Consider the following 144,179-nt stretch of genomic DNA (forward strand, 5'->3'; position numbering starts at 1 on the left):
GATATGGGAAGAATGCAAAATATTCCATTAAAGAAAGAGAAAGCAAAACATGTGTTAGCTTTTTTGTTGTTGTTAAATCTGGGATAGAATGTTACAATTATGGATCTATAATTTCAAATTTAAAAATCATTGAACCATGTTCCTTCCATCTACTCATAACCCCCACCCATATGCATATATAGATACCATCAATAAAAATGCAAACTTGAAGCATGAAAAGCGAATAGTGCCTTCCTCACCTGCTGGGACTTCTTTTGTAATATGTTAGACTAGATAGCAGTTAGAGGATATTTCGGCCAACCATGGTGACATTCACTTGTAATCCACACATGCTGGAGGCTGAGGCTGAAGAATGTGAGTGCAAGGGCACGTACGTGGTACGTAGCAAGACTCACATCAAAAACAGGAGAGAGGGTATTCTGTTGTTCATAATATAATCATGCCCTGAGAAATGTGAAGACTCCAAGCTCTGGTGGCTAATTCTTATAATACTAGGTCCTTGGAAAGCTGAGATGTGAGGATCTTGGTTCAAAGCCAGCTGACGTAGAAAAGTTCATGAGACTCTTAACTTCATTTAACTATCAAAAATTCAGAGATGGACATTTGGCTCAAGTATTAGAGATCCAGTCTTGAGTAAGAAAGCTAAGGGACAGCATCCACACACACACACACACACACACACACACACACACACACACACACACACACACACACACTCACCACACAAATGCAAAGAGATCAGAAAAATCCAAGAAGGAAAAGTAATTCAACACACCATCGCTGAATTTGAGGACTGAGGAGCAGTGAGACAAAAAATATGGGTGACATTTGTAACAATAATAGCAGGCCAACAGCCAAAAACAGATGAAGCCAGTGTTCAGTTATATACTTGTGTGAAATGCTTCCTGAATAATCATTCAATTCCTTTTCCCTTCAAAGCTTACAGGTAAGGACCTGAGATAATATAAATCAAAATTTGTACCTTGTGAGATCCTAACAGAGAATCTAAGTGAGCTACATCTTGCTTGGACTTCAAACTCAGGAGAGATGGTGTTATAAATGTTTGTTGTGTTTGGTCCCTAAATTTGTGGCAATTTGTTAGGAAGCAATAGAAAATGAGTTCAGGGAGCAAGTGGCTATCTAATAAATAGAAAAACATCTTGTTCTGAAAATGAAACTAAAAAATATTACCCTTGGGGGGCCTTAAAATGAGCAGTAGCTTCCTACTATCCAAAGCTGAATTAGAAGTTTTTTTAAATAAAACAAATATATTAATTCTATTTTTTCCATATTTACCTCATTCTTCTAGAAAGTATGAGAGAGATAAAGTACTGCAGGATTAAATGCGGTACTAAGGAAAATATAGGAAATTATATGATTTATAAAGAGGCCTTTTGTACACTTCTTCCCAAAGGATAAAACCATGGAAATGAAGGTCATTAGTGGTTTCCAGGAAACAGATTGTGAATGTGTTAGAATAGGAAGGTGCAGATCTAGAAGGCCACATGAAAACCTTCCCTTCTGGTGAGGGACTGTTACTTAGTCTTAATTTTAATGAGGATACTTGAAATTCTACTTTGGAATAAATGCGTGCAACTATAAAACCTCACATGCATGAACACATACACTTGAGCTGATGTAAAGTTGATAAAAATAAATAAGGTTTATTCTAGTTCACAAGTTGTACTCAAGTCAATTTTCTGCTTTGATAATAGCAATGTTGTCATATAAAGACACAAGGGCAGAAAGCTGCGTAAAGGACAATCTAGAATTTTGCATCACTCTAATAAGTATGTAGCAATTTCAAAAATAAGTTAAAAGCAATTCATTGTAATGCAGATGTGTAGAAATGCTGAATTTTAAGTAAATCTTTTCATTGAAATCAATTCAAAAGTTTCTCCATGTCTGAGTTGAGAAGTACAAATAGATTGGGTCCTATCTTGGACAGTATCACTTAACCAAATGCTTTATGAGATGCTTGAATTATGTTACTTAGTTTAATCTATCCACCAAGAATCAGAAGTAGTTTGCAATATTTTCAGATTAGGGAGAAGCAGACACTAAACTAAGCAGATGAGGGTAGAATTGCATCATATTCAGTGTTAATTTTCCAGGGCTGTGGTACTGACAGACATTATTTTGTATCTCTCTCCCTAAAGCATAGATGCAGAAAATCCAGGTATTTGGGAGATGTTCATTTGTCTGCTTCATAAAGTTCTTATGCAGTTGAGTTTATCTGAAAATAATTTGACCTGATAATAAAATATTATGTTTATTCATAAAAATGTCCAGCAAGCTAGAACTAATCTCTGTATTTATTGCTTATTGACCAAAATTTAAAGGTTCTCTTAGGATTCCTGAAGACTTATTGGAGCTATCTGAAATTTTTATTAGAAATTCTTCACTCTTCAAACTCCTGGATGGAAGCAACATTCAAGCGCCCTCTCCCAAGACCTCAATATGCTTTCACATTTTGCCCACAGTGATTCTGTAGGGGTAATCAGATCTCCCTGGGGATGTCAACAAGTGGTAGAGGCCTGCCTCTAGAGATGCTCAGCCAACAATGCAAAATTAAAATGTTGAGTACATTCCCCACTGTAAATACAAAAGCATTAACATTAGCATTGCTTAGCTAGTCAAAAACCTCTGTAAGAACTAGACTTACAATCTATGAAATAATTTGGAAAATTTTATAGTCATAGCACAAGAATTGGGTACTCACAAAATACATTAATCACCTCTCTGTAAGTTGCAAAAGAAAGGCATTTCAAAAGGTAACTTATCTAAATCCATGAATCAAAATAATTTTCTTTGCATCCTGTAGATAGCAACAAGGTTTATCTGTCAAAACTTCCCTCATGAATAATCCACAAATGATGAAATATGGTACAATCTAACTTTTTCTCCGGAGATCAGCTCACCATTGACTGTTCTCATTAAAATCCTTTTCCTCACGATTCCCATTCAAATTTCCTTCCATTAATTTCTTCTATTATGGGCAGTCATGCCCAATTTTATGTGAATATATGTGCTCTACTCTTTAAAATGTCTTCAGTAGATTATTCTAGGAGAACACTTGATTATACCACTTGAGAAAGCACAAGTTTTGTACCCATATCCAAGCGACAGAATCATATTAATGTCTCATGCCTATTCATCATTAAAACCCTGTTATTTTAATAGGCAAAAATTTGTTAAAATTTCAGTAGCATGTATCTTAGGAAGCTTAGATTCAAGAGGCCTGATGAAACTAATGATTTGGTGTACATGCTAACAGAATTCAGGGCCAGATATAATTTGTCACTGCCACAACTAATCATGGGAATGGTTAAACAGGTAACAAATAAATCAACAACATTTTATGTACATGTATTAAAATCATAGCAATGTTTATAAGCATGAGAAAATGTTTTTATTGTTCCTATTTGTTTTTGTGAGGGAATTGGGGCTTGAACTCCTCGGTACCTGGGTGTTGTCCCTGAGCTTTTTGGTCAAGGCTAGTGCTCTAGCACTTTGAGCCTCAGCTCTACTTCTACCTTTCCTGGCAATTAATTGGAGGTATGATTCCCAAGGTCTTTCCTTGCCTAGGCTGACTTTCAAATCCAATTCTCAGATTTCATCTTCCTGAGCAGCTTGGATTACAGGCTTGGTTATTCCTATTTTTTAAATAATTCTGTCTTAACTCATGCCAGTGACGAATGGCTGTAATCCTAGGTATGCAGGAATCTGAGATCTGAAGATGGCACTTGAAATTCAACCAAAGCAGAAAAGTCTGTGAGTCTCTTATGGCCAACTAACCACCAAAAATTAGAAGTGGAACTGAGGCTCACGTGGTACAATGCCAGCCTTAAGTCCTAGCACTAATATAAAATAAATAATCTTTTCAACTACCCCATCTCTTTCCTTCCTTTTAAGAACAGTTTTTAACTAAAATACGTCCATAAGTATTTCTTCTACTTCTGCCTCTTCCATGAACTTATTCTAGCCAAGATTTATCCTATAATTTCATCAATGTGACCATGGCTCCATATTGCTTAACGTAGCACAGATTTCTTCCATCAGCTTTATTGAACAATACCCATCATTCTCTGCACCTTTCAAACACTTACTTCTTCTTAAGATTTCTATGATGTCATGATAAGCTGTCAGTTACCACAAAGCATTGCTAAGATTTTGAATTTAATTTCCAAGATACCACAATGTACCAATTCTGCGGCCTCATTCCCTATAATGTACTACATGTCTACAATGTCTTCATCATATTTCATTATTAATTCAATATTCATTCTTATGTCTTCTCTCATCCATTCATGCATATTTCTTGGTAATAGTATGACTGTGCTTATGTGTGTAAAGTTATTATCTCCATCTCAGAATTCTCCCTAATTTCTATCCTGAATATCCCAATGTTTGCTAACATATATATTTAATCTAAAATAGAAGTTCTGCAATACTTACCTCCAAGTCTGCTCTTCCTGCAGTATTTTGCAACACAAGCATGCCAACTAAACCTGTCTTGATTTTCTTTTCTCTCACACTCCACCTCCAGCCTTTCAACAAATAGTATCCATCTATCTCTAAAACATCACTGTTTTGTAATGACTACTCATCCTTTCCACTGCTATCTATGTCACCTAAATTTCTGTGACCTGTTTTAGTAAACACGTCCTTCCTGGTGTCTACTCTTCCACTTATACCTCTCACCCGTTCACCTCCAATAAATATGCTATCTAGATCAAAACACAAAGTATATTAAAGTATATTAAAACACAAAGTATTCATTTTGCTTTTTCTCTGCTGTAAACTAAGTTCTTTTTTTCCTACCTCTTGTAATCTAAGCCCGCATCCTAGTAAGGACAAGTCTGCATTTGGTAAGTGTTCTGTCTCAGTCCATTGCTTCACTTAATCACTGTCTTCTCTTTGCTCACTCCATGTATGCTCACGTCCCCATTCTTTATCCAGATCACTTGAATTTCTACCTCATGAGAAATATATCTAGCTGTATCCTTTGCTTAAAATGCACACTTTTGTCAAGTACAGTTTTGTTTTGTTTTTTTGGTTGGTCATGGGACCTGAACTCTGGGCCTGGGGGCTGTCCCTCACCGCTTCAGCTCAAGTCTAGTGCTCTACCACTTGAGCTGCAGCACCACTTCCAGCTTTTTTTGCATATGTGGTGCTGAGGAATCGAACCCAGGGCCTCATGCATGCAAGGCAAGCACTCTACCACTGAGCCACCTTCCTAGCCCCCCAAGTACAGTTTTGAAACACTTCCCTATACTACAAGGAACATTCCTGATCATTCTCTATCTCTGCGTTTCAGTTATGTTTTTTATTGCTTTCATTCTTTTACTCATTAATACATGTCACTACTGCTTTTTCGTTTAATTAATTAATTAATCACTTCCAGCTTTTTCTGCTTATGTGGTGCTGAGGAATAGAATCCAGGGGGTCATGCATGCAAGGCAAGCATACTACCATTGAGCCACCTTCCCAGCCCCCCAAGTACAGTTTTGAAAAACTTCCCTATACTACAAGGAACATTCTTGATCACTCTCCATCTCTGCGTTTCAGTTATGTTTTTTTATTACTTTCTTTCCTTTACTTTTGCTTTTCATTCTGTCACTACTGCTTTTTCATTTAATTAATTATATTAATTATGTTTTGGTGCTAGCCCTAGGACTTGAAATCAAGGCTGGGTACTATTCTTTAGCCTCTTTGCTGAAGGAAGTCTAGCACTCTATCACTTGAGGCACAGCTCCTCTTCAAATTTTCAGTGTTTGGTTGGAGATCAGAGTCTTATATACTTCTAACAACAATTCTTAGATTTCAGCCTTTGAGTATCTAGACTTACAGGACTAAGCCATCAGTGCCTGTCAATCTTTAATTTTCATTTTCAAGCAAAAAACTGTTACCCAAGTCTGAAGCTTACTTGGGAGAATTTAACCATAAATAAATGAGAGATCATTAATTTTTGTGTGTGTGTGAGAGAGAGAGAGACTGAGAGAGTGAGAGAGAGACTGAGAGCGTGAGAGAGACTGAGAGAGAATGAGAGAGGGGGAGAGAGAGGGAGACAGAGAGGGAGGGAAAGAGAGAGAGAGAGAGAGAGAGAGAGCGTGACAGAGAGTATGTTCTGGAGCTTGAATTCAAGGCCTGGGTACTCTCCCTGAGCGTTTTTGCTGAAGGCTAGCTTTCTACTTGTTGAGCCAGAGTCTTGTGGGTCTGATTTTGTTTTTGTTTTTCTTTTGTAGTTAATTGGAGAGAAGAGTCTCATGGACTTTCCTGCCTGGACTAGCTTCAAATCATAATCCTCAGATTTCAGCCTATAGACTAGATAACATTACAGATCGGAGCCACCAAAACCAAGAATTAATTATATTGTATATTTTAAATATAAACTAATTTGATGCTCATAAAAGATAGACTGCTGACTGCTATGTTTGTGTAGCTAGAACTTGATAATTTCAGACCATATAATCTGGATGTATGTAGTATCTAACAATTTTAATGTTAAATATCTTAAGATAGTCCTTCTCTTTAATCACTTAACAAACATTACTGTAATTTTGTGAAACTATATACAACATATTTTATTTTATTTTATTTTAATTTTTTATTGTAAAGATACTATACAGAGGGTTACAGTTACATGAGTGAGGTAATGAGTACACTTCCTCTTGAACATTGTTACCCCCTCCATTGTTTCCCCCTACCATCCCCTCCCTCCCTCCCTTCCCCGAGGTTCTTTTTTTTTTTTTTTTGATTGTGATTAAGGGATTACATAATTTCAGGAAATTCACAGTATTGTGGAATAATGATGCTCATTTAAAGTCACAAGTTCATTCTAACTTTCCTGGAGCAAATTGTCTATCACAGTCTGCAATATATAACGGTGCTAACATGTTATATACCATATATGTGATCAGCAGCATGGGGATATTTAGTAGTGGTTCAACCAGATGAGTGGGAGTTCTTTGCTTCTTAAGTCCTGTTAGTTTTGTCATATCACCTAACATTTTGGATTAGCATCCACTTATCAGGGAGACCATGTACCTTTTGTCTCTTCGTTCTTGGCTTACCTCGCTCAACATGATTCCTTCTAGCTCCATCCATTTCCCTGCAAATGCCATTATTTTGTCATTTCTAATGGTTGCATAATATTCCATTGTGTATAGATACCACAATTTTTGGATCCATTCATCTGTGGTGGGGCATCTGGGTTGTTTCCATATCCTAGCTATTGTGAACAGTACTGCAATAAACATGGAGGTGCACGTGTCCTTGTATATTGGTTCCTGTTGTTCAGGGTAGCTGCCTAGAAGTGGTATGACTGGGTCATAAGGGAGGTCAATCTTTAGCTTTCTAAGGACCCTCCAGACTGCTGTCCAAAGTGGTTGTATAAGTATACATTCCCACCAGCAGTGTAATAGGGTTCCTCGTTCTCCACATCCCCTCCAGCATTTGTCGTTGGCTGATTTGTGGATGTGGGACATTGTGACTGGGGTAAGGTGGTATCTCAGGGTTGTCTTTATTTGCATTTCCTTCACCACCAGGGATGATGAACATTTCCTCATGTGTTTCTTTGCCATTTTTATTTCTTCATTTGAGAAGTCCCTCTTTAGTTCCCTTGCCCATTTAGTAATTGGTTTGTTAGGTTTGGGAGGGATTAGTTTCTTGAGTTCCCTGTATATACAGGATGTACAACATATTTTAAAGTTTCCATTAAAAATAAATATGAAATAAGAAGCTTAGACAGATAGATGGATAGATAGATAGATAGATAGATAGATAGATAGATAGATAGATAGATAGATAGATAGATAGATAGAAAACAGATAGCTACGTAGATTGACAGATTGAAAGATACTGATAAAATCAAAGTGCATTAAGATTCCTTTCTTAGCTACTTTGTTCATTTAAGGCTCCAAAATTTGCCTTCAGATATTGAGATCAGCCAATTCTGATTCCTCTATGAATATTAAGACTTGAGAATAATTTGTTAATGTGCTTCCTTTAGAAATTATTAATATATGCATAGACAACACGAATAAAACTAATGTAATTTTAAATTTATATTACACAAAATCAATAGCTTAAATAAAATCAGAAGATTAATTCTCACTCATCCTATCTTTCTAAAGTATTGATTCATTTTTTCCCACATACTGGAAGACATTTGGAAATATACAATAAAGATCAGGTTGAATTAACTCATGTTGGGAAATCCATTTTGTTGCAAGATGACTGACACTGAGACATGATTGTGTATTAAACAAAGTGAACTTGCATCTTCAGACACCTTGGGCAGAAAGAATAGGACTGATTTTCTTTTGATGCCCAAATTTAGAAAATCCATGGTGAGTGGTAATAACAGCCATTTATTTTGGAATTCAGTGTTTTTATTATTGGCTAACTACATTTATCAGTAATGAGAGCAATGAAGATGATTTGCAAGTATTGAGATCCACCTATTATCTATTTTTTCTAGTATATTTACTTAGTTATCTTCAAAATGTATGCTTATATTTGTAATCTAAGGTGTATTATTCTTTGGTAAGCCCATCTCTGAATGTATTTTGATTATGCCACATTACAGATAAGATGTGTGTGTGTGTGTGTGTGTGTGTAAACTTAACTACCAGTATCTTGAACAAAGTGGAAGTTATGATTCCTATGTTGACATTTTGGAAATTTTCATTTCCTTTTTTTTTTTTTGAAATACAGAGTTTTATTTAGAAACTGTTTAAAGTAGGAAAAAAAAAAACCCTCTCAGGAAAGATTGTAAGGATCATTTTCATCCTCTCACTCTAGCTCTCATATCCATTTCTTTGAGATTGAGATCTAACATTGAATTTCAACTGTCATTTATTTTGTTTGATTGTTTGCTTGCTTATTGGGTTTGGAGAAACCCCTTTGAGGATTCAACGATATAACCACAATTAAAAAATACTATGTCCGGAGCTGGGAAGATGGCTTTATGGTAGATAGAGTGCTTGTCTTGCATACATGAGGCCCTGGGTTCGAGTCCTTAACACCACATAAGCAGAAAAAAAGCTGGAAATGGCGTTGTGGCTCAAGTGGTGGAGTGCTAGAGTTGAGATGAAGAGCTGAGGGACAGCGCCCAGGCCCAGAGTTCAGGCCCCACAACTAACCAAAGAAAAAAAAAATGTGATGTCTCTCAGAAAGATCAGGGTCTTGATAGTACTTCACAATAGTACTAAACATTTGTGCTGTCTACTCTTGAATTTACTTCATAAATTCTTTCATGATTCATTGCTTTTAGATCTGGTCTGGTACCTGTCAAAAAAATTAGAATCAGGCTGAGAAGGTGGCTCAGTGGTAGAGAGCTTGCCTTGCATGCATGAGGCTCTGGGTTCGATTCCTCAGTACCACATAAGCAAAAAGAAAAAAGCCAGAAGTGGCACTGTGGCTCAAGTGGTAGAGCGCTAGCCTTGAGCTGAAGAGCTGAGGGACAGCGCCCAGGCCCAGAGTTCATCACCCACAACTGGACCCCCCCCTCCAAAAAAGATTAGAATCATATTTTCTACCTGAGAATTTGCTTTGAATAACCATGTTTAAGAAAAATATTACATTTATAAAATTCAAAGAAAAATTAAGTACTTAAATAGCTAATTATTATGATTGTGTTTGAAGTACCCCAGAAGGATAATAACCTATTATTATTCTCTAAGTTTTTGTTCTTTCATATGAAAAGCACATGAATTATTTAGCCAGTGCTCACTGAACAAGCTAAAGCCATTGCAAGACTTTGATTAACACAGAGTAACATAGTTTTGGGGAAAAAAAAAAAAAAAACAATTCTAGGTTTATTGACTACAGCTAGTTTCCCAAATGTTCTTCTGTGAATGAGCCAATTTCTGTTTAAATGGATATTGTTTTCCCCCATCCAGCAAGAGAATTCATTTGGCCATGACAGAAACAAGATGAGTAAAGATGTGTTGGCTCTACTGCCTCAGGACACTTGCATTGGGAGGAGATAGTAAGAAGAAATACACACAGTACTCTTGGTTTTCCTCCATGGGCTATAATCAATATCCTTACTGAGTAACAGGATTTACATCTGAATGAGCTAGTCTCTTTTAAGCTCTAAACTAAGCCCCAGGACAGCATCAGCTGCTCATCTGTGGGTGTAGAATCTCAGGGCTGACATTTGGGGTTTTCATCAACAATTTTGGCATTAAATATGAAAACACAACAGACCTTTTGTAAGCTTTGCAAATTAATGTTCTCCAACAGTGTCTTTTCATAGGGTACTGATTAGGAGTTTGAATTTTTTCCACTTAAACTTCTAATTGGTAGTGTTATGTTATATTGCCTGACTTCAAGTTTTCCTTAATTGTGTCTTGGGTGTAGTGGCAGAATGAATCTTGATATTTTTGTTTCTGTAAGTATCTTCTTTCTCCATTAATTTAACTTCACCCTAGGCCCACAAGGAAGCAATTTCTCATCTTTTAATGTTCAGCAATATTTGAAGATGAGCAAATTTTAAATGCTTTCAAATATTTAATGATATGTAATTTTACTTTTATTGCCTAAAAAAGGAAGATCATGATAGTATAAATAAAATTTAAAACATCCTCCTGGGTTACTTGAGCCATGTAAATTACAAGCCATAATGATTGTAAATATAATAAATATGAAGTCCCCCAGGATTGGCACAGTCATTGTTTTAAACTGATAATAATGGAGATATTTATGAGGTATAATGTTGTATTTCAATTTGTGTGTACACCATTCAGTTTTCTAATTAAGGTAATGGGCATAATCATCACTTGAAACTTTTTTTTATTACTTTGTGGTGAGAGTATCTGAAATCCTCTCTTCCCCAAGTTTTGAAATACGTTATGCATTGTTAATTATTGATAACTATTACCTTCATTTTATGCCATGGACTATCAGGACCTCTAGGTCCTTTCTAGATACTTCATTGTGTTATCTTTTGACATTTTTTCCCTCCTTTTTTCAGGCTCATTTTCCTCAGCCTCCTGCTACCACCCTTCTTCTGTAAACATCAGTGATCTCAGCTTTTCCAGGCTCTACATATATGAGTGAGATAATATGGGACTTATTTTTCTTTGCTTGGTTTCTTTCACTTAGCATAGTGATCTCCAGATCCATCTATGCTCCTTCAAATGATAAGATATCATCCTCTCCCCCCCCCCTTTTTTTTTTGTCAGTCATGGAGCTTGAACTCTGGGCTTGGGCGCTGTCCCTCAGCTCTTCAGCTTAAGATGGACGAGCTCTCTACCCCTTGAGCCACAGCGCCACTTTCGTTTTTCTAATGGTTTATTGGAGAAAAGAGTCTCACGTGGACTTACCTGCCCAGGCTGGCTTTGTAGCTAAGATGACAAGCATGAGCCACCAATGCCCGACTATCATCCCTTTTTATGGATGTTCATCCCTTAACCGAGAAAGAGGCAATTCCTCAATTGTTTTTTAAGATTCTGCAAAATAATACTTAAAGATGCACCACATTTTATATATATTTAGATACATAAGGAAATACAATTTCACTTTCTTAACCTAAAAATTAGGCCAGATGGGGCTGGGAAGGTGGTTCAGTGATAAGAGTGCTTGCCCTGTATGCATGAGGCCCTGGGTTTGATTTCTCAATAACACATAAGCAGAAAAAGACCAGAAGTGGTACCATGGCTCAAGTGGTAGAGTGCTAGCCTTGAGCTGAAGAGCTCAGGGACAGAGCCCAAGGACAGAATCCAGGCCCAGAGTTCAGGCCCCACAACTGTTAAAAAAAAAAAGTAGGCCATAAGACTAAGACATAAGAGCATAAATAAAATTAAAAATGCATTTCTGGACTATTGAGATCACTAAATTAAAAGCCAAGATAATTATAAGTATAATAAAACAGTTGTTTGTAATTATATAAAATATTTACAGTAGCCAAGATATAGAATCAATGCAAATGTCAATTAACAGATTAATTGGTTAAAGAAATCTGACAATTTTTTCAGCCACGTATTTCTAGATCACTTTCATAAACATTGTGATTTGGTTCTAGTTATCATGCAATATATTTTAATATTTGTTTTTCTTTTATATTCCTCAATGCTCAGACATCATTACTTTAAGTGATTTTCTTTGTGGAGGGTAAGGGGAAGCACAGAAATAATGGGATGAAGGGTGAACTAAGTCAGTAGTGGTACTCACTAGACACTGTGCTGAAAATGAATTATACAATTTGTGGGAGAGGGGAGTCAGGAGGAAAAAACTAGGAGAAAACAAAGGAAGATGTTACCCTGTTCAAAAAGAAATCTCTCATTAGCTGACCTAAGTAACTGTAATCTCTCTGTACACCACCTTTAAATAAAAATAAATTTTATAAATTTACCTGTCAATCTACCTTTGATAAATTTTTATATCCCTGTGTCAAGATACAATGCTGTTTTGTAAATTTGTTTCTTTCATCTGCTTACCTTAACCCCTTAAGTAAACAACTACATAGGTTCAGGTCTCAGGTTTTTTTTGCTTTTTCTTCGTTATTCATACTTGTTCATCTCATCCTAATGGCTTTTCATATTGTAGTAGCCATTTATTTCCTTGTATAATCCACCAAGGTTTAAATAATTTAGTTAATAAGACAAAGTCGTTTATGTTTAATGGGCTAAAACCAAATGTGTATTCCCCCATACATCTGAATTTTTTTTAAATTTTAATCCAAAAGAAATGATTTAGAACGATGACAAAATGATAGTAATCCTTACTCCAGGTGAGCTGTAATCACTATAGGTCAACAGGGAAAGATGATGCTTACTACTGATCTAATAAAGTTGTCTGTCATCAGTTTCCTGCCAAAGGATATTTAATAAAAAGCAAGTAGTCAATTTAGAATATTGATCTGTTACTAGGGTCGCCTGTATTCTCCCAGATATCAAGCTTCTCAACAAAATGGGCAAATATTTCTCTATTCTTCCACACAGTATAGACTACAGCTGCAGGGTCTAGAATTACTTTAGACATTTCATTGTCCTGAAGGGAAATTAGTTGTTCCAGGAGGAACACATGATCACATTTCATGCATACAGTAGACAGCCACAGCACCACTGAAGCTCTCTTTATTCCTTCTAACCTCTTTTAAAACATTTTCAAAAGATGTCATTGTTGTGTTTCATACATGGCTTTTAAAAAACTTTGACTATATTGACTCTCATTCACTCTTTTTATTGGCTCTCTCATTGATACTTTGTCACTAATAAAACTTCTTCAACTTTACTGTCATCTGTTTTTTCCATATTGTTAGTGTCTATTAATGACACAAAGGTATTTCACTTTGGTATTTTACAACTGCGCAAATGCACATACCTTTATTTATCTCTGAGAAGCCATTTCCTACTTAGAAGTGTGTTTACCAACCAGTGTTAATCCCTCCTGATGACATATTTGGCATCTCTAAATGTTGTGATTTATAGTCCTCAGTTATTATTACTTCTAGATGATTGCATTTGTTTTGGGCTGTCACTGATAACACACGTTCCAATATTCCTAATTTTAATTTGGAATGATTTGGATATTGCTGTATCATGAAACACAGAGTCAAGTAGAAATGAATGTGGTATGATTCTATTCCTTATTCTTGTAGGGCCGCATCATTAGACCTCTCACTCAGTTATTGAGAAGAAAAACTGATAAACTTTCAGATTTCTAGCTTTCTGAGAAAATATTACACAGCATTAGAAACCAAATTGTATTAAGTTTATCTACAAAACTAAGAAAACTTTAAAAAGACGTTCTAATGCATTTTATGGGAAGAAGCTAAAATACCCATCTATATCTTAAAGCAGTTCATTAATTGGTACTCTGCAATGTAAAATAATTGTACCTCTGTACATCACCTTTATAACAATAAAAATAAAGAATTGGGGCTGGGAAGGTGACTCAGTGGTAGAGTGCTTGCCTTGCATGCATAAGGCCCTAGGTTCGATTCCTCAGCACCACATAAGTGAAAAGAAAAAAGCCGGAAATGGCGCTGTGGCTCAAGTGGTAGAGTGCTAGCCTTGAGCTGAAGAGCTGAGGGACAGTGCCCAGGCCCAGAGTTCAGGCCCCACAACCGGACCCCCCCCCCCAAAAAAAAAGAATTGTAGAGATTTTATCCCAGTTTAAAATGTCATTAATAGCTAGTAATTAATTACATTGCAGATTATTAACCCATATCTCATATGGCAAAAGTTTTTATTTTTTAATGTTATTTTCAAGGTGATGTACAGAAAGGTTACAGTTACATATGTAAGGTAGTGAGTACATTTCTCCCATTTTCCCTCTCATCCAATGTTCCCCTCCCCAAGTTGTAAAATTCGTTTCCAACCTACTGTCTTGTGAGTATCACTGTTACATTGGTTCACCTTTGTCTTTGTCTCACAATTTTATTGTTCCCCTGCCCTTCCCTAATTCAGGTAAATGTATATACAATACATGGGGTATCAAAATACAGTGATAAAATATTTGGTCAAGTTTGTGATTTGCAAATCTAATGTTATCATATATACCTCCTTCAATTCCCACACAAAGGAGGCTGAGGTAGAATGAAATGAGTTTAAGGCTAGCCTAAATTACTTAAGGACTTACTCTCTCAAAAAAAAAAAACAACAACCAAGGCTGGGTATCGTTATATACATTTACAATGTTAGCTACTTGGAGTTGAGGATTTTCAGGGAAGCTCTAAGGCAAAAACTTAGATACTATCTGAAAAATAACTAAGGGAAGCAGGGCTGTTGTACTAGATAAACTGGAAGAGTGCCTGTCTATTAAGCAGAATGACTTGATTACAAGTCTCAGTACTAGCAAATAATACTGTCATTGCTGCAAATTTTACCCATCTTTAATGCAAGACTCACCCTGATAAAGGTGTGGAAACTTTCTGCAGTTTATCCAAAGAGCCATACATGATATTTAGATAATCACAAAACCAGACCTTAATTTCCATAATAACTGGTGGAAATGCACATTTACTAATGCTCTAATGTGAATAATGTATATTCCAGTAAAACTTATTAAATGAATATAAAAATAAGATACACATAAGCACATCCTATTTGTTGCAAATATATGCATAGCTCACTGAAAACTTAAAAATATTTAATATACTTTTCACCCTCAAACTGGAACACAAAGGTTCCTTTTACAATGTCTGATAAAATCATATAATTGATCATGATAAGAAAAAATTGATTTCAATATGTATATATATATGAATGACATATTTTTGATTCTTCACATTTATTTGCCTTAAAAATCCTTACAAGGGGCTGGGAAGGTGGCTCAGTGGTAGAGCGCTTGCCTTGCATGCATGAGGCCCTGGGTTCGATTCCTCAGCACCACATAAGCAGAAAAAAAAAGCCGGAAGTGGCACTGTGGCTCAAGTGGTAGAGCGCTAGCCTTGAGCTGAATAGCTGAGGGACAGCGCCCAGGCCCAGAGCTCAGGCCCCACGACCGGACCCAAAAAAAAAAAATCATTACAAAATGTATTGAAGTTCAGAGAGTTTCAGTATTTCAGAGAAATTATCACAATTACCATCCACTTGTCTAATTTATTACTCTAGTTTACTAAATCTAATCGCCTTATATGGTTGCATGCTATTCCATTGACATGTGATTAGGAAGGAGACTGGATCCCTGGGGGCATCCCATGTCTTATTATCTCTGCTTTCCTTCTATACTACAAATGTGAATCATTCACATTGAGGGCATTCAGAGTGTGTGGACCAAATGAATACATAGGAAATTGTAATTTCTGACTCTTCGCAAGCTGACCGAGGAAATGATGGAGAACAAGTGCTTTCAAATCCCTTCAGTTTATGGAAATTTCTATAGTTCTCAAAATTGCTGAAGAAACCCCACAAAGCTTTCATTCACAGGGCTTGTGTGTCATGATTTCTGGATTATTACTATGAGTAAAATTAAAACTAAGAAATTCTGAACATTTGTTTGTTATTAGATCATTGAAAAATCATCTCATTACCCAGTTATGAAATTTGTTTATTAAAAAAGCTTCATTTAAAAAAAAAGAAAAAATTGATTTCAGTTCAATTCCAATTTCCAAAAGACAAAAAGGAGTAAGCAAACCACAACAGAAAAATATATTATGAGAATACAATAAATGTCAAAACAACAAAAAGTACATATGAATAAAGTGCCCCAAATCACAATCTTGCAAGAAATATCAAGATGCAGTTTTTAAAAATTATTTATTCTCATTTATTTTTAAAAACACAAATTTTAAAATATTGTGATAGTATAGAAATTCTCCAAATCTTCAATAGACACAAACATAAGTAGATATAGAAATCAATATTTAGTGGATCAAGGAAAAAAAAGAAAATGTGGTATATATACACAATGGAATTCTATGCCTCCATCAGAAAGAATGACATTGCCCCATTTATTAGGAAATGGAAAGACTTGGAAAAATCATATTAAGTGAAGTAAGCCAGGCCCAAAGAAATATAGGTCCCATGGTTTCCCTTATTTGCAATAACTAGTATATGTCTGAGACAAGCAGAAACGGTCAGATTAGTTAATGTTAGGCAAAATGAGCCCCAAGATAAGGACTCAAATGGTTTTTCTTTCTTGCTATTGTTTCTAACATATTTAAAATGTGATTTTTTGTTACTTTGTATGTCCCTCCCCCATGGTATAACCCCTGTTTTCACTATATTTGATGTTGGTATAATATGTGGAGGGGAAGGGAAAGAAATTGTTTAAATAGGGATACAGGTGGACCCATTGCAACAATGAGATGTACAGGATGCTATTTCGAAAAACGAGCGGTGTGGAAAAACAAAGCAGGCAACAATGCTTGATAAGAAATGTACTCATTAGTTTGCTCATGTAATTGTAACCTCTCTGTACTGTATTTTCACAATAAAAACTTATTAAAAATAGATTTAAGAAATCAATATTCACGAAAAGCTAGGCAAAATGATACTCACAACCAGACACACAGAGACACACACACACACACACAAAAACCCTGCACACATACACATTCACACTCACACAAGATAATCAAGTGATAAGATACTACTAATTGCTACAATATCTGGTTACTAAAATTATGTTCCATTGTGCACTCAGAATCAGTGGGAGTATTGGGGCATCTGGTAAACCTTGTAACAGGAAAGTACAAATGGACTCAATAGGTTTTCCTCAGAAAGCTGGTCAGCAAATCCAGAGGTATCACCTGAAGCAACAAAGTTGGGCCTGCTTCCTGTGAGTGTGGTCAAAGACTCTGGCTGTCTCTGTGACAGCAGAGGGCTACAGGCTAGTTCTTATACTAATCCTTAGTTGCCAATCAATAGCTCTCTGATGCTCATGAGGCTAATGAACTGCCATATGAGCCACACCTCCATTTCTAGCTTTTTACTGGTGAATTGGAGGTTAGACAGACATTTCTGCCCCCACTGGCTTGGAACCAGGATCATCAGATTTAAGCTCTTGAGATACTAGGACTACACCCATAAACCACCAGTACCTGGCTTAATTTTGAAATTTCTTTTTTTTTTGTATTGTTTTATTTTTTGGGTCCGGTCATGGGGCCTGAACTCTGGGCCTGGATGCTGTCCCTCAGCTCTTCAGCTCAAGGCTAGCGCTTTACCACTTAAGCCACAGCGCCACTGCCGGCTTTTTTCTTTTCTCTGCTTATGTGGTGCTGAGGAATCGAACCCAGGGCCTCATGCATGCAAGGCAAGCGGTCTACCATTGAGCCACCAACCCAGCCCCTTAATTTTGAAATTTCTAGCCATAACAAAATGATAAATTATTGAGAAGATAGATATTTAAACTGGATTTAATTTTTTTCTTGTGTGTGTTTCTGTGTGTGTGTGTGTGTGTGTGTGTGTCTGTGTCTGTGTGTGTGTCTGTGTGTCTGTGTATGTGTGTGTAGGGGGAATCCTGGGGCTCAGAAGTAAGTGACATTGTCCCTGATCTTCTTTTGTTCAATGCTAATGTTCTAACACTTGAGCTACCATGCTACATTTTTAATAATGAGACTTCATTCAGGTTGCTTTTCAAACTGCACAAAGCTTCTTCAGTTTGTTTTATGTAGTGTTGAACAGTATGGTGTTTTGTCTTCTGATATTTCCTAGATTTTTCTGAGGAATTTATTGAAAATAAGAATATCACAGGCTTTCCTGCCAAGGCTGGTTTTGAACTGTAATCCTCAGATCCCAGTCTCGGTAGTAGTTAACAGGCATCAGCCACCTGTACCCGACTACAGATTTAAATATTGTACAATTTATACCCATATTGAATGGTACTCCATTTTTTACATTTCAGCTAAAATTAAATCTAATTACCAAAAATCCCTTGGAATCTACAAAAATTATAAACTATATAAAAACTTTTAACATATGGAGTGTATTAAAACAAGAGGCATATCAGGTTTGGATTGCAGACCAAATATTTTATCTTCTTCTACTGTAGAAAATTTAAAATAATTCAAATAAAAATTTAAAAAGTTCTGTCCCAAAGAATTAAAAATGGGTTTGAAGGCCTGGTTCTGTGAGCAGAGCCCTATCTAATGAGTGAAAGCAGTAGGTACTGCATCTGAATTCTAGTCTGAGACCTAAAAAAACAAAGAAACATATTTAAAAATGTATTAATAGCAGTGTCTTAAGAGCATTGGTTTATAAAAAAAAGTAAAATGGAATTATATACCTAATTAGCATAAAATATGAGTAAATAAGTAAAATGTTAGCCAAAATAGCCAATAGTTGTCAACAAAAACACAGAGAAGAGGCTGGGAAGGTGGCTCAGTGGAAGAGCGCTTGCCTTGCATGCATGAGGCCCTGAGTTCGATTCCTCAACATCACATTAGCAAAAAAAATAGAAAAAAGCTGGAAGTGGTGCTGTTGCTCAAGTGGTAGAGCGTTAGCCTTGAGCTGAAGAGTTGAGGGACAGCACCCAGACCCAGAGTTCGGGCCCCACCAGACCCCACCCCCCCAAAAAAAAACACAGAGAAATGCTTGTGAAATCCTTTCTAAGAAATTTAGATAATGAGCTACGTGTAACTTCAAACAATTAGAAAAATATTAACATGTACACTGTTAACATTAGTTTTATAATTATCTCCAGAACTTATAAGAGTATACATATAAAATTCAATACTTCTACAGATCAGATAAAGGAGATACAGTGTACACATATAAAATCAGAATGAGAAGTAGAGAAATCATATGATAAGTACCGAAATCCATTACTTGTATACTAAGGTACTAGTAACAGTTTTGTTTTTCTCAAAGTTTGTTGTGTTTGAATTTTTGGATAATGTAAATCAAGAAAAAAAAGAGTAATTGGCCTATGATACTCTCTATTTTTGGTGGAAAACCAAGAGAATTCTGATATGCAAATTTTACTAGTTTATACCTATTAAAAATGGAAAAACCGAGTTTCAAATAATGTAATATTTTCTATGAGTTGAAACTTTTAAATTATGTTTAAATCCATGAAAACAAAAAATATTTTTGCCATTTTTTAACATTTTATTTTATTGTAAAGGTGCTGTACAGAGGGGTTACAGTTACATGAGTAAGGCAATGAGTACATTGCTTGTTGATCATTGTTATCCCTTCCCTTGTTGTTGGCCCACTATCCCTTCCCTCCCTCACTCCCCAACACTTACCCACCTCGAAGTTGCAAAGTTCATTTCCAATATACTGTCCTTTTGGTATCACAGTTGCAATGGGTCATCCTGTGTCCTTGGTTTCACTGTTTTGTTATTCCCCTTCCCTTCCCCAGATTAGACAAATGTATATATAAGAGGCAGGGTACCAAAATCAAGTACAGTGACAATATACCACAGTGGGAAGAACATACAAAGGGGAAAAAAAATCACATAGTACATTTAAAAGAACAACAAGAAAGACAGACCTCTTGTATCCATACCTTGGGGTTCATTTCACTTAGCATCATTTTATATGGTCATATGTACATAGCTTTTGAGCTTTTCAGCTCATCTGATAAGATTATCCTATACTTAAACCAAATATTGAAAATAAGGGAAACTATGGGACCTCAACTTCTTTGGGACTGGCTTACTTTACTTAATAGGAATTTTTCCAAGTCTTTCCGTTTCCTAACAAATGGGACAGTGTCATTCTTTCTGATGGAAGCATAGAATTCATATACATATATATATTCCATATTTTCTTGATCCATTCATCTACTGAGGGGAATCTGGATTGGTTCAATATCTTAGCTATGGTAAACAATGCTGTGATAAACACAGTTGTGCTAGTAGCTTTAGTGTGTCCTTGTTTGTTTTCATTTGAGTAAATGCCCAAAAGTGAGATTCCTGGGTGATAGGGGAGCTCTATGAGTAGTCTTTTGAGGAATCTCCATCCTGTTCTCCAGAGTGGCTGAACAAATTTACACTCCTACCAACAATGCAGTAGGGTTCCCTTGTGGCCACATCCTTTCCAGCATCTGTTGTTATTATATTTCTTGATTATAGCCATTCTAACTGGGGTAAGGTGGAATCACAATGTTGTTTTGATTTGCATTTCTTGTATGGTCAGAGAAGTTGAACATCTCTTCATGTGTCTATTGGCCATTCCCAGAAATGAACCTATAGCCACCTAATCTTCCATAAGGTAGCCAAACAATAGAATGGAAGGAAGACAGCCTTTTGAGTAAATGGTGCTGGCAAAATTGGTTAAACACATGTAGAAAACTAAAATTAGACCCTTATGTATCACACTGCACAAGAATCTACTCCAAATGGATCAAAGACCTCAAAGTAAAAGTAGAAACCCTGAAATATTACAGAAAGGAATAGGAGAAACACTAGGGCTCCTTGGCACAAACCGAAATTTTCTTAATAAAGACCCAGAAACACAACAAATCAAAGAAAGGTTGGGCAAATGGGATTGCATGAAACTGCAGAACTTCTGCATGGCAAAGGATATAGCTAGTGAGATAAATAGAAAGCCCACGGACTGGGAGAAAATCTTCACTAGTCGTACAACAGACAAGGGCCTTATATCTGAAATATACTTAGAACTCAAAAAATTAAGTCACCTGAAAACAAATCCCCAAAGAAACAACTTACCCCATCAACAAATGGGCTAAAGATTTGAAGAGATATTTCTCTAAGAGCAAAAAATATTTTAATAGAATTGTTTCATAGGTTGAAATTAAACATTAAAACTAGTCAAGTTTATGGTTCTCATTTTCTTTAAAATGGACTGTGCCACAGGGTAACCAAACAGCATTTAATAAAATTCTATACAAATATTTCTGTTAAATGATGGAAAACAATGGCAGTGTAAGCATATACCCACTTCTTTATCTTTGATGAATAATGCATCTAGTCACAGAGAATCACCAGCTGTAACAACATCACAGAAAGGGAAACAATCAGGCATTGTTTATGTCCTGGTAAGGAGACTTACATCCCATATTCATGCCAATAAAATTAAACCTAAAAGAGCTAAAGCCTCTGAATCTAAGAGTAGCTAAACCACACTAGCATTGTGCAATCAATCACCAAAGCATAGACTATATAGAAAAACTACAAATCAAATGACCTGGGTTTAATAGATGAAACATAAGGTATGCAAGAAAAGAATTATGCAAGAAAAGAAAAACCATTGCATAATACACATAAAATAAAATATATATGTAGGCAAGACTAAATTACTATCTAAATTACTATACTAGCACTGGAATTAAAACTGCAATAAAAGGTTAACTCTAGAAATTATATATGTTTGTCTTGTGGGATGTATTGGCTGATCTGTATGGAGACCTTGGAAGAATTTTCAAGTTATCTGTTGGTTTTGTGTCTAAATTTGGGCACAGAGTGGGAAGCATTACAAGGTCATTTGCTTTGTATTTGTTCATTAAAATACACAATTTTGTGTACATTTCATTATTTCACATTTATTTTATAGTAAAATTAAAATATTAAACCAATGCTTATGGGTATTAATTATTTCACTACATGAATCCAAAACATCATGTAACATATATCTATGATAAGAATTTTAGTTATGAGATATTTTTCACAAACTTCTATGCCTAAAACTGATGAAGTGCAGCAATTGCTAAGGTTCTTATCCTTGCTATTATCATATTTACAAGAAATTGAGGATAACTATTAAATTACTTGTGTAACACCTTTCATGTTCTCCATGTTCCAGTACAGTGCCAACTGGTGGATGGATAAATATCAAAACGGTATACATTTGCTCCAAAGGTGCTCATTATTTGAGGAAGTTCAATAATAATGATGAATCTGCATGGAAATGTATGCCAAAAATTAACTACCTGCTTATCAAACAAATTTGCTCATATAAGCCTGCCAATATGAAGGAGTTCTATGAAATTCAATATAAGATAAACAGATTGTTCTATTTTCCAGTTCCAATTCCGCATCTAGACCAAAGGAAGTTCCTCATGCACTCTTTAAGGCCTTTTCATTTTCTCTTCTGAATATGAAATGTTAAAGAGAGCAGAGTCACAAGTTAGCAAGAGGGCAATTCCCTTATATAATAATGGGGACAGAAATACCTGCTTATGGGAAACATTCATTTTGAACTGTATTTTAGTGAGAAATAGTCAATAATATAATAGTCAGCAATATAATAAACCTTAGCTAGGATGTGTATCTTCTAACAACAATACACACACTATATAATTCATAGATAAATAATATAATATGTACCTAATATATAATATGTGTATATATATTATCTAGTATATTATCTAATATAACATGTATATATATATATATATATATATATATTATCTAGCAGTGGTAAGTTATTTTAATTATTATAGTTATCACCCTAAAAAAGCCCAGGCACATAACTTAGTAGTTGCATATCAACAGAGAGGAAAGAAATTTTAAATGTGAAGGTTCATTTATAGAACAGACAATATAGTTTCAGCAGTAGCTGAGAAAGCAAATATTGAAAAGTTTAGAAAACAGACATCTACTTAAGCATTTGATTTTACTGGCTACATTTAGAGAAACATTAGAAACAAAAACTAAGCTGAAAAGAATAATCTCTTTCTAAAGTAAAAGTGGAAAATAATAGAGGAAGTTGACCAATAAGGAAACACAGCTGTTTGGAAAATTCAACTGTTTCTAGATAGGAAACAAAACACTTCACAAAATGAGCAAAAATAATAAAAAGCTTTCAGGAACAAAGTTTATTATTTAAAAATCTCAGGCATATGACAAAAAAATGATTCTCTTACATTTTTGTCCAAACCAATGCACTCCAAACAGTCTTTGTTCAATACAGGGGCCTGGAAAAATGAGAAAGCTGTTCATGTAGACAGAGATTTCAGGATGTATGCCAGGGAAATAATTTTGGATATATTTGTTGACACAGAATCCGACTGAACAAAAGAAAATCACATTAATAATAAAATAAACTGGTCTAACAAAAGTAACAATAACAATAAATTATACAGTCAAGAATACAATGTATACCTTACAAAATTAAGAAAAGTGAATGGGTAGAGAGGGAAGAATGTTGAAAGGGGTGATATTGATCAAGATGTGTTGTATTCATGAACTTCTTTGTTAAATGACAACTCCTTATCGGTAATTACAATGAAAAAAGAAAAGAAGAAAGGAAACTATACAGACTTCTCTGAGGTTTTATAGCTCTATCTTCCTCGCAAAAGTATGGGCTCATCAGCATCTATTTCTGCTATAGTTATGTGTGTCAATGTGCAGCCAAGGGCCAATGGAAATATCTGTAGAAAAGCGTACAAGAGAACAGATCACACTTTAACCAAAGACCTTCTATACTGTCACATTAGAAAGATTTTTCAGCTGCCTGGGATTCATTAATTCTATGGTCCAATGAAAACATATACATCTCTTTGCTTTAATGTGAGTTTTGATTGGGGTAACTATGCCCAGTTTCATCATTATATTCTCAAAAGGGAGCAAGGAGTTGTCTTGTGCTCTTTATAACTAAACCATGACAATATCCTTCACATTAGCTTTGCTTGATTTTACATTTTGCTTTTTATTTTCAATTTTTCAAATTTATTTATTTATGAATTAATTTGCTTATTTATTTCGGGAGTATGGTTAGAACTCAGAATCTTGTATTTGCTCAGAACCAAGTGCTCTGCCATTTGAGCCAATTCCTAGAACTTGTTTTTTCAAACCTATTTTAATAAGATTTATTAATCTCATTTTGTATGACTGCAGTTTATCCATTTTCATCTTCATAACTTTTTGTGTGAATATACCATAGAAATATTTTTCTGTTTTCCTAACTGTAGGCATTCATGTTATATCTTGTGTTGATTTTCCTGAGCATTCTCACGCATATTCCCTGGTGAGGGAACACATTTTAAGTTTACATCCAGGAATAATACCACCAAATCCTAGCAGATTCAGGAGCACATACTCAGTTTCACAAGATAATTTTAAATAATTCAACACAATTATTACTCATGTATATTAGTAATAGCCATAGACTGGATAATAGCAAATAGATTTAGTATTATTTACATCTTTTCCAACATTTGAGAGTTCAAGATTTCTTATATTTGGCTAATTGGATGGTTAATAAAATAAGAAATATCTCTTTCCAGGCACTTAATTTTTATTTTTGCTGGGGGTGGGGGGCGGTCAGTCGTGAAGACTGAACTCTGGGCCTGGGCACTGTCCCACACAGCTCTTCAGCTCAAGGCTTTACTACTTGAGCCACAATACCATTTCTGGTTTTCTGGTGGTTTATTGGAGATAAGAGTCTCACAGACTTTCCTAACCTAGCTGGCTTTGAACCACGATCCTCAGATCTTAGCCTCCTGAATAGCTAGGATTACAGGCATGAGCCACTGGTGCCCAGGCATGGACTTAAATTTTATCTCTAAAATTACTATCATAAATTTACATTCAATTGTATTTCTATATTCTGTAGTATTTTCCTTTTGTGGAAGCTTGTTTGCTTTATGTAGTTATTTTTGTAGTTGCATTATTTGATCTCATAGGCAATTATTTCCTGGTTATTATTTCCTGGTTATCTAGATTATAATTTCTTCTGAAGCTGACAAGACAAGAAAGAGTAGGTTTTATATTAATAAAGAGATACATTTGTTTATTTCATTTCTTATCTCCTCTTCATGAGACATAGATGTTTTAATAACATTTAGTTAATTTTACAATGTATTAAACTACAAGATAGCAGGAGAAGTTGTGTACATATGTAGTTTTTAATGTACTATGTGATTTTTTTTGTTTCCTTTGTATGACCTTCCCCCTATAGTATACCCCTGTTGTCAGTGTATTGCTTTTAGTACTCTGAATTATGTATGTATGTATATATATATATATATATATGTATGTATATATATATATATATATATATATATTGGGAGGGGAAGGGGAAAGGGAATAACAAAAAGCTGAAACAAAGACACAGGATGACCCACTGCAACAATGATAACCACAAGATACTATATTGGAAATTAACTTTACAACTTCATGGGGGGAAGGAATGAGAAAAGTCAGGGAGGAAGGGGATAGTGGGAGAACAACAAAGGAGAAGATAACAATGCTTGGCAAGAAATGTACTCTTTACCTTACTCATGTAACTGTAACCCTCTGTACAGCATATTTACAATAAAATAAAATAAGAAAAGATTAACTATCAAAGTTCAACCCTTATCAATATTATACTCAAACACATCAAGGTCATACAACAAGGTTTTAATGCTACTTAACATAAAACACCTGTATACAACCAATCTCTTCCTCATAAGAAAGAGTAGTTTTAAATAGTTAAATTAAGCAACAATTTAGTGGTTTGAATTTTGGATACTTTGCTTAAGAAATAGTATTCAAGTAAAGAGATAGAAAGCCATTTATTTCTTTTGTTGTTGTGGGTCCTGGGGCTTGAATTCTGGGCTTGGGCGCTGTCCCTCAACTCTTCAGCTCAAGGCGTGAGCTCTACTGCTTGAGCCACCCAATACACTTCCTACTTTCTAGTGGTTTATTGGAGATAAGAGTCTCATAGACTTTCCTGCCCAGGCTGGCTTTGAACTGTGATCCTCAGATCTCAGCCTCCTGAGTAGCTAGGATTACAGGTATGAGCCACCGGTATCTGCCCATTTACTTTTTTTTTTTTTAATTGTGAAAATACTGTACAGAGGAGTTACATGGACAATTACATGGACAAGATAATGAGTACATTTCTTTTCAAGCGTTGTTGCATCCTCCTTTGTTTACTTATTTTTTACTTCAACTTTTTTACTCCACTAGGCTTTGTGATTTGTGTATGTGTCCTCATTAGTAGTAACATTTAGTACATAATGTCACATTTATTAAAAGTTCCTTAATAATATACTTTTTGGTAATTCACAGACAAGTCTATATGGAAAGTAACCTCATTATGGGCAATTGGAATACAGAATAAAAGAAGTCTACCAAAGTCTAATTCATTCTGGTTATCGCTGACCATGGACAGCAGGAAAACCAATGCTGAACAGAAACTTCAAGGAAACAGATGTGGGAAGTGGGATGAAGCTCTAGCAAACTATTTGCATCTGGAACAGTGCTTATAAGCACAATTAATCCAATTCTCTGTTGGATTTTACCTTAGTTTTTCATTGAACTACAATGGCCCTCAGATTTGGCTTTCTTTTCTTGTACCTTTAGAATTAAGCTCGATTCCCCCAGAAGAGATGAGTTGATAATGAATGTTTCATGAAATCATTAAATTATGGAATCAGAAGGATCTTTAATTCTTATTCATACATATGTGGGTGATTGTCAGAATCACACAGGGACAATTTAATTTAAGAGTACATCCCTTAGAATTTCTGATTAATCAGGTTTGCCACTGGGCCTAAAATATTGTACAGACAATTTTAATAATTTAACAATTTGGGCAACTATCAATCAAATAAAACCTTTATTTTACAAATAAGAACAGTGAAGACCAGAGCTTTCACAAGACTTCCCTACATTTTGCAGATAGAATGTAAAAATTTAAGACCACAGGTAAGACTGTATAGTAGAAATGAGACTCCATCACATATTGAGACAACATAGCTATGCATATTCATTGAAGCATTAGGCATGTATGCTTTCTGCCTTCGAATCTACTGAAAAATAGAATTGATAGAGGCACAGGGAAAAAATCACTTCAAAAAGAATGATGTTACAGTGAAGTGAAAGCAAACAATTATAACTCTAACCAGACCTTGCCACTTGGACTTTTCCTGTTTTTGTTGATATTGCAATCCCAGAATCTCCAACAACTAGGTTACTGGATTTATTTATCCTTAGCACCTAGAATAGGCTTGGCCTTTTATGTCAGATATTAATAAATGTTTTTAATGAATGAATAACAGTGAATGATTAATGAATAAATCATCTAGTTTTTTTTTTTACCTGAGGAACTTAGGGAGATACATTCCTTCCTGTGTCAAATGCGTATGACTACAGAAAGCTCATCTTGCTGGATTTAATGGTTTACTTTATTCATGATTGCATTGGGTTAAGGAATACATAAACATACATCTGGGAGGCTTAACCATTCATCTTTAACATGACACTTCCCCATTCTCAATACAAATAATTTTGTTTGCCACCTTATAGATCAAGTTTCATAAGTTCTGTGGAGAAATGTACATTTCAGTTAAGGGGAATGAAAGGAACTGAGAAAGAAAAGCATCATTATCACTTTTCTTGGGGTCATTCTGCATCATTATTCCTCTTTTACTAGAATGTGGACAGGAGTGAGAAGCAGAGGTATTATAAAAACATAATAAGAAGGACATGGGCAGCAACAACGTAATCAAGGACTTGATTGTGGTGATGGCTATAAGAACCCATACCTGTGACACAATTATAAGCAATTAAATACACAAGCACAAATGAGTACATGGTTATAAGTAAAAAGGAATGTTATTTCACTAACATTTGATAAATTATAACAATGGTAATCATGAGACTGAGATTTCACAACAGTTGTAAAATGTTACTGTTAATGGAAAGATTACAACTTTATTTATACAAGTAACTCAATACACATTTAAACTAAAACTATGCAGTCATATTAGCAAATTTCTTGTCTCTCAGTAGCACTCCTAACACCTACAGAATTAGCTCCACCCAGAAATAAGTACACATTTTTTTTTATTTAAGCAGAACAGTGGAGAATCATTTTTATTGTTACTGTTTTTTATTCTCCCCCTCACTGGTGAAAACTGGCCTAACATTGGTGGTGATGGGAATATTTTGAAGGGAATATTTTATGAAGTTGATTTTTTTACTGGGCCTGGGATTTGAACTCAGGCTCTGGGTGCTCTACCTTAGCTTCTTTTATCAAAGCTAGTGCTCTACCACTTGAGCCACAACTCCTCTTCTGGCCTTTATTCATTATTGTTGAGGTTATTGAACATAAGAGTCACATAGACTTTCCTGGTTCAGCTGGCTTCCAACTGATATCCTTAGATCTCAGCCTTCTGAGTAGGTAGGATTACAAATGTGAGCCACCTGCAGCTACTAAAATTGAATAATAGAATTTTCACAGGTCTATGTCTATGCTATGGCTTCCAGTTTGCATCAGCCTTCCATGCACATTTTTACAAGTGCTATGAGGCCCAAGTTTCAACCAGCGTATCTTTTTCCTTGAAGTAATAAGTATCTGATTTTCTCTCCTATCTTAATGTAAGTACCTTCAATACAAATATTACAAACATTCTATAGAGTATCAACTACATCTCCTCTTTCAAATGAGATTTAACCCAACCTCATAGATGATATCACTTTCCTTCTCCCTTATGAAACTCCCTCAATGGAGTCCCTTTAGATTTATGCAAATAAAACTGTCTTTCAATGTGCTTTCTTTTGTATATTATATGTACAATTATATAGGGACAGTTGTTTACTTGGTGATGTTCTTTTTATTTTCCATTTTCATTCATTAACTTCAAGTTTTAACTCAATTATTTCCCATTGCATGTGAGCTCTGGTGAAAAATATGTTTTCATTGTAAGTCTTCCAGTAAAAGTTGTCTGTCACAAAGTAGAAGAATTCTCTTCATAACTGATTGAAACAATTTGATTATTTGGTTTCTGGAACTAGTTTTCCTTATTTATCTTGTACTTTAATTTAAGTGAATTTCTTATTATAGTTTATCATTGTCCTATTTTCTTTTCTGTGTGTGTGTGTGTGTGTGTGTGTGTGTGTGTGTGTGTGTGTGTATGTGTGTGTGTGTGTGTGTGTGTGTGTGTGTGCGCTTGCCCCAGTCCTGGGGCATGAATTCAGGAGCTGGGTCCTCTTCCTCCATTTCTCCCTCTTCCTGCACTTCTTTTTTTCAAGACTGGCACTCTACCACTTGAGCAACCACTCTATTTATGGATTTTGGGCAGTTTATTGGAGATAAGTCACACAGATTTTCCTTCCTAGGCTGGTTTTGAACCACAACCCTCAAATCTCAGCCAACTGAGTAACTAGGATTGCAGTTGTGAGCCACTGGGACCCAGCCATGCATACATGCAAATACTTAAGCTATATTCTCAGTTCTTCACCATCTCTACTAACCTCTCCATACTCACTGCTACCCACCCTCACCTGAAACTGCTTTAATTTCTTGTCATTTATTTTTGTTCTCATATATTACTTGTATCACTAACATTTGAAAATATTTGGCATCATGACTGTCTTTGACTTTAGCATGTAATGTATGGTCTAGGCTCTGTGTGTATTTTTGTATGCCAATTCCCTGTTTTCATCACCAAGTGCAATGCTTGGCACACATCTGACAAAGTTGCTTGTATAGAAATGAATTGACTGCTTGAGACCTCTCAAAGCAAGCCTATCATAGTAATGCCCTTCAGGAATGCACAGTAGATAAAATTTACAAGTAAAATCACAATGTGTATTCCAAAGTTAAAGAGTATCCAGTTAATTATGTGTTAGTTTTCTGACTCTCTAATTAGTTGAGACAATTAAGAGGTGTAAATTAAACAGATTAGATTGTTAAATTGAAGGGGATAGGATCTCAGGGAACCTGTCTTGAACAGTTGGAAGATAAACTAAACTACAATGGTCTGGCTAGCTCTATGTGACAGCAAATAACCAATTGCACTGAAAAAAAACATATGAGGATCTATCAGCAGGACCCATGATGACATACACGTTTTCAAACATGTTTTCAAAGGCATAGGACACAACATTATGCACTCTTCAGGTTGAACTGAAGTGTATGATCTCAGGTTTAATGCTTCCCTTTACACTAAAGATGAATAAATTTGGGCAGGTTACTTGATCTCCTGAAGTTCCTTTCATTTGAAATGTAAATATATGATAGTATTAGCACATAGAATTGTAGACAGATTAAATGAGAGTAGTTGGAGAAGTAGAACTGACAGTATAAACCAGGCTTATGTCTCCTGTCCAGCATAGAATTGAAGCTGGGAAACAGCTTTTTAATAAACTACTAAATACAAGCCTCTAATATGCAGGTGATCAAACAGAGCAAGGTCTTAGCAATATAATGCAGATGGGAATAATAGAGCAGTGTATAAGGTCAGGTTCAGAAGTTTTCATTTCTTTTTCTAATTTTCATGGAAAAGAACATCTCTTTCAGAATTTGTCCGAGGGACATTTTGAGTATTGAATCTTTGTGTCTGGGAGAATATATTAAGGTCAACAATTATGCTCATCTGAAAAATGAGAAGACATTTCTAATATAGAACATATCATCTAGCTCAATACATGATAGGTATTACTACTGGCTCAGAGATGTGATAATTAAGCGGTAACTATGTAATGTGTTGTAGCTTTGTACAAGATAATTTACTGCTATGTGTATAATCTCCATCACTCCAAAAGTGATGAATAAGAGAACTCTAAAGTCTTTTTCAGTCTCACATTATATTTTGTTTTCATCTAAGATTTTTCATTTATTGTGACTTATGATTGACAGTGACTGCAGAGTATAAAACATGGTGCATCCTTTCCTGATATAAACACAGAAAAAGTAGGTATATAAGGACATTAAATATTATCAAAAATGACAATTTGCCACAGATTACATTAAGTGTGCTAAGAGAACAAAATAAAACAAAATGTAGAAAGATTGCTGGGAAATGTTGCCTGTCTTCTTGTGCTAATCTTGAGGCGATGAATGATTTCAACGTTTACAAGAAAGATTCCAGGTATCGATAACAGAACCATAGCAGTGATGGTTTTATAACTGACTAGGGTTCATATATTTGAAGACAAGTGATAAGAGTCTAAGACTGAAAACTTTCTTCAAGTTCTACTCAGAAAGTGGGTAAGATATTGGATCGATCATAGGGCAGAGGCTGGTTTTCAAAGGAAGTGTTTATAGAATGATTACACTGGAATATAATTGAAATTCCACAACGTCAAAAATTCTATGAAACATGAGTTGCTACTGAGTACTTACAACTCCTCAGGCGCTACAGTTTGGGAACGTGATGAGCCCCACATTCTGGCCTTTGGCTCAAGGAAAGGATAGTAGAGAGATGAAGGTCAGGAAGGCATTGATATAGCTTGCATTGACCACAAAACTAGTGGCACACCTATTATTTTTAATGGTTAGAAAAGATTTATTGCCAAGATACTGGTATAGAAAGGATAAATGTGGAAGAAACTCATTGAACAGATTTGCATGTCTCTCTATGAATGCACTGAAAAGATTCTTTGAAAGATAACTTCTTTAAATTCCTAGGAAAGAAAACGTATTTTAAGACAAAGTGGTGCTACTATTTGTTTGCTTTTATCCCCAGTTGCCTGCTACTTTGCTAGCTCTTGCATTTCTTTTTCTTTTCCTTTTTTAATTTTAAAGATGTTGTACAGAGAGGTTACAGTTACATGAGTAAAGCAAGAAGTACATTATTGTCGATCATTGTTACCCCTTCCCTTCCTTGTTGTTGCCCACAATCCCTTCCCTCCCCCAGCTCCCACACTCCTATCCCCCCTCACCTCCCCCCTTGCCACCTGAAGCTGTAAAGTTCGTTTCCAATATACTGTCTTGTGGGTATCTTTGTTGCAATGGGTCATCCTGTGTCCTTGTTTCAGCATTTTGTTATTCCCCTTCCCCTCCCCAGATTAGACATATGTATATACAAGATGAAGATTATCAAAATCCAGTACAGTGACAACAGAGGATATGCCATAGGGGAAAGAACATACTAAGGAAACAACAACAACAACAAAAGATAAAATCACATGATACATTTAAAACAAGAACAATAAAGACAGATTTCTTGTATCCATATCTTGGGGTTCATTTCTCTTAGCATCATTTTATATGGTTATTTATACATGGTTTATGAGATTTTTCAACTCCTCAGATAAGATTATCCCATATGTATAATAATTATTGAAAATTAGGGAAACCATGACCGAAATTTCTTTGGGAATTGGTAACTTCACTTGATAAGATTTTTTCCAAGTCTTTCCATTTCCTAACAAATGAGGTGGTGTCGTTCTTTCTGATGGAAGCATAGAATCCCCTTGTGTGGTGTTTGTGTGTGTGTATGTGTGTGTGTGTGTGTGTGTGTGTGTGTGTGTGTGTGTGTATCACATTTTGTTGATCCACTCATGTACTGAGGGGCATCTGGGTTGGTTCCATATCTTAGCTATGGTGAATAATGCTGTGATAAACATCGTTGTGCTGGTAGTTTTACTATGATCTTGTTTGTGATCATTTCGGTAAATGCCCAGAAGTGGGATTGCTGGGTCATAGACGAGCTCTATGAATAGTCTTTTGAGGAATGTCCATAGTGCTTTCCAGAGTGGCTGAACAAGTTTACACTCCACCAACAATGCAGTAGGCTTCCCTTTAGGCCACATCCCCTCCAGCAACTGTCATTATTAGATTTTTTGATTATGGCAATTCTAACTGGGGTGAGGTGGAATCTCAATGTTGTTTTGATTTACATTTCTTTTATGGCCAGAGAACTTGAGCATTTCTTCATGTGTTTACTGGTCATTCTTATTTCCTCTTCAGAGAAGTCTCTCTTTAAGACTTTAGCCCACTTAGTAATAGAACGGTTGTTTCTTTGAGGCTTTGTATTGGATGACTTAATTTTTTGAATTATAAATATATTTTAGATATGAAGCTCTTGTCTGATGTATGGCTAGTGAAGATCTTCTCTCAGTCTGTGGGATTTCTATTGATCTTGCTTGCTATATCCTTTGCCATACAGAAGCTCTGCATTTTCATGCAAACACATTTGTCCAACTTTTGTTTGATTTGTTGGGTTTCTGGGTCTCTATTAAGAAAATTTTGGCCTGTGCCAAGGAGCCCTAGAGTTTCTCTTATTCTTTCTTTTAATATTTTCAGGATGTTTGCTTTTACCTCTAGGTCTTTGATCCATTTGGAGTTGATTCTGATGCAGGGTGTTATATAAAAATCTAATTTTAGTTTTCTACAGATGTTTAACCAGTTTTTCCAGCACCATTACTGAAGAGACTATCTTTCTTCCATTCTATTTTTTGGCCCCCTTATCAAAGTTTAGGTGGCTATAGGTCTTTAGGTTCATTTCTGGGTCTTTGGTTCTATTCCAATGGTCTTCAGGTCAGTGCCAATCTGTTTTGATTACTATGGCTTTGCAGTAGAGTTTGAAGTATGGCATTGTTATTCCTCCAGGACTGTTATTTCTGCTAAGGATTATTTTTGTTATTAAGGATCTTTTATTGTTCCATATGAATTTTTGGAGTGCTCCTTCTATTTCATTGAAGAATGAGGTTGGAATATTAATGGGGTTTGCATTGAATTTGTAGATAGCCTTTGGCAGAATTGACATTTTCACAATGTTAATCCTCCCAATCCAGGACCATGGGAAGTTTTTCCACTTCCTTAGTTCTTTAATTTCCTTTTTTAGGTTTTTAAAGCTTTCATCATAGAGGTCCTTCACTTCTTTAGTTAAGTTTGTTCCTAGGTATTTTATTTTTTGTGAGCTATTACAAGAGGAGTTGCTTTCCTGATTTCAGCTGTGCTCTTCTCATTATTGGCATACAGGAAAGCCATTGATTTTTGAGGGTTAATTTTATACTCTGCTACTTTGCCAAAGTTTCAAATGAGCTGAGTAGATTGGGAGTGGAGTCCATGGGGTTCTTTAAATACAAGATCATTTCAGCTACAAAAAGGGCGAGTTTTACTTAATCTTTCCCTGTTTGGATCCCCTTTATGTTTGCATCATGTCTAATTGCTTTCGCTAGGTATTCTAATACTAAGTTGAGGAGGAGTGGAGAGAGTGGACATTCTTGTCTTATTCCTGAGTTTAGAGGAAATGGCTATAGCTTTCCACCATTAAGTATAATGCTGGATGTAGGTTTGTCATAAACGGCCAGGGAACATTGAGAAATGCCTAGCTTCTCCAAAGCTTTCATTATAAAGGGGTGTCGGATCTTGTCAAATGCTTTTTTTGGCATCTAATGAGAAAATCACGTAGTTCTTATCCTTGCTCTTGTTGATGTGATGAATTATATTAATTGATTTGTGTATATTGAACCAGCTTTGCATCCCTGAAATGAATCCTGCTTGATTGTGGTGTATGATTTTTTGGATGAATTATTGAAGTCGATTGGCCAAAATTTTGTTGAGAAGTTTGCATTGATGTTCATCAAAGAAATGGGTATATAGTTCTCTTCCTTTGATGAGTCCCTGCCTGGTTTTGGGATGAGGGCTATGATGGTTTCATAGGAGTTTGGTAGTGAATTGTCATTTCGATTTCATTGAACAATTGGAGGAGTATTGTGTGAGTTTGGACATGTCAATATTTGCTAGAAATTCTTCCTTTTCATCCCTATTTTCAAACTTACAAGCATAAAGTTTTGAGAATATTCCTTTCTAATATTCTGTATCTTGGTTGTTCCTGTGGTGATGTTCCCATCCTCATCACTGGGATTGTTTATTTGGGTGTGTTCTTTGCTTTGTCTGGTAAGGTTTGCTAAGGGTCTGTCAATTTTGATAAATTTTTTGAAGATCCAACTCTTGGTTTTGTTGATTCTTTCTATGGCTTTTGGGGTTCTAATTCATTGAATTCTGATTTAATTTTAATTGGTTGTTCCCATTTACTGGATTGGGGTTTGGCTTGTTCTTTTTCAAGGAGCTTCAGGTGCATCATTAAATTGTCAATTTGAGATCTCTTCAATTTGTTGATGTAAGAACTCAGCATTGAATTTTCCTCTGAGTACTGCCTTTCCTGTGTCCCAGAGAAGCTGGTAATTTGTATGTTCATCTTTGTTAAGTGTCATGAACATTTGAATTTCCTTTCTAATTTCTCCCATGACCCAATTGTGGTTCAACAGTGTGTTGATCAGTCTCCGTGTGTTGTAGGATTTTCTTTTGTGGCTTTGGTGTTGAATTCTAATTTTATTCCCTTGTTGTCTGAGAGAATGCAGGGCATGATTTCAATGTTTCAGAATTTGGACAGTTTTGCTTTGTGACCTAAAATGTGTTCTATTTTGGAGAATGTTCAATGGATAGCTGACAAAAACGTGTAATCTTTTGTTGATTGGTGAAATATTATACAGCGGACTGTAAAGTCTAGTTTGTATATGCAGTTGTTTAGACCTCCTGTTTCTCTGTTGAGTTTTTGCTGAGTTGATCTATACAGCAGGGAAAGTGGTGTGTTAAAGTCACCAACAATCAATGTCAGTAGTGTTTTTTGGATAAATTTGGGTGCTCCAGTATTTGATGAATAGATATTTAGAATTGTTATATCCTCCTGTAAAAGAGATCCATTCATTAGTATGTAATATCTGTCTTTATGTCTTCTTACTAATTTTAATTTCGAAGACTATTTTATCTGAAATTAGGATTGCTAGTCCAGTTTGTTTTTGGGGGCCATTTGCTTGGTAGATTTTATTCCAGACTCTCACTTTCAGAGTATGTTTGCTTTTGTGGGGAAGGTGTGTCTCTTGAAGACAGTACATAGATGGATCCTGTTTTTTGATCCAACTAGAGATTCTATGACATTTAATTGGAGAGTTAAGGCCACTGATATTGAGAGTTAGGATTGAGAGGTGTTTGGAAGTTCCTGTCATGTTATCTTCCTTCTTAGGGTCTGTGTCACCTAGGTTCTGCTTATGTTTATCTGATTCTTTGCTTGGGGGCTGTTTCTCTGCCTTCATCATGTTCTAGTTGGTTCTCTATATGTAGGACATTTTTAAATATCTTTTGTAGTGATGGTTTTGTGGAGACATATTGTTTCAGTTTTTGTGTTTTTTTTGTTTTTGTTTTTGCTGTGGAAGGTTTTTATTTTTCCCTCAGTTATGAAGGAGACTTTAGGGTATATTATTCTAGGTTGATAGCTGCTTGTCTTTATGGCATGGCATACTTCATTCCAGGATCTTCTTACTTTCATGGTTTCTGCAAAGAAATCTGTAGTTATCCTGAGTGCTTTTCCTTTATAGGTGATTGATCATTTCTCCTTGACAGCTTTAAGGGTTCTTTCCTTGGATTCTACTGATCCTGCGTGGATGATAATGTGGAGGTGGGATGTCCTGTTCTGGTCTGGTGTATTTGGGGTTCTAAAGTCTTCTTGTATCTGAATGGGCCTATCTTTTTGAATGTTTGGGAAGTTCTCTGCTAGGATTCTGTTAAATAAGTTTCGTAGACCTTTGGCTTCTGTTTCTAGGCCCTCTTCTACACCCATTAGCTCTAAATTAGGTTTAAATGGTGTCATTTATATGGTAAATAGATCTATCATATTTTTTACATTTGTTTTGAATACTTATTTGTTCTTCCTCTATAATGTCTAGGCTGTATTCTATCCTAGAGGTACAGTCTTCTGCATGTTCTAGCCTACTGTCCAGACTTTCTACTTTGTTGTTATTGTTATTGTTTTCCCTTCCTTTAAATTGCTCTGTTCTGATGGCTTCAACTTCTTTGTTGAAGCTTTGTTTTTGATCTTGTATGGATTTCTTTGCCTCCTTGATTTGGTTTTCCATGATCACTCTTAGATCCTGTAGATCTCACTGGGCTTTCCTTTTGTTGGAGTTCATTTAGCTTTCTGGTTGTTCATTCTGTGAATTCATCTATTAATCTTTTGTTTGCCTCATCTCACTTACCCATAGCTTTATGTAGGCTTTCTATTTTTTTCATTCAGCATGTTTACCAGTATTGTTTGTAAGGTATTTTGAGAGGTACCCTCTGGATTTATTAATTGCTCCATTGCCTCTTTATCTTGCGTGGGCTTTGACATTCCTTGACTTATCAATCTTCTTGTATTTCTGTGGCTTGTTCTGCTCATTTGGGAGTGAAAGCAAATCCAATTCCTTATTAGAACACAAGTTCCAACCCAGAGCCCTGTAGTTGCACAGATTTTGGAGGTTTAGAATTAACGATGGGTATTTTCCCTCTATTTCACTTTTTTTTTTTTTTTTTGGATGTTAGTGTATGTCCAATTACACGCCAGAGCAAAATTTTAAGGCAAGCACTTACCCAGAACCCTGCAGTTGCGCAGACTTTTGGAGTTTACCATCAATGATGGTTTTTTTCACTCTATCTCACCTTTTTGGGAGTGTGATTATATCCTATCACACACAAGAACACACATCTAAGAGCCCAGTAGTAGCACAGACTTTGGGGGATTAGAATCAACAATTACAATGGGAGATTTCACAGTATCTCACCTTTTGGGAGAGTGAAATTATTTCAATCACACTAAATCACAATTCTAAGACAAGCCTCCACCCAGAGTCCTGTAGTTACACAGGAATTGGAGGTTCACACTGAAAATGGGTATTTTCATTCTCTTTCTCCTTTTTGGAATTGAAAGTATGTCCACTTCACCACCAAAACACAATTATGGCAAGTCTGATCCAAAGCCCTTCAGTTGCACAGACTTTGGAGGTTCTCACTCAAAGACAAATATTTTCCCTATATCTCATCTTTTTTGGAGATAAAAATATATCTAGTCACTTGCCAGCACACAATTTTAAGGTAAACAACAACTCAGATCCCTGAGGCTATGAAGACTTTGGAGGTACACAATCCAAATAGATATTTCACTCTATCTTTTCTCTAATGGATATGTAACTAGGTCTAGTACCACCACTGAGAACAGTTTTAAAACAAAATCTACACCTGGGCAGTGTCTTTGCACTGATTTTAGAGGTTCTCAATCATAGATGGGCAATCTCTTATTTACCTCTGCTTATCTTTGTTAGGTGAGGGGTATTGTGCTTCAGAAATGGGGATTGTAAACAGTTGTAATCAGTGAGTAGCTTTGTTTTGAGTTTAAGGGTGGTTTGGGCTGGAGGGATAGCACCCTGAGCCACTTTGGCACAGTCTCACTGACCACAGATATTGTCTAGCTCAATGTTCACACTTGGGGATCAGTAGAGTAAAGAAAGCAAAGAGGCAATGAAGGAGTAATAATAATTGTAAATGGGTGAGGTGTAGTTAGGGGAAAAATTTAGATATACATGAAATATAGGAGGGGAAAAATCAGATTAGAGAGATATAACAAAGGAAAGGAACAGAAAGAGGAAAGTTATGACATAACTTCTAAGTAATAAAGAGAAGAAAAATTAAAACAAAACAAAACCAGAGGAAAAAAGAAAAGACAAAAAAAACCAAAAAGAAACATAAAAACCAAAACCAAAATAAAAAAGAAAGCAGAAAAAAGTATACATAAAAAAGAACAATTATGTGCATATGAAATAGTAATGTTAAGATTAAGAACAATAATATTGTGTAATAGGCAATTGGGTGATCAATTTATACTCAATTGAGTCTATACACAATTGTGAAGGAAGTCTAGCGGTCACTGTAGGCTTTGTAACCAGTTGTGAAGGAAACATCAATGAAGAAGGAAAGACAAAACAAAAAACTAACAAAAAAAAAACAGGATTGTTACAAAAAGAAAAAAAAAACAAGAAAACAGAACTAAAAACAAACAAAAATCTGACAGAGAAAAAAAAAGATAGCAGAAAGCTAAACTACTTGCTAAAAATAAAAGAGGAGAAAATAAAATTTAAAGAAGTTAAAAAATAAAAATGAAAAATGAATAAAATAAAAAGTAAAAAAAGTATAATTGGGGAAAAGGAAAAAGAGAAAAAAAAGTATCTTCTATGTATTTGGGGGCTCTTACGACTTCCCTAAGTCCGCCATCCAGTCCCTGGATTGTAATGGTCGGTTTTCCCGGTTGCTTGGTTGGTTTCTAAAATCAGCTTATTTAGGTGTACAGAAAAACATTCTGCTTACAGTGTTGGGGACTTTGAGATTTTCTTCCCAAACTAAACTACTAATCTGCACAATCTGCTTTTGTTTTTGTTTTTTCCTTTCTGCTGGCCGTAGGAGGAGGCTGGAGATTTTTTTGTTGTTTGTTGTTGCTGTAAATGGGCTTGGGCATGGTTGAGGTTTTAGCCTGTCTGGAGTCGGTGGCTATTAACTGAATTGGGGAGACCCCTTTGGGCAGTTCACCTTTATCCTCTCTCAGCCTTTGTAGCCTGTCCAGATGTTGTTTATTATTTTTAAGGAATTGTAGTGAGATTCATGCTTTTGGCAGAGCTGCCAGTTCGCCTGAGGTATGGGTGGAATTTCTTTGCTGTTTGCAGGAGGCCATGGCTGCCTCTCTGTGCTCACCAGGTAGTGAAGGTTGATACACCCTTCTGGGCAGGACAACCTTCACATGAGCAGAGCGGATTCTCCCAGGACTAATTCCTTGCCCTGAGTAAAGATGGTCCTGCCTGCTGCTTTTGTGTCCCGAGTTATCTGCTAGCTGTTATGGTAGAGTCTATGCCAGTATCCAACATAGGCCCCGGTTTCCCTTGGCTTTTTGGCCCATCCCAATCTGCGTCGGTGATCAGCAGAATGTGGGGTTCCGCTCCTGATCGTTCAGTCCTAGCTGGAGGTAGGTAAAGAGATGCGGCCCTCCATTTCTGGCTGTTTGATTGAGATTTGTCTCACTGGTCCCACAGCAGCTGCCGTTAGCCAAAGCCATGGCTTGTACTGTTTGTTTTCTGGTGCAAACTGCCTGATTTTTTTCTCACTAGGCAGAATCTCTGTTCCATTAAAGCTTACTTGTTGTGATTTTCCTGTAGTGAATTATTCCCTGAACTGCAAAAGCTGGTTTCTTAGAGAGAGCTCACAAACAGCCCAGCTACATTTCCACTATCTTCCTCCAGTCTCCCCTGGGATACTTATTGACAGGTATTATAGTGGAGAATAAATAAGTGCGATTCTCCAGATCTCCTTGAAAAAGAAAGTAAAATCATAAATTAGATGTAGGTAAATGACAAGAGGAGAATTGGAGAACTGTAGAATCTTGTGGTTTCTACTTCAAAGCAAGAAAATAAAGATTAAAACTGAAATGGGGTTATTGTGGAAACGGAGTGCCCAAGTCCTACTCTATGTCATGCATGTGTGTCAACAGGGAGAGCAATCCAGTAGAGGTGAAGCATAGAAGAGAGTCTTTTAGACAAATAAGGGGAGTGGGGTTTTCCTTTTGTAATTACCTGTTGCTACAAATGTCCATCACTGGACCTCACTTCTCTCCTTATGTAGATAAATGAGTTTAGATTTAATAGGTACCAGGTATTTTCTTAGCTCTCTTCATTTTTCCTTTTTGATTATCAAAGATAAACTGGTAAGATTTTTTTTTTAATAGACGGATGTAAGGTTCAAACTTTCAAAGTGATACTTGAATACTCATGAACTGCCAATTATTTTGGTGATGATTTATCAGGAAAAAAAGGTCACAAATGAAGTACTTAACAGATGGAAAACTACAAAAATACAATCTGCTCTGTCAATAAAGTAGATTATGGATGTGTAAGCGAGTTCTTAAGGTTAAATGCAAAATATTCTGTTCCCCCAGGAATTCCTTACTCATGTAATCTGATCATTTGATGATTTTCATTACTTGTGATTGTATTGCTCAATACATTTTCTTGTTGTGATGAATTCTTAGGAACATGAGCTCTCAGTAAAGCCATTTTATATTAAATCTTTGATGAGCGCAAGACAGAAACTTCTGAGATTTCTATAGGTGGCTTGGAAGGTGGGGTACAAGATAAACTAGTTCATGAGACTGAGAAATCATCAGAAATGAAACCTCAAATGTAATAAAATATCAAATGTGTCCTTGACCCAAAGTGTCAATCAAATCAAATTTGGTGAGCACTGACTAGAGCTCTGTTAGCTAAGGACTGTGCTCCAAGTTTAGAATCTCATTGTAGAAGGAATTACTATGTAAGTCGGTGTGAAGAAACATTCACACATTAGAATAACATTAGAACAAACATTTCAGAATAACACTGGGAGGCAGCTCCGCATTTATGTCATTGCTAATTTAGGATAAGTAATCCATGGGTATATTTTATTTGGAAATAATTAAAATTTCCTACTAATGCATGGAAAAAGATGGATTTAAAACACAAAGTGCTGTTAGACTTTTTTTTTTTTTTTTTTGGTCGGTCGTGGGGCTTGAACTCTGGGCCTGGGCGCTGTCCCTCAGCTCTTCAGCTCAAGGCAAGCATTCTACCACTTGAGCTACAGCGCCACTTCCTGTTAGACTTTTTTTTATTTTTCTTTTGTTGTTGTTTGGTTGGTTGGTTTTGGTTTGGTTTGTTTTTTTGCTTTTTGGTCGGTGGTGGGGCTTGAACTCTGGGCTTGGGCGCTGTCCCTGCCCTATTCAGCTCAAGGCCAGCACTCTACGGCTTGAGCCACAGTGCCACTTCCGGTTTTCTAGTGGTTTATTGGAGATAAGAGTCTCACGTACTTTCCTGCCCAGGCTGACTTTGAACTGTGATCCTCAGATCTCAGCCTCCTAAGTAGCTAGAGTTACAGGCGTGAGCCACCGGTGCCTGGCTTGTTTGGTTGTTTTTTTTTTTCCTAGAAAGATGTATGCCAAACTAATCACACACCTGTAAAGAAGACAACCAGGAAGCCAGAGTGGGTTTATTTTGAAAGCTTTGTTTTTTACATTTCCTATTAGTGTACTTTTATATAATAATACATTATTATATGTTAAAATAAGACTTCAGTATACTTGTTTGTATAAGTATGTATTGATTCAAATAAAATTACAAAGAACAAAATATAGTATTACATGTTATTTTCCTGGTGTGTGTAAACATAGGTGTGTACATGTGTGTAAGACTGGTTCACAATGTTCTTGGATGAAAGTTTCATCAAGACCATTACATTTAGGTTTTATATTTTTTTGATAAATTATCCCATTTCTAGGTAAATGAAGTGAAAACTACAGCGAAGACAGTCCAATGCACAATTCTTAGAATTCTTTCCTTGTACATGTGTACAAACCTTATGACATCACACATATCATCGCAACTCCTTGGCCATTATTCCAGGTTGGGTATACCAAGGGAAGAAAAAAACAATAAGGGATGGTTTATTTTCCTTGAACCTTTAGCTTAGTAACCCAGTTTCATTCTCTTTGGACTTTGGAAACATTCCCCCACGCTCATCAGGAAAATGTCTGCAGCTGGCCATATATGCTTCTACCTTGGTACTTATGAATCACCCACTGCTTGTGTTCTATTTCTTCCTTCCTAACACTCCTTAAAATGTAGCTCTTTTCTGCTTCCCTTCCTCTGCTCTTCTAGGTAGCTGTATTTGCCAAGGCTGAGGAAAATTTCACACTATTTTCCTATGATTCTGTTTTGTGTCTTTCTTTTATTATGGCTCTGTGCCTTTTGAAAAACTTCCATATATTCAGCCTAATGGTAATTCTTGGAATACAAGAAGATATAATTCTGGAGATCTCTCCCAGCTCCTTTACTAGTAATGAAGACAGATTTTCTAATCTCTAGGTTTCTCTGGAAAAGAGTTAAAATCAGGCTTTAGTGTCACAAACAGCAGACAAGCATGACAATCTCTATGAGGGGCCATTTTGACTCTGACATCTATAGGTCTAGGTTTGTAAGGTAGATTCACACCAATCTCCTCATCGGAGAGCAAAACCATATTTTTCCTTAAAGAAATCTCACCACAAGTCCGGCCTTCTCCCTGGACTGTTTTCAAGTTTATTAACTGAAGCGTGGTGTGGGCTGTGGTGGACTCTAGTGGTATAACTCCTTTCAGTAACTGACTAAATGAAAACAAGGAAGATGGAACCTGAGTAGTTAGTGGAGAAGATGGAGTAAAGGAGACATTAAACAAACGGAAAATGTAATCATAATATCCCATGTATATATGTGAAAATGGAACCAGATATTTGATGAGATGGATAGACCTAAGGAAGGAGGGGTAAAATGGTGAAAAGGGTGAAGTTAATCAAGGTGAATTACAATCACAAACTAACATATGGAATGAAAACTGTTTTGTACAAGTACTCAACGATAATAAAAATGCTCATCTGGATACCTGCTTCAAGGCATTCCACATTTAAAAATTATATTGTGTTAATTACTTTTAATGAAAAAAATTAATTTTACATTTTTCTCAGCCTTTCTCTATTGCATCCAAATTTTAATACTTTTCTCTAGGCATTTGCAAAAACTTTTTCTCAGGAATTGTCAATTCCTCTCTCCAAGGGTACTTTTAAATATCCCCTCTGAGGGGATTGCCATATAATTTCTTTTTTTTTTTTTGTGAAAATACTTTTTCAGTGTTAAAATACTTTTCTTCTACACATGTTATTTCTTGCTTTCAAGGAAAGCCATAACCAAAACATAAAGGAATCATTTTAAATAATGACTGGGCATGGTTGAGCATGCTTGTTATCCTAGATATTCAGGAAACATAAATAGGAGGATCACAAACCAGGCCAGATCAGATAAAAATATTAGGCCCTATCCTAAAATAACTAAAGAAAAATAAGACCTGGAGTATACTCCAAGAGCAGACTGCCATACATAGGAAAGTGAGGCCCTGAATTCAACTTCTACTACCACTAAAATAGCAATAATAACATTATAATAAATAAGTAAATGGAAAGGAAAGAAAAAAATTAAAGAGGAGGAAGGACTCTCTTGCTGAGATATGAATAGTTTTGGTACCCAGATCTCCAGGCACTATATAGTAGTTCACAGCAGGGATTCATCTAGTTATATAAACACTTATATTACTTATTTCCCATTACTAATGCAACATAAGTGTTCTTAAGTTATATTTATGTTGCCTATTTGTCAAAAGAACTGGATTTCTTCACTCTAGTAGTAAAATACACTAACATACAAGATCACACACATTAGTGAGTATTCAAACTCAGGCTTTCATTCATGTGGTAAGAATATACTGTGTTACTTTAGTTTGTCTCCAAATGTCCTTATTCTAGCCAAATTTGCTAATACCTTAACATAAGTATATTTTTGTCTTGCAATTAATAAAGAAGAAGAATGTGTCATGAATGAGATAAGAATGATGGGGAACATTTTCATGTAATTGTACGTTTTTTGAACAGCAACTGTCATTTGTTATCCTCACAAATTTGAAATTTGTACAGGACTTACTAGCGTGGCTTTTTTTCTGTGTGGCACCAGCTGAGAATAACCTGGGAATGAGGGGCTCCATCTGTAAAATGGCTTAGGTATGAGGAAGTCAGTGCCAGCTACAGATCAAGGCTGCTGGTCTGGCTTTTTAATGTTGTCTTCTCATGCCCTGTCTGGATTTCCTTACTGCAAGTTTATTGGCTTTAGAGCAAACAGGTTTTCCTTTCATTCCTGCTTTTCTTCCTTCCTTCCTTTTTCTTTTCTTTCCTTCATTTTTTTTCCTTTTCCCATTTTTTGAGTATCATTTCAACAGGAAAATTTCTGCATACGTTGCTTCGGGTTTGTGCTATTATTTTAAATAAAATAAAACTGGAAATAGCAAACAGCATTTTAGATTCCTTGTATGAATAGAAAAGGTACTGTGATCAGAAGAACATTTATTTTATTTATTTATTTATTGCCTATCATGGGGTCTGAACTCTGGGCCTGGTCGCTGTCCCTCAGCTCTTCAGCTCAAGGCTAGTGCTCTACCACTTGAACCACAGTGCCACTTCTGCCTTTTTCTGCTTCTGTGGTACTAAGGAATCGAACCCAGGGCCTCATACATGCAAGGTAAGCACTCTACCACTGAGCCACCTTCCCATATATTAAATAAAAAAGTGTTGCTGTTATGAAAGTTTATTTATTATCATTTATTATCATCTTTAAGATATTGGTGAAAATACATTATGGAATGAGTACGTTTCCAATGACGTTTTAACCACTTATCCTTCCTGTGCTATGAATTTTTTTGCTTATTTAGTATTGCTTACAGATTTGCAGGCAAAACCTAGCAAGGAACTCTACAAGATTTTCGTTTTCCTTTGATGTTTTTAAAATATGCTGTGTGGTTCTCTAAACCTCTTCCATTGCTGGTGAACTCTTCTACCTCTTCTATTTATAAGTTTATAAATGAATATTCTCTGTCTGCTACTGTTTTTTTCTTTCTGTTTTTTTTGTCAGTCATGGGGCTTGAACTCGGGGCCTGAGTACTGTCCCTCAGCTCCTCAGCTCAAGGCGAGAGAGAGCTCTACCACTTGAGTCACATTGCCACTTCTAGTTTCTAGTGATTTATTGGAGATAAGAGTTTCATGGCTTTTCCTGCCGGGCTGGCTTTGAACTATGATCATCAGATCTCAGCCTCCTGAGTAGCTAGGATTACAGGTGTGAGCTACCAGCACCTGGCTCTGGTACTGTGATTTTTAAAAGAATAAAAGAATCAAGTCTTTCTTGCAGTTTAAGTTGAAAAACTGCTTACCGTTTGAGCCCAATGTGGTTAACCTGACTTTCTGAGAATCTACATCAGAATGGCTAGACCATTCTGTTTTATTTCTTCAGATTCAACACCATGCTACAAAGCTAATGAGCCTGTAACTAGGCAGGCAGTAAACTTCTCACAATTACTAACTTGTAGAAAGAATGAGTTTGCTGGCTTGTATTACAACTACAGTACTCTGTTTATACCAGCTTCTTCTGTATAACGTTGAAAAGCTGGACCCTTATTCATTTTCTTAAATTTGCCTTCATTTTCTAACTTTACATAAAGAAAACTTAATTTCACTTTATAATAGTTTCACTAGTATTACTATTATCATGACTTTCTGTGTGTGTTTCTAGTAGGTATATCATAACATGGATTAGGTTCATGTATATAAAATCTGACCAGCAAACTTGAGAAAAATTTAAAGTCAGTCTAAAAGTTAAGTCAAAATGCTTTGTTCACATAAATGGACATGTTAAATTTACTTCCTCTGTACTATTTAAGATATTAATAATTCAATAATAACAATAATGTAATAAAGAAAGTGTATAAACCAGCCCAAGATGGGAATCATCCCAAATCTTAGCAGATCTATAGGTGTTGAATATGACTTCACATTTTGGGAGGAAAAAAATGGTTGATATTGGTTCATTGTGTTTAATATGCAGAGTGAATAATCTATTTTAATCCTTGTGACTGGGGCATCTCTGTACCTGTGAAGCACCAGGAAATGACCCAGGGGTTTGCTGATTTTGCTTTTTGTTCTGTAAAATGTAATGTCTTACTTAATGCTACATTTGTGACATATTATCATTTAAATATGTAACCATTGTAAATAAGCAAAAATGGTGAATAGTATAGTTCATTTTCTTAGTGTCCATATTTCAATAATCTAGGGTCACATATAAAAAGTAGCTGTAGTATTGGACAGTTGATAGTATAACAGGTGATGGAGGAGATGGTATATTAGGACAAAATTACCCTAGAATATGTATTCTTATATAAAACATGTATAAATGCATTTGCCTGCTTCATGGGCTAAAGTGCTTTATATGCTAATAAAGAGGCACTACTGTCTCAGAATGAAATGTGGTTATTGAACTAGTTCACTCTGGTGCTATGCACTCGGACTGAAGGTGAAAACAGAACTGCATACTACAAGGAAACTTTTATTCCATTAAGAAAGTGTGAGTAGTAATGCAGCTCTCTGAAATGTACTACAGAAAGAAAAGTATTTTACTTCAATTGAAGCATTTGTCATAAGTCTGAGAAGAGAAAAAAACCTACTCTGTCACTGTAATTTACACAGATACAGTGATACACAATGATGAATGAGATTTCTCTGTCTTACTGCCTACTTCACTTTCAGTTCACATTCCCAATGCCTTCCTTATATGCAGAATACAAATATTTCCTGCACATGTTATTTCCTCCTAAAGAATATGAGCACTCTCTGTATCTCTTTCCTCTTTCATGCACACTCACACAAATATATTTTATTTTCAATTAAGTTTAGAGCCTCAGTAATTTTAACACACAAATCTGCAACAAATCTGGTCTTGACATTTTTTGTTTTCATATTGTATGATTTTTTTTAATATTGGTGTGTTGTCTTCTCTATGTAGTACTAAATAAATTTTATTTTAAAATGTATGTTGGTATGAGTTTTGCACTGTCAGGTGACATGAAATCAGAAATACTACAATGTTCGAAATTTGAAAAAAATCAAATGTGTATGTGTATAATGCCAATGTTCAAAAATTTTCATGAACATTTACACATCCATCAGGGCACATATGTGATACACCGATGTCTCTTTAAGTAAGATGACCCAGATGGAGAAACAGAGATTCAATATTTCTGGTCCTTCTTAATTTTTGGACACAACCTCACAAATGTAAGCTTTCTTTCTTTTTTTTTGTCAGTCGTGGGGCTTGAACTCTGGGCCTGGGTGCTGTCCCTCAGCTTTTCAACTCAAGACTAGCACTCTACCACTTGAGCTACAGCACCACTTCCACAAATGTAAGCTTTCAAGACCTGAAACTCTCAACATTCTAGTTCCTTTTTTTCCATCACTGCATGTTTAGAGCTATTCTCTCTTGTTGGGTCTCTCGTCCTGTGACTCTCTAGTTGACTTCCATTTACTTCTTGTTCTTGCCATCTGGTTTGGAGCATGCTCCTTTTTCAGTGTCCCCAGTACTATCTGAGATCACAACATAAACTGAGAACCTCTATTTTATTTTATGGTAAAGATGCTGTAAAGAGGGGTTACAGTTACATGAGTAATGTAATGAATACATTTCTTGCACATTGCTACACACTCCTTTGTTTTACTCACACTATTCCTTCCCTCCCCCTCTCTACTACCCCCCCCCAAGTTGTAAAGTTCACTTCTGACTTATGAGTATCGTTGTTGCAATGGGTCATCCTTTGTCCTTGTTTCAGCATTTTGTTATTCCCCTTCCCTTCCCCAAATCAGATAAATGTATATACAAGACTCAGGGTACCAGAGTCAAAGACAGCAATTGTCATGGATAAACCAATGGAAAAAAAATATGAAATAAAATTAAAAGAAAGAACTAGATACAGTACATTGATGACAACAAGGTGAACAACCCAAAAAAAGACCTCTTGTTTCCATGTCTTGGAGTTCCTTTCAATTAGCATAATTTTATATGGTCATATGTACACAGCTATTGAGCTATTATGAGTCTCTGCAGGACTGTCTTAGACATATACTAATTATTACAAATGAGGGAAACCATGAAACCTATGTTTCTCTGAGTCTGGCTTACTTTACTTGTTATGATTTTTCCAAGTCTTTCCATTTCCTTATGAAATAAATGGGTAATGCTATTCTTTCTGATGGATCAAGAAAATGTGGTATATATACACAATGGAATTTTATGCTTCAGAACATCTTAATCTAGATTTCAAAGTTTTATTTTTATCATTTCCTCTTTCTAGGTTTCAAGTACACCAGCATACTCCATTCAAGTAAAATTGGTACAGCTTCCTGTATATAAACTACATGAATTAAATGTTCATGTCTAAGACATTTGTGATTCAGCATGGAGATGAATTTAGTAATTTTAGGAAAAATATGGTATAAATATATATGTATAGATATATATATATGAGTGATTTCAGAAGGAAGGAATATGGATTCAACAGTAGAATATACTCAAGTATATAATGAGGTCACTTACTTTAAGTAAGTGAAAATATACAGAAGAGGAAAAGGGGGGTCACTGAGTCCCAAGAGGTAAAATTTTGAAGTTCAACAAAAGCATACATTCTGTTGAAGTGGCCAGAATAACTAAAGGGAAATAATATGAAAATATATATTAAATAAATATTACAAGAATGTGTGTCACAATAGGCTTAACGTTTTATGTTATAAAACATGTAAATGAGCTTCATGCCAGTGGTTCACTCCTATCATGCTAGCTACTCACATAGCTGATATCTGAAGATCAAAGTTTGAAGCCTCCCCAGGGAAGACAAATTCAGGAAATCCCTTATTCCAACTAGCCAAGAAAAAGCTGGAGGTAGAGGTGTGGTTTAAGTGGCAGACTGCCAGCTTTGAATCAGCAAGCATTTTTGCTCCAGGCAAAAAGAGCATGAAGCCCTTAGTTCAAACCTCAGTACAAGCACATGCATGTGCACGTGTACGTGCACGCACACAAACACACACAATCCAAAAGATTAAATTTAAAAAAAAAACTAGATCTAATTAAAATATATGAAAATGGCTGAACTTATGGCTCAAATACTAAAATACCAGACTTGAAAGTGATGCCAGCAAAAAGACCTGAAGGACAAAGACAAATATGGAAAAAAATCATAAACACATAAAAGATAGCATATAAATATATATGCTAGGAATTATAAGCAAGAAATTATAAGTGAGCAATATGCCAATATACCAATTTAAAGCACTGATTGGTCAACAATGATAAATATAAGTGCACTGTGATGAAGAAGCTGTTTGCAAAGTTAATTTAAATCCATACTCTATGAGACATTAATAAATTAGGGAATTGTACAGGTGGAAACACAGCAGGAAGGCAACATAGGCAGAAGGAGCTATAAAAATTGTGGAATATTTACATTCTTTCACTTTCAGGAATGAGAAAATCCACCTTAAAGAATCATCTCACTGGAATAAATTTCATATTTAAATTAAAGCTAACTTATACAGCATATTTCTCTGCTTCAAATAAATGTCTAGTTCATTTTTGGCTTATTTTCTTATCATAAAGTTACTATAGTAAGGTGAAAATTCTGTCCCTGCTGCATTGAGTAATAAAATGTAATTGAATATTGAAGAGAAATTCAAAAGGACAGTTTGAGGAAGATATGAGACACTTGAAAAGTCAGATCCTGAAGGAGAGAAGTAGAATGTTGCACAAAGATTGGTCATGGAATATGTATAAAATATTCTTATTCTTTAACCAACAGTTTATTTGCAATAAATAAAACAAACATAGTTCTAGATTCATACCATCATAGCTGGTCAAACAATTTGCATTGTTGCTTGAGGACATTTTTGTCAGAAAAAAAAAATTGCAAGATGCCTTACCTGTGCACAATTTTCAGCTTTGGTGAAATCTGTGTTTATTGAGAGTTATTTGGTACAAGTTACCAGAATTGAAACTGACAAAGGAAGATGAAAATCTAGTTCTGACAGTTGTAAAAAGTTTATCAAAAAATTTAAGATAATATGTATTTCATCTAGCTATAAAAATCAATTACAATATTCTTCTGACATGAAAAAAGAACACTCAAAATTATGGCAGAAAAATCCATGCTCAATTAAATTCAACATAAAATTTTGAGGAGTTTAAGCAAAATTAATTAGTCTTAGCTAGAAAGACTCAATCACACATGCTTGAAATAGAAGAAAAATTACAGGGTAAATCAATTTTTCTAATAGTATTGTTAATGCTCAACTTCAAACTCTATTCTTACAACAAAGAATTAATTATTTGAAATTTTCCAGGTAATTATAATGGCATTAAATTTTTAATTGAATTTTATATGAAAATTAATTAGAGCAGAGACTTTCTAACACAATCTAGTAAGGAAAGTAAAATATTTGACTATGTAAAAATATATGAATTTGAAAAAAGTTACACATTAAAGTTGAAAAACAAATTATGAACTAATGGGAATGTGTAATAGATGTGATAATAAACTACTAATTTAAATAAAAGAACATAGATTAAGAAAACAAATTAGTAACTCAAAAGTCAATTCAGTAGCATCTTAGGAACTTATGGTAGGTATGTAAATATATAAAAGAAATTAAAAATAATTTGAAGTGAAAAAACATTTTATTTATGAAATTATTTAAAATAGGTATTTGAAGATACCTAATTTTGATGTCTTAGGAAAATAAGTACCTCTTAGACTAAATCATTGTGACATATTTGAAGGACAGATAAGAAACTTAAATAAAAATTTATTTGCTTTCATTTTTCGTACTAATGTACCATTTCCAGAAAATTCTTATCAATATTTTTCTCCTGTTCATGGATATTTTATAAAGCAATTTTCAACAAAATATATGGGAAACAAAAGAATGAAACAATCTGTTTATAATGGAGCTGTGCTCAAGAAGTACAGAATTCAAGGATATAGTCCACAAGGCATGAAATTCAGTCATCTGAATGTAATAATAAAACAAAAAATATCAGTATGAAGTTAAAAGAATTATGCTCTTCTTATACTAAAAAAGACATTAAACATATAATATGCATGTGCATGTGTTTATAAAAAATTCATCATGTGTTTGCATGTGTGTGTTTACACATAAGTTAACCCATAGAAAAGTACCCAAAATTGGAAAGAGGGATGGAGGTACAGGGTGGAAAAAAACTCTTTTTCTCACTTTTTGTCCCTCAATGTTTTAACTGATTAATTTGAATTTGGCCTGAGTGTTGTCCCTTAGCTTTTTCACTCAAAGTTGGTGCTCTACTAATTGAGCCACATTTCTACTTTTTGCTTTTAGATAATTCATTTGAGATGAGTCTCAAGGACTTTCCTGCCAAGGGTTGCTTTAAATCTTGATCCTCAGATCTCAGACACCTGAGTAGCAAGAATCACCTGTGTGAGCCACCAGCACACAGTTGTGTCCCTGAATGTTACTCTGCAGGCATTCATGACTTTTCATCTAAAACTTAAAAACTAAGAATTCACTGTGCCTAAAATCTTAAGATGATAATGTTGATGGAGAAAATATACATGTAAATATTAAACACATTACTACAGCAAGCTAAACTGTATTTAAAAATCAGAAGTTACCTGGCTTATAGGATATGAAGCATCAATGATTACATGAATGAACTGGGAAACCAACAACCAAAAGTGCCAAAATCTGAAATACAAAATGTTAAAGCAAGATTTGACAAAAGAGAAATATTTCAATTTTGGAAGCTATAATGAAAGTGAAAAATTTATTCATTTCTCAGAATTTGTCAATCACTTTTAATTGCTTCCTATATATTTGTTCAATATAATCCCAGTAACAATCTAGTAAATAGGTATTAGTTTCATGATACCTTTTCAGTATTCTTGGTACATAATTGTGTACATGATAAATATTTTGTTTATTGTAACATACCTTCTTCTATGTTTTGATAGCCCCTGACAATGTCCATATTAATATTTTCATGACTAAATATGTAAACAGAAGATATCACTGAGTAGAATTAATAAACTCTTAACTTTTAGGTTATATTACCATGAAGGTGGTATGTTCTTCCAGATCTCTGAGGAAAATTACTCAGAAATGAAATACAGAAAAAAATTCAGGGAGCTGTGATCAAGAGATGATCACTACAGTCATGGGATGGAGAGAATTGTCAAGTGTGATGTGCACACCAAAACCAGAAGAAGCTCACACATGAACACAAAGGGTGAATCCATTTTAAAAACACATGCCAAATGAATAGAACCAAACATCTAATGTTAGGGAACATTTTCTGTGCTAGAAGAATTACATGTATCATTTACTTTTTTATCTCTATCATGTCTCTTTTTAAAAAAGTCTCCATTAGAAACAGAGGCTCTTTCTTGTTTATGCTGTGTGATGTGTCAAAATGGGGATGGGCTCTGTGTTCTTCCTAACTGCATCTTTTCCAACACAGTTGGAAAAGCTCCTAACAGCACAAGCAACACATAGAATTAAAATGTTTGACTGACTGTATGACCTTTGTCTCTAGTTATAATTGAGCAAGTGATTTAATATTCATGTGTTTCAAAAATCTTCACTATATACCCAGAGACATAGGAAGAGACTTTGTAATAACATTTTGTTTTAAATAAAGGTATAATTTCTATCATAAAATAACAATTGGGTATGGTTACTTAAGCATGATGAAAATATCTCTTACTATCTTTCAGAAATTTGCAGGTGACTTCTTGAAGACGTTGAAACATAAGTTGTTAATAATATAATGGGGACAAATTCTTCATGAAGGGTAATGAGAGAGTTTCTAGAGGATATACTGAGATAAGCAAAAGATAGTGCTCTGTGCCATAGCATGAGGAAAAGGAATTCATAGAAGACAGGCCTGGAAAATGAGATCAAGATAGCACATACCACACAGGTGTCCACTACTGCTTAGTGCTGGTCCAAATATGAAGAGTATAGTAGGATGTGACTTGAAATTAGAACAATACCCTAGGAAATGCTCGAGTGAAAATGTATGTTTACACATTGAAATAGCAAGGTTCATAATTTCTTTTAGTAGTATACATTTTCATAAGAGGATTTAGTTGTAACATTTCCACAAGCATACAGTATACTTTGAAACATTTCATCCCTCTGTTATTCTACCCCAATCCCTTTGATCCTGTACCCCCAATACATTCTCCTTTACAACTTCCTCTTCTGACTTCCCTAACCTTTTATTATCATTATTTTATGTCTAGATTCTGCATATGAATGAAAACATATGGTACTTGGTCTTTTTTGAACATTCCTTATGTCATTTAACATAATCTCAAGTTCCATTCATTTTCCTGAAAATTACTAAATTCTGATTTTTCTTTACTACTAGAGAGATGGTCATTATTTTTAATTATATGACATCTAAAACAGTTGGCTTATACATAAAATTTGAATATTGTTATCAGAATTCCAGAACATACTTATAATTGATTGGAAGTGCCATAAAGAAAGTTTATTCAACTTCTGGAAAACAGCAATGAATGGTGGGAGGTGCCTATTTAGGAGAGTTAAGACTTGGATTTTAGCTGTTTTTCTTGCACTTTTGGCTTGTTTTATACTGGAAATTGTTGCTCACTTTTTCATGTTTAAGTTTTCTGCCAGTCAAGCTCTTATCTTTATTAGGGGAAATTGGGAGATTGGCTCCCAATGCCTCTTGTTTGTAAAACCAAGAGGAAAAGGAAAAATAAGTCTCTCTTGTTTTCCCTCTGAAGTTTTTTTTTTCCATTTCATTTTGTCCTTACCTGCAGGGGAAACAAAAAGAAAATAGGTGTGGTTTACTTATTCTATTGACATTTCAGTTTGCAAAGCAGAAAAATGAGTGCAGCACACATGATTAATATTGATAATGATAATATGAGCTCTTAAAAAGGTTCCCCACTAATCTTGTATTATTCAGGCTTTGGCACATAATGAACGTTTTGAATATTTCATAACTGAAGGAAAGAAAACTCAATTGTAAGAACATCTTGAGCTGCCATATATATGCATGAAAATGTCCCTTATCCCATGACGAGAGTGAGCAGGATGGATCTGCCAGTGACAAAATGAAACATTCTTACACCTTTAGTCAAATGTCACTCCTTACCGTAAGTGCTTAGAACAAAGAACTTCCTATAGCATATGGAAACCATAAATCCTTCTTTTCTTGCCAGAAATTTATACTGAAAGGTCATTACAGTGCATATGAAATCCTACTTAAGCTGCTTAATATACTTTCCGTTTTCATTCCGGGACTATCAGTTAGTAGTATAATTAAAAGCAGGTTGTGATTGTCATAAGCAGAAATAGGTGAAAATCAAGTGACTGAAAGTTTTAATGGGGACAAATGATTGAGCTAATGAAAAAGAAAATAACAGGGAAATGACAGAATTAACATGCCCTAAGGCCTTTATACTTTGTTTGTTGGAACAAAGGTTGTTTTCCTCCTTTTTTCTTTTCCTTTCTCACCTTCTTCCCCAACAAGGCCCAGGCCCATCCTTAGAGCCAAGTCATTCTGCTCAAATACATAACACTTTATGAGAAATGTATACATTTTCTTAACAAAATGAGCTTATTCTAATTCAATTCATCCAGGAAATGAGATTAGTTTGGTATATTATGTGAACTGGGGTATTATCTGACTTGTATATTCAGCATTTTGAATATAACAGCAGAGACTTAAGAGAATATTTAGAGGGAACAGAATAGGCCTCAAAGCAATTGATTTTTATTTGGAGGATGAAAACTTGCCTGTAGAAATGGGGCCTTTAGCCTGTCATATTATAGGGTGAGCTATTATAATGCTTTTTTCTTTTCATTTAGAAATACTCACCTCTTCAAGTTCAATTTTATTGTTATGTCATCCTTGTTTTCCTTATGTGCTTATTTCTACCTCAGAAAACAAGATGGTGATCAACAACTCTTCTCCTTGTTCATTCCCAGCAAGGTTAATATAGCCTAAGAAACTCTTCTAAAGGTGGACAAGCCCTGAAGCTCAATGTCAAAAATATTGTTAAAACTTTCTATAAACTGGTATCTGCCACATGTGTCTCTGATTTCATACCCACTAGGCTTTGAATCAGAGTGCTGGGACAAATATTAGCAACTTTGAAAGTAATAGAACCTACACACTGGCAGAAAACTTATTATTTTATTAGTCCATTCTCCTCATACAAAGCTAGTAGGAAAACAAATTAGTAACAAGAACTTGGAATTCATTATAATAAAAATGCTAAAAACTTACAAATTATATAAAAATGCATTGTCTTGGAGGGGTGACCAAAATGGCGACGGGGCAGTAGGGAAACGCCACAGCTCTCTCCAACCAAAAAGAGAGTTCGAGTTCCAACGCTTAATCTCCCCAAGAGACCGACAACAACAAAAAGACGAACACTCAGAGAAAAACCAGAGGTGGAAAATAACAAAAAAAGAAAGAGAGGAAAAGAAGAATTTCAGAACAGAGAAGAGCGAAGACCCCTCCCCCAACCTTTACTGGCCTCGCGGCAGTGCGCCAAGCCGCCTGCCAGCCGGCCCGGCGGGGGGCTGCCGGGAGATGCCAGAGCCCCAGAGACACAGGGGGACGCTTGCAGATCACCAGGTACCTGATCGCAGAACAGCGGATCGCCAGGAACAGAGAAACCTACCAGCCGGGAGTCTCCACGAGGATCCCATCCCTCACTCTCCACCGGAGCCGAGAGGCTCCATCCCACCAAAGCCGTCAGGCACCAGCAGCGAGACAAAGGGACCTGTCGGCAGACCACCCACCCAATCGCGATCACAACGACCCGGCAGGGGCCGCCCAACCCAGCCTGCAACCACCCCAACTGAACTCGGATTGCAACAACAACTGACCACCTACACCACACAGAAACAACCAGCTCCAGGGTGAGTACCCCACAGGGGACAGTGTATCCCTCAAGGGAGACCAGAGCTGGAGGGAATCCCCACACCCTGACCTAGACTCCCTACCCCAACACCCGAACCACAGGACCCACTAAAACTGGGAACTGTTCGAGAGCTCCACCATTCCGTGGAGCACACTCTGCTGGCCAGGCCAGAGCAAGAGTGCTCCTGGAAGGGAGCTTAAATGCCCAAGCCAGGAACAGCGCCCCTGGGTCAAGACTACCAACAGTAGAAGAAATTTGATCTGTGTCCTCCAGGCTGCATAACCTAGGTGGTATACACATCAGCACAGGCCTAACGAGCGTGCTCCAGACTAGGGCCGGAACCAGGCCCGGGGATCCGGCGCCTGAACAACACAACCAACTCCTCCCAACTGAAGTAAATAGCTGAGCATACGCCTCAACAGAGGGGAGAAAACCAGGAAACAACACTCCCCGGGAAGCACGCCTGTGACAACAAAAGACCTGGAGGCTCAGGACAAGAGAAACCCAAACCCCACCAAAACTCCACCCATATACCCTAAGCTGGGAATTGGGCAACACAGGCTGCCAGCACCTGATAGTAAGCAGGAGCTCAGGCTGATAAGGCGGCTCAGCAATAGAGTGATAGTCTTGGATGTATGAGGCCCTGGATCTGATTCCTCAGCATCACAAAAGCAAAAAGGGTCAGAAGTGGTGCTGTGGCTCAAATGTTAGGGTGCCAGCCTTGAGCTGAGGAACAGCACCCAAACCTAGAGTTCAAGCCCACAACCAGCCCAAAACAAACAAACAAACAAAAACACATCGGGAGCCCATAGCAGACTCCAGTATTTGGGAGAGTGCATCCAGAGCATCTGATCTTCCCAAGAGCACCCGTAGGAGCAAACACAAGCAGTCTAGGCTGCTCAACCCTTCCAAAGGCGGGAATTGCCAGCAATCTACAGCAGAGAGCTGAGAATCCTAAGTAAGTCAGAATAGCAGCTGGAAATAGGCTCCCAACAGAACCCAGATCAGGCACAAACTCTCTCTACCAATACAGAATCAGCAACCAAGCAAAGACAGACACACCAAAACAAAATTGAAGAGCAGTCTCCTGAACCCCCATGCGAAAATCACAGAGAAAAATCACAAGGTTTACCACCAGCCAGGACAGCAAGCTCACCTCAAAAGCCAGCAGCCACGCAGGGGAGAGCCCCAGTGGGAGCAAAGCAGGAATGGAAGACAAAAGCTACATTCAAGGGTTGCTGGAGGCAATGACTCAAGAAATAAAGCGAGAAATGGATCAGAAATTGAAAGAGCACAAGGATGAACTATCAAAAGAGATACAGGATATCAAACAAAAGTTGGATGCAAAAATAGAAGCTGCACAAACCTCAGTAAGAAGTGAGATAAACACCAAATTAGAGGTAATGCATACCTCATTGAGAGGTGAGATCAGTACTCTGAGAACCAACATTGAATCCATAAAGGGATCCATTTCCTCCATGCAAACCACAATAGAAGCCACGGTCAACAGAGTGAATGAAATGGAAGGTAGAGTGTCAGATACAGAAGACAGAATACACCAACTGGACGAAAAAGTGACAGATATGGAAAAATCACTCAAATTAAACCAAATGGAAATTCAAGAGCAAGCAGATAATGCCAAGAAATTTAACCTTCGCATAATCGGAGTGGATGAAGGTGAGGAATTCCAGAGGAAGGGAATGCAACACCTATTTAACAAGATAATCAATGAAAATTTTCCCCACCTCAAAAACGACCATCTTAACTACATTACAGAAGCTCATAGAACCCCCAACAAGCAAGATCCCAGGAGAAACACTTCTAGACACATTATAGTAAAAATGATAGATCTGAATAATAAGGAAACAATCCTGCATGAAGCAAAAATGAAGAAGGAGCTATACTACAATGGGAAAAAAAATTAGAATCACTGCAGATGTCTCCACACAAACAATGAATGCAAGAAAAGCCTGGGAAAGCACCATATGAGCCCTGAGAGCCAATAACTGCCAACCCAGACTGATATACCCGGCAAAGCTAGCATTCACATTTGATGGAGAACTGAAAACTTTTAATAGCAAAGAAAAACTAGATGAATACATAAACATTAAGCCAGCATTACAAAGAATTCTAAGAGGGGGGACACAACTTGAAGAAAGCAACCAGGAACTGGAACCTGCCCCAAACAGGCATTACTGAGCAAGCATAAGAGGAAAGGAAAGAAGAAAAACTTAGGAAAACGGAATGGCAGGGACAACAATGCATCTCTCTATACTTTTTCTTAATATAAATGGGCTGAATTTGCCAATTAAAAGAAAATGAACTGAGGACTGGATCAGAAAACAAGACCCATCCATCTGTTGCCTTCAGGAGACCCACCTCTCAGCCAAACATACAAACAAACTCAGAGTGAAGGGGTGGAAAAGGATCTACCAATCAAATGCCCCCAGTAAGAAAGCAGGTGTAGCTATCCTGATATCTGACAAAATAAACTTTTCATTAAAATCAGTACAGAAAGACAAGGACGGACACTACATATTAATAAAGGGAACAATCCAAGAGGAGGATATAACCATCATCAACTTATATGCCCCAAATATTGGTGCACCCAGATATGTCAAACAAATACTCTCAAACTTACAGAATAAGATAGATCCCAATACGATAATACTAGGAGACTTTAACACACCACTCTCACCAAAAGACAGGTCTACCAACCAGAGGATTGGCAAAGAACCTACTGAATTAAGTGAGGCCATACTTCAAGCGGAATTAACTGACATCTACCAAGTATTTCACCCTAAAACAACACAGTACACATTCTTCTCAGCAGCTCATGGAACTTTCTCCAAAATAGACCACATCATAGTTCATGCAAGGAACTTAAGCAAATACAAAGGGATCGACATAATCCCCTGTATCCTATCTGACCACAGTGGAATCAAGCTAGCTCTCAATAACAAAGCATACCGCAGAAATTTCTCTAATACATGGAAATTGAACAGCACACTCCTTAACAATGCCTGGGTAACAGAAGAGATCAGAGAAGAAATAAAGCATTTCCTAGAACTCAATGAAAATGAAAACACCTCACAAAGAAACTTGTGGGACACAGCAAAAGCAGTCCTGAGGGGCAAATTTATTGCCCTCAGTGCCCACATCAAGAGAATGGAGACAGACCAAGTAAATAATCTCATGTTGCAACTAAAACAGCTAGAAAAACAAGAAAAAATGGGACCTAAAGCTACTAGACGAAGCCAGATAACCAAATTAAGAGCAGATATTAACCAATTAGAAAATCAGAAAACCATAACCAAAATAAACCAAACAAAAAGCTGGTTCTTTGAAAAAATAAACAAAATTGATGGCCCGTTGGCAAGATTAATTAAAAAAAGAAGAGAGGAAACCCATATTAATAGGATTAGGGATGCCACCAGAAACATCACAACACGAACCCAAAATATCCAAACAATTCTAACAGACTACTTTCAAAAGCTATACTCTCTAAAGGAAGAAAATCTGGCAGAAATGGATGCATTTTTAGAGAAATACAAGTTACCCAAACTGAGCAAAGAAGAAGTTAACCAATTAAATAAGCCAATATCCTATAATGAGATACAGGAAGCTATCAAAAGACTTCCAACAAAAAAAAGCCCAGGACCAGATAGATTCACAGCAGAATTCTATAAGACCTTTAAAGAAGAACTAATACCCATACTCCTCAAGCTCTTCAGAGAAACAGAGAAGGAGGGAGCTATCCCAAACTCATTCTACGAAGCCAATATCACACTCATCCCCAAACCAGGCAAAGACCCAACCAAAAAGGAGAATTACAGGCCAATTTCCTTGATGAACACAGATGCAAAGATCCTTAACAAGATTCTAGCTAACAGAATCCAGAAACACATAAAAAAAAATAATACACTATGATCAGGTAGGCTTCATCCCAGAGACACAGGGATGGTTTAACATACGTAAGTCAATAAATGTAATCCAACATATCAACAGAGCCAAGGTCAAGAATCACATGATTATCGCCACAGATGCAGAAAAGGCCTTTGATAAAATTCAACATTCATTCATGCTAAAAGCTCTGGAGAAAATAGGAATAGAAGGAACATTTCTAAAAACAATAAAAGCCATTTATGACAGACCAATAGCCAATATTATACTTAATGGGGAAAAGCTACAACCAATCCTCCTAAAAACAGGAACAAGGCAAGGATGCCCACTGTCTCCACTCCTCTTCAACATAGTCCTAGAACCCTTAGCCAGGGCAATAAGGCAAGAAAAAGACATTAAAGGGATCCGCATAGGGAAAGAAGAAGTTAAACTATCCCTTTTTGCAGACGACATGATACTATACCTCCATGATCCCAAAAACTCCATCCCCACACTTTTAGAAATCATAAGTCACTTCAGCAAAATAGCAGGATACAAAATAAACCCACAAAAATCAGTTGCCTTCCTATACACTGATAACGTACAGGAAGAGAGGGAAATAAAGGGAGCAACCCCATTCACAATAACCTCCCAAAAAATAAAATATTTAGGAATTAACCTAACCAAAGATGTAAAAGAACTATTTAATGAGAAGTATAAAAAGTTAAAGAAAGAAATTGCAGAAGACACTAGGAAATGGAAAGACCTCCCATGCTCCTGGATAGGCCGACTTAATATAGTAAAGATGGTAATACTTCCAAAACTAATATACAAATTCAATGCAATTCCTATTAAAATCCCAATGACGTACATCACTGAAATACAGAAAACAGTCCAAAAATTTATATGGAACAACAAAAGACTTAGAATAGCCAAAACAATTCTAGGGGATAAAGACAATATGGGAGGGCTATCCATGCCGAACTTCAAACTCTACTACAGAGCTATAATAACAAAGACAGCATGGTACTGGCACAAAAACAGACCCGAAGACCAATGGAACAGAATAGAAGATCCAGATATAAATCCACAGGCCTACAGCCAGCTGATATTCGACAAAGGAGCCAAAGACATACAATGGAAGAAACACAGCCTCTTCAACCGCTGGTGCTGGGAAATCTGGGCAGCCACATGCAGAAAACTAAAAGTGGACCCCAGCCTATCACCATGCACCAACATCAACTCAAAATGGATTAAAGACCTTAACATTAAACCTGAATCTCTGAAACTACTGCAGGACAGAGTAGGAGAGACACTTGAACTAATAGGCACAGGAAGGAACTTCCTGAACAGAGTCCCAGGGTCACAACAAGTTGGAGAGAGACTCGACAAATGGGACTACCTTAAAATAAAAAGCTTCTGCACAGCTAAATCTATCGCAACTAAGCTAGAAAGACAACCAACTAATTGGGAAAAAATATTTACCAGCAATATATCAGACAAGGGGTTAACATCCTGTATATACAGGGAACTCAAGAAACTAATCCATCCCAAACCTAACAAACCAATTACGAAATGGGCAAGGGAACTAAAGAGGGACTTCTCAAATGAAGAAATAAAAATGGCAAAGAAACACATGAGGAAATGTTCATCATCCCTGGTGGTGAAGGAAATGCAAATAAAGACAACCCTGAGATACCACCTTACCCCAGTCACAATGTCCCACATCCACAAATCAGCCAACGACAAATGCTGGAGGGGATGTGGAGAAAGAGGGACCCTATTACACTGCTGGTGGGAATGTACACTTATACAACCACTTTGGAAAGCAATCTGGAGCATCCTTAGAAAGCTCAAGATTGACCTTCCTTATGACCCAGTCATACCACTTCTAGGCATCTACCCTGAACAACAGGAACCAATATACAAGGACACGTGCACCTCCATGTTTATTGCAGCACTGTTCGCAATAGCTAGGATATGGAAACAACCTAGATGCCCCACCACAGATGAATGGATCCAAAATTGTGGTATCTATACACAATGGAATATTATACAGCCATTAGAAATGACAAAATAATGGCATTTGCAGGGAAATGGATGGAGCTAGAAGGAATCATGTGGAGCGAGGTAAGCCAAGAGCAAAGAGACAAACGGTACATGGTCTCCCTGATAAGTGGATGCTAAATCCAAAATGTTAGGTGATATGACAAAACTAACAGGACTTAAGAAACAAAGAACTCCCGCTCATCTGGTTGAACCACTACTAAATATCCCCATGCTGCTGATCACAAATATGGTATATAACATGTGAACACTGATATATATTACAGACTGTGATAGACAATTTGCTCCAGGAAAGTTAGAATGAACTTGTGACTTTGAAATTATGTAATCACTTAATCACAATCAAAAAAAAAAAAAAAAAAGAACCTCGGGAAGGGAGGGAGGGAGAGGATGGTAGGGGGAAAACAATGGAGGGGGTAACAATGTTCAAGAGGAAGTGTACTCATTACCTCACTCATGTAACTGTAACCCTCTGTATAGTATCTTTACAATAAAAAAAAATGCATTGTCTTTCTGCACTGTTTAAAACTGAAAAATAAATTTTTGTCATGTCTGCAGACTTCATTTTGCAGATAACATGCCTCTCAAAAAATGCAAGATGGCCGAGCCAAAGGATATGACTCTGGACAGGAAGCCTCTGCAGGTGACCGACCTGAAGGCTACAGTAGAGCAACGAGGCTTAGCCAAGAGCAGGAAAAAGAATGCCCTGGTCAAGCACCTCAAAGAGGGCTCAGGTCCAGCTGCCATCATAGTCATGAACTGAGGAGTTGCCGCTGCCCTGAGTCCCTACAACGTGTATTTCACAGTGGCCTTCTGGAGACAATGCCTTAATCCAAAGAAGTGACTTGAGCAGAGAATTTCAGGCGTGTACCACCACAACTAGCACCAATTTCATTGGGAGGAAAAGCTGGTCACACCAAATGAATTCACCGATCACTTCAGCCAATCCCTGGAAGGCAACCAATCATACCCATGCAGAAATAGTTGTCCAAGCCCTCTGGAGTGATAGAGGGCTGGCTGCCCCAGAACCTAGGTTGTGTCCAGGATTGCTTAGATGTGGCTGGGTAGTAGAACACTTAGCTAGAAGATTTGTTTTCAGTCATGGGCAAGTTATTCTTTTTGTGATTTTTTTTTTTGTGTGAATTTCACATACTGCTGGGCAGCAGCATCATGGACTTCTCAGACATTCTCATTTCTCCCATGATTGTCTTTCTGATTCCTCTCAGATCACCAGCCAAAATGTGCTAGGCATGGCCTAGTTAAGCAGCATGGCTAATACTCATGGAAAAATGCCCTGGACCTGTGATGTCCCTGAACCCTCTAACCACTCTGGGACTGGAAGATCAGGTTATATCAAGAACATTATGAATCTTAGTGATTCCCTGATCAGAATACAACTGTCAGCAAATATGGTTAGAACAATAGAGTTACTTCTGCATGGAGTGACATTAGGAAGACATTGGACATGGGCGGATAGCTGTGTTTCTTGGTGCCATTTCCTGGAGGACAATTGAAATCCTGGGGGAAACTCTGGTGGCCACAGTTGTATGAGGGAAACCAAGAAAGGTACATGTAAAAGTGTGTACCTATCCCAGGAAAGCAAGTCCCGTTCTTGCTCCCCAACCAAACTGCAGTTAGGTGGGGGTGGGGATGAAGGAGCAGCTGTCATCATAACTCCACCCATTCTGCCTGGATCACAAGATGCTGACCATACCCCCTATTATTCCATATTTCTCTCTGGCCAGTAAGATACAAGAATTGGGGCAACGCCCATATTTCATGCTACCTCGTAGAACTGGTATTCCCTCTGTTGGCTTACCAGCTGTTGAGGAAGGGAGAGGTGGCTGAGTGGTGAGTGAGCGAATGGAAGTGACTTTGGAGATACAGTGGGGAATAGACATAGCTGTTAGTGATTGCGAGAACAGAGGTATTTTCAGAGAGCCTGGAAATGTGGCATGCTCATTCCCGATCCAGTGCTGGGATGTCTGAACAAACAAGACTTATGACTTCTGAAGGGTGAGCCAATCCATCCAGGCACAGTGAAAAGTGAACAAAAAAAGTTTATTTACACTATTCACACCAGAAAGGGGTCCGGAAACTACCTTGTCCTGGGCTAGATACCCAGAAGCAAGGGCAGCCTCGACCACCAAACCTGCAAGCCTCCAATAGGCAGCCCTGACCATCCCTCCACCTCCCCTCCCCCCACACTTTATTAGTTGGTCTGCAAACCACCAAGTTATTTGGTCTGCAAACCTCCAAACCTCAGACCTCCAAAGCTCCAAAAGGGGAGGTTTTCCACTTTCTTCTCTTCCTCTTCCACTGCAGGCCTCTCCACTCTCCACAGGCCTGCCCTGCCCTGGGAGGCACCTCGCCATAGGCCTCTCTAGAGTGAGGTCCCAAATGGCCTTGAGAGGAGGCCCCGAATGACCTCCGGAGGAGACCCCAAATGGTCCTTGAAGAGGTCCCAAATGGCTCCCTCAAGAAGCCCCAAATGGCCTCTTGAGGCTTGCCCAGCCCTCCTCAGGCCTTCCCTGCTCTGGCAGGCTTTCTCCTCCTGCCATCTCTCCCTCCACCCCTACTACTTTCCTCGTCGCCCTCCTTTCCTCCCTCAGGACTCCCAGTCTTTCCCTACTCTTTCCCTCCTCCTACTCTACTCCCCTCAGGACTCTGGTTTTCCCCCTATTCCCCCAAGCTGTCCCCTGTGATCCCAATAGGCAGCTGACCATGTAGGGCTCGGGGCCTCACCCCCTCCATTAGCACACCCTGTTGGCAGCATGTCCCGGCCCTTTCTATGGCCTGCCCCTATGGCAGCATGCCCCATGGGGTGGTGATGTCAAACTCTCAATGCCCTGCTCCCTCTGGTGACCTGGTCTGTAGGTCAGTGAGGCTCTCCTCTTGATGCCCCATCCCCTCCAATAGGTGGACCAAGGGGCCATGCAGATTATCGCGGTCTCACAGGTTATTACAAAAGATGAAAAAAAAAAGTTGCAGAAAAAAATCTACTGCAAGAATACCAGCAAAAGATTTGTCCTGATGGACCTACAAAATCCAAGAAAAAGTAGAAAACTGAAAAGGGAGGTAACCCCAAGACTGTAATTCAACTAAGGGTACAGGCAAAGATCACGCTGACCCTGAGCCTCCCCTGCTTTTGGACACAGCTGCCAGGTCAAGAATGCCAGAGTGTGACACTGAGGATCTAGAGAGGTACTACCAAGCCCTAGTGCTAGCCCTGGAACCCAGCGAAATAAGAAACCCAACAGCTCTGCAGTGAGATCCAACAGTTGAAGCAGTAAAAGAAAGACCTGCAGGATCAACAGGGGAAAGAGAATAAGAAGATGGCCCATGTGCCAAGAAGACTGAAAACAGAGCTAGAAATCCACAAGCTATCAATACAGATGATGATTTCAGAAGAATATGATTTACAATCTGCCCTGGATCACATGCAACAGGTAGCCAATAAAAGAGAAACGGAGCATCAAGGTTTCACCAGCCACCTGCTGGCTTCACAGCAGCTTGTTGCAGAGATGGCATTGTCTGCAGCCACCACCATGCAGATTGAGCCTGATAAGAGCCTACAGCTCATCGAAGACCTGAATAATGTGAACCTTCAGTTCCAGGAAAAGGCCAGAAGCTATGATGACCTGGAGGAAGTTAACACCAAGTTACAGGAAGTTAACACCAAGTTACAGCTAAGCGCTCTAGACTCCGAAGATCACCATGAAGAACAGAATTCACAAGTTTCAACAAGCACTAGTGGAGTGGGTAGTGCTGAAAAGACAACTAGACAACCTGAAAAGGCTAGTGTCCACATTAAAGTTGGAGAGAGACACCTTTGTGGAGGACCTAAGGGTGGAGAGCTCCACCTGGAAGCAGAAGGTCCATCAGCTCTCAGGGCAGATGCACCAACTGAGAGAAGAGAGAGAATGAGGGGTGAGGTAGGTGCTGGACCTAGAGCCTGTCAGAAGTGAGAAAGAAGCTGGCAGAGCTACAGCCCCTGGAGAGCCATCTCAGGCTGAGTAGCAGCTGCAGGCCCAGGCCTACCAGATGCAGAAGGAGTTAAAGAACCTGGAGCAACAACTTCACATCCAGGTACAGGAAAATCAAAGCCTCAGTCTCCAGAACCTGGAGCAACAGGAGCATGGAGACTGAAGTTGGTGGAGGAATGGGAACAGCGTGCCAAGGATTGGCACAAGATCCTTGAGACATTGAGATGCTCACATGTGCACAACAGAGAGCTGAATGATCAGCTGGCCCAGTTGTGGGATGCTTTCCACAGGTTGAATGGTGAGAAGGAGGAGCTTGTCAGCATCCTAAACTCAGAACAGCAGATGAAGAAACATCTGCAGGAGAAGTTGAACCAGTTAGAGAAGTTAGAAGAATGGAAGATAGCTGAGATGAAGAGCCAAGTGGCTCAGAATCTGCAGTAGCTGCATGACCAGTCCCTGGTCCAGCTATAGGAGTTCAGAGCCACCTGTGAGCAGCACATTGCCTCCAATCAGCCGCTGAGCTCGGAGGATGCCCTGCAGAAGCACCTGTGGAGGCAGACCCAGCTGCTGGGGGAGCTGAAGCAAGTGCAGGTGCCTCAAAAGTTGCAGTACACTCTGAACTGCTTGGAAGCAACTAGACAACAGAAGGAGCAACTGCAGGCCCAGCTGAGCTTCCTGGCTTTCCCTAGGGAAGATGGAATGAGCAACAAGGAAGAGGGTGAGGAGGCAATTCCACCTGACATGACTGTCCCAGAGAATGTAGACAACCCACAAATCATGAGGGACTTTTACCTTAAAGCTCTATCAGCTGCTGAATCAAAAAAGGTAAAACTCAGCCAGCATCTGCAGGAGCAGCAGACCAGCTGCAGGTGCCTGGCCAAATTGGCAGCCCAGTGCCAGCAAAGCTGAAGCAACAGGCCTTCTTCCCTAGGAGCTGGAACCATGGCATGTCTGGGGACAGGAAGCTAGACACTCAGGTGCCCCAAAAGAAGCTGACAGTCAGCTTCTCCACAACCTGCCTGACAAAGTGGATTTCCAGAGTAAAGTAGATGATGTCCAACATCGATGTAGCCAGCTGTCAGAACACATCAGCGTCATTGAAGAGTATCGTTTTCTGTAAAGAAAAGATGGAAGTCCTGTATGAGCTGTATCAGGAGAAAGATGAGTTCCTCCACCAGAGGTCTCAGGAGAAGATGGAGAAGAGGGAACTGCAGGAGCTGCTGTTGCTCCTTGTAGGGGAAGGCACAGAGTGCCAGGGCAAGATGGTAGCACACACAGAGACCCCTGCTGCATTTCAGACTTAACAGGCCTCATGAAGATTGAATTTAGGGAGGAGACGAAAGGTTTCAAAGACATGAAACTGAAAGTCAGTGTGGAACCTGCCCAAACAGAGGCTAGGGTGCCTTGCCCCCAGAGGACTCCACCACAGAGCAGGTCGTGCTGCTAATGTCTGATATCCAGCACCACCAACAGCTTACATGCTAAAGAAACAAGCATTTCTCTCTTCTCCAGACTTATGAAAATGATGAGTTTAAGAAAATGACTATCTGGGTGTCAGCCACCACCCAGAGACGCAGACAGCTGATTGGCAATCTCGCAGGCCTTGATATATGGGTGATGAGAAGGGTTAACTGCAGACCAGATAGGGCAGAGGCTGCTGGGAAGTGGCCCAAATTCTAGGGACATCTAATAGTCCCTCGGTTGCCAGGGAAGGGGCCCTTGTTATGGTTATTACAAAGAGTAAATTCTTTACAAAGAAGATGGAGAATGATAATGTCATTTTCTATTAGCATATTGTATTAGTGATATTATTTTATAAATGAAATCCATATTAGCATACATGTTATTTTCTGCCATTTTCATACTGGTTTGTGGCGTACTCATAATTGAGATTTAAGGAAAAATTTATTTCCTCAAATGAGTTGTTTCATTAACTTTATAGGTTGGTGCATTTGTGATTTTTAAACTGATACTCTATACCAGCAACACTGAATTTTCTCATTTGTACTTTAATATACCACAATGGAATATTAAGAGAGAACAGTACAAACTGAAAATCTCACAGTTTGGAACAAAAAGAAGTAATGTTAATAGAAAATGGAGGTATCTTGTAGCAGAAAAGCTTACACCAAGGAAGTGCTGAAATGTAATGCAGAATAACATATACAATTATAGAACATCTATAGTGAGAATGTTAAGCATCTCTATTTTTCACTTATGAAATTTTCAAGGGATAAAAGTGGTACACTATTCACTGAATCTAATAAAATATTTTAAAAAATTTAAAGTACATTGATATCTAATAGTTTAAACAGCAGTGGGCTAATGAATACCAAAATGAATCTTCAAACTCTACTTTTCCTCAAAGTGCAAATCCATTCTCAGTGGTTAAGAGCTTGGGTGCTAGGGCCAGAAAACATGACTGAATCCTAATGATACCTCTGCTGCCTGTGTGACTTGAATAAAGTAACAGATCTCTCCTCCTGGAAGATTCATGGAAGTACCTGTAGAAGATAGATTTTGTGACATTTAAGAGTTAACACAGAACAAGAGCAGAGTGCATTGCCATTCACGTAGTAAAAAGCCAAATCTATTCACACAGTTATAATATACAGCCACCTGCCAGGAAGGCTGCACTGCGTAAGGATGTTTTGGTCAATGACAAGTAGCACACAGTACTCTCAGTTTTTACAGAGCTACAGAATTGATATCACCTAGTGACACTGCAACATCATAACCATCTACTGCTCTAATGCAATGCGTCATTCATGTTGGTGGTGATGCCAGTATAAAAGGCCTAGTGAGTTTAATGAAAGTAGCGCATTAACATGTGGTAACCAATGGCTTAAACATTATAGACATATGAGCTGGGAAAGTGGCTCAGTGGTAGAGCGCTTGCCTTGCATGCATGAGGCCCTGGGTTCGATTCCTCAGCACCACATAAGTGGAAAAAGCCAGAAGTGGCACTGTGGCTCAAGTTGTAGAGCACTAGCCTTGAGCTGAAGAGCTGAGGGACAGCGACCAGGCCCAGAGTTCAGGCCCCACAACTGGCAAAAAAAAAAAAAAATTATAGACATACTGTACAATACTTCTGATTACAGAGAGTTGTACTCTCTATTATTTTGAATGTATCATAAAACAGCAATGATCTAAGAAATTTTAGGCAGCTTTTAAATCTTCAAGCTTATTTTCTGAAATACCCAAAATGAGAATCAAATGATATAAAAATAAAAATAATTTAAATTTTTTCACCACTACTTATTTGTCAAGCACCAAAGCCTTTCCAAAGCGGTTTCAAGAGCACAGGATCAGAGCTTTGCCTGAAGGTTCACATCTACATTCCCAACAACTTAGGAGGAGAAATTAAGAGAATCATCCAAGACACAGTTATCAAGACCTCATTTCAACAAGTCATTTGTGATAGCTTATACCTGTAAATCCAACTATGAAATAAAAGGCAAAGGGGAACTAGACACTGGATGGGAGATACACATAACTACTTTTACAATTCTGAGGGTTTTTTCACTAGTTTTTCTCATGTTCCGCCCAATAATGACTGTTGCTTCACTTTCTTCAAGAATATTTACTTGTTTTTAAAATGATAGCAAACCTACCAAGAAACAAATTCAATAATATATTAAAAATACTAAATGGAAGTATGGAAACTAAAGTCTACTTACATATTAGGTTTATAACCCTGGAACCAAAATAGACATAAAAGAAAAATATAAAATATTGTAAATATTAGCAAAGGATGGGTCTAGGTATTGGAAAGTGGATGGTTTTCCATGCTTTTAAAAAATAATTTATTGGATAAAATTTCTGAAATTCACATAGCCAGATTTTATTATAATTGAAAGCCTACTATAAAGACTGTACACTATAAAACCCTTTTGCTTTAATACATTTTGCTGTTCTTATGAAGTTGATGTATTTTACTGTTATTATAAATGTGATTATTATAAAGGGTTTACTATTACATAATTCAGATGATGAATACATTTCTTTTTGAACAATGGCATACCTTCTCTTGCTGTCTCCCAATTTTTCCTACCTGTCCCCACCCACAGTTGTATAGTTCATTTTCAACAGTGTCTTAATTTGTTCACCCTTTGTCCCTCCATTTCTGTGCCCCTTTTTCCTCCCCAAAAAAGATAAAGGAACAAACAAACAAAAAACAGTAGTAAAGATAACCTCATTTTCATTTCCTGGAGTTCATTTCAATAAATATTATTTTATGTGATCAGATGCACATATGTTGCATGATTTTCCTCATTTGTAGTAGCTAGAATGTGCCTATAAATTTCCAAGTAAACATAATGGATGGTTAAAAACAGTGGGACAGGAAAAATGATTCAAGTATCTAGGCACTCACACACAGTGAACCTAAAAGAGGATATTCTTAGGAGAACACAAAGGTGTAATACTTTTACATTTTTATAAACTTCCCAGACCTTAAAATATTTCTGAATGCATACACAAAAATAGCAGCAGTTTCCTAAATAAAACTAAGTAAAAAAAATTTTAATGGCTATATGACATATCCAAAACCTATTGATTGATTTACTTATATACACAAAAAAAGATTTCTAGATGCTTGAAAAATGCTTAACATGGTGCCAACCATATACGAGCTACTTGACAAGTGTTTAATATGTTTAAAGAAAAAAATGATGTCAGGGTTTGATGTCAAGGCAAAATCTCAACTTCTTTTTCTGTAGAACATCATCATTAGGATGTTCTACATTGAGCTCCCAGCTCAATTTATTTTTACAGATATCCATTACAATCTGTGGTACTCTAATACATTATAATTATTAGTAACCTAAGGAATGTTAAATTATATCTAATTATAATTTTTATTTTCACTTAGCTGATTACTAATCAATGCAAGTATTTTTCCTACATCTGTGGGCAATTTGTATTTCCTCCTTTATAAAATAGTGATTTGGATTTGGTCTGTTTACAGTAGATTGTTGATATATCATTTGTGGATTTGAAATAGTTACTCAGAAAAAAAATACTTTATTGTATCAATTTAATACTAATTCTGACATGGCATTTTAAAACCTTTTCTTATGCTTTTTCTGAACCAGTGCCCTAAATCCCAATTTTTTTACTTGTGATTTGAATTTCTATGTATTGCCTATGACACAACTCTCTAGAAAAATAGTTTACTATATTCACTTTAAAAAGTGTTGAAGTGGGTCCTTCAAGTTAAGACTTTAATCTACCAGAAATAATTTGTGTGTAATATAAGATTATGATCCAATTAACTTTTATGTGCACAATTAGACCTTCAATTGAAGGGCACTTTTCTCTGATTGACTCCCACAACCGTATCAATGTTCCAATTTTTTTATTATCTGTAGGTATGAGTCTAACTTCTTAGTCTTTCTGTGTATTCATTTAATTGGCACATCAATATCTTCCCATATCAAATGTCTTAATTATATAATATCATCTGTTTTAATATGTAGTATGAAAGCTGTCATTCCTCTTTTGGATTTACACTAACCTCATAAATTTTAGAATCTATCATTTTACTTACAAAATACGACTTCAGATATGGATTAAATGAAAAATTGGAATTTTAACATATTTACTATATTGAGTTAAGAATCACATACAGTATCTCACTTATTTAGGGTTTCTTAGGGTTGTCCAATACAGTTTTGTCCTTATCTCTGTATTTTGGCAAACATTTTATTCAATCAATTCCTTACCACTTCATAAAGTCATTCCAATGTCAAATAATGTCTTATGAACAATCTTTACCTAATTTCACTTATGAAAGTAAGTGAATTAACAGCAATGGTTAATTAGATTTTAATCTATAATAACTTTGTCGATATTGAATTTTTCTGACAATTATTTTTTACATGTAACCAAATGCACTGCTATTAAAATTTTTTAAGTTTCTTTTTAATGAAACAAATTCTAATTGCCAGTTAACCCATCTAATTTTGTTTTGTTTTATTTTTCATTTTGAAAGTCATGTTTTTTTCAGTTTCTATTTGAAATTGCCATCACTATTTGCAGGATATATTAAGTACTAATTAATTTGTTCATTTACACAAAGCAGTTTTAAATAAAATTTTCTGTTATTTCCAATATCTAAGGCCCTGATTTAATTTTAACTTTTGAATTCTTTTTTTTTTTTTTTTTTTTGGTCAGTCATGGGGCTTGAACTCTGGGCCTGGGCACTGTCCCTCAGCTCTTCAGTCAAGGAGAGCGCTCTACCATTTGAGCTACAGCACCACTTCCGGTTTTCTGGTGGTTTATTGGAGATAGGAGTCTCACGGTCTCTCCTGCCCGGGCTGGCTTTGAACCGAGATTCTCAGATCTCAGCCTCCTGAGTAGCTAGGATTACAGGCGTGAGCCACCAGCGCCCGGCTTTAACTTTTGAATTCTATGATCAGTTTTTTTCTTTAAATTTGTTAATGTTAATCTCTCCTTTTATTATTTCTTATTTCTTGTCTTTAAGTAGTTGCACAAAGGACTTACTATTAAACAAAGCAGTGTATGAATTCAGTGCCTCTTAATCAATGTCACTCCTTTCTTCTGATCTCATATTTGCTTAATATTAATCGTCAGAATCCTAAGTAGTGAAATTCATGTTTCTGGAAACTATAGGAGATCCGAAAATTGGTCAGAACTTCTGATTTGAAAACTTATTGGCCTCTTGCACAGGACCTCAAAATCTGACTTAATCCTCTTTCCTCTGGCCTGAGTCTTCCTTAGGTTATCTCAGGTCTAATCTGAGCACTTGTATTCTGCCAAACCTCGTTTCCATTGTGCATCTTCACCACTGCAATGTCAGGTATTTAATATATGTTTGGTCTAAACACCTATGGAGATTTCCCTCACTTCAAATACATGAAAAACTACTTTTGACATAGGACCTTTGTTAGTTGGTTTTAATTTTTTGTTTGTTTGTTTGAATACCAATCCTCCTTCCTCCACTTCCAGAGTGTGCACCATCACCACGCTGAGCTTGCTTTTGTGTGAAGAAATATCTTCACATATCTGGTTCACAATACTGTCAACATGGGGTCTATATGCCAAATAGTTTAAACTTTCAAATATACCACTTGGGATATAAATATTTATGAAAATCAACAGAAATGGGATCATTGATCCCAATTTAGTTCAATCCTCTGGGCTCTTTAGTCTAAATGTGAGATATTAGTTTGGATAAAAAAAAAAGAATGATGTCAATATCATGCTGTAAACATGTGTTGTTATAGTTTTGCTCTTTCATATGGCATTTTAAAGAATATCCAGAGTCCTCATAGTTGGACATTGTAAGTGCATGTAACCTTAGTTCTTGAAGACTATTAAAGTGAGGGTTTGTCTGTTTCAGAGGGACTCCAAGCAGATATCTCAGGCTCAGTCCTCAGCTGGCATGCCAGCTCCACAATGTCAGCAAGCCAGCTTCCTCCTGATATTTATTTCCTCTTACCCTCTAGCTCTGCTCTTTCCTGAATATAACTGTATTTGAAAAACACTCCTCTAATCAGGAAGGAAGAACAAAGGGGAGGATTCATTTCTTATGCTTCCTAAAGAACACAAGAAACTACATAGTAACTGATCTATTATTGATTGTCATAGGGTTCAAGTGGATCCAATGAAATGTATTAATAGCAGCTACATTTTCAGAGATATCTACTAACTACAGAAAAGGTACAATTGAAGACAGAAGTTTACTGCAGTTATTTCCAAGTTCTGGTCATTGCTAAAATGTTTGTGAGTTCTAAGATTCACAATGCTAAGAATGTTTGCATAGTCTCATTGGTTAGCAAACAAACCCAGAAAAACCCATACAACCAGGAGGAAAGTATGATAGTATTCCTAAAACATATTAAGTATAATGCTAAATGCTTCCTGTCATTATGCAACATCTAATTCCTGAAGAAAATCCTCTATTGTGCTGGCTTGTGAGATAAGGACTCACTATCAAGAGCTGATTTTGGGGAAAATCCCATAAAGCACTATGAGAACATTAGGAAGTGAGATGGGGAGAAGAGTTGATAATAGACTGCACTGAACAATCGCAGCCTTATTTCATGAGTACTCTGAGAAAATATGTCATATACCTCAATTTATTTAACAAAGCACAGAGAAGATCACTTACTTTCTGTATTCCCCATACTACCTACCTTCTATTTGCCGCTAGTTGGTTTGCCCTTCGAATTAATTCTCTGGCACTCTTAAGTATTCTGTGCCTGGATCAAATTGGTTCCTGATTCCTAAAGAATATCCTTAGAGATTGAGGAAGCCGTAGTCATGTGGGAACTGAGGTTAATTTGAAAGTTAGTCTATGGCCATATCACCCTGAATGCCCCCGATCTCATCTGAAAGTAAGTTAAAGGTATATAGATGGGGTGGTAGTGACTGCTGTAATAGTGTAAGAACCTTTTACCTCATTTTTCAAATTAGGCTAATGGTGCTCTAAGAGATTTTCACCCTCACCTGGTGTGTGGCATGACCAGGTATCTCATCCAGCTCATCAACCTCACAGCCTAGGAAGTGCCTGACTTCCATAAGAATGCAGATACTCTCTCAGTGCAAGATTTGCAAATTTTTCTCTCATGTTTCTAGACTTGACATTTCACGACTCTGAAGGATCCTTTCCTGAAAATTCTTATCAAAGCCTTCAAGTCATCTGTCTCCATCTACCCAGTAATGCGGTCAAACTTTCCTGTGAATCAGCAGCCAATCCATCTCACCCATTTCTCCAGTGCTGCTACTAGTAATTGATGTGAGGAGTTAAGTGTTTCTATACTGTAGCACTGTTCCTCTTGTTTGCTTTTTGTATTCTTTCTGCATCTGTGATCTGCAATGGAAAGTAGTTGTTCTGAGGGGGAAGGGCTATGTACTTATGACACTAGATCGCCCTGCCTTCCCCTGCATATAACTATTAGCAGGCAATGGTAATTACCTGGTTGCCACCACCTTGGCAGCCCTCCCTTGGTAAGAGGGTAACAAGGCACTTGCAGCTCCTGAGGTATTATTTTCATAATAAAGAAAGCACATTTTGCACATGTGTGCATTCCTGAATCTAAACTAAATGAAATACATTTTGTTATCAATTCTCCCTCCTCCTTTTCCACCCTCCCCCTTTTCTTTTTCCCTTTTCTTCTTCCCTGCCCTCCCCCCACCCCAACCCGTCCCAATGGCAAGGGTAGATTTATTCGTGTTATTTGTTCTATATTAGACTCCTCTCTAGCTATCTCTCCAGATATTGTTTTCATTCTTCCAACATATTATTTCAGTCATGGACTGCATTTTTTTTACAATTGATCTTTATGTTAATCACAATATAAATATAATTGTATGTTCTGCTTGATTTAGAATCTTATTATACTAACTTGCCTGCTTTCCATACTGCTCCACAGTTATTGTGTTACTGATGAGCTAAGACCACACCCAGTTCTTGTAGTAAAAGAACAAATCTAAGAGACAAGCATTTTGCAAAGCACCTGAGTTTATTCAAAAGCCAAAGCACACTACCAAAAAAAAAATAGCTCCATCTTTTATTCTCCAGAGACAGATTTAGGACATCACCTATTGGAAATAGTTAAGCTCATTGGGGTTCGACATACCATTTTGGGTTATATAATTCAAGGCCATGCTACCATGGGCTGAATGCTCATTCTCAGGCTTCTAGTCAGATACATGAGTTGAAAGTAATATTCAGCACCTGATTAATTTAAAAAACATAGATGGGCTGGGAAGGTGACTTAGTGGTAGAATGCTTGCCTAGCATACATGAAGCCCTGGGCTCGAATCCTCAGTACCACGTATGCAGAAAAAGCCAGAAGTGGTGCTGTGGCTCAACTGTTAGAGCCCTAGCCTTAAGCAAAAGTGTATTTCACGTACATTTCACTTCCTCCCCACTATCCCTATCGCCCTGCTTGCCTGGCAGGCACATGCCCTACATGAAGTAAGCCAAGCCCAAAGAAACATAGGTCTCATGGTTTTCCTTATCTGCAATATCTAGTATATGTCTGAGTCAAACAGAAAAGGTCAGATAAGGTGATGTTAGGAGAATGAACCCAAAGATATGTATTCAAGTGTTTTTTTTCTTTCATGTGATTGTTTCTAACGCATTTACAAAATTATTTCTTTGTTGCTTTGTATGTCCCTCCCCCACAGTATAATGCCTGCTTTCACTGTATTTGATGTCGGTATAATTTGTGGAGGGGAAGGGGAAAAACAAGTCGTTTACATAAGGATACAGGTGGACCCACTGCAACAATGAGAAGTACAAGTCGTTATAAGTACATTTCTTCTTCCTCTCTGCTATTTCCTGTTCTTTGGGGCAATAAGCTTCAGGAAACAGTTTAGTTCCCGTTTGCTTGGGATCGATAAACTTCAGAAAGACTTTTTCAGGAGATGGTTTGACTCAGGTAGATGAGCACAATGCACAAAGCACCAATAAATTAGATAAAGCGTCACTTGCTTAATGCTGACTTCTGCTTCTGTTGTGTCCTGCCTGCTTGCTTGATTGTATATGTAGATTACGCAAAAGGAAAGTTCTAAACACCGGATGAGGAGTATATTAACCTGACTTGTCTGGGAGGAGGGCTATCACATTTGGGTACCTGACACCGGAGCGGGGTTGTCGGCTGACTAATAAAGACTTTCCATTGGGTATATATTTTGTCTGAGTAGTGGCTCCTTGGAATTCCCCATTTCACCATGATCTTGTGGGGTGATGGCATCCTCACAATGCCCTTAGTCCTCCATGTCTGCGTGTTAAAATGAATCTCTTTGCCAGTATTTCTTTGCCTGTTATTACATATTATTCCACAATAAAAAGCTTCTTACATGCATTATTTTGTCTCCTTCTGATAAATTCCCAGAAGCAGAGTAGATGTACATAGCTCTAAAAATAGCCCTTGAAATATGCACTACAACGTACAAATTTGTATTTGTACTAGTTAGCTAGGTAGAATGATTGATAGATGGATAGATTGATAGGTAGATAGAGACTTAGATGTAGATCTCCCATTCTCTCTTGCAACCTACAAGATAAATGATGCCCATGTATTGGCTAAATAACTTCCTTTATTCTTTTACCCACAAGCATGAGACTAAATTCACATGAATAAAAGATGTTTAAATGTTATGATTCTTCATTGTCTTCAATGAACTTTCCTTCACATAATGACCTAATATAATCTGTTAAAGAATTGTTATAACAGGAAATCATCCAATTTGTCCTTTCAATTATGATGTTTCCAACTTGTTATTGTTTTCATGTATTTGTTTGCTCATTCACATTACCGATAATTTTGCATTAAATTTTCCTGTATACAAAATCACACTTCCCCTGGCTTTTACTTCTCAACTCTACAACTATGTTTATTGCAGCATTATTTACTATGGCTAAGATATGGAACCAACCCAGATGCCCCTCAGTAGATGAATGGATCAAGAAAATGTGGTGTATATACACAATGGAATTCTATGCCTCCATCAGAAAGAATGACATTGCCCCATTTGTTAGGAAATGGAAAGGCTTGGAAAAAATTATATTAAGTGAAGTAAGCCAAGCCCAAAGAAACATAGGTCTCATGGTTTTCCTTATCTGCAATATCTAGTATATGTCTGAGTCAAACAGAAAAGGTCAGATAAGGTGATGTTAGGAGAATGAACCCAAAGATATGTATTCAAGTGTTTTTTTTCTTTCATGTGATTGTTTCTAACGCATTTACAAAATTATTTCTTTGTTGCTTTGTATGTCCCTCCCCCACAGTATAATGCCTGCTTTCACTGTATTTGATGTCGGTATAATTTGTGGAGGGGAAGGGGAAAAACAAGTCGTTTACATAAGGATACAGGTGGACCCACTGCAACAATGAGAAGTACAAGTCGTTATGTCGAAAATGAACTTTACAACTTTGGTGGGGGGTGGGCGGGAAGGGGGGGGGACGGGGAGAGGATGGGAAGGGATGGGAAGGGGAAACAAAGGAGGAGGCTACAATGCTTGATAAGAAATGTACTCATTATCTTGTCTATGTAATTGTAACCCCTCTGTACAGTATTTTCACAATAAAAAATAAATAAAAATTTAAAAAAATATTTAAAAGTGAAGTACAAAAAAAAAGTGATGTACATCGGTGTTACAGTTCCATAAGTCAGGTAATGAGTACATTTGTTTTTGAAGTATGTTACCTACTCCTTAATTTCCTCCCAATTTTTCCCATCCCAGCCCTCTCCACACCTTTCCTCAAGTTGTAAATTTCATTTTCAACAAAGTGTCAAATGAGTATCACTGATGAATTGGTTCACCCTTTCTCCCAGTTTCTGTGATTTTCCCTCTGTTCTCCAAATCAGATAAACTTATATACAAGACAAAGTTTACAGAATTCAAAAACAGTGACAACAGAGAATAAACCAAAAGATTAAATAGAAAAAAACCTCAGAATACAATAAAAAATCTTGTTTCCATTTCCTGGAGTTCATTTTAATAGATAAACATCATTTTATATGGTCATACGCATGAAGCTATTGAATCACTGTGATCCTCACCTAAAAATATGCTAGACATATTCTAGTTATTACAAATGAGGGAAATCATGCAGCCTATGTTTCTTTGGATCTGGTTTACTATGCTTAAGATCTTTTCCCCCTAAATCTTCCCATTTCCTTACAAAAGGAGCCTTGTCAATCTTTCTGTTGGCAGCAAAGAATTCAATATCGCTGGCTATCAAAGAAATGCAAATCCAAACAGCATTAAGATTCCACCTCACCTCAGTTAGAATGGCCATTATCAAGAAAATTAATAACAGATGCTGGTGGGGATGTAGACAGAAGGGAACATTACAACACTGTTGATGGGAATATAAATTTGTTCAACACTTTGGAAAATAGTATAGAGATTCCTTAAAAGAACAAATATAAAGCTTCCTTTTGACCCAGCAATCCCACTCCTGGGTATGCCTTAACTGGCATTGTGTAGAATTTTCTGTACATAACTTGCCTTTTTATCCAAAATTTCAGGACTTTCCTTTCTAATAATATATGCCATTCCTTTTTCATAAGAGTATAAATAGCTAAGTTCAACTGGGGAATTTATTGTTATAGACGTGGTGAATGAAAACTATTTTTTGTCTAGATAGATAACCAAAAAACCACAACCATTTGTTAATGAACCATTACTTCCTTATTAAAATTAAATCTTCTCCTCAGATATAGTTTTCTGTAGTGCCTTATTCCTTTCATCTCTCTCTTTCTGTTTGAAAAGTACCCACTTTTCAAATAGAAATTTGTGTGTATGGGAAATTAAAGTACACACACACACACACACACAAACACACACACAAAAACAACAACAGAAAAACTGCCTTCCAAAGAAACAATTGACACTTACAGATAATTATATAGCCTTTTGAGAATAAGAAAAAGAATAATCTAGTTCCAAATGCATAGCTTGCCAGGATTCGAATAGAATTTGCACATAATTTTGGGAATGACTAATATAGTTCTAATTCTTTATTGTGGATTTCTATTTTTCTAATGTTTTAAGTTTTCTTGTTCCATTAATTATTTCTGTTGAGCTATGAACTATGATTTGTATATCTGGAGAGAATTTATTTGTTTTATATTTTTATAAAATTTATATTGGTATAAATTGTACATCATAACATTTATAAAATCATAAAAATTATAAAATAAATTTTAACTTAATTTTTTTATAAAATTTAGATTTTTACTTTTATAAAATCTAAAATCCCTTACCTCTACCACTTTGGCCATTAGTTTATTAGAATGCCTAAAGTTTTATTAAATATATGATTATATCATCAATGAATGGAAATACTTCATCTCTTGATTTATTTTATTTTTAATAATTCTTTTATTGGCAAAGAATTATACATATTTATTAAGTATATTTTCTAGAACTTGTAAACATAATTATTTTTCTTACTTCAATAGATTGTTCTACCTACATAAATTATATAAATGAAATTTATCTCTAAAACACATAGTCTATCTCTTAAAAATGTGTAGAAATTCTGTTAAATTATTATGAAATAAAATATTTCCTGTCTCCTTAATTTGAATAACATAACTTCATGGTCACCTTAAATTCTAATTTAAAGTGTAGAATTCTCTCCCTCAGCCTAGAAATGGCACCCAGGGATGGTGGTTTCTGAACTACCAGCAAGAGGATAGAAGTAGTATTTATTCACTGCCCTCCTAACTAATATTTATTGGTTTCACTGACTGGTTCAGTGGTTGTGTTACAGATAAAACTCAGCGCCTCACCCAGAAGTATTTATTTTAACCACTTTTGTTAGTATTCCACAAATAATTCTAGTCTTATCCAGGCCTGAGGTTAGTTCAACATGCTTTTAAAGAGTAATCTTGTTCTATTTCTTGATTGTATAGTTATCTGTGTGTCTCGTTTCATTGAGTTGCAATCTCCATTAAAATCATATATGTCTTGCCAAATGCCAGTGACTCATGTCTGTAATCTAAGCTTCTCAAGAGGCTAGATTTGAGAATCATCCTTTAAAGCAGTCCAGAAGATTACTATTTCCAATAAGCTACAAAAACAAACAAAATCAGAAAGAATGACAGTGCCCCATTTGTTAGGAAATGGAAAGACTTGGAAAAAATTATATTAAGTGAAGTAAGCCAGGCCCAAAGAAACATAGATCCCATGGTTTCCCTTATTTGCAATATCTAGTATATGTCTGAGTCAAGCAGAAAAGGTCAGATAAGATGATGTTAGGGAAATGAACCCTAAGATATGTACTCAAATGTTTTTTTTTTTTCTTGCGATTGTTTCTAACACATTTATAAGATTATTTCTTTGTTGCTTTGTATGTCCCTCCCCCACAGTATAACCCCTGCTTTCACTGTATTTGATGTTGGTATAATGTATTTGATGTCGGTATAATTTGTGGAGGGGAAGGGGAAAAACAAATCGTTTAAATAGGGATAGAGGTGGACCCATTGCAACTATGAGATGTACAAGTCCCTATGTTGAAAACAAACTTTACAACTTTGGTGCTGGGCGGGGTGGGGGGGGGAGTGGGGAAGATTAGGTGGGGGGGCAGGGGGAGCATGGGAAGGGTTGGGAAGGGGAAACAAAGGAGGAGGCTACAATGCTTGATAAGAAGTGTACTCATTATCTTGCCCATGTAACTGTAACCCTTCTGTACAGTGTTTTCACAAAAAAAAATTTTTAAAAACAAACAAAACAAATAAAGAAACAAACAAAAAGCAGAAGTAGAGATGTGGCTGAAGTAGTAGAATGTTAGCCTTGAACAAAATAAGTTCAAGAACAATGCCAGGCCCTGAGTTCAAGCCCCAGTTCTGACACAAAAGCAAAAGAAAACAAAAATAAGAAACAGTATAAGTAGGTCTTCACTTTCTAATGAGCACAAGTATATATATATATTATATATATATATATATACAAGTATATATATTAAGTGTACATGCAGTTAGTTTTCATTTACCCCTTAGTTATACATGTTTTATAGTGGATGATATGACAGCAAGAGATAGAGAGAGGGAGAAAGAGAAAGGATCAGCAAAATGAGAGAGAATCAAAATTAACCATGTTTTTCCACAATCACAGGAATATTCACAGGGCTCATGGCCTGGAATTCAGGGCTATGGAAAACATGACTACTTATTTAGTTGTCTATTCCAGGTTTTAGAATAATCAGTCTATTATAGTTTCTTCTGTATGCTATTTTATTTTTAAAATGAATTTTGCTTTATAACTAGGAACTGATGCTCTGTGTTTGATGACAATCCTTTTCCTCTGTAAGTCCAATATAATATATTAATGCCATGAGCCCAGCATAAATACATGGGCTCTAGGAAGCAGTTAAGGGAATCTCTTGGGAATAAAATACACAGGATTGAGACTAAATATGCTAAGGCTGCCTTCCAGGTCCTTAGAAGTATTTCTTGCCTACTCCTATCCTCTGAATTCAGTTCTGGATGCTTTACTGATACTTGAAGTGTGCTTTGATATATGCTTAAATTATTGACTGTGAGACAAACACCAACATTTCGATGTTATTCGAGTTATATGAAAGTACTGAGAGACAGTCATGGAGTATTCTCTTTGAGGTTGAAATTCTTAGTATTTAATTATATATAACAATATCATACCATAGAGAAGTGAAGATATAGGAACCTCACAATGAAGTAAACGTTAAGAGATCTGGATTCTGGTTGAGTACAGATGAAACTACAAATCCAATGTCTTCAAGTTGCTTTTAGACTAATACAAAAAATCAAATATAGAAATTATACAATGGAGATAGTTAAACACCTCCAATCATTTTGCCTTTCTTCAAACTATAAATTAAAAATGTTCACATGGATGCTCATGATGGCAGAGATTATCACTGGAATAAGTATGATTGATTCATTTTTCATAATTCCAGCTGACTTCTGTTAACAGAATTCAGATTTTCACTTTATCTCTTCAATTAAGCACATTAGTTTCACTTTCCTTTTTGGGCATTATTTGCATTTTTGTGGAGCACATTTTCACAAAACTGAAGATATGAAAACACTAAGCAAATTGTGCCAAGAAATAAGCACACTAATGTTAATATGAAACCGATTGAAGGCTTCGTTGCTTCATCTGAGTTGTATAATCCACAAATGGATTTCTTTTATCTAAAATTTCTGTTGATTATTAAATAACTGCTAGATTTGAACGTTGTTGCTCAAAAAAACTGTACATAATATATCCACAAATAAAGCAGGCTAACTGCACAATGGAGACTACTACACTTGTACTTTAATTCTCTGATGAGGCTACCAGTTTGCCAGTTCAATAGAGATAAACATAGTTTTTGTTATTTAATACATTAATTAGATGAAGACAATTATAAATGCCTTTACTTGGTGCTTCATATGAGTCAATTTTCAGAAAATGACTACAAAGTGGAAATGAAAATCAAAGCCATGTTTTTATGCTTCTCAGAAGACTAATAACAGTAAAAACCAATAATAACAGAGTAAACTGCTGAAAAAAATTGATAATAGAGCAGCAGAGACAAAATAACAGAGTACATTAAATACATTTTTTAGCTTTATTAAATGCCAAAATAATGCTAAGATTATAAGCATAAAATATGTAATATATTGAGCCATGAGATATTTACCAAACATGTTTACAAATAAACAAATTTGAATAAATCTCTAATATCAAAGATAATCAGAATTATTCCCAAATACTTATTTACTGTTGAGCTTCATTTATCAGAAAATGCCAACATTATAATGTCCTTATTCCTACAAGATAACTGAACAAGAAATATTTTTTCCTAAATAATGTATTGTCTGTATACTTATATTAAACTGACTCAGTGCTACAGTTACTTGCCACAAAATCAAGTGCAATAATTTCTAAATTTCTAAACGACAAAAATCAAGTAACATTTAAAACAATCACATGATGAAGTGTCTAGGGATGTAATACTTCTATAACATTACAAACTCTTATGTTCTACAGCATTATAAGAATTAAATGGGAATCATCCAACTTTCTGAATAAATGAGCAAAATATTTGATCCATTTCAGCATGCATTTATTATAAAACTCAGCAAGCTGTGAATTGTAGAACATGTCTTTTATATAATAAAATAAGTAAAAATGGCCAATAAACACATGAAGAAATGTTCAACATTGCTGTTATAAAGGAAATGTAAATCAAAACAACATGGAGATTTGACCTCAGCCCAGTCAAAATGGCCAATAAAAAATTTAAAAATATAATAATAAGTGGAGGCATTGGTGTGGCCAAAAGGGAACATTGGTGGTAATGTAAGCTTTTTCAACCTCTTGGGAATCAGTAAGGAAATTTCTCAAAAAACAAAACATAGGGTTCCACTATGATCCAGCAATTCCATGTCTGGGTATTTATCCAATTGAGCACAAACAGGGCCACAGTAAAGCAACTGGCACAACCATGTTCACTGCAGAATTACTTACCATAACCAAGATATTGAATCAGCCCAGATAACTTTACTGGATGAATGGATCAAGAAAATATGATATATGTACACAATGGCATTCTACACATACATCAGAAAGAATGATATTGTATCATCCGTAAAGAAATGGAAAGCCTTGTGAAAAATTTTATCACGGAAGCCAGACCCAGAGCAACATAGGTTACAATTTCCATTTGTGGTACTGAAAATATACCTATCGATTTATAAAGAAACACTGAGTGTGATAAGCAAATGGGTTACAAATTAAATAACTGAAGTATAATAGATTTTATAGAGAATTCAAGTAGAATAAGACTTTTAAAAGACTAAGTAAAAGCCTCACAAAATATGTACCAAGAAGTGGGTGCTTACAAGAGGAAAGGTAGGGCCAAGGGGAGAGGGGTACAAGAATGAAGAGGGGACAGAGGAAGAACAGGCAAGAATTAATTGTAGATCTCACAGAATGAAGAAAAAATAAGGAAAAAATGGTTTAAGGGAGGATTGAAGGTGTTGAAGTGATGACATAGATCAAGATGCTTTATAAACTGTGTTGCATTTATGTGTTGATTCATCCTAACTGGTTGCTTTGTTCTAAAACATACAGATTTCCTGACCCTAATTCTGAAGTTACAAGTTCTCTAACATGAAATTTTCCATCTATTGATCTACAATGATGTCATTATGAAAAATACTCTAGTATCCATTGATAGTAATGTTTCCTTAACATATGGACCCTGAAATAAAATGGTGCTGTGGCTCAAGTGGTAGAGCAGCAGCCCTGAGTGAAAAAATTCGGGGGTAGCATCCCAGGCCCTGAGTTAAAGACTCATGACAAACAAACAAACAAATAAAAAATTGAAACATAGCTCTCAAATTTAACTCATCTTAACCCACAAATAATAAATGTAAGGAAAATACTGGAGTTACTATGAAATTTCACATTTATTTTACTTCTGACTATTAGGCAAGAGCACAGTTTTATCCTAAAGCTCTCCATTCCATAAACCTAAGTTTAAACTGAAATATAAAACTAACATTAAACCTAAACCTAATTACCCTTGATTCTTGAAAGTAAAAGACACTAATTTTCTTTCATTCTAACTGAATCAACCAATACTTGATAAAAATAGGTTGCAGCTTTACACACCACTTAACCTTTTGCTAATTCTAACCCTACCAGGAGCATTCAGGCTAAGCCTAACTCTAATTACACCAGAATGTAATATGAACAGCAATACTATATTTCACATTCATCCTAGCTTTTACTCAGCTTGTAGTTCTAAAATTTATTTTCAATAGGACCCTTAAATTTCCATTTTCCTGGGCTGGGAAGGTGGCTCTGTGGTAGATAGCTTGCCTTGCATGCATGAGGCTCTAGGTTCGATTCCTCAGCACCACATAAGCAGAAAAAGCTCAAAGTGGTGCTGTGGCTCAAGTGGTAGAGCACTAGCTTTGAACTGAAGAACTCAGGGACAGCATCCAGGTCCAGAGTTCAGGCCCCACAACTGATAAAAAAAAAAAATCATTTTCCTAAGCCTAACCCTAACCTAATCAGATGCCTAACACTAACCCTGTTCCTCATGGTGGTCCAATCCTACAATTCACAAAAAATACCTTTTAATCCATCCTGATACTCTACTTGTACTTCTTGAAAAAGTTGCACTTTGCCCTAAATCTACAGATTTCCTGACCCTATCTACACTGCTATCATATTGTCTCACATGAACTATTACATCCATTGACTTAAAAGCTTGATCTTAGGAAAAATACTTTTTTTTTTTTTTTTTTTTTTGTTTTTTTTTTTCCCCCCTAATCCCAATCCTTCTCCTTCCTCCCTCCCCCCAGCACCCCCCCCCCCACCAACATTGTAAAGTTCGTTTTGGAGATGACAACTTGTACTTCTCATTGTTGCAACAGGTCCACCTGTATCCTTAAACAACTGGTTTTTCCCCATCTCCTCCACAAGTTATACTGACATCAAATATAGTGAAAGCAAGGGTTATACTATGGGGGAGGGACATACAAAGCAACAAAGAGATAATCTTATAAATGTGTTAGAAACACATGCATGAAAGAAAAAAACATTAAAATACACATCTAAGGGTTCATTTTCCTGACATCACATTATCTGACCTTTTCCGCTTGACTCATACATATACTAGATATTACAAATAAGGGAAACCATGGGACCTACGTTTCTTTGGGCCTGGCTTACTTCACTTAATATAATTTTTTCCAAGTTTTTCCATTTCCTAACAAATGGGGCAATGTCATTCTTTCTGATGGAGGCATAGAATTCCATTGTGTATATATACCACATTTTCTTGATCCATTCATCTACTGAGGGGCATCTGGGTTGGTTCCATATCTTAGCTATGGTAAATAATGCTGCAATAAACATAGTTGTGCTGGTAGCTTTAGTGTGGTCTTGTTTGTAAACATTAGGGTAAATGCCCAAAAGTGGGATTGCTGGGTCATAGGGGAGCTCTATGTGGAGTCTTTTGAGGAACCTCCATACTGCTTTCCAAAGTGGTTGAACAAGTTTACATTCCCACCAACAATGAATTAAGGTTCCTTTCTGTCCACATCCCCTCCAGCATCTGTTGTTGTTAGAGTTCTTGATTTTTGCCGTTCTCACTGGAGTGAGGTGATATCTCAATGTTGTTTTGATTTGCATTTCTTTTATGGCTAGGGATGTTGAACATTTCTTCATGTGTCTATTGGCCATCCTTCTTTCTTCTTCAGAGAAGTTTCTCTTTAAGTCTTTCGCCCACTTATTTATTGGGCAGTTGTTTCTTTGAGGATTTGTTGTTGGGGGGTTTAATTTTTTGAGTTCCAAGTATATTTTAGATATGAGACCCTTGTCCGTTGTATGGCTAGTAAAGATCTTCTCCCAATCCGTGGGCTTTCTATTGATCTTGCTAGCTATGTCATTTGCCCTGCAGAAGCTCTGCAACTTTATGCAATCCCATTTGTCCAACCTTTCTTTGATTTGTTGTGTTTCCAGGTCTCTATTCAGAAAATTTCGGCCTGAGCCAAGGAGACCTAGGGTTTCTCCTATTCCATCCTGTAATGTTTTCAGAGTGTCTGCTTTGAGTTCAAGGTCTTTGATCCATTTGGAGTTGATTCTGGTGCAGGGTGATATATAAGGATCTAGCTTAAGTTTTCTACATGTAGTTAACCAATTTTGCCAGCACCATTTACTGAAGAGGTTGTCTTTCTTCCATTCTATTGTTTTAGCTCCCTTATCGAAGATTAGATGGCTATAGGTCTGTGGGTTCATTTCTGGGTTTTCAATTCTATTCCATTGGTCCTGAGGTCTGTTCTTATGCCAATACCAAGCTGTTTTGATTACTATGGCTTTATAGTAGAGTTTGAAGTTTGGTATTGATATTCCTCCAGCAGTGTTCTTTCCATTCAGGAGCGTTTTTGCTATTCGGGGTCTTTTATTGTTCCATATGAATTTTTGGATTGCCTCTTCTATTTCCTTGAAGAATGAGGGTGGAATTTTGATAGGTATTGCGTTGAATTTGTAGATAGCCTTGGGGAGTATTGCCATTTTCACGATGTTAATCTTTCCAATCCAGGAGCATGGGAGGTTTTGCCATTTTTTAAGTTCTGTGTTGATTTCCTTTTTCAAGATTTTAAAGTTTTCATCATAGAGGTCCTTCACTTCTTTAGTTAAGTTAATTCCTAGGTATTTTATTTTTTTGTGGGGCTATTACAAATGGAGTTGCTTTCCTAATTTCAGCCACACTTTTCTCATTGTTGGCATACAGAAAAGCCATTGATTTTTTGGGGTTAATTTTATAACCTGCTACTTTGCCGAAGTTTTGAATCAGCTTGAGTAATTTGGGAGTGGAGTCTATGGGATTCTTTAAATACAAGATCATGTCATCTGCAAAGAGGGAGAGTTTTATTTCTTCTTTCCCTATTTGGATCCCCTTTATGTCTGCATCTTGTCTTATTGCTGTAGCTAGGCATTCTAATACTAGATTGAAGAGAAGTGGAGAGAGTGGGCATCCTTGTCTTGTTCCTGAGTTAAGAGGAAATGGCTTTAGTTTTTCACCATTGAGTATAATGCTGGCTGTAGGTTTGTCATATACAGCCTTTATCGTATTGAGGAATGTTCCATGGATTCCTAATTTTTCCAAAACCTTCATCATAAAGGGGTGTTGGATCTTGTCGAATGCTTTTTCTGCATCTATTGAGATAACCATGTGGTTCTTATTCTTGCTCCTGTTGATGTGATGAATAATATTAATTGATTTGCGTATATTGAACCAGCTTTGCATCCCTGAAATGAATCCTGTTTGATCGTGGTGTATGATTTTTTGGATGAATTGTTGAAGTCGATTGGCCAAAATTTTGTTGAGAAGTTTTGCATCAATGTTCATCAAAGAAATGGGTCTATAGTTCTCTTTCTTTGATGAGTCCCTGCCTGGTTTTGGGATGAGGGTTATGATGGCTTCATAGAATGTGTTCGGTAGTGAGCTTTCTCTTTCAATTTCATTGAAGAGTTGGAGGAGTATTGGTGTGAGCTCTGCTTTGAAGGCCTTGTAAAATTCCGCTGTAAAACCATCTGGTCCTGGACTTTTCTTAGCTGGGAGGTCTCTTATTGCTGTTTCTATTTCAATGCTTGATATGGGCCTGTTAAGCTGGTTTAACTCATCTTGGTTTAGTTTTGGCATGTCAATATTTGCTAGGAAAAGGTCCATTTCTGTCAAGTTCTCAAACTTATTAGCATAAAGTTTTGAGAAGTATTCCCTTATAATGTTCTGAATCTTGGTTGTTTCCGTGGTGATGTTTCCATTTTCATCTCTGAGTTTATTAATTTGGGTGTGTTCTCTTCTTTTTCTGATAAGATTTGCTAAGGGTCTGTCAATTTTGTTAAGTTTTTCGAAGAACCAACTCTTTGTTTTGTTGATTCTTTCTATAGTTTTTTTGGATTCTAATTCATTTAATTCTGATTTAATTTTGATTATTTCTTTCCGTCTACTGGATTGGGGTTTATCTTGCTGCTCTTTTTCAAGGAGGTTTAGATGTGTCATTAAATTGCTAGTTTCAGATTTCTCCAATTTGTTGATATGGGAGCTCAGAGCTATAAACTTGCCTCTGAGTACTGCCTTTGCTGTGTCCCAGAGGAGCTGGTAATTTGTGTGTTCATTTTTGTTGAATAGCATGAACATTTGAATTTCCTTTCTAATCTCTTCCATGACCCACTCTTGATTCAGCAGTGTGTTGTTCAGCCTCCATGTGATACTGGACTTTCTTTGGTGGCTTTTGGTGTTGAGTTCTAATTTTATTCCCTTGTGGTCAGAGAGAATGCAAGGTATAACTTCAATGTTTCTGAATTTAGACAAGTTTGCTTTGTGGCCTAAAATGTGGTCTATTTTAGAAAACGTTCCATGTGCTGCTGAGAAAAACGTGTATTCTGATGCTGCTGGGTGAAATGTTCGGTAGATGTCTGTTAAGTCTAGTTGATCTATGCAGCTGTTTAGATCTGCGGTTTCTCTGTTGAGTTTTTGCCGAGGTGATCTATCTAGTGGGGAGAGTGGTGTGTTAAAATCCCCAACAATTAATGTCTTTGGATCTATATGGGATTTGAGGGAAAGTAGTGTTTCTTTGATAAATTTGGGTGCTCCATTGTTTGGCGAATAGATATTTAGAATTGTAATATCCTCCTGAAGGAGCGATCCTTTAATTAGTATGTAGCGACCTTCTTTATCTCTTCTCACGAATTTTAATTTGAAGTCTATTTTATCTGATATTAGGATTGCAACTCCCGCCTGTTTATGGGGGCCGTTTGCTTGGTAGATTTTGTTCCAGCCTTTAACATTGAAAATGTGTTTGTTTTTACGGGCAAGATGTGACTCCTGCAGGCAGCAGATAGAAGGGTCTTGTTTTTTAATCCAACTAGACAGTCTATGTCGCTTAATTGGAGAGTTCAGTCCGTTAACATTAAGAGATAGGACTGAGAGGTATTTGGGAGTTCCTGCCATGTTATCCACCTTCTTGGGGGCTGCGAAAACTAGGTTCTTCCTATGGTTCTTGGATTCTCAGTTTGGGTGCAGTTTCTTGGCCTTTGTTGCGGTCTTGTTGGTTTTCTATGTGTAGGACATCTTTAAGAATCTTTTGTAGGGCTGGTTTGGTGGAGATGTATTGTTTCAATTTTTCTTTGCTATGGAAGGTTTTTATTTGGCCTTCAGTTATGAAGGAGAGTTTAGCTGGGTACAGTATTCTTGGTTGATAGTTGTTTGTTTTTAGGGCATGGCATACATCATTCCAGGCTCTTCTTGCTTTGATTGTCTCTGCTGAGAAATCTGAGGTGATTCTAATTGGTTTCCCTTTATAGGTGATTAACCTTTTCTCCTTGACAGCTTTAAGGATCTTTTCCTTGGTCTGAGTTGATCCTGTGTGGATTATAATGTGACGGTGGGATGTCCTATTCTGGTCTGGTCTATTTGGGGTTCTAAAAGCTTCTTGTATCTGAATAGGCCTATCTTTTTGTATGTTTGGGAAGTTCTCTGCTAGGATCCTGTTAAACAAATTTCCTAGACCATTAACTTCTGTTTCTAGGTGCTCCTCTACACCCATTATCCTTAGATTAGGCCTTCTGATGGTGTCTTCTAGGTGTTGAATAGATCTATCATACTTCTTGGACTTGTCTTGGATGGTTGTATGTTCTTTCTCTATAATATCTAGGCTGTCTTCAATCCCTGAGATTCGATCTTCTGCATGGTCTAACCTGCTGTCAAGACTCTCTACTTTGTTTTTTATCTCTTTTCCTTCTAATTGGTCAGCTTTGATGGCTTCAAGTTCTTTGTTGAAGCTCTGTTTTAGGTCTTGTATGAATTTCTTTACTTCCTTAATTTGGTGTTCAGTGTTTGTTCTCAAATCACTTAGTTGATTGGTTATGATTTCTTTGGACTCCCATTCCTTCTGTTGGGTTCCATTCAGCATTCCCTTTGTGGTCTCCCTGACTTCCTTCAGCTCTTTGTTAATGGATTCCATGAATGCCTTTACTGATCTTTGTGTGTTCTCTACCTGGTCTCTCAATTCCTGAATTACTCTTTGATTAGCTTCCTCCCGTTTGTGGGATTCCTGCAGTTCTCTTTCCTCCCGTTCCTGGGATTCCTGCAGTTCTCTTTGAGTGTTCTCAGCCTGCTCACGCCATTCCTCCCTTTCTCTTTGAGTATTCTCAAGTTGTTCACGCAAATCCTGTATCATTTTTTGAGTAGCTTCCTCACGCTTATGATATTCCTGCATAAACTTTTGGGATGCCTCCTCTCTCTCCCTATCACGCTCATACAGAGTCCTTTGTAAGTTGTCAAACTTCTCATTTATCATATTTGCCACCAGTGTTTGTAGAGCTATTTGGGAACTCTCCTCTGGATTGTTCATTATCTGATCTGACCCCTGATTATCAAGATTGGGAATTGAGATACCTGGATTTGCCATTTTTCTTGTGTTTTTTCGGCTTACTCTGCCCATTTGAGATGAAAATAGCACCAGTTTTGTGCTAGAACACTATCTTAAGGCAACCATCAACCAACGTTTGCATTTATACAGTCAATAGTCTACAGATACAATCTAGTTCAACAGATACATCTATTCAACATCAAACAACTATATGTTAATGGGCTTCAAACCGCAGAGAAGAATTTGGGAAACCAGAAATTTTTAGGGTTAGGGAGAGATGTGGGTAAAAATTAGGAATAGATTGGTGTGGGGAGGCACAGGGAGAGTTAACTATGTCCTAATCTCAATGCAGGAAATAGGTTGGGTAGGATGCAAGTAGAGAGGGAGAGAAAAAGAAGAAAGGTAAAGGGAAATGAAAAGAGACCAGAAAAAAAATTAGAAACGTAAAAATTAATATAGTTATGGAGATTGAAAGACCATCTATTTAGAGAGGAATGTGAATATAATGAGAAAACAGGAGGGAGATAGAGGAGATGTGGAAAACTTAAAAAATGCTTAAAATATTATATAGGTATAAAGAGGTAGTACTGCTATTAAGGAATTTAAGTCTCAGAGGTTTTGGATTGAGTAATAAATTTGTGGATTAAGTGTGTACACAATGGGGGATAGGGTCTACTAGTTAACTATGGGTTTATCAGGATGTGCAGGACAAGAGTTAAGGCACATACAGAAGAACAAAAGAAAGGAAAAGGTGAAAAGGATAAGAAAGGGAGAAAAAAAAAATCAGAAGTTCAGTAGAGCTAGACAAAAAACAAAAAGATAATTAAGAAAGAAATAAAAAGAGAGAAGACAAGAAAAGAAAGGAAAACGTACATTCACGTATTCCTAAAATAAAAATTATAAGAGGAAAAAAAAGTTACTGGAAAACAATTATTTTTTCAAAAAAGGCAAAAATTAAAGATTAATAAAAGTTTTAGAAAAGGAAAAAAAAATTTTATATATATAAGGTACCAAAAAAAAAAAAAAAAAAAAAAAAAAAAAGAAAAAAGAAAAGAAGAAAAAAAAAAAGTTCTTTGATTTTTTTTTTTTTGATTTTTTTTTTTTTGGGAGGGGTGGGAAGAATCCTGTATCTCCCTTTTGTCTGTTACCAGCCTCTCGTTGGAGTCTCTGGTCAGCTTGAGGTCCTGTGGCTTGATTGGTTTCTTAAGTCAGTTTGTTCGAACAGGCAGAAAAATGCTCTGCTTTACCCAAGATTTTGAGATCCCCCTCCCAGGTTAGTTTAATGGGAGGGTGATCTGCTTTGAGAATCACAAAAGAGGGGTGATGAGGCTAGGTTCTGGTAGAGTTGAGGCCTTTCAACAAACAGTAGCTTTTCCCTGGGGCTATTTTGTGAAAAATTCACAGAGCCCACCCTGGAGCCATTCTCAGGGTTTCTGTTTTTCAATTGATTGTGGAGGCTGCTAGAGGGAGGGGCAGCCTCTGGCTCTGGTTACCCAGTGAGGAAAGCCACTCCAATGGCTGGTGCCTGAGCTGGGTGACTTTTCCCTGGATGGAGCTGAGTCTGGCAGGTCACTTCGCCGTTAAGTTCTTGTGACCTGTTAAATGACTCGTTTTATTCCAAGGCCTGAGTTGGAGCTAGCAGCTCCTCTGAGCTTTGTCGGTATCCAAGATGGAGATCACCGGTGCTGGGGGGGGAGGGGTGGCCTTCCCTCCTCTGCTCCCTGAGAAGGAGTGAGGAAGTGGGGCTACTCACGCCGAGTCTTGGATCCTGGGTCGTCTCTGGTCTGCAAAGTGCAGGATGAAGTTGTCCGCTCCTTGTCGGTTCTTGCTGGTGTTGAGTAGAATCCTCTCGCCCTCTGCGTCTGGCTCCTTCGTCCCGGACTCTCTGTGTGAGCGCTCAGGTATGGCCGCGGCTGCGGTAGCCGCTGCGACCCTGCCGCCGCCGCCGCCGCGGCTGCTGGCAGGCGGTCAGATGTGTCTCCTTGTCTTGGCTTCCCCTCTCTTGTCTAACTCTCTGTCCTGTGATGGCACACTTGGTGTGATTCTCTGGCTTAGGACTGTTCACTGGAACTCTAAAACTGCTTTCTATGCGAGAGCTTGTTCAGATTCCAGCTTCTCCTCCGCCATCTTCCCGGAACTCTCCGGAAAAATACTTAAGTTCACATTTCTCCTAACTTTTTATAAACTCTTAGATCCTAAAATAAGTTTCAGATTTACTTCACATCTTTCCCATTCCTTAATCCTAGTCTTAAACTTAATCGTAATTGGTAACCTAAACTTAAACAGTAAGACTTATTAACACCAGGAAAATAGTCTAGTTTCTATACAATCTCACATTTATTTTATTTCTATTTGTCAGTGGAAAACTCATTTTGCCCTAAAGCTTCCCTTACACACCTCTAATCCTACCAGAAGTAGGAATCTAATGCTTATTTAAATCCCAATAATACTCGAATCCTACAAGTAACACAAATACACTTGATTTCACTGATCCTTTGGTTCAACTCATCTTTCTTATAACAGGTTGCAATTATACCCAGTATCTTAATCTTTTTCAACTTCAGCCCTAAGTCTAACGGGAACATTGAGGGTAACCTTGACCCAAAATGGACTGAATCCCAAAAAGCATTTAATATGATATTTCACATACATTATCTTACTAAGCTTGTAGTTCCCAAATTTTCTTTCAGTCTGACCTTAAGTTTTCCAATTCTCAAACCCTAATCCAGTCGGAACCCTAATTTCATCCTTGATCCTAATGGTAGCCCAGTTCTAAAATAGTGAACAATACTGGACTTTTGATTCATCCTGATTCTCCAGTTGTACTTCTTGAAGTAAGTTGCATGTTACTCTAAGTCATATCGATTTCTTGACCCTAACACTAAACTTAAAATTTCTCTAACTCAAAGGAAGAGGCAACAATGCTTGATAAGAAATGTACTCATTATCTTGCCTATGTAATTGTAATCCCTCTATACGGTATTTTCACAATAAAAAAAAAGTTCTCCAACACAAACTCTTCCATCAATGAATAAAGACTCCTGACCTTATAAAAATTACTCTCATTTACATTGATGCTTTTTTCTGAACTTCTAGACCCTAAAATAAGTTTCATATTTCTGTAATATCTAACTCATTTCCTAACTCTGACCCTATCTCTAAACATATTCAGAAACCTAACTGTACATTTAACCCTAATTATCCTTACATTGTAAATGTACAGATAGATAACACTGGCTTTTATATGAAATTTCACACTTATTTTATTTCTAATTGTTAATAGAAAACAGTTTTACTCTACAGTTTTTTTTCCATAACCACAACTGAAATCTGAATTAGAAAATAAATACTAAACATCATTACCTAAAAGTTTAATAGTAATACAGATATACTAGTTTTTTATTGTTCTTTGAATCAACTGATACTTGTTTTAATAAGTCCCAGTTTTGCCAAATATTTATCTATTCCTAATTGTAATATAACCACAATTGATGCTGTTATACTAACCCTAAACATTATTATACTTGCATTCTAATACTGGTAGCAATATTGTATCTCACATTCATCATAGCTTTTACTCTGAAATTTATTTTCTGTTTGACTTGTAAATTTCCAATTTCCTTACCCTAACCTTCACCATTCTCAGAAACCTAACATTAATCCTGGTCCTAATTGTGACCCAGTCCTGAAAATTCAGAAAAGATATTCCAGTTTTAATTCCTTATAGCTGATACTCAAAGTTCTTGAAGTTATTATAGTTTGTGCTAAACCATATGGATTTTCTCACTCTGATCCTAAAGCTCTGGTATTCCTTCACATGAATCATTATATCCATTGACCTCAAATTCTGCTAGTATGTAATATAGTGTAGCTGCCTAATTTTGTTCTGAACTCATAAATCCTAATATGTCAGATTTGTTTAACATCTTATCCATTTCTAACCCTAACCTTGATCCTAACCAATACCCTAAACCCTACCATAACCCTAATTAACACCAAGTCATAAATGTAAGGACAATACTTTGTTTCTATTCAATACCATATTTATTTTACTTCTATTGTTAGTATAATGCTCAATTTTACCATAAAGACTATGCTTCCATAATTCTATCCTAATTAGAACTAAAAAACGAAACTTCACCTTAATTTCTATAACACTGAATCCTAAAAGTAGCATAAATACACTAGATTTCATTCATTCTAACTGTAATTAAATTAGGTTGCAATTTTACCCAATACTTATATACTTTTCCTAATTCTAACAATAAAATCATCTGGCACACTCAGGCTAACCCTAGCCCTAATTATACCCAACTCAATATTTACAGCAATACTGATTTCACATTCATTCCAGCTTTTACTTGGATTACAGTTGCACTTTTTTTCTGTTATACCGTCAATTTTCAATTTTCCTCATCCTAACTCTCACCCCAATCAGAACCCTAATTCTACTATTGGCTTAATTCTAAAATTAACAAAAAATATATAAGAATTGTAATTCATCATATCTAATACTCCACTTATTTTGGGGTCTAGGGTCTAGAAGGTATCTCCACCTAAATTGATACTGAGACAGTATATTCCCAAAATCCTTTTATACGTCTAGTTACACTAATAAATATGAAAAGTCATGCATGAGAAAGAGAATATCATGGACCCATCTTAGTAAGAGAATCTGCTTGAAAATTCTAAGCTTATCTGCACAGTTGTGTATAGCTGTAATGTATGCAAGCACTTCTGATGTTGACAGAAGAATTTTGACTTTAAGCTCATACTGTACTATATAATGAGATCTTGTCTGTATTTTCTTTTCTTAAAGTTTTTTTTATTGTAAAAATGTTGTACAGAGGAGTTACAGTTACATGAGTAGGGTAATGAGTACATTTCATAGAGAGCATTGCTACCTCCTCCCTTATTTTCCCCTACCATCACTTCTCTCCCCACCTCCCCAACTCTTCCCACAACCCCCACAGTGACATTGTAAATTTCATTTTCAATATAGTGTCCTGTACATCTCATGGTCACAATGGGTCACAATGGGTCACAAATGGGTCCTCATTTAAGCATTCTGCAATATCCCTTTCCCTCTCCAAATTACAAAAATATATATACAAGGTGCAGAGCACCAGCATCAAATCCAGTGAAAACAGGGGTTATACCGTGGGGCAAGAACATACAATAGAAACAAAGGAAACACATAGTGTAATGTAAGTACATTAAAAACACTAGCAAGAAAGAAAGGAAACAAACAAACAAACAAAAAAAAACCTCTTGTGTCCTTGTCTTGGGATACATTTTGCTAAACATTAACATTATCTCATATGGTCGTTTGTACATAGTCTTTGACCTACTCTGCCTATCCTAGATATGTACAAATCACTTAATATGATTTTTTCCAAGTCTTTCCATTTCCTAACAAAAGAGGCAATGCTATTTTTTCTGACAGAGGCAAAGAATTCCACTATATATGCATAGATAGATAGAGATATGGATATCACTATATCCATAGATCTATCTATCTATCTATCTATCTATCTATCTATCTATTATCTATCTATCTATCTATCTATCTATCTATCTATCTATCTATCTATCTATCTATCTATCTATCTATCTATATCACTTTTTCTTGATCCATTCATTTACTGAGGGGCATCTGGGCTGGTTCCATATCTTAGCTATGGTAAATAATGCTGCGATAAACATGGTTGTGCTAGTAGTTTAGTATGACCTTGTTTGTGATCCTTTGGGTAAATACCCAAATAGTGGGATTGCTGGGTTATAGGGGAGCTCTATGTGGAGACTTTTGAGGAACCTCCATACTGCTTTCCAAAGTGGTTGAACAAGTTTATACTCCCACCAACAAATGCAGTAGGGTTCCCTTTTGGCACGTCCCCTCCAGCATCTGTTGTTATTAGATTTCTGGATTATAACCATTCCAGCTGGGATGAAGTGGAATCTCAGCATTGTCTTGATTTGCATTTCTTTTATGGCTAGAGAGGTTGAGCATTTCTTCATGTGTTTATTGGCCATTCTTATTTCCTCTTCAGAGAAGTCTCTCTAAGTCTTTAGCCCATTTGCTAATTGGGCACTTGTTTCTTTAAGGATTTGTTGTTGGAGGTATTTTTTTTTTTGAGTTCTAAGTATATTTTAGATATGAGACCCTTGTCCATTGTATGGCTAGTGAAGATCTTCTCCCAGTCCATGGGATTTCTATTGATCTTGCTAGCTATGTCCTTTGCCATGCAGAAGCTCTGCAATTTCATGCAATCCCATTTGTCCGACCTTTCTTTGATTTGTTGTGTTTCTGGGTCTCTATTAAGAAAATTTCAGCCTGGGCCAAGAAGCCCTAGAGTTTCTCCTATTCCATCCTATAATGTTTTCATGGAGTCTGCTTTTATTTTAAGGTCTTTGATCCATTTGGAGCTGATTCTTGTGAAGGACGATATATATGGATCTAGTTTTAGTTTTCTACAAGTGTTTAACCAATTTTTCCAGCACCATTTACTGAAAAGCCAGTCTTTCTTCCATTCTATTTCTTTAGCTCCCTTGTCAAAGATTAGGTGGCTATAGGTCTGTGGGTTCATTTCTGGGTCTTCAGTCCTATTCCATTGGTTCTCAGGTCTGTTCTTGTGCCAGTACCAAGCTGTTTTGATTGCTATGGCTTCATAGTAGAGTTTGAAGTTTTGAATTGATATTCCTCTAGTCCTGTTCTTTCTACTAAGGATTGTTTTTGCTATTCAGGGTCTTTTCTTGTTCCATATGAATTTTTGGATTCCTTGTTCAACTTCATTGAAGAATGAGGTTGGAATGTTGATAGGTATCACATTGAATTTGTAGATAGCCTTTGGCAGTATTGCCATTTTCACGATGCTAATCCTCCCAATCCAGGAGCATGGGAGGTTTTTCCACTTGCTTAGTTCTCCTTTAATTTCCTTTTTCAGGTTTTTAAAGTTTTCATCATACAGGTCCTTCACCTTTTTGTTAAGTTAATTCTTAAGTATTTTATTTTTTATGGGGCTATTACAAAAGGGGTTGCTTTCCTAATTTCAGCCCCCTCTTCTCATTATTAGCCTACAGGAAAGCCATTGACTTCTGAGGGTTAATTTTATACCTGATACTTTGCCAAAGTTTCCAATCAGCTCAAGTAACTTGGGAATGGGGTCTTTGGGGTTCTTTAAATACAAGATCATGTCATCTGTAAAGAGAGAGAGTTTTACTTCATCCTTCGCTATTTGGATACCCTTTATGTCTGCATCTTGTCTTATTGCTGTATCTAGGAATTGTAATACTAAGTTGAAGAGGAGTGGGGAGAGTGGACACCCTTGTCTCATTCCTGAATTTAGAGGAAATGGCTTTAACTTTTGCCATTAAGTATAATGCTGGCTGTAGGTTTGTCATATATAGCCTTTATTATATTGAAGAATGTTCCATGGAGTCCTAGTTTTTCCAGAGCCTTCATCATAAAGGGGTGTTGGATCTTGTCAAATGCTTTTTCTGCATCTTTTGAGATAACCATATGGTTCTTATCTTTGCTCTTGTTGGTGTGATTAATTATATTAATTGTTTTGCCTATATTGAACCAGCTTTGCATCCTTGAAATGAATCCTGTTTGATCGTGGTGTATAATTCTTTTGATGAGCTGTTGATATCAGTTGGCTAAGATTTTGTTGAGATTTGCATCGATATTCATCAAAGAAATGGGTCTATAGTTCTCTTTCTTTGATGAGTCCTTTCCTGGTTTGGGGATCAAGGTTATGTTGGCTTCGTAAAAAGACTGTGGTAGTGAATTTTTGCTTTCAATTTCATTAAAGAGATGGAGGAGTATTAGTGTGAGTTCTGCTTTGAAGACCTTGCTGTAAATCCATCCAGTCCTACACTTTTCTTGGGTGGGAGGTCTTTAATTGCTGCTTCTATTTTGATGCTGTTGTCTATTAAGTTGTTTTAAATCATCTTGGTTTAGTTTGGACATGTCAATATTTGCTAGAAATTTGTCCATATCGTTCAGATTCACAAACTTATTAGCATAAAGGTTTGAGAAGTGTTTCCTCATTATATTCTGAATATTGGCTCTTTTTGTAGTGATGTTTCTATTCTCATCTCTGATTTTCTTTATTTGGGTGTGTTCTCTTCTTTTTCTCATAAGATTTGCTAAGAGTCTGTCAATTTTGTTAATTTTTTTGAAGAACCAACTCTCTGTTTTGTTGATTCTTTCTATGGTTTGTTTTTGGATTCTAATTCATTTAATTATGATTTTATTTTAGTTATTTCTTTCCATCTCCTGGATTTGGGTTTAGCTCCCTGCTCTTTGTCAAGGAGGTTCAGATGGCTCATTAAATTGTTGGTTTCAGATCTCTCCAACTTGTTGATGTAGGAACTCAAAGCTATAAACTTGCCTCTGAGTAAAGCCTTAGCTGTGTCCCAGAGGAACTGGTAATTTGCATGTTCAATTTTGTTGAATATCATAAACATTTGAATTTCCTTTCCAATCTCTTCCATGATCCACTGGTGCTTCAACAGTGTGTTGTTCAGCCTCCATGTGTTATAGGATTTCCTTTGGTGGCTTTTGGTGTAGAATTCTCATTTTATTACCTTGTGATCTGAGACAATGCAGGGCATCATTTCATTTTTCTGAATTTGGACAAATTTGCTTTGTGGTCTAAAATGTGTTCTATTTTGGAGAATGTTCCATGTGATGCTGAGAAGGTGTAATTTGATGCTACTGGGTGAAATATTTGGTAGATGTCCATTGAGTCTAGTTGATCTTTGCAGATTTTAAGATCCAAGGTTTCTCTGTTGAGTTTTTGCCAGATTGATTTATCTAACGGGGATAGTGGTGTATTAAAGTCCCCCACAATTAATGGCTTTGGATCTATATGAGATTTGAAGGAAAGTAGTATTTCTTGGATAAATTTCAGTGCTCTGTTATTTGGTGAGTAGATGTTTAGAATCTTAATATCCTCCTGAAGGTGAGATCCCTTAATTAGTAAGTAGTGACCTTATTTATCCATTCTCATTTATTTTAATGAGAATTTCAAAAATATTTGAAGTCTTTTTCATCTGATATTAGAATTGCAATTCCCGCCTGTTTATGGGGGCCATTTGCTTGATATATTTTATTCCAGCCCTTCACTATCAGAATATTTTTATGTTTATGGGCAAGGTGTGTCTTGAAGACAGCAGATAGAAGGATCTTGCTTTTTGATACAACTGGACAATCTATGTCTCTTAATTGGAGAGTTAAAACCATTAATGTTAAGGGTTAGAACTGAGAGGTGTCTGTCTGCCACTATGTTTTTAGCCATATTTTGGGGGGAAACTGTTCCTTGGCTGTTCTTGTTTTGATTACATATTTCTCTGTTTGTGGACTGCTTCATTGCCTATATTCTGTTCTTATTGGTTTTCTTTTTTTTCTTTTTCTTTTGTGAAAATACTGTACAGAGGGGTTACAATTACATGGGCAAAGTAATAAGTATATTTCTTATCAAGCATTGTAGCCTCCTCCTTTGTTTCCCCTTCCCATCCCTTCTCATGCTCTCCTGCCCCCCCCAATCCTCCTCCCCTCCACCGAAGTTGTAACGTTCGTTTTTCCACATAATAACTTGTACATCTCATTGTTGCAATGGATCCACCTGTATCCCTATTTAAATGATTTGTTTTTTCCCTTCCCCTCCACAAAAATGGTTTTCTATATGTAGAACATGTTTGAGGATTTTTTGGAGAGCTGGTTTTGTAGAGATATATTGCTTCAGATTTTCCTTGCTGTGGAAGGTTTTTATTTGTCCTTCTGCTATGAATGAGAGCTTAGCAGGGTGGCTTATTCTTGGTTGGTAGTTATTTGACTTTAGGGCGTGTTATACCTCTTTATAGGCCATCTTTGCTTTTATGGTGTCTGCTGAGGTGATTCTGATTGGGTTACCTTTATATGTGATTGTTCTATTCTCCCTGACAGATTTAAGAATTCTTTCTTTAGTGGCTATTGAGCCAGTATGGATAATAATGTGGTGGTGGGATCACCTGTTCTGGTCTGGTCTATTTGATGTTCTAAAAGCTTCTTGTATCTGGATGGGCCTTTCCTTTTTTATATTTGGGCAGTTCTCTGCTAGGATTCTGCTGAATATATTTCCTAATCCATTGGCTTCCCTCTCCAGGCCCTCTTGTATACTTATTCTCAAATTAGGCTTTCTAAATGTATCCTGTATTTCCTGCAGTGAGCTGTCATCCTTCTTAATTTTGTTATGGATAATTGTGTGCTCTTTCTCTATGGAGTCTAAACTGTCTTCAGTCTCCGATATTCTTTCTTCAGCCTCCTCCATGCTATTTTGAAGGCTTTTTACTTCGGTGTCTATCATCTTTGCTTCTTGCTGGTCTTTCTTAATGGTGGCCAGCTCCTTATTAAGGTTTTCTTTTTAAGTCTTGAATAGATTGCCTTACCTCCTGGAGTTGGTTCTCAGACTTTTCTTTCCACTCCTTAATCTGGGTTCCTATCTTTGTATTAGCTTCTCTTTCCTTCTGCTGGAGTTCCTCTATCTCTATTTGTGGACGCCATGAAGTCATCTATTAGCTTCTGTTTGGCCTCATCATGTTCTCTGATAACCCTATGCAGGGTGTCCAATTTTTCATTCAGCAGGTTTGCCAGCCATGCTTTTAATCTATCTTGAGCATTATCCTCTAGGTTATTCTGGGACTGCTCTGTAGCTTGTTTATGTGGAAATGGTGTTGGTGTTTGTTGATTGGCCATGTTCCTTGTGTTTCTGTGGTTAGTTCTATCCATTTAGAGACAAGAACCACTCTGGTACAATAGTAGGACAGTCTTTTTTTTTTTTTAGACCAGAGCCAACCTGGAATCATGTAGATTTATAGATCTTAGGGTTCCAAAGTTATGTGTAGGTGTTTTCCTCTTTAGTTCTCTTTCTCTTTGCTTGGAGAGGGATATGGTGACTTCAGGGTCGAGATTATGTATAGTTGGAACTTTTGAGACAAGCTGGGTTTGGCTGATGAGTAGTCTGATCCTTAGAGTTAACAAGATGGGCTCCTTGTACTCAAAATAGTGAAATGGAACCAATTTTATGGTCAAATATAGAACCAACTCTAAGTTGGGTCAGATGTAAACTGTTAGGGATCAATGGGTGGTGCACATGGAGAAGTGAAGGGTTAGGTTTGGAGAGATATGAGTTCAAGTTCAGAAGAGGACTTCAGTATAATGATAGTAGAGGGTTAAGAACAGCTTAGGGGAGAGGTATATATAATAGGAGGAGAATAAAGACCTTGTTACCGAGTGTAAGAGGTGGACAAGAATTGGAAGAAAGGTTATGTAGGGAGTAGCTTAGAGATCGAAATGAAGGTAAGAAAAAAAGGTATATATATATTGGAAGCCTTTCTGAGATTAGAGAAAGATTATTCAGATATTGTTGGAGAGTTGCTTAATCTAAGTTAAGTCCTGTAATTATTGTTTACACACATACATAGAAGGAGGCCTTACTAGGGAAGATAGCTCTGATGGAGTAGTAGTATAATGTGGAGAGAAAGGAGAAGGGGAGAGTGAGAGGAAAAGAAAGAAGAAAAGAAAAAAAACTTACAAGTTAGGAAATTGGAAAGTGGGAGAAAAAAAATAATAATGAAAAATAGAAGTTTAAGTGGAATAGCAAATCTTAAATCACAATACACAAAGTAACACATCGAAATAAAAATAAACAACAAACGATCAGAGATTAAAAACTAACAAAACAAAACAAAAACAAGAACAAAAAACTAAAGAATGGGTTTTGGGTTTTTCTGGTTCTTTGGGGGAGCTTTAGTCTCCCCATAGTCCTCAGAGCAGATTCCTGATAGAACCTTGTATGCTTTGCTGTAGTCCACTTTCCGTGCGGCTTGGTTGGGAGCAGATGGCCTTTTGATGAGGGAGGCTGCTTGCTATCTATAGTCCCCTCTCGGGCCTGATGGAAGGGTGTTTTGGGTGTTTCAGGTTTGTAGACTGCTATCATAGGCCTGGAGCTGTGTTCCCAGGCTTTGTCAGGTAGCCACAGGAACCTTAGGATCACAGCTTATGTCCCTGTTCTGTTCTGGTATGATCTCTCACTTTTGGAAGGGGGCTTGGGTTAGTGGGCTTTGGGATCCTGCAGGGAATTGCCACCCAGGGAGTGGATCCAGTTGGGTTACTCACAAGGTCTGTAGCTGGTGGTGTGCTAGACCACAGAGCCTGTGCTGTGGTGTGTAGGATGGACTTGGCAGGTTCTCAGAAAGAGGGTCTGGGTGTTGGCAAGTTGCAGGTGGGTTGGGGGGTTGGCTCTGCTAATGCTGAATGGTCTCCTCTGTGGCAGCGCGGGGAGTCCTGGTGCGGGGGAAGCCAGGTGGAGCTTTGTGCAGCCTGCTGATATAGGCTTCGGGGGTTTGTGCTGGTCTGCAGCAGAGGAGGTGGTAGGTGGGCAGTTGGCAGCAAGCATCCTTGGTGGTGGCTGCTTGCAGCTGATAGGTGTGTCTGCAGAGATGTCTGTAGCAGCTTAGTGGTGCCAAGGCTGCAAGATCCTGGGATGGCAGCAGGGAGGGAGCAGGTCCAGCAGAGTGCCCCTTCAGCAGAGCGGATGGCCCATAGTTTCCTGAGAGCCTTGCTGGGGTGGGGCTGGGGGCTGGTGTCACATGGATCACACCAGCTTGCAGACATGGGCTGACTTTGGGGGCTTACCCAGTGGTGCCAATTTCTGGCGATTGTAATGGTGGTATTGCTGAGTTTGCCTCCCAGTAGCCACCCTGGGAGGGGGGTGGGGAGGCGGGTGCAGGTTGTGGGTAGTGGGGGGGCACTTGCTGGCTCAGAGGTCTTCACCAGATTCCCTCCTAACTTTCTTTGGGTCTAGTGTAGAGTTTTTGGGTGCTCCTCTGCTTAAAGTCTGCAGAGAGTCAAGGCTTGGCACTGCAGGGAGCTACATGGTGAAGCTGCTCTGCAAGGGTCCCTTTCACTGTTTCTCTTCTCTTTCCTTATTTGCCTGCTAGGATAGGATAGTCCTCTTGTAGTTGAAAAAAGTCGTTAGGTATTTAAAGTTTGATGGAATAGATCTCTTGAGGTAAAATGTGGCTGTGCCCCTAGATCATCTTTAGTTCAGAGACACTTAGTAGGGCTACCTGTGAGATTGCAGCCATCTTCGGTTAATTCCCTTGTCTCTATATTCTAAGGAAACTAGTAGCAAAGAAAACATATCAATATTCAAACTATGGTAAATATTTTCATCAAGTTGACTTTATATAAAAAAATCAAGGTCTGGGTTTAGCTCAGTGGTAGAATGTTTGCTTAGGATGTCTACATCTTTATCTAGATTCAATCTCCAGCAATGTGGAGGAAAATTCAGAATTAATTAAAATACAATTGTTTAATTTTTCTACATTAAAAAGTTAAGAAAAATTATATGATTACAAGAAAAACAAGAAAAGTTCTGGACAAGATTTAAGATACACCTATAAATTAAAAGTCAAAATTTATACTTAGAATATGAGAAACAGTAGGGATACTTATCTATATGATAATGGTGCAGATAAGTGTATGTAAAAATATGCAGGAGACATTCTTGTTTGACTAACTAAAAATAAATCTTAAATATAATTGGAATTCGGCAATCATAAATAAATTTACAGATTAAAACCAATCCTAGGAAAATATCAAGTTGTTTGCTAGATAACATTCTGTCCTCTCAACATGATGGATACGGTCTCTGATTGATACATAAGGCAGCTGCTCTGTGTTATTATAGGAAATTGGATGAATTCTCGTGATTCTGTATGGTATTGTTTTTTCCTGTGCAATATGGTGATGGAACCAAAGGCCTTGTGCATACTATGAGAATGCTCTAAGCCTAAAAGGCAACGGTCCATAAATCTTATCCATGCATTTGTTATATATATATATATATACACATATATATATATATGTATATATATATACATATATATATATGTGTATATATATATATACATACACATACATATATATAAATATACATGACTTGTGTTAAGCACCATATTTTAAAGTTTGAATATTGGCTTCAGCATCAATTATGTGTGCGATTTAATAAAAATAATTTCTTGAGATAGCTATTATTATTGTAAAAATTATTGCATGTGTTGAAATCATCCCTATTAAAGATATATTTATTTTACAGTAACACACTTGTGAGAGTGTGAGCAAATACTAAGAGGACACACACTGATATAATAGGTATAATTAGTGCTCCTGGCCCAGGAGCTTTGTAAATTAAATTTCAATAAATAGTTATTGACATTCAATGCCACTTTTCTAAGTGGTGATCATGAAAATCTATACCTCAACTCTCAACTAGTTGCTATGGTAAAAGCTACAATATTCATCTCATTGCATATCCTCTCTTATACAAACTATTGGAAGAAACTTTCAAAGGCAATCTATTCAAAAGAATAACAAAGGCCTGTATAAATGAGACCAAAATTAAGATGGAACTTGTTTGGTGAACAAATCAGAGAAAACCGAGGGTTGAGTGGATAAAGTAGGGCTACTCTTTTACCTATTGAAGTATCAAGGATGTCTCCTTAGATCAGAGCTGACTGGAGATCAAAGGTGGTCTCCAAAGTTAGCTGAGGCTCATTTGGTGAAACAGAATGTATATAAACACTTTTAAATTAGCATTTGACATATGAATATTCATTCTAGGCCTGATAATAAATGACTAGATGTGGCATTTGTTGAGGGCAATATGTAGTTAATGGAACTAACATGATTGAGCACTTAATGTATATATTGTAGAGCTTGGTGTTTTAGATGCATTGTTCAATTAATTCTTCAGAATGGTTTTTGATGCTCTGAAATTCCTGAGATGTTTGCATTACCAGGCGTATTACAATATTACTGAGAACAGTGGAGAAATCCAAACAGCCTAGCTGTCCTCCAACTGATGGTTGAATAAAGAAAATGTGATGCAAATACACAATGGAATAGTATTCAGCCACAAAATGGATGGAAATTTTCCAAGAACACAGATAAAACTGGAGATCATCATATTATGTGAAATAGATCAGGCACAAATAGGCAATTATCTCATGATTTTATTCATATACAGAATATAAAAATACTCTATAAAATATGAGATTGAAATGATGGTTATCAGACACTGTAAAGAGCACCTGGACAGGAGATCTGGAAAAATTAATCGACTAAATAGTTATAAAGTTACAGTTAGCAGCAAGAATTTCTAGTATTCTATTGTATTCTAAGTCTTAAAGTTAACAATAGTGTATTGTATCCTAAGTCTTATAGTTAACAATAGTGAACTGTGTGTTTCAAAAGGTTAGATGAAAATGTTTTGAAAATTTCCATCCACAAAATGTGATGCACATTTGAGGAGACTTTATGTAATGTATACATGTACCTGAAGTATCAGGTACATGTATACATTACATATACATACTACATATGTATATGTAATATTAATATGGATATTTTATTTATCCAGTAAATTAATTTGAATAAAAATTGTACATTTTAGTGTTCATATTTTGTACTTGAGAAATCCAAACGAGAACAATTATCAACTATTCAAAATAACAGAATTTAGTAACTAGCGAAAATGGTAGGATTTCAAACCAGGTTTCTTTGGTTGTAAAGTCTGTTTATTTTTCCCAAGTATAGCATTTGGAATGGATAAAGAGGATCTTGGTAGGGATGAGCAGCATTCCCATCTAACCATGACTATTCTAGAGGTGATGACAGAATTTTCATCTGCTTTTCTGTTTATAATAATGCAACCACTAGCTCCAGTCCGTTTTTACATTGGGCTATTAAGAAAATAATTAGAAAGCATCCTTGAAACACCATTAGCTCCTTGGAGAAGATTGTATATAAATCTCAGACATTATTATTCAAATAGTACTACAATTTATGAATATTAAAGTAACTTTGAAGAAAGACACAGTATACTCTTTGCCACCTAAAGAAACAAAAATACAAAAGCAGGATGCTTGCTTATCTTTTGCATTTATCCTTTCTCCTATCTTAATTAGGTTACATTCTAGGATAGGCAAACATAACTTCACTGAAACATTAAAATAATTTCTTACTTCAATTCTAGCACCTGGAAAGCAGCTTCAATTTTAGTGCCTGGATAGTAGCAAATATTTCATGAAAATTAAATATTAAAACTATTTCAGTTTTGAAAAGGTTGGTATTTGCTGCTAAAGGGAAAAAAATGTTAGAAAAGTCCTGTCATCTTTTTCTATTCTATTTCCCTATAAAAAAAAATTATCTCTAAATACTCCATCAAAGACTTTGTACCTACCCTGACATCTTTTTTTTGGGGAGGGGGGGGCTCTATCCCTCAGCTCTTCAGCTCAAGGCTAGCGCTCTGCCACTTGAGTCACAACACCACTTCTGGCTTTTTTCTTTTTGCTTAGGTGGTGCTGAAGAATGAACCCAGGGCCTCATACATGCAAGGCAAGCGCTCTACCACTGAGCTACCTTCCCAGCCCTACCCTGACATCTTTTAAGGGAGATTTTTCTCCATTCTAAATTTATGTACAATAGGTCAATTTCCTCATGTTCTAGAAACAAAAAACTTTTTCACAGCAGTGAAGAACAGGGCTTAAAGAGACAATGGAAACAGAACTCGTGGTTCATTTCTTTCTGGAAAGAGCCTGGTTTACCACCACTCATCTCTCTGCTTTCCATTTGCAGAAACCAGCTTCTCTGATCATGAAGCCCAGTCTTTATTTCACATGAAGTTTTTCATTTCAAGAAACAGCCAGGCGCTGGTGGCTCACGCCTGTAATCCTAGCTACTCAGGAGGCTGAGATCTGAGGATCCCGGTTCAAAGCCAGCCCGGGCAAGAAAGACCGTGAGACTCCTATCTCCAATAAACCACCAGAAAACCGGAAGTGGTGCTGTAGCTCAAATGGTAGAGCGCTTGCCTTGAGCTCAAGAGCTGAGGGACAGCGCCCAGGCCCAGAGTTCAAGCCCCACGACCGACAAAAAAATAAATAAATAAATAAATTTCAAGAAACATTGATACCCAGATGTTCACAGATTCCTAAAAATTACTGAAGAATTGTATTATTTCCAGGCTTATTTCCTTTGTAGAACTGATGTTGCCAGTAGTTTTTTTTTTTTTTTAATTTGTTTAAATGCCTTTCCTCCCTTACAAAGTTTTATGTATCCACACAATGGAATTAAGAATACTTGCAGCTTAGAGATTGATAACATAAGCTCTAACCTGTGGGCATTGATTGTTTTGTTTGATTTTTTCCCTTTATTTGCTATAGCTAGACCTCAGTAAAGTTCATTCAACTGTATTTCAAAATACAGTTTACAGAATTGCATTAAAATTAATTTAACTAGCATTTGCAAGTTCTGTAAGTATTTATATTTAAGTCTGGACAAACATGGTTGGACATTACAGGAAATGATGGATACAATTACTTAGCAGACATGTACCTGTAGTGAGCCTAATACATGCCTTTAGGGAAATAAATACATTAACTTGAGGCCGAATTGAAAGCTCCAAATATCTAGACAATGACTGTTGTTGGAAAGAATGCATATAATAAACAAACTAAAATGCATATTTGTAAAATAATGTTAAAAATTTACAGTGTATGTTTAATTGCCATTTGTTTTAAGATGCAGCAAAAACATAGACTATAACAATTTTGTTTCACCCTTAGATTTGTTTGGTAAAATATTGTCAATTTAGTTGTGGTATCTGAACCACTCCTGTTACATGAATTTATTTTTATGTCAAGTGAGCACTGATGTTATGGATTTGAATTTATTATTCTTGTGTATCATGCACACATCATGGATATATGTATGTATACATATATAACACAGAAATTTTAGGATTTATGCCCTTTTTAGACATTTAACTAAATAACGCATTCCTGTACTTTGGGTAATTGCTTTATTTCAATGAAAAGACTGACTTTTTTCTGGTTGATGTTTGTCTCTCTACTGTCTCATTTCACTGAATTATAGGGTTGTTGATGTTTTTGATAGGTGCCACCCAGTGATTTAATGGTCAGGGCTAGTGTTCTAGCTTTCCTTAAGCCACAGCTCCACTTGTGGCTTTTTAGGTAGTTACTTGGAGAAAGTCTCACAGACTTCATGCTGGGGCGGCTTTAAACCACAGTTCTCAGATCTCAGCTGTCTGAAAAGCTAGGATTACTGGTATGAGTCACCAGTGCTAGCTGCCTTATAGTGTGTGTACATACTTTTATATATATATATATATATATATATATATATAATTGGTTTTTCTTTTGGAATTTATTTTTTGAGATCTTTATATATCCTTTTTATAAATCCTTTATCAAATGGAGAATTGGTAAATTATGTGTAACATTTTATGGTTCCTATTCCTTCTAGTTATTTGATATACAGATCCATTTTAATTTGATGCATTCTGATTTGTCATTTTTTCATATTTTGTGACAAATTTGTGGTTCTTTTCAGAAATGTGTTGCCACTGCAAATATCTTCAAAGGCTTCATTTATGCCTTGTTCTTGTTGTTTTAAAATTTTAGGGCTTAACATCTTTGACTTAATCCATATTATTTTTTGTACAGGATGAGAGATAAGGGTCAAGCATTTGTTTGATACATTGAATAATTTGTTTTCCCAGATCATTTGTTGAAAAGACAAATTTTTTAATATATGTTTTTGACTTCCTTGTCAAAAATTAAATGGCTGTACATATTTGTTTAATTTCTACAACTTCCATTCTGTTCCATTCAATATCATATCTTTTTTCATGCCAATTCCATGCTGTTTTTTACTATAGCTCTGTAATATAAAAGGAAACCTTGTATATTAATACCTCCAACATTTTTTTAAACTCAGGATTGCATTGGCTACCTAGTGTCTTTTTTTCCTAAATGAATTTTAAAATTGCTTTACCTGTATCTGTGAAAATTAACATTAGAATTTAAAGTTCTGTAAATGCATAAAAATTGTATGAATAACTAATAAATGCATCAAGAACAGTTGAACAACTTTTGCCTTAAGGAAATGGAAATCATAACAATATGGAGAGTCCATCAGTCCCAATGGCTATCATCAAGAAAAGAACAGCAACCAATACTGAAAGGAATGTAGGGCAAAGTAATCCTCCCATCCTCTTGGTGGGAATGTAAGTAAAGCCACCATGGAAGTCAGCATGAAGATTTCTTACCAAATTTAAAAATAGAACTACCACATGTTCTTCCTATACCACTTCTGAGCATAAATCCAAAAGACCTTAAATCAGCCTATAATCCAGATATCAGCACTTTCCTGCTTATAGATCAATACTTACAATAGTCCAACTACAAAATCAGTCTGGATGTCTACTAATGGGATAAATAAATAAAGAGCATTTGTGTTTTAACAGTGGAAGTATCATTTTGACATAAAGAAAATGAGATGATATCATTTGTAAGATAATAGATGAAAATAGAAATCATCATGTTAAGAAAAGTAAACCATATGAAGAAAGGCAAAAAGAATGCAGAATCTAGACCTTAATGAACCCTTAGATATGTATTTAAATGTTTTTTTTTTCTTTCATGCATTTGTTTCTAACGCATTTATAAGATTATTTCTTTGTTGCTTTGTATGTCCCTCCCCCACAGTATAACCCCTGCTTTCACTATATTTTATGTCGGTATAATTTGTGGAGAAGGGGAAAAACAAGTCGTTTAAGGATACAGGTGGACCAGTTGCAACAATGAGAAGTACAAGTTGTCATGTCGAAAATGAACTTTACAACTTCAGTGGGGGGAGGGAGGATTGGGTGGGTGGAGCTAGGGGAGGCTGGGAAGGGCTGTGAAGGGTAAACAAAGGAGGAGGCTGCAATGCTTGCTAAGAAATGTACTGATTATCCTGCCCATGTAATTGTAACCCCTCTGTACAGTATGTTCACAATAAAAAATAAAAAAATAAAATATTAAAAAAAAAACAAGAATGCCAGAAGGTAAAACAGGTACTATTTGGGAACAGGGACTAATGGAGTGTGAAAGGATAAACGATATGGGTGAAAGAGGGCGTAAATATAGTTGAAGTTCTTTACACACATGTAGTAAAACAAAGAGAGAAAACTGTAAATATTGTTTAATAAGTGAGAGAAAATGTTCTTGGATTAGTAGATAGCATCATAAAACCATTCATACTGCCAAAGTAATCTACAAATTTAATATAATGTCCATTGAAATTCTAATACCATTCTCACAGAAATAGAAATGGTAATTTTTAAAAACTACATGGAAGAACAAAAGGCCTCAACTAGCCAAAGCAATCACTACAGAAAAAAAACTGGGTATATCACAAGATCATAATTCAAAATTATACTATAAAGACATGATAACAAAAGCAGCATGGTACTAGAAAAAAAGATTCTAAGATAAATAAGAACAGAAATAAATCTACTTATTTACCAATAATAGAATATTGATAAACCAGTGCCAAATATAGGAGACAGATGGTCTATTTAACAAATGCTTTTTGGGAGAACTAGATTTCCACATGTAGAATATTGAAATGCATCCATAACTCTCATGCTGTATCAATATAAGGTAATTTCTTATTCATATTCTAAATAAATCTGATTTAACTTGTTCCACAAATTTGCACACTTTTTAAACTATGCTATTTCTTAATTGTCTTTAAGCAGTTGTAAAGGGAATTCAGTTCAGTTTATGAGAACAATGCATCTTGATTAATGTCACTCAGTTTATCATTCTCTCATCTTTATGTGGGATACTGATCCAATACATATGTGGAAAAATATTTATATTCTCCAACTTACTTATCACTTCTAGCATTTTCCATGAACAGAAACTTAGGCATTCTTATAAGAAAAAAATCAATGTTACTTTACTTTTGTGGGTTATGTTTCATATTTTTAATCTGGTCAGTTTTTCCTTATGTTAAGATAATAAGTGGTCATAAATTTTTCCAAACACACTACCTTTTATCCTGGTTTCTAACTAATCCTTAGTTGATTTTTGCATATCCTAAGAAGGACTCAATTCTTTTTTTCCGGAAAAATCTCTTGAGCATTCTCACTTTTTCCTCAATGGTAGTTAAAAATATTTTTAAATTATATAATACATTTTACTGAATACCTCTGTCCACTGACTTCTGTATTTATGAACATACCTGTCCCTCATGGGCCTTTATTTTGTTTTATTCTTTTCTTTTTCAATCTACTATCATGTACACTGCCATCACAATTACAGCTTTTTCTTCACTAAGATAATTAAGTTAGTATTTGTCTACATTTTTGTGAGATATAATTTATATACTGAAAAACCACCTACTTATAGTTTTACAAATTGGTGCTTTAAAATTCACATTCAGAAATATACAACCATCACCATAACTAAGTTTAGAACTATTATGTGACCACAAAGTAAAAATCTCATACTTTTTTTCTATTCTCCATTATTCATATAACCAGAAACATGAAATAACCTACATTTTCAGCCCTTAGCCTTGTTATTTGGGGGATTTCATATAAGTTGTGTCATATAATATATATCATTTTGACTGTATTCTTTCACTTAGCATATTCTCAAGGTCCATCCATGCAAAATATATAAATACAGCATAATATTTGTGATTAAGTAGTATTAGTGTGGATATACAATATATTGTTTATTTATCCATTAGTTAATTATAGGCAAATATTTGTGTATTCTGTAGAATGCTTTTGTCTTAGCTAATCTTGGCTATTTTTCCTATATAATTGAGTCACTGCATGTCAAGTCCCATAGAACATTCTACAAAGAAAAGTAGTTAAATCCATTTCCATGATATAGATATTTTCTCAGGATAATTAACAAAGACTTTCATAAAGAATAAATACAAATGCATTTTACATACATATACTCAAGCTGATTTACTCATGTATACATATTACATATATGTATTTACACTTAAACATTCACCCATTTGATTTTGACAATAAGGCAATGCACACCTTTTATTAGATTTATTTCTAAGGACTTTCTCTTCAAATAATGTATTGTAAATGTATTACTCTTAAAAGTATATCTTCGAAGCTAGGAACTGGTAGCTTGCACCTGTAATCCTAGCCACTTAGGAGGCTGAGAGTCAAAGACCATGATTTGTATCCAGTCTGGATTTTAAAAAATTATTATTTAGAGACTACTTCTCTAGCTAAACAAATGAACAAACAAATCCATACAAAACAAAATAAAACAAAGAAACCACAATGATCTGGAAGTATGGTTTAAGCGGTAAAGAGCCAGTTACGAGCTAGCAGGCTAAGTAAGAGGCTCTAGATTCAAACCATAGTACCAGCAAAAAAAAGAAATAAAAAGTATACATTGTACAAATTGAGAAACAATATATCATTTTTACATAGTGAGCATATGTTTAGCAAACCTAATAAATCTGATATAAAGTATTTTGTTTATAAAATTTCTTTATACGTTAAAAGTCACATATCCAATTATTTATAAATGGAATTATAAATTACAAATGAAATTATAAATGAAACACACCTTCCCAAACTTTTCTCTGGTTACATATTTGTTAGCCAGAGGCTCTTGTAAGGAGGAGCGCAAGGGATGTTACTGGTGTTTGAATTTGGAGTTTTATTCATACTACTCAAGCCTGATACTGCTGAGCCATACTTGTGTCACTGGCTGATTCTTTTAGGATATGGTTTGACTTCTCACCAAGGCATAAACCTGAGCCACTATCTGCCATCTTGTAAGCTTCCCGTCACTTTTGGAGTCACAGGCATGCACCATGACATCCAAGGCCCCCCACCCCTTTGGCTGTGAACTATTTTCACCCCTGCTGGCTTACCACTTCCTGTATCCCAATCTGTCTCTCATTCAGTATGTGATAGCATACACAGGTCACTGAGGCCAACTATGGTTTGAGAAGAGGTCTCCCTATTTTCCCCCAGACTTGCCATCAAGTTCCATATGCCAATTCTTGTAACACTTAGTTTCCCACAAGTAAGTATGAAAAATAAAAGTGAGGTTGACTAGCAACTAGGGTATATTCATTACATTTATTATTTGGTTTAGGTGTGGGGTTAAGTTACGCATTTGGATAGTGGTTAAGGTTAGGAAATGGGTCAGATGTTAAGCAAATGTCAGGTACTTATGTTAAACTTATGTCAGGTACAAGTAGTTCAGAAGAAGTTAGGATCAATGGAAACTAAATTATTTTTCATAACATCAGGTTTGAGGTCAATGTATATAATGGTTCATGTGAGGGAACATGAGAAATCAGAAAATCTATAGTATTAGGGAGCACTGAAACTTTTGAGACTTGCAAATGAAGTTTCAGGATAAATCAAAACTTGAGTGGAGGCCTGGAAAGATGGCTCAGTGGTAGAATGCTTGCCTTGCATGCATGAGATCCCTGGTTTGATTCCTTAGCACCACATAAGCAGAAAAAGCCAGGAGTGGCACTGTGGCTCAAGTTGTAGAGCCCTAGTCTTGAGCTGAAGAGCTAAGGGACAGCGCCCAGGCCCAGAGTTCAGGCCCATGATTGACAAAACAAACAAAATAAAACAAAAACTCGAGTGATTTTTAGGATTGCATCACCAATAAGATTAAGATTAGTGTTATGATTTCAATCAGGCTTAGGGTAAAGGTTAGAAAAATAGAAAAAACTGCAAGGTGAGTAAAAGCTAAGATCAATGTGAAATACTGTCTTGCTGTAAATATTATGATGCAGTTATAACTAGGGTTAGACTTAGCCTGAATACACCAGGAGGGGTTAAGGTTAGTAAAGCATGAATACTGGGTGAAACTGCAGCCTATTTTATGAAGTATCAGTTATTCAAAGTTAGGAGGAAAGAAACTAGTGCATTTGTGTTACTTTTAGCAATTAAGGGTAATTAGTATTAAGGTCAGGGTAAGATTTGTAATTAATGTTAGTATTAGGGATATGGAAGGAAAAGCGTTAGAGTAAAACTGAATTTTCCACTAACAATTAGAAGTAAAATAAAGGTGAAATTTATTAAAAATCCAGTAAGTTCCTTACAACATTATTTGAGAATAATTGTGAATAAATTAAGAGTTAGGTTTTTGGTTAGATTTAGGGATATGGATAGAATTAGGAAAATGGAAAATGTAAGGTCAAACTGAAAGTAAATTTTAGAACTACAAGCATAGTAGGAATTAGGAAGAATATGAAATAGAGTATTATTAATATTAGGATTTCGATACTACTATGGTGATGATTAGCCTCAATGTTCCACTGATGGCTAGAAAAACCATAAAATATTGGCTAAAATTGCTACCAACTTTAAGAAGGATGAGTTGAATCACAGGATGGATGAAGTCTAGTGTATTTGTATTTTTGTATTTCTTTTAAGATTACAATTTTATTAGGATTAAGATGAAGGCTATTTTACAATTTGACAGTTTTCTTGTCATTCATTGATATTCTGTTCTGAAATATTTATTGTCTGTATATTTTCCCCTACACACAACCAAAGTTGTAGTTTTTATCTACAGATTTAATTACTTGTCTTCAAAGTAATTAACCACTAAGCTATTTTCTAATAATTCTTCTATCTCTTGCTCCAGGGTTTCTTATAAATCATAATATCTAAAATAATCTCATCTTAATATTTATACTTTTACTATTCATTTCTAGCAATCTTATATTATTGCTAAATAAGTGATTAAATGTTTTAGACTATATTTATATACTACTTCATTTTTAATTCATTTTCAACTTTTTTGGTATAAAGTTTTTCTTTAGTGAATATTGCTAGAAAATATGATATTTTCCCTACTGTGGTTTTAGACATACCTATCACTCCTGTAATATTTTCAATTTTTAATTTATATCTGACAGTTTAATTAGCTATATAATAGCTAACATCAATATTGATTAAATAAAATTGTCTTCCTGAGTAATATAACAGTTGTTTTTATTATTAAGTTATTAATATGAATAATAATGTTTCTATTGTTTCTCATTTTTGATTCTGGGTTTGTACTCAAGGTCTCTCTGGCTCAGCTGACATGCTAACACATGAGTCATGCTTCCTGGCCTACTTTTTGTTAGTTATTTTGAAAATTGAGTGTAGGAAAACTTTTAGTCAAGGTAGGGCTTGAACTGTGAGTCTCAGGATCTTAGCATCCTGAGCAGCTAAGAGAACAGCCACCAGCCTGATTGGTTTTCCTCATAATGTCTACTTTGTCTGATATTCTATGCCTTTATCTAGCATTTTTGTAATCATACTTTTGCTATTCATATTATGGACTTATTTTCAATCTTCCTAACTTCCTTTAATGCAATAAATTGGTCATTCAGTTAAATAAACATTTACAGTTTACTTAATTGCTTGTGGTTTTCATTATCCTGTTTATTCTTTGGAAGTCTCTCAATTCTTATGTTTTTGGATTTATCTCATCATTAATTTTCTTTATCATTAATTTCCCCATTATTATGAGTCTAATTCACCCTTCAATTAATTTACCAGCTTCATTAAAAATGTATGAGATCTTCATTTAGAAAAGTTAATGTTAATGGACATGTCTACTCTACTAATCAAAAATGCAGAATCTTAGATTACTCTAATTACATTGACACCTTTATGATGATTTACTGTTGTGCTTTAATTCTGTTTCAATGGATTTTTAAAGTTAACACTCTATTGTCATTGACTTATGTAGTCCAAGTTCACTTAAGTTTCACCACATATTTGTTTGTGTTTATTCCTTTCTGAAGCTTCAACCTTCCTGACATATTCATTATCCTTTTCCTGAACAATAGCCATTACAATTCCCTTCAGGGTTATTCTTCAGGCAGTGAAATTTCTTGGTTGCAATTGCTTGATAAATTCTGCTTCTACTTTTAGTGTTGCACATGTTTTTATTGTTTTTGTGATACTTTTCTCATATTGTCAGATTTTATTCCCTTCGTATTAATGGTACCATTCAGATGTCTTATGGCTTCCATTACTGCTGTTGAGAAGTTAACTGTTTATCTGTCCTTCCATTAGCCTCTCAATCATAAGAAAATTTAGAGTAATTGGTTTTCTTTGTTTTTTTTTTTTTACTGTTTTAAAAATCATATCTTTAAATGTACTTCATGAATTTTTCTGGGATTTTCACAACTGCATGAGTAATACATTGTTTTACATCATTCTCATTAAATAGTTTTTACTGACCTTTTCTCATGGTCATAATTTTCAAGTGTGTGTTTTTGACAATCAGTATAACTGAGATGATATTTTCAATACATGTGGCAATGTTTTTTTTAAATCAGTGTCAGCTTTTTATGTTTTTTCATCCCTTTCCTAAAGTTTCAAGCATGACTTTATCACCTCAAATGCATTAAGTATTTTGTTGACATTTCTAATATCTGGAGTACTAATGGGCCTGCCTCTGTTGTCCATTGTCCTGCCATCACCTGAATTTAAAGTTTGTGTTATTTGTATATCTATCTGTATGTACCTCATTTATTGAGTGTTCTATTTAAAAATATGAAGGATCCCCTGAAACTATGATGAGTTTCTGAGAGCTACACAGAAAATGAGAAATCTAACTATATTCCACAGACCAATAAATGTTGCTCACATGTGGTATTTTACTACTTCTTAATTCTTGATGTACTCATGTACTTGATGCACATCCTTGATGAACTTAGTATGTAAATAATGTGGAATATTCAAATTAGTTGTTTTAAAATGACATTATAGAAAATGGATATGCATATAACTAAATATGTGTATATATTATACCACATACCATTATATGCTTAACAGACACATAGATTCTAGCACACGCTTAATAAAATGAAATAGTCTATTTGTGAATGGATGGTTCTAGAAGTAAAAAAAAGAAGATAAATAAATTTTTGAGACTTGTATATATAGAAAATAGGCCAAAAAATAGAACTTGGAATGAGAATAATTAAGTTGAAGGTTTGTAGATTATAGAAGCTTAGCAGACATGTTTGGATGAACCCTTCCAAGCACTCTCCCAAATGTCAGAGCTTAGGAAGCAATTTCAACTATAGTAAATGTTTTTTCCATGTCTGGGACTATCAGATAAAATGAAAATCTACTTGAGTTTAAACCCAAGGATGATATTTAATATAAACTATTTTGTGTGGGATGTACATACTCCAAAAATATTTTGCACGATATTGAAATTTAAGTGGCCCTCCTATAATTTATAGTTGCTAAATTTTAAACCTTATCTATATTTACACAATTACTTTTTATTAGAATATCCCCTATTCCTATTACTTTCCATAAAGTTAGATAACTTAAAACATATTTACTATGGATAAAACTATGTGCACAGTTCACAGAATTGGGGACAGAAGTCAAGGCTTGAAGTTTATTTGGCAGCTACCTAGTTGGATAGGTTTATGAAATTGCTCAATTTTGTAACACCTACTTTGTTTATTATGACATAGATATAGTTATGGGTAATTGATCAAAACTAACTACTAGGAAATCTAAGTGATTTATAAGATATTAGTTCACTAGTTTTATTAGCATTCATAATTCTTTGGGTCAGAAGTTTGAGAAGGGCTACATGAGAGTTTCTATAGCGAAGGCAACTGAACAAATTCAGTGCTTTTCTCCTGACAGCTAGCAGTTCAGAGCATCTAAAAAAGCTTTTAGCTCACAAGTGTTGCTTCGGTTGTAGCAATTGAAACGTCAAGTGGGCCTCTTCCTGTCCACTAGGTTTTTCAGCAAGAAAGTCAGTCCTCTCCTTAGGTGCTCAGGGTTTGAGACTAACTGTTTGTTTTTTTGTTTTTATGACTCAACTGCAAATGTCCATGAACAGAATACTTTGTCAAAATATCCTCATACTACCTGGCACCAATAGATCACACCTGAAATCCTAGCAATTTAGGAGTCTGAGACTTGAGAATAATGGTTTGAATCTAGCCAGTGGAAAGAATGTCTATGAAACTCTCATCTACAATTAAACACACACAAAAGAAGCTAGTAATTGAGCCATTGGTCAAGTAGTAAAGAAGGACTAGACTTGATTGATAAAAAAAGAAAAACCCTTGGCTGGGATGGTGGCTCAGTGGTAGAGTACTTGCCTTGCATGCACAAGGCCCTGGGTTCAATACCTCAGCACCACAAAAGCTGGAAGTGGCGCTGTGGCACAAGTGGTAGAGTGCTATCCTTGAGCTGAAGAGCTGAGGGACAGTGCCCAGGCCCAGAGTTCAGGCCCCATGACCAGCAAAAAACAAAACAAAACAAAACAAAACAAAAATCAAAGACAGCATGCACAACTGAGATCAAGCCTCGACTGGCACACAGAAACACAGGTACAGATATGGACACAGACACAGACACACACACACACACACACACACACATATGTACAAACACCATATCCACTTACTGGATCCGATTGAAGAGAAGAATAATTAGATACTGTAGATGTATCCAAAAATAGGAAAAGTAATATTTGGGTGAAGAAGATTATACAATACTTTATGAAATACTCCTTACTGTAGAATCTATTAATATGTTTTTGGCATTTGTAGTCCATACATCTATTATCTGACTCTGTGCAATTCAATTCCAATGTTTAGACCATGTTGGAGGCTCAATGTCTATACATGTATATCAAATAATAAGGTGGATATAAACTAAAAACTACTAACATGTCCTCAAGCCTACAAGATAAGAAATTTTAAATTAGATAAAAGGAAGGCTATAAAACAGTTAAATAATATGCAATGAGTGATCAAATTAATGGTTAAGGAGAATCAAGAAATATTGGGATGACCTGGTCTATTGTCCCTAGTTTACAAAGAACAGTTCAGTAGAACTATATATGAAAAGAATTGCCACTACTATGAAAATGTATTTTTTCCAAAGACATTTTTAGTAATGGAAAAAGAGAGAGTGGCAAATTCTAAATGAGAAATAAGAAAAATAAACTTCTCAGAAATTATAAGATTTGAACTGGATCAACGTCAAGCAGAGAGAATGATGTTATCCATTAATCTAGAGTGTGCAGGGTTCTAGGCAGGGTGTCCTGATTGCTATGGGACTGTATACATTGCCTTGGACAAGCTGTGTAAGCCAAATAGAGCAGGAATGAACAAAATGGGTATTGAGAAGCATTTGATGATGATTTTCCATGCTCTTTGATTATCTCTATTTAAAAGAATCATACACAACCTGTTAAATAAAATAAGTCCTACAGTTATATAGTTATTGCTGTGTATAAAAATAACTAATACCCTAGTGAGAAATATAATGAAAGAAGACCTCTCTCAATAAGAATGTATTAAGATGACTTGTACACAGGAAACAAAAAAAAAAAAAAAAACACTAACAGAGCATAGAGACTAAAGAAAAAGCAGAATGTAAGCCCTACAGTTTTGCTAGAAACAAATGTGACTCAGAAATTTTCATTAATTATATGAAATACTCTTATAACATAGGTAGTCGATCATGTGGTAAAGCTTGAGTCCAATTCTTGACAGGAGATTAGAATTAGAGAGATTTAGAAATTAAACTTGTAGAGAAGACTGACAAAGACAGATTTAAAAAAAAAAATAAAGGCCATGGGATGGGAAGGTGGCTCAGTGGTAGAGTGCTTGCTTCACAAGCATGAGGCCCTGGGTTCAATTCCTCAGCACCACATAAACAGAAAAGCCTGGAAGTGGCACTATGGTTCAAGTAGTAGAGCACTAGCCTTGCTCTGAAGAGCTCAGGGACAGTGCCCAGGCCCAGATTTCAGGCCTCACGACCGGAAAAATAAAATAAAATAAATAAATAAATAAATAAAGCCCCAAAGATAAAATTTCTCTATCAATTAAAGCAAAACCAACACAAAAAACTAAGTTGTAATTTAAAAAGTTCCTAAAATCCTCTGTCAATTAATTCATTGCTAGTATGAATTTATTGTTAGAAATGTGTAAAATAAAAAGGAACAGTATTTCCAAGGATTTTGCACTGGTGGGAAGAAATGAAGCTTGTAAAATACTAAATAAATATGCTGATGAATGTGTAAGAAAATGTTATATGTAGTAATTGTTTACTATGTTACCATAATTGAAGACAAGAACTAGGAAGCAATAGCAGTAAGCTTTAGATGAAGTTAGGTTGTTCATGTATATACACCACGATTCTCTCAATAAACTTTGAACATTTAGAAAAAAAATAGTGAAAATAGTGAATTGAATTCTGGGCAAAAGCTAGCTCATGCTATCCAGCAAGAAAGTATGAAGATTTTATGAAAGAAAATTTTTATCTAGTAACTAGAAAAGATTAAGTTAACCTTAGGGTAGACTAAAAAGAAGTAATGATGAACCAACATATAATTTGTAAATTTAGGGGCTGGAACGTGGCTCAGTGGTAGAGTGCTTGCCTTGCATGCATGAGGCCCTGGGTTCGATTCTTCAGCACCACATAAGCCAAAAAGGTCAGAAGTGGCGCTGTGGGTTCAAGTGATAGAGCAATAGCCTTGAGCTAAAGAGCTGAGTGACAGCACTCAGCCCCTGAATTCAACCCCATGACCACCACCAAGAATAAAATAAAATAAAATCGGTCAACAAATGTGAGTCTTAAAAAAATAATTTGTAAATTTACAAATTATGAGTGATTCAGAAATAGAAATCTTATATAAAACTTCCTATATGTTTTAAATGGATTCAGCCTACATAATGCTGCTGAGAATAAAATGCCCAAAACTTGTAGTAACTTCAGTCAAAACATGTCTTTCAGACACTGAAATCACTTTGAATGGCTTTATTTGAATTTATTTTATTTTTTAAAAATCAGTATTTCTTTCCCATTTTATCTATTATTACAGATGCATAATTGACTACTTTAGTCACTAAAATTAGTATGTTATGGTGATACCTGTTTGCTTGTTTATGTCACCAAGACCAGACTGGATTAAAGATTAAGTCTAAAAAAAGCAAATATCCATCAAAACAAGAACTGCAAAATCCACTTCATCTTAAACACCAAGCAGAATACACAAACATGATAGTTATCTTCAAAGTATGTTCTGTAATGCTTGCTCTCACATTCCTTCTTAATTTCCTTTGTTTCTTAATGCTGTAAGTAGGTGACTGTATGATGATGTGGTAGATAAGGAGAAGGTTATTCTCTCCTTTATATGAAAACAGATGAATCTCAGGTGGATATAGCAAAGGGAAAAGTCCAATCTAGTCCTGGGTAAAAGCAATGAATCATTCAAGACCAATCAAAACTCACCAGTCAACACACTTTGAAATTTATGTATCAGTAGATATCATTTCAATCTATCTCTTTTCAGTATATCTACAGATTCTGATTCTTCTTATTCAACACTGTTTATTAGTTTCACACTCTCTGGGTCTCTGAAATCTTATCCAGAAATCTTGATATTAGACTCTTTCTTTGACTCTTTGGGATCTCATGTAGCACATGTGTTAGGTAGATACTTAACTGTCTTACCACTTTGATAACTAGAAGAAGCAGGTTCGCAAAGCAAACAAGGAAACATTGAATCACCAAGTGCAATTTTTAATTAAATTCCCATCCAGTTTTGATACTGAAACCATGTAAAATTAACCTTCATGCTTTGATATATATATATATCAAAGCTATTATACTATCTACTGAACTCATAGCTTGATTTTAGAAGTTTTGAGTTTGCTTCTATTTTTTTCACTTATAGGGACATAAGTGGTTGTTTTCATTTTTGCTATTGTTTCTAATATATTTATAATGTACCATGTGATTTTTTTGTTTCTATGTATGTTCCTTCTCCAAGGTATAACCCCTATTTTCACTGTATTTGATATTGGTGTCCTGCATCTTGTATATATACTTCTCTAATTTGGAGAGGGGAAGAGAAAAAATAAAATGCTTAAATAGTGATACAGGTTGACCCATTGTAACAATGAGATGTACTATGTTGAAAAAGGAACTTTACAATTTAGGCAGCCAGGGCGGGGGGTAGTTGTGGAGGTGGGAGGGAAGGGATGGTAGGGAGAAAAAAGGAGGAGGCAACAATGCTTGATAGGAAATGTATTCATTACCTTGCTCATGTAATCGTAACTCCTCTGTACAGTATTTTTACAATAAAAAAGTATTAAAATTAAAAAACCTGAAAAAATAATGATTTTATTAAAAGCTCTGAAAACACATTTAGTCAAGAGGCAAATAGCAAATAGGGATTTTTTTGGTTTTAGTTTATACTTTTCCCCTATTCCAATTGCTCATTCTAAAGAAGTGCACCAAAAGTTGCTATATACCATATCCAAATGAAGAATTCTGTCAGTCTTTCCATAAAAGTTTACAGAAAGTAAAGTTTACAGAGAGAAAAAATAATTCTGTTGGCCAGACATAGGCAATGAATGATACCTTGCAATCTCTCTGGTTTTAAACTTAATTACTGATACCCATACCCTGGATAAGAATCCCAAAATTTTAAACAATTTGTCAAAGAACATAGTAACTTTAAATTGTATATATTAGTATATTGTTTTCAAGACCTGTGATTTTTCAAAATTAAGTTATTGTTGTATCATCACTTTTCAGTAACTTTATAATATTATGCACACACACAAATTCACATATATATGTCTTTTTAATTTGTTTCTAGTAAAGTAAAAATAAAGGAAACAACTTATATCAAAAAGTACAATTTAAAACCAGGTCCTGCTGGCTCACACCTATAATCCTGAGACTGAGATCTGAGGATCACAGTTTACTGCCAGTCCAGGCAAGAAAGTCTGTGAGATTCTTATCTCCAATTAAGAACAAGAAAACCAGAAGTGGCTCTTTGTCTCAAAGTCTTAGAGTAGTAGCCTTGAGCAAAAGAGCTCAGGCACAGTGCCCAGGCCCCGAGCTCAAGCCCCATGACTAACCCCACCCCAAAAAATCACAATTAAAAAACAAATAATACTTTCACTTGTGTTATACTTTATAAATTATTTGGTACAATAAAATCTAGCAAATAGAAATTTTTCAATATATAATTTTTCCAAGTATTTCCATTTCCTAACAAATGGGGCAATATCATCCTTTCTGATGGAGGCATAGAATTCCATTTTATATATACACCACATTTTCTTGATCCATTCATCTACTGAGGGGCATCTGGGTTGGTTCTATATCTTAGCTATGGTAAATAATGCTGCAATAAACATAGTTGTGCTGATAGCTTTAGTATGGTCTTGTTTGTGATCATTTGGGTAAATGCCCAAGCCAGGCACAAAAAAAAAACATAGGTACCATGGTTTCCCTTATTTGCCATAACTAGTATATGTCTGGACAAAGCAGATAAGATGATGTTAAGTAAAATGAACTCCAAGATAAGGACACAAGGTGTTTTTTTTTCTTTCTTGCTATACCTATTAGTAAGGTACCACGTGGGTTTTTTTTTGTTGCTTTGTATGTCCTTCCCCCATGGTATAACCCCTGTTTTCACTGTGTTTGATGTTGGTATAATTGGGGGAACAGAAGGGAAAACCAAATTGTTTAAATACAGATACAGGTTAGCCCATTGCAACAATGAGATGTACAAGAGGCTAGGTCAAAAAAGGAACTTTACAATTTGTGGGGTGGGGGGTGGAGAAGGGAATATAGTTGAGGTTGTGGAAACGGGAGGGAAGGGATGATGGGGGAAAACAAAGGAGGAGCAACAATGGTTGATAAGAAATGCACACATTTCCTTGCTCATGTGATTGTAACCCCTCTGAACATTATTTTCACAATAAAAAATCATTAAAAAAAGAAGTTTTTCAATATAAAACCAGTATCTCATAAGTATATAATAAAGGATTAGAGGACCACAATCTAATAGTAGTTGTAAAGGGTGTATAATTGAAACCATATAGGCATAATTGAGTTCATATTCTGAGTTAGATCAAACAGAATGGCTGAAATATATATGACATCTAGGACTAGTTGGTGAAATTTATATTACAAGAACTTCACATATTTAAAAGCCTATGGGATAAAGGAAAGCACTGTGTACTATGTCTATTTTATGGTAGGGGAAATGCTAATCTAGTCATGGATCAAATGTCATTAGAAGAGAGTATGATTTCCTCCAAGATAAGGTAGTCAAAAAGGTTCTAACTGTCCAGAGTGAATCAGAATTTGATATCACAGGCATCAGACATCAATGCATGGATGGCTTACGCCTTTTGTAGAATATTGGTATAACATTAAAGACAATAAGTTAGTAATATTTATCCTTCCTACAATAATTATTATATAATGCGTTTTAAAATGAGTGATTACAGATATAAATAGTAATTTTTCTTTGAGTTTTTAAAAGTAGAAGGTAATTTCACATAGCTTTATATAAGCTGGGTCACTTGATAATTTTTACTCTGGCCAAAAGTATTAAAAAATTTAAAGCATATATGTGAAGGTAATGGAATGTAAATTTTAAGGAGAACATTGAGTATAATCTTTCACTGCAAGAACAGCTTTTTACTTGATGCACTCCAAAATCTGTACAGAAACAAGTAGCTAGGGATCCAGTAGAAAGAAAGGAGCTTTTCCTTATACCAGTAGCCTGTAAAGGATCTTGTCTGAATAATAAGAACTTTACTTCTTGATTGAATCTTTGAAGAAAAATTGGGAGATACAACAAAGAATCCAACAGATGTTACCACAGGATGGTTAACAAACAAGAGTATAGAATTCAGTTGATGACCACTACAAGGGACATAAAATTTGAAGATTAGGTTCAGCCAGTATCATTTCCAGCTAATAAAGTGAATAAAGTGAGTAAACTTCAAAGAAAAGCAACATATTCCAGAGAAATGAAATATGCTGTTTATGTATTTTGTTTGTGTGAAAGAAAATATTTTAAATTTATTTTTATGTTTACATTGATTTATGATGATGTGTTATAGTCATTTATACTTATACATTTATATATGTATAGTTATTGTCATGATAGGACATAAAAATCTTCCCAAAAATGTGATATGTCTCTATTTGGTTATTTTCTTTAATTAATTTCAGCAGTTTTTCAAATTTCAGAGTCAAATTCTTTTTCTCCTTTGACTAAATATGACCCTAAATATTTTATTCTCTATGTTAGCACTGTAATTACATTTTTCTTTAATTTTTTAGATTGTTAATTAAAGAAAACTGATTTTTGTTTCATTTTAAATCTACAGATTTTTCTACATATAAACAAGGCTACCTATGAAGTAAGTTATTTTAATAGGTCCTTTACAATTACCATTCCTGGTATTTGGGCTTGTCCTTTCTTTCTAAGCAGATTGCTCAGGCTGAAATCTCAAATCTGTCATTTGATCCTTGCTTTTTCTTCTATTGAAAGCTAATAATTAATGATTTACACCTGGTTCCAAGTAATGGTTTGCTTAGGGTTCTATTTATTTTTAATACTTCTTTTAATTGCAAAAATACTGTACTGCTCATGTGACTATGGTTATAGTCACATGAGCAAGGTAATGAATGCATTTCCTATAAAGCATTGTTACCTCCTCCTTTGATTTTCCCCTTTCCTCCACCTCCACAACAACACTCCGCCCCTCCTCTGCCCTGAAACTACGGTATGTTTTTCAACATATATCTTATATATCTCATTGTTACAATGGGTCAACCTGTATACCTATTTAAGCATTTTGTTTTTTCCCTTCCCCTCCCCAAATTAGAGAAGTGTATATACAAGATGTAGGACACCAATATCAAATACAGTGAAAACAGGGGTTATACCATGGGGGAGGAACATACAAAGAAACAAAAAATATCACATGGTACATTATAAATGCATTAGAAACAATTGGAAGCAAAAAAAAACTGTCCCTATCTTGGGGTATATTTCACTTAACTTCAGTTTATCTGGTCATATGTACATAGCTTTTGACCTTTTCTGCTTATCCCAGATATATACTAGTTATTGCAAATAAGGGAAACCATGGGACCCATGATTCTTTGAGCCTGGCTTACTTCATTTAATATAATTTTTTCCAAGTTTTTCCATTTCTTAACAAATGAGGCAATGCCATTCGTTCTGATGGAGGCATAGAATTCCGTTGTATAAATATTTTCTTGATCCATTCATCTACTGAGGAACATCTGTGTTGGTTCCATATCTTAGCTATGGTAAATAATGCTGCAATAAACATAGTTGTTCTGGTAGCTTTAGTATGGTCTTGTTTGTGATCTTTTGGGTATATGCCCAAAAGTGGTATTGCTGGGTCGTAGGGGAGCTCTATGTGGAGTCTTTTGAGGAACCTCCATACTGCTTTCCAAAGGGGTTGAACAAGTTTAAACTCCCACCAACATTTTAATAGGGTTCCCTTCTGTCCACATCCCATCTAGCATCTGTTGTTATTAGAGTTCTTGATTATACCCATTCTAACTGGGGTGATGTGGAATCTCAATGTTGTTTGGATTTGTATTTCTTTTATCGCAAGAGAGGTTGAGCATTTATTCAGATGTCTATTGGCCATTCTTATTTCCTCTTCAGAGAAGTTGCTCTTGAAGTCTTTAGCCCACTTATATATGAGGCAGTTGTTTCTTTCAGGATTTGTTGTAGGGGGATATAACTTTTTGAGTTCCAAGTATAATTTAGATATGAGACCCTTATCCATTGTATGGCTAGTGAAGATCTTCTCCTAATCTGTGGGCTTTCTATTGATCCTGCCAGTTGTGTCCTTTGTCATGCAGAAGCTCTGGAGCTTCATGTAATCCCATTTGTCCAATTTTTCTTTGATTGTTGTGTTTCTTGGTCTTTATTAAGAAAATTTCAGGCTGTGCCAAGGAGACCTAGGATTTCTCCTATTCCTTCCTGTAAAGGGTGTTTGCTTTTACTCCGAGGTCTTTGATCCATTTGGAGTAGATTCTGGTGCAGGGTGATATATAAGGATCTAACTTCAGTTTTCTATAGGTATTTAACCAATTTTGCCAGCACCATTAACTGAACAGGCTGTCTTTCTTCCATTCAACTTTTTTAGCTCCATTATCAACAATTAGGTGGCTATAGTTCTGTGGGTCCATTTCTGGGTTTTCAATTCTATTCCATTGGTTATGAGGTCTCTTCTTGTGCCAGTATAAAGGTCTTTTGATTACTATGGCTTTGTAGTAGATTTTGAAATTTGATATTGATATTCCTCCAGCACTATTCTTTCTTTTAAGGATCATTTTTGGTATTTGGGGTCTTTTACTGTTCCATATGAATTTTTGGATAGCGTCTTCTATTTCATTGAAGAATGAGGTTGGAATATTAATATCCATCACATTGAATTTGTAGATAGCCTTGGGAAGTATAGCAATTTTCACGATGTTGATCCTTCTGATCCAGGGTCATGGGAGGATTTTCTACTTCCGAAGTTCGTTTTGATTTCCTTTTTCAGATTTGTAAAGTTTTCATCGTAGATATCCTTCACTCCTTTAGTTAACTTAATTCCTAGGAATTTTATTTTTTGTCGGGCAATTATAAAGGAGTTACTTTCCTGATTTCAGCCACTCTTTCCTCATTATTGGCATAAAAAATGCCATTGATTTTTAAGGCTTAATTTTATACCCTGCTACTTTGCCAAAGTTTTGAATCAGCTCAAGTAATTTAGGAGGGGAGCCCATGGGATTCTTAAAATACAAGATCATGTCATCTGCAAAGAAGCAGAGTTTTACTTCAGCTTTCTCTATTTGGATTCCCTTTATGTTTGCATCTTGTCTTATTGCTGTAGCTAGGCATTCTAATATTAAATTGAAGAGAAGTGGATAGAGTTGACATCCTAGTCTCATTTCTGAGTTTAGAGGAAATGGCTTTAATTTTTCACCATTAAATATAATGCTGGCTGGGGTTTTTTATATACAGCCTTTATTGTATTAAGGAATATTCCATGGATTCCTAGTTTTTCCAGAGCCTTCATCATAAAGGGGTGTTGGATCTTGTCAAAAGCTTTTTCTTCATCCATTGAGATAATCATGTGGTTCTTATCCTTGCTCTTGATGATGTGATGAATTATATTAATTGATTTCAACATATTGACCCAGCTTTGTTTCCCTGAAATGAATCCTGTTTGATCGTAGTGTATGATTTTTTTTTTATGAGCTGTTGAAGTCTATTGGCCAAAATTTTTTTGAGAAGTTTTGCATTGATGTTCATCAAAGAAATGGGTCTATAGTTCTCTTTCTTTGATGAGTCTCTGTCTGGTTTTGGGATGAGGGTTATGAGACTTCATAGAAACAGTTTGGTAGTGAACTTTCTCTTTCAATTTCATTGAAGAGTTGGAGGAATATTGGTGTGAGTTCTGCGTTGAAGGCCTTGTAGAATTCTGCTGTAAATCCATGCAGTCCTGCACTTTTCTTAGATAGGAGGTCTCCTATTGCTGTTTGTATTTTGATGATTGATATGGGTCTGTTAAGTCTGTTTAGCTCATCTTGGTTTAGTTTCAGCATGTCGCTCTTTGCTAGGAAAGGTCCATTTCTTCTAGATTCTCAAACTAATTAGTATAAAGTTTTGAGACGTTTTCTCTTATAATGTTCTGAATCTTGGTTGTTTCTGTGGTGATGTTTCCATTCCCAAATCTGAATTTGTTTATTTGAGTGTGTTCTCTTCCTTTTTAAAAAAGATTTGCTAAGGGCCTTTTAATTTTCTTAATTTTTTTGAAGAATCAACTCTTTTTGGTTCTTTTTATGGTTTGTTTGGATTCTAATTCATTTAATTCTGATTTAATTTTAATTATTTTGTTCCATCTCCTGGATTGTGGTTTAGCATGCTACTCTTTTGCAAGGAGGTTCAGTGTCTCATTAAATTGTTGGTTTTAGCTCTCTCTAATTTGGTGATGTAGGAAACACAGAGCTATAAACTTTCCTCTGAGTACTTCCTTTTCTGTGTCCCAGAGGAGCTGGTAATTCGTGTGTTCATTTTTTTTAATATCATGAACATTTGAATTTCTTTCTAATCACTTCCATGACCCAGTAGTGAGTCAACAGTGTGTTCTTCAGACTCCATGCTTTACATAAACTTCTTTGGTGGTTTTTGTGTTGAATTCTAATTTTATTCTCTTGTGTTCTAAGAGAATGCAGGGCACAACTTCAATGTTTCTGAATTTGGACAAGTTTGCTTTGTGACCTAAAATGTGGTCTATTTTGGAAAATGTTCCTTGTGCTGCTGAGAAGAAAGTGTATTTTGATGCTGCAGGTGAAATATTTGGTAGATGTCTGTTAAATCTAGTTGAGCGATGCAGTTGTTTAAATCTGTGATATCTCTGTTGAGTGTTTGATGGGTTGATCTATATAGTGAGGATAATGGTGTGTTAAAGTCCCCCACAATTAATGTCATTGGATCTATGTGAGATTTGAGGGAAAGTAGTGTTTCTTGGATACAATTGGGTGTTCTGTTATTTGGTAAATAGATATTTAGAATTATAATATCCTCCTGAAGGACAGATCCCTTCATTAGTATGTAGCAACCTACTTTATCTTTTCTCACTAATTTTAATTTGAAGTCTATTTTTTCTGATATTAGGATTCTAACTCCCACCAGTATATGAGGCAGTTTGCTTGGTAGATTTCATTCCAGCTTTTCACTTTCAGAATGTTTGTTTTTATGGGCCATGTCTGAATCTTGATGGCAGCAGATAGAAGGATCTTGCATTTTAATCCAACTAACAGTCTCTGTCACTTAATTGGAGAGTGAAGTCCATTAATATTGAGGGTTAGGACTGAGAGGTGCTTGCTGCCATGTTATCCACCTTCTTGGGGCAGTGAAAACTGGGTTCTTCTCATCATTGTTAGATGTGGTTTCTTGGCCTTTATTGTGCTCTTTTTGGTTTTCTATGCATAGGGCATCCTTAAGTGTCTCTTGTAGGGCTGGTTTGCTGGAGACACATTGTTTCAGTTTTTCTTTGCTATGGAAGGTTTTTATTTGGCCTTCCATTATGAAGGAGAGTTTACTGGGTTCAGTATTCTTGGTTGATAGTTTTTTTGTCTTTATGACATGGCATACATCATTCCAGGCTCTTCTTGCTTTAATTGTCTCTGCTGAGAAATCTGAGATTAATCTAATTGGCTACCCTTTATAGGTGATTGATCTTTTCTCTTTGACAGCTTTAAGGATCCTTTCCTTGGTCTGAATTGATCCTGTGTGGATTATAATTTGGCGGTGGAATGTCCTATTCTGTTCTGGAATATTTGGGGTTCTAAAAGCTTCTTGTATCTGAATAGGCCTCTCTTTTTGCATGTTTTGGAAGTTCTCTGCTATGATCCTGTTAAATACATTTCCTAGACTATTAAATTCTGTCTCTAGGTGCTCTTCTACAACAATTAGACTCAGATTAGGCCTTCTGTTGGTGTCTTCCAAATGTTGAATAAATCTATCATATTTCTTGGATTTGTCTTGAAAGGTTGTCTGTTCTTTCTGTATAATATCTAGGCTGTCTTCAATCCCAGAGATTCAATCTTCTACATGGTCTAACCTACTCTCAAGATTTTCTAATTTGTTTTTATTTCCTTTCCTTCAAATTGGTCGGCTTTGATGGCTTCCAATTCTTTGTTGGAGCTTTGTTTTAGATCTTGTATGAACTTCTTTACATCCTTAATTTGGTGTTCAGTGTTTATTTTCAAATCACTTAGTTGATTGGTTATGGTTTCCTTGGACTCCCTTTCCTTCTTTCCGGCTCCATTCAGCATTCCATTTGTGGTCTCACTGGATTTCTTCAGGATTCCACAAATACCTCTATTGATCTTTGTCTATTCTCATCCAGCTCATGCAATTCCTGTATTTCTCTTTGATTAGTTTCCTCATGCTCATACAATTCCTGAAATTACTTTTTTACTGTTCTCAGTCTGTCCATGCAATTCCTGTATTAATCTGTGATTAGCTTCCTCACACTCACAAGATTCCTATATTAGTTTTTAGTTAGCCTCATCATGCTCGCAAAGTTACTGTATTAATCTTTTTTTAGCCTGGTTTTACTCCCTATCAAGCTAACACTGAGTCCTTTGCATGCTTTCAATCTTTTCATTCACCCTGCTTACCAGTAGTGTTTGTAGAACTTTTTGGGAACTCTCCTCTGAATTATTTATTGACTTTTCTGTCACCTGATTATTATGAGTAGGAGTTGAGATACCTTGACTTGCCATTTTTCTTGTGTTTCTCTGGCTTGTTCTGCCCATTTTGTATGAAAGTAATACCACTTTCGTGCTTTAACACTATTTTAAGGCAAGCATCAATGAAAGTCCCATAGTTACACAGTCAAAATTGCTGCAGATACATTCTAGTTCAACAGATACAATCTATTCAACATCACACAACTATGGATTAATTGGCTAAGCACATCAAAGAGGGATTCAGCAGACCAAAATTAATAGGTTTAGGGAGAAATGTGAGGAAGAATACGGTTAGAGGGATGTGGAGAGGTAAAAGGAAAGAGTGAGTTCAAACAAGTCCTAATCTCAGAGAGGTAATTGATAGAACAGAATGAAAGTAGAGAGATAAAGAAGCCAGAAAAAAATGAAAAAAAACCAATAATTTAAAAAATGAAACATTTAAAAATTATGTGAGTATAAAAAATAATACTGATAGGGGCTGGGAAGGTAACTCAGTGGTAGAGCGCTTGCCTTGCATGCGTGAGGCCCTGGGTTCGATTCCTCAGCACCACATAAGCAGAAAATGAAAAAGCCGGAAGTGGTGCTGTGGCTCAAGTGGTAGCGTGCTAGCCTTGAGCTGCAGAGCTGAGGGACAGCACCCAGGCCCAGAGTTCAGGCCCAATGACAGGACCTTCCTCAAAAAAATAATAATACTGATAGAAGAAAAGGATACAATGAAAGGAGGACAGAGATAAAAAGGAAAAATAAAAAATTTAGAAATGGAATACTTAAAGATTATATAGGTATAAGGAAATAATACTACTATTAAAGGAGTTAAGCCTAATTGGTTGTGAATTGAGTAAATAATTTCTATATTAAGTATGTACACAATGAAGGATAAGATGTAATAATGACAGGTATATATCAGGGTATGAGCAGAATAGCAATTAAGTCTCACACACACACACTCACACACACACACACACACACAAAAGGACCAAAAGTTCAAAAGAGATAAACAACAACAACCACACACACACACACACACACACACACACACACACACCTAAAATAAAAATTATGAAAGAAAAAAATAAAAACAATTTTTATTTTTTTTAATTACATAGAAAAATGAGTTAGTTGATATTTTTTGCAGGGGGAGTGGAACATCTTGTATCTCCACTGTGCCTGTAACTAGTATCTTGGAGTGTCTGGTTGCTTTGGAGTTCGGTTTTCCTGTGGCTTGATTGGTTTCTTAAGTCAGTTTGTTTGAGCAGGCAGAAAAATGCTCTGCCTTACACAGGACTTTGTTATCCTCCTCCAAGGCTAGTTCAGTGGGAGGGAGATCTGGTTTGAACATCACAAAAGAGGGAGATGGCTGTTTCTTCTAGCTTGGAGTTGCTGTAATAAGGCTTTGTTCTTGGTAAGGTTGAGGCCTATCAGCAATCTGTAGTTTTTCCCTGAGGGACTACCTCCTGAGAGACACAGAGCCCAGCCTGGAGCCATTCTCAGTGTTTATGTTTACTGAGTTTCAATTGTTCATCTTTTATCCCTCCTTCTGTGTAGGCTGCTGTAGGGAGGGGCAGCCTCTGGCTCTGTTTATTCAGTGAAGAAAGTCACTCCTCTGGGGGCAGAGTTCTCACTGCCTGGGAAAGGTAACTTTCCCCTGAGTTGATCTGAGCCTGGCAGGTCAGGTCAGGTTCCTGTGACCTGCTGAATGACTCTTAGCGTTTTCTTCCAAAGCCTGAGTTGGAGCTTGCTGCTTGGCTGGGCCTTTGTCAGCATCAAAGATGGAGTTCTTCTCCAGTTGTGGGGAAGGGGCTACCTTTCCATCACTGCTATGTGAGAAAGAGTGAGGATGTCTTGGGTGTATTCATGCTAGCCTCTTGGTTTCTGGACTGTCCCTGGTCTGTGATCAGCAGGATGAAGATTTCTGCTCCTTGTCAGTTCTTGCTGGTGGTGAGTAGAATCTGCTCACACACTGCATTTGGGGCTTTTGTCTCGGGCTCTATCTGTTGATATGGTGGCCAAGGACACAGACAAATTCTCAGATTTGTCTCCTTGACAAAGCTGCCTGGATTTTCCCTCTCTAGCCAAACTCCTTGGACTGTGATGGCACACTTTGTATGATTCCATAGCCTAGGACTATTCACCGGAACACTAAAATTGCATTGTATGAGGGAGTTATTTAGCCTCCAGCTTCTCCTCCTCCATCTTCTTCTGGAATTCCTTAGGGTTCTATTTCTATTCAAATCCATATTTCTTTTTTCAATTCTCCATTTAGAACAATTTATCCATGTCATCTAAAATATCCTTTCTGCTCACAGTATTTCTTTTTAATGTTTTGTTAATTATCAAAAAAAAATAATACTCTGCAAGCTTTTACTCAATGTTAGAATGTTGTCTTCTCTTTCTTTTTAAAAATATGTTGATCCTTAAAATGACCACTATTAGGCCTTTGGGATTTTTCTATCCTTTGTTTATTAAAAATGTTACCTGTATCCTTCCCTTGCATCTGTAAGCCTTAGATTTAGTTTCCTATTTATTCTTTACTTCTTTTAGTTTAAACTCATCCTGAGCAAGGAGCTGGTGGCTCATGTCGGTAATCCTAGCCATTTAAGAGACTGGTTCTGTAGTTCTGTAGTTCTGTAGTTCAAAGCCTTCCCAGAAACAAAATTTGTGATCCTCTTATTAAAAAAATTAATTAATTGTTGTTGTAAAGGTGATCTGCACAGGGATTACTCTTACATAAGGCAGAAAAAGTGGACATTTCTTCTAAAAAATGTCACCACTTCCCCAGCTCTCCCCCACATTTACCCTCCTGTACCCATTCATGAGATTTATAATTCATTTTCAACATAGTGTGTAGTGATAAAGGGTAAACAAATTCAGCATTGTGAGACTCCTATCTCTAGTTAAGCACCAACAGAGCCACAATTAGAGCTCTGGCTAAAGTGACAGAGCACTAGCCTTGTTGAGCAAAAAGCTCAGGAACAGGACTTAGTCCCTGAGTTCATCGTCCAGGGGAATTACTAAATAAATAAATAAGTAGTTATTCCATAACGTGAGGTACTTCATCTTTCCTTATATATGTATTCAAAGCTGTAAATTTCTAACGGTCACATTTTTCATCCAAAGAATTTGAGTGTGTTGCATGCTGTCTTCTTTTGGCCCAAATACATTCTATTAATCCATGTGATTTCTCCTTTGGCCCATTGAATTATATGCATGTGATAAGTCAAATATACTTAAGAATTCAACATAGTTACTCTATTAACCTCTATTTTCATTGTGATCACAAAAGATAGTGTGTATAATTTCACTGTTTACATTTATAAGGAAGTGTTTGGTGTTCTAGAATTTTGTCTATCCTATTACGTATGGATAGTTCATAAAACTGTGTTCTAGTGCTGTTCATATCTTAAGGATATTTGGACACACTGTGGTTCAAGCATTCTACATAATTTTGAAAGCTTTGTTATTCTATCCACTATAAAAATAGAACATTGACTTACCCAAATATTGTACAAATACAAATTATTGTCTTAAATTCCTTCCATGTTTTATCTTTATGTATCTATGTAGTTATCATCTAGCTATCAATTATCTATATACTATATCTCCAATCTAAGAACTTGTCATCTATTCATTATTTTTCTTTTATGTGTATCTGTCAATCTTTTGCTAAATTACCTTGTATAAAAATATAATTTACTTTGTTTCTTCTAACTTCTTTTCTACTAAAATTCTAGTTTTTATGATGCTATCTCACATATTCTACTTCTCTCTATTTCTATTTGCATGTAATAGTTATTCATTCTTTCAATTATCAAAAGAATGGTGTCTTTAAATTTAAAGAAGCTAATGAGAATTATGGTTGAGTAATTATTTTCCCTAATCCTCCCTTTAACTTAAAATTTAGTTAAATTCACTGCCACAGCAATTTTTATTAGGAAGGGCTTAATTGTACCATTTTGGGATCTGTTTTCTGCATTTTACCTGTTTTGGTTTTTCATATCTCTATCAATGTTTTCCTATTTTTAGGTGACATTTGTAATAATACGTTTTGATTCCTTATTTCATTTCTGTTTTGTGCATTTTATAATTTATTTTGTGTTTAGCATGAGGTTTAAACCTCATAGATAAAATAGTCACATTAATATTTATATATGACTAACTCCAAACACATTTTATAATTTTATTGTGATTAAGTGATTGCATAAATTTCACAGTAATTGAGATAGTGATACTTAATTAAAGTCACAAACATTCTAACCTTCATGAGGCAAATAGTCATTATCGTGGTCTATAAAGTTTGTGAGTTCTCTGAGCTTTGACAGTACAGCTATTTCTTTCATATCGGATGTTATGCACATTAATTTCCTTTTACTTAGTGTTAGCTATCCATTCTCATTCTCTCCCTCCCATTGCTGCCCTTGAGCTGTTAGTTTGTTTTCATCAATGTCTAATGCAGCTGATGGGGCCCTCTGTTTTATATTTTCCCGTTTCCCTCTGATTCTGTGTCCTCCTCCTAGTTTCCCTCAGATGTGTGTGTGTGTGTGTGTGTGTGTGTGTGTGTGTATACCATATATGTCAATAGAATGGGGTCGTTTAGTAATGACACAACAAAATGAGTGGAGGTGCTTTGTGAGTCCTGTTTGCGTTGTCGTATTGCCTTGCATTTTGTATTTAACATCCACTTACCAGGAAGTCCATGTGCAGTTTCTCTCTTTGCTCTTGGCTTACCTCACTGAAAATGACTTTTCGTACTTCTTTCCAGTTCCCTGCAAATGCCATTATTTTGTCCTTTCTAATGGCTGCATGATATTCCATTGCATATAGGTAACACAATTTTTGGAAGCATTCATCTGTAGTGGGGCATCAGGGGATATTGTGAACAGTGCTTCAATTAACATGGAGGTGTATGTGTCCTTGTATCCTGGTTCCTGTCACTCAGGGTAGAAGCCTAGGAGTGGTATGGCTGGGTCGTAGGAGATGTCTATATTTAGCTTTCTGAGGACCCTCCAGACTGTTTTCCAAAGTGGTTGTATTAGTGTACACTCCCAGCAGCAGTGCAATAGGATTCCTCTTTTTCTGTATCCCCAACAACATTTACCATTGGCTGAATTTAGGTTACAGGCCATTCTGTCTGGAGTAAGGTGGTGTTTAAGGGTATTTTTATATTAGCATTTCCTTTATGGTCAGGGATGAAGAGCATGTCCTCATTTGTTTCTTTTCCATATTTATCTCTTTTTCTGAGAAGTCTCTGTTTAGCTCCCTTGCCATTTTAGTAATTGGTTTGTTAGGTTTGGGACGGATTCGTTTCTTGAGTTCCCTGTAGATAATGGATATTAGGCCCTTGTCTGATATATTGCTGGTAAATATTTTCCCAATTATATTGGTTGCTATGTCTTTAGCTTTGCAGAAACTTACCAATTGTTGTCTGTCTCCAATTTGTTGTGACCCTGTGACTCTGTTCAGGAAGTTTCTGCTGTGCCTATAAGTTCAAGTGTCTCTCCTACTCTATCCTGCAGTAGTTTCAGAGATTAAGGTTTGATGTTAAGGTCTTTAATCCATTTTGAGTTGATGTTGGTGCATGGTGATAGGCTGAGGTCCACTTTTAGTTCTCTGAATGTAGCTGCCCAGTTTTCCCAACACGAGTAGTTAAAGAGGCTGTGCTTCTTCCACTGTATGTCTTTGGCTCCTATGTCAAATATCAGCTGTGTAAGCATGTAGCTTTATTTCTGGTTTTTCTAATCTATTCCATTGGTCTTCGGGTCTGTTTTTGTGCTAATACCAAGCTATCTTTGTTATTATGGCTCTATAGTAGAGTTTGAAGTCTTGTATCATGATCCTTCCCACCACCCTGTTTTTTGCCTAGAATTGCTTTGACTATTCTAGATCTTTTGTTGTTCCATATAAATTTTGGATTGTTTTCTCTATTTCAGTAAAGTATATCATTGGGATTGTAATGGGACTTGCAATGATTTTGTGTATCATTTTTGGTAGTATGGCCATTTTCACTATATTCAGTCTGCCTATCCAAGAACATGGAAGGTCTTTCCATTGCCTGGTGTCCTCTATAATTTCTTTCTTTATGTTTTTGTGGTTTTCATTAAATAGTTTCTTTACATTTTTGGTTAGGTTACTTCCTAAACACTTTATTTGTGTGTGTGTGTGGTTATTGTGAATGGATTTTTGTTTCCCTTTTTTCTGCTTGTATATTGTTGGTGTACAGAAAAACAACTGATTTTTGTGGGTTAATTTTGTATCCTGCTATTTTGCCAAAATGGTTTATAGGTTCTAAGCATTTGGGGATGGAGTTTTGGGAATCACTGAGGTATAATATCATGTCATCTGCGCAAAGGGATAATTTAACTTCTTCCCTCCCTATGCAGATCCCTTTAATGTATTTTTCTTGCCTTATTGCACTGGCTAATGATTCCAGAACTAGATTGAAAAGGAGTGGAGACAGTGAGCATCCTTGCCTTCCTCCTGTTTTTGGAGAACGGGTTGTAGTTTTTCCCCATTAAGTATAATATTGGAAATTGGTCTGTTATATATGGCTTTTATTGTTTAAAGGAATATTCCTTCTATTCCTATTTTGTCCAGAGCTTTTAACATGAATGAATGTTGTGTTTTATCAAAAGTCTTTTCCACATCAATGGAGATAATCTTGGTTCTTAAACTTGGATTTGTTGACATGATGGATTACAATTATTGATTTACATATGTTAAACCATCCCTGCATCTCTGGGATGAAGCCTACTTGGTCATGATGTATGATTTTTTTTTTGTATGTTTCTGGATTCTGTTGGCTGAAATTTTATTGAGGAGCTTTGCATCTGTGCTCATCAAGGAGACTGGTCTATAATTCTCTTTTATGTTGGGTCTTTGCCTAGTTTGGGGGTTGAATGTGATATTGGTTTCATAGAATGAGTTTGGGATAGCTCACTCTGCTTCTATTTCCCAGAAGAGTTTGAGGAGTATGTGTATTATTTCCTTTTTAATGGTCTTATAGAATTCTGTAATGAACCCATCTGGTCATGGGCTTTTCCTTGTTGGAAAACTTCTGATTACTTCCTCTATCTCATTGTAAGTTATTGGCTTATTTAATTGATTTATTTCTTGTTGGTTCAGTTTGGACAATTTGTATTTCTCTAAAATATTCATTCATCCATTTCTGCTAGGTTTTCCTTCCTTAGTGAGTATAGACTCTGAAGTAGTTCTTTATAATTGTTTGGATGTCTTGAGTATTTGTTGTAATTTTTCTTGTGGCATCTATCGTGTTATTAAATTGTGTTTCTTGAATTTTTAGTTAATCTTGCCAGAGGTCCGTCAATTTCATTGATTTTTTTTCTAAAAAAAAAAATTTTATTTATACATTCCTTAGTCTCTATTTCATTAAATTCAGCTCTTATTTTGGTTATCTCACTCTGTTTAATAACTAGGTTTTTCATGCATTTCCAGCAGTTTTAGTTGCATCATGAGATTATCTACTTGGTCTGTCTCTATTTTTTATGTGTGCAGAGAGCAATAAATTTGCCCCTCAAGACTACTTTTGTCGTAACCCACAGGTTTATTTGTGATGTATATTCATTTTCATTTAATTGTAGGAATTTTTAAATTTCTTCTTTAATTTCTTCTGTGCTGCAGGTATTGCTTGGAAGTGTTCTGTTCAATTTCCATGTATTTGAGTAATTTCCATGGTATGTTTTGTTATTGAGAACTAGCTTGATTCCACTGGGGTCAGATAGAATACAGGGTATTATGTCAGTCCTCTTGTATTTGCTTAAATTCCTTGTATGAACTATGATATGATCTAATTTGGAGAAAGTTACATGGGCTACTGAGAAATATGTGTACTGGGTTGTTGTAGGGTGGAAAGAGATACCAATTAATTCTGCTTGAGATATGGTGGCATTTAATTCAGAGGCTTCTTTGCCAATCCTCTAGTTGGTAGACCTGTCCTTTGGTGAGAGTGGAGTTTAAAGTCTCCTAGTATTATTGTATTTGGATCTATTTTATTCTGTAAGTCTGAGAGTGTTTGCTTAACATATTTGGATGCACCAATATTTGGAGAGTGTAAATTAATAACGGTGATATCCTCTTGTTGGATCATTCCCTGTATTAATATGTAGTGTCCTTCTTTGTCTTTTTGTAATGATTTTAATGAAAAATTTATTTTATCTGATATCAGGATGGAAACCCCTGCCTTCTTGTTGTAAGTATTTGCATGGTATATCTTCATCCATCCCTTCAATCAGAGTTTGTTTTTATCTTTGGCTGTGAGATTTGTATCTTGAAGTCAACAAATGGATGAATCTTGTTTTCTGATCCAATCTATAGTTCTTTTTCTTTTCATTGGTGAATTGAACCTGTTAATATTTATGGATATTATGGAGAGATGCATTGTTTCCTGTCATTTTCCTGCTTTTTAAATTTTTTTCTTCTTTCATTTCCTCATGTGCTTACTAAGTTGGACTTCTAGTGATATCTGTCTAATGTGGATCCCTATACTTCTTCAGGTTGTGATACCCCTGTTAATATTTTTTGTAGTGCTGGCTTATTGTTTAAATCCATTTAGTTTTTCTTTACTATTAAAATTTTAGTTTCTCCATTGAATGTGAATTTTAGCTTCGCTAGATCTACCAGTCTGGGTTGGGAGTTATTGGTTCTCAGTGCTTGGATGGTACTTTCCCAGGCTTTCCTTGCATTCAGTGTCTGTGTGGAGAGATCTGCAGTGACTATCATTTTTTTCCCCATTCTAATATAGCTCCTTCTTTGTTTTTTCTGCATGCAAGATTTTCTCCTTATTATTCAGATCTATCATTTTTACTATAAGGTTCCTAGAAGTGTTCCTCCTGGGATCCTGTTTGTTAGGTGCTCTATATGCTTGTGTTAAATAGGTAATATTTTCTCTTTTAAGATTGGGGAAAATTTAGATGTTAATCTTATTGAATGAGTTTTACATTCCTGTATTTATTCTGATATTCTTCACCTTCATCCACCCCAATTATATGAAGGGTTTGCTTGGTACTGTCTGCTTGTTCTTGGACTTCACTTTGGCATATTTTAAGTGTTTCCCCCCCATTTCTGTAACTTTTTTCCAGTTGCTGCATTTTGTCTTTAGTACCTGATATTCTATTTTCCAGTTCATTCATTCTGTTAACTATGACTTCCATTGTGGTTTTCATGGAGAAAGTTGATTCATTTATGATTTCTATGTTGGTTCTCAGAGTATTAATCTCAGCTTTTAGTGAGGTGTGTACTGCATCTATTTTGAATGCATATCTTATTTGAAAAACTGTATCTCTTTTGATAATTCATTTCTTTGTTCTTTAAATTTTTGATCCTTTCTCACTTTAATTCTTGAGTCATTGCCTCTAACATCTCTTAGATGTAGCATTTGACTTGCATTTCTTTTTCACATTCATTGGAGTGCTTCCCTGGGTGGTTGCTGGCCTTCGGGGTGGTTTGCTATCTTGATTATCGATGAATATTGTAATTTTTCACTGTAATTTTGGCATAGGGATTATTGGAGACCAATCCAAAATTCTGATTGTTTTGATCAATAGGTAGCTGTCTTTTCATAGTTATGGGTTGGTTCCTGGATCAATTGGTGAAGCTTGCTCTGGGTCCAGGGTTGGCTGAGAGAGCCTTTACCTGGCCTTGTTCTTTTGGGGGAGAGGCCAAGCTTCAACTGCTTGTCTGATCATCGTAGGGCTCTCAGCTGTCTGCTGGAGATCACAAGCAGTTCCCGCCTTAAGCCAAAGACTAGCAGCCTCGACTGCTTGTGTTCCCTCCCAGGGATGCTCTTGGTAAAACCAGGTGGGCTGTGTTTATTCCCCTAGTTGCTAGAGTCTTCTAAGGATCCTGACTATAATCAGGTGCTGGAAGCCTGAGCTGTCCAATTTTCAGTGTTGGATACACAAGTTAGGCTCTGGTGGGATTTGGGCCTCTGCGTCTCCCACCAAGGAAACACAGATCTTTTGCTGTCAGGAATGCGATTCACTGTTTTCCACCCTCTGTTGAGGTGTGTGCTCAGTTTCCGACTTCAGTCAGGACAGGTGGGTTGTGCATCACAGGCTTCCGGTCCCCCGGTCCTGCCCAGGCTCCCGGTCCCCAGCCTGGGACACATTTTTTGGGCTCTGGTGAGACCTGTACTGCTGGGTTTCCCATCCTGGGCACACAGTTCATATTTCTTCCACTGCTGTCTGCTGTGGCCTGTGGGTATTATTCCAGGCTTGAGCATTTAAGCTCCCTCCCAGAAGTGCTCTTGATCAAGCCTGGCAGGCTGGGTGTGCTCCATGGTTTGGTGAGCCAATTTCACAGTTCCCAATTTCAATGGGACTTGTAATCTGGGTAGTAAGGGAAGGGCCCAGGTAAAGCTTTGTGGGTTACTGTCAACACTGGTCTCCCTTGGGGAAGGGAGGCTGTTCCCTCTGGGTCACTTACTTATCCAGGAACTGGTTGGAACCTGTGCAGTGGTGCTGCAGCTGATCACTGTTTCTGTGGGCTGTAGGTTGCTGGTTGCCACTGGACTCTACATTACGTTAAGATGATTGTGGGCTAGGTGGGGTGGTGGTGGTGGCTCTGGGTCTCTGTTTCACACCACCTCTGCCTCTATTTATACTGTCTGGGTCAGCACTGCAGGTGATTTCTATGCTGGTCTCCTATGGACTGCTGTGATTCTAGGGGGCCATGTGGCTTTGGCAGGACAGCATGGAGTTGCTCCACCTAAAAGGGGTGGAAGAGAGGTCTTCGTACAGGTTCAGAGCTATGAGGTTTCTGACTTTGTTTGTTCTCTATGGGTCAGCACTGTCACCTTGGGAGTCTTCTGAGCTGGCGTTCAGCAGAAGACCCACTGTGGTTCTTGGGTCTCTGGCAGCCCTGGGTCCAGCCAGGCCATAGTTTAGCTCAGCGCTCTGTGGCCAACAAGGGTTGTGGGAAGGATATTTGCACTTTCCCATCTTTGAGTAGGATATGAAGTTTTTTCCTTTTCTTTTTTTCACCTCCTGTTTTTCTCTGGGTGTCTACTTTCTGCTGTCATTGGTCTCAGGGAAGGTGAGTATTGGAACTCAAACTCTATTTGGTTGGAGAGAGCTGTGATGTTTCCCTATTGTTCCATTGTCATCTTGTCCCCCACTTCCTCCAAATGCATTTTTAATTTATATAAACCTATTTTTATGTTACTTGTGACACAAAATCTCTTTATATAAAGTGTGTGTGTGTTTGTGTGTGTGTGTGTGTGTGTGTGTGTGTGTAGACAGATCTACAGTTTTTTGCATTTGTATCTTAAATTTTGGAGAAAGTAAATATGTGAAATTTTAATATAAAATTTTGTAAATATGATGTTATATATACTAAGTCATATATTTGCCTTTATTGGAGATCTTCCTGTTTTCCTACCATATCAAGTTAGTATGTAATGCCCTATTGTTAACAGAAGGCACAGGTGATTTAAATTCAAGGTATTCTCTTCTCTTTTAATAGGTTATTAGCAACATGATGATATCCTTTAT

Source organism: Dipodomys spectabilis, unplaced genomic scaffold (assembly GCF_019054845.1).
Source record: "Dipodomys spectabilis isolate Male_0828 unplaced genomic scaffold, ASM1905484v1 ptg000094l, whole genome shotgun sequence".
Lineage (NCBI taxonomy): Eukaryota > Metazoa > Chordata > Mammalia > Rodentia > Heteromyidae > Dipodomys > Dipodomys spectabilis.